This window comes from Podarcis bocagei (genome assembly GCF_964188305.1).
Source record: "Podarcis bocagei genome assembly, chromosome: 1".
NCBI lineage: Eukaryota > Metazoa > Chordata > Lepidosauria > Squamata > Lacertidae > Podarcis > Podarcis bocagei.
Window position 1 is genome coordinate 86,676,995 of NC_138125.1, and position 139,419 is coordinate 86,816,413.

At 46.1% G+C, this 139,419-nt stretch overlaps 7 protein-coding genes and 2 long non-coding RNA genes across 29 annotated transcripts; 3 read left to right on the forward strand and 6 right to left on the reverse strand.

Annotated features, from left to right (window-relative positions):
• Nucleotides 1-2,709: 2,709 nt before the first annotated feature.
• CORO1B (coronin 1B) lies at nucleotides 2,710-16,422 on the reverse strand. Of its 2 annotated transcripts, none has more exons than XM_081206743.1 (11): nucleotides 16,286-16,422; nucleotides 13,675-13,877; nucleotides 12,505-12,627; nucleotides 11,627-11,756; nucleotides 11,285-11,466; nucleotides 7,865-7,984; nucleotides 7,354-7,458; nucleotides 6,577-6,722; nucleotides 6,399-6,456; nucleotides 4,819-5,100; nucleotides 2,710-3,610 (listed from the first exon to the last, which is right to left on the reverse strand). In XM_081206743.1, the coding sequence occupies exons 2-11, from the start codon at nucleotides 13,873-13,875 to the stop codon at nucleotides 3,482-3,484; spliced, it is 1,476 nt and encodes a 491-aa protein (XP_081062869.1). In that variant the 5' UTR covers nucleotides 13,876-13,877; nucleotides 16,286-16,422; the 3' UTR covers nucleotides 2,710-3,481. The 2 variants fall into 2 exon arrangements, with proteins under 2 accessions (XP_081062869.1, XP_081062870.1); XM_081206744.1 differs by lacking the exon at nucleotides 16,286-16,422 and adding an exon at nucleotides 15,994-16,157.
• Nucleotides 16,423-16,660: 238 nt separating this feature from the next.
• On the forward strand, nucleotides 16,661-18,999 carry LOC308594136. Its single transcript, XR_014011356.1, has 2 exons — nucleotides 16,661-17,345; nucleotides 17,579-18,999. It is a non-coding gene; the product is annotated as an uncharacterized lncRNA (long non-coding RNA).
• A 973-nt stretch (nucleotides 19,000-19,972) lies between these two features.
• On the forward strand, nucleotides 19,973-42,027 carry LOC308594104 (calcium-binding protein 2-like). Of its 2 annotated transcripts, XM_081206823.1 has the most exons (7): nucleotides 19,973-20,274; nucleotides 29,704-29,734; nucleotides 31,269-31,412; nucleotides 38,189-38,298; nucleotides 40,050-40,197; nucleotides 40,377-40,422; nucleotides 40,515-42,027. In XM_081206823.1, the coding sequence occupies exons 1-6, from the start codon at nucleotides 20,041-20,043 to the stop codon at nucleotides 40,403-40,405; spliced, it is 696 nt and encodes a 231-aa protein (XP_081062949.1). In that variant the 5' UTR covers nucleotides 19,973-20,040; the 3' UTR covers nucleotides 40,406-40,422; nucleotides 40,515-42,027. The 2 variants fall into 2 exon arrangements, with proteins under 2 accessions (XP_081062949.1, XP_081062948.1); XM_081206822.1 differs by having other exon boundaries at nucleotides 40,377-42,027.
• Nucleotides 42,028-42,490: 463 nt separating this feature from the next.
• On the reverse strand, nucleotides 42,491-51,357 carry ACY3 (aminoacylase 3). Of its 7 annotated transcripts, none has more exons than XM_081206760.1 (8): nucleotides 50,658-51,357; nucleotides 49,900-50,050; nucleotides 46,701-46,953; nucleotides 46,116-46,311; nucleotides 45,914-46,031; nucleotides 44,654-44,761; nucleotides 43,425-43,534; nucleotides 42,491-42,832 (listed from the first exon to the last, which is right to left on the reverse strand). In XM_081206760.1, the coding sequence occupies exons 3-8, from the start codon at nucleotides 46,931-46,933 to the stop codon at nucleotides 42,638-42,640; spliced, it is 960 nt and encodes a 319-aa protein (XP_081062886.1). In that variant the 5' UTR covers nucleotides 46,934-46,953; nucleotides 49,900-50,050; nucleotides 50,658-51,357; the 3' UTR covers nucleotides 42,491-42,637. The 7 variants fall into 7 exon arrangements, with proteins under 7 accessions (XP_081062886.1, XP_081062885.1, XP_081062887.1 ...); XM_081206759.1 differs by having other exon boundaries at nucleotides 50,599-51,357; XM_081206761.1 differs by lacking the exon at nucleotides 49,900-50,050.
• Nucleotides 51,358-51,408: 51 nt separating this feature from the next.
• LOC308594140 lies at nucleotides 51,409-52,725 on the reverse strand. The gene is made up of 2 exons (XR_014011357.1): nucleotides 52,479-52,725; nucleotides 51,409-51,682 (listed from the first exon to the last, which is right to left on the reverse strand). It is a non-coding gene; the product is annotated as an uncharacterized lncRNA (long non-coding RNA).
• A 1,888-nt stretch (nucleotides 52,726-54,613) lies between these two features.
• TBX10 (T-box transcription factor 10) lies at nucleotides 54,614-69,442 on the forward strand. The gene is made up of 8 exons (XM_081190554.1): nucleotides 54,614-54,897; nucleotides 59,168-59,429; nucleotides 60,407-60,508; nucleotides 62,500-62,671; nucleotides 63,523-63,678; nucleotides 65,104-65,171; nucleotides 66,091-66,179; nucleotides 67,292-69,442. The coding sequence occupies exons 1-8, from the start codon at nucleotides 54,840-54,842 to the stop codon at nucleotides 67,564-67,566; spliced, it is 1,182 nt and encodes a 393-aa protein (XP_081046680.1). The 5' UTR covers nucleotides 54,614-54,839; the 3' UTR covers nucleotides 67,567-69,442.
• Nucleotides 68,106-94,822, reverse strand: TCIRG1 (T cell immune regulator 1, ATPase H+ transporting V0 subunit a3). Of its 7 annotated transcripts, none has more exons than XM_081190486.1 (21): nucleotides 94,676-94,822; nucleotides 91,103-91,441; nucleotides 90,400-90,550; nucleotides 89,427-89,505; nucleotides 84,555-84,784; nucleotides 83,376-83,473; nucleotides 82,358-82,484; nucleotides 82,035-82,117; nucleotides 81,058-81,151; nucleotides 79,286-79,498; nucleotides 77,947-78,097; nucleotides 77,201-77,340; nucleotides 76,540-76,697; nucleotides 76,351-76,441; nucleotides 75,267-75,385; nucleotides 74,611-74,824; nucleotides 73,005-73,118; nucleotides 72,548-72,664; nucleotides 70,887-71,004; nucleotides 70,004-70,175; nucleotides 68,106-69,598 (listed from the first exon to the last, which is right to left on the reverse strand). In XM_081190486.1, the coding sequence occupies exons 3-21, from the start codon at nucleotides 90,514-90,516 to the stop codon at nucleotides 69,517-69,519; spliced, it is 2,517 nt and encodes an 838-aa protein (XP_081046612.1). In that variant the 5' UTR covers nucleotides 90,517-90,550; nucleotides 91,103-91,441; nucleotides 94,676-94,822; the 3' UTR covers nucleotides 68,106-69,516. The 7 variants fall into 7 exon arrangements, with proteins under 7 accessions (XP_081046612.1, XP_081046616.1, XP_081046614.1 ...); XM_081190490.1 differs by lacking the exon at nucleotides 94,676-94,822 and adding an exon at nucleotides 94,338-94,648 and having other exon boundaries at nucleotides 83,376-83,470; XM_081190488.1 differs by lacking the exon at nucleotides 94,676-94,822 and adding an exon at nucleotides 94,352-94,647.
• Nucleotides 94,823-99,239: 4,417 nt separating this feature from the next.
• On the reverse strand, nucleotides 99,240-104,010 carry NDUFS8 (NADH:ubiquinone oxidoreductase core subunit S8). Of its 3 annotated transcripts, none has more exons than XM_081206850.1 (7): nucleotides 103,878-104,010; nucleotides 102,486-102,549; nucleotides 101,712-101,774; nucleotides 101,342-101,431; nucleotides 100,397-100,569; nucleotides 99,614-99,742; nucleotides 99,240-99,444 (listed from the first exon to the last, which is right to left on the reverse strand). In XM_081206850.1, exons 2-7 carry the CDS (start codon nucleotides 102,523-102,525, stop codon nucleotides 99,313-99,315), a joined length of 627 nt encoding a protein of 208 aa, XP_081062976.1. In that variant the 5' UTR covers nucleotides 102,526-102,549; nucleotides 103,878-104,010; the 3' UTR covers nucleotides 99,240-99,312. The 3 variants fall into 3 exon arrangements, with proteins under 3 accessions (XP_081062976.1, XP_081062977.1, XP_081062978.1); XM_081206851.1 differs by lacking the exon at nucleotides 103,878-104,010 and adding an exon at nucleotides 103,488-103,637; XM_081206852.1 differs by lacking the exon at nucleotides 103,878-104,010 and adding an exon at nucleotides 102,969-102,991.
• Nucleotides 104,011-105,461: 1,451 nt separating this feature from the next.
• ALDH3B1 (aldehyde dehydrogenase 3 family member B1) lies at nucleotides 105,462-131,322 on the reverse strand. 5 transcript variants are annotated; one of them, XM_081206741.1, is made up of 13 exons: nucleotides 131,192-131,322; nucleotides 120,565-120,807; nucleotides 120,478-120,522; nucleotides 120,054-120,375; nucleotides 114,896-115,058; nucleotides 114,674-114,784; nucleotides 114,086-114,206; nucleotides 113,836-113,921; nucleotides 113,331-113,412; nucleotides 112,613-112,999; nucleotides 111,989-112,155; nucleotides 107,646-107,745; nucleotides 105,462-106,537 (listed from the first exon to the last, which is right to left on the reverse strand). In XM_081206741.1, the coding sequence occupies exons 1-13, from the start codon at nucleotides 131,199-131,201 to the stop codon at nucleotides 106,344-106,346; spliced, it is 2,031 nt and encodes a 676-aa protein (XP_081062867.1). In that variant the 5' UTR covers nucleotides 131,202-131,322; the 3' UTR covers nucleotides 105,462-106,343. The 5 variants fall into 5 exon arrangements, with proteins under 5 accessions (XP_081062867.1, XP_081062865.1, XP_081062866.1 ...); XM_081206739.1 differs by having other exon boundaries at nucleotides 120,054-120,561; nucleotides 120,652-120,807; XM_081206740.1 differs by having other exon boundaries at nucleotides 120,478-120,807.
• Between the last annotated feature and the right edge of the window lie 8,097 nt (nucleotides 131,323-139,419).

The following is a 139,419-nucleotide window of genomic DNA, read 5'->3' on the forward strand; positions in this document are numbered from 1 at the left end:
GCTGTTTCCTTGCCCAGGAAAAGTAGAGCCAGGATGTGCTCTCTTCATTTCCACCACTTCATAGCCCTTGCAGTCATATGGGAAAGAGAGCGACCACTTTTCTATCCCATCAGCAGCTTTTGTCTATGCAGAGAGCACAGATCACAAATTGGTACCGCAGTGTGGAGGCTTTGCATGCATGGTTTGCATGCACCTTACAACAACACTATTTCCTGCAGGCTCAGGCAGCAGAGGCGCCTTAATTCAACAGTGCCAACCACAAGTTTCCTGTCACCCCACCCCCCAGAACAGCTTCTGCTGCTTAGTCTAGGACAGGAAGAGCAGCACACCTGCCACCCGCCACCTACACACTTCCGGAGCACCTTAATGCGCAGCAGGTACCTACAGCGTGCATGCACTTTGGCAGAAATCAGATTGACTTCTCCAGCAGCCACAAAAGACGTTGCTAGGAACTAGATGCCCCACAAGCCCAGGAGATATTCTCTCTCTGCACATTCAGTGTTTACTGCGGTGGGAGATTGAATGTTTCTGAATTACTTTGCTTTGAAAAAACCTTAAAACTGCTTTTCAGAAAAAGCTCCTAAGGGAGCATTCAATTCATTGTGGTATTTTTAAACAGTGGAAACAAACAATAGATTGTGTGTGCACATACACACACAGAGTAATGAATATAGCAATTGATAGGACTGCATAAAAGGCAATTCGACAGGAGCTAATTCAAACCAAAGGCCTGCCTGAACAATGTGGTCTTCAGCAGCTTGCAAAATGTCAAAGGGAGGAAGCTAGAGATGTATCTCTCACCCTTCTGAACTATGCTTCAATAGAGGAGGGAGGTGGAACAGAAACACACACACCCTCCAGCAGATCTCCCAGGGCAAGCAGTATCAGCTATTTCTTTAAATTCCCTGAACTGGGCTTGGTTGGAAATACACCAGGAACGAGTGCAGATTAAACAAAGGAGCCCCATGCCTCCTGTGACAAGCTCCTGGCGTCAGCATCCTGCATTAGCTGCAGATTCCAAATGATCCAGTGCAGCCCCACAATGTTGCAGCAGTCCAAAGCAGGATGTGACCCAGGCATGACTCTTGCAAAAGTGGGGCAAGAGTGTTTTACATGTATGATGTGGCTGTGACCTTGCATGCCTTGATGGGAGAACAGAGAAGAGATGTAGGAGGGAATTGTTGTTTTTGCTCCTGGCCCTGCCCACCAGCGGCCTATGGCCCTTGGAAGTTTGCCTAGAAGAGAATGTGGCCCTCAGGCTTAAGAAGGTTCTCTGCCCCAGCCTAGCCCCTGTTCTGTCAAGATTCGCCACGAGTCATGAGCTCCACGGTCTCATTGCTCCCAGTTCCTTATCAAACCAAAGACAAGAAGTGGGTTGCACTCAAAAAGGCATGTACCACTTTATGCACATGAGGCTGCAGAACACATTCCTCTTGCACATGCCCAAGGCTGGCTGTTCCAAGCTCAAAGGAGGGATGCGCCACTGGAACAGAAGGAAGCAAAGTTATTTGATTGCCAAGGAATTTCGCGCAACAAATGCAAGCACTGAGCAAAAGCTCAGGCAGATGCCAGATCAAAAAGGAAGGGGAGGGAAGACAAAATAGGAGTTGCAGGAGAAAACAACATGAAGCTTCTTACAGTCAAAGCACTGTAAGCCAACTGAATATGAAAAGCCCCCTGGTGGAGAGTGCCAGAAAACCTTTCCTTTAGGGACCTATCCTTTTAAGGATATCAAGAGAGAGATTGCCAAACTAAAACCCAGATCAAACTTGGCTCAGCAACTAAGATAGTGGGAAGTAGCAGAAACAAGAGGGAGCCTGACCTGCTCAAGTCAAAATGCAACCACGAAAGCAAGCAATTACCTATCCCTCCTTGAGCAGGCATCTCACCAGGTAAATATCTAGGCTGGCATGTAGTAATTTGCTCTGTTTATGTGTGAGGGATAGCTCTACCTACATTCCTCTTTCTTCCAGAAGAGGGTGGCCTCATTTAACCTCCTGCCTCTATAGTGCACACTTCTCCAACCTTGTTCCTCTTTTTAAAAAAATGCAAGCTCCTGCGCTACACATACACACAAGGATTGTTCCAATTACATTCAAAAAGCAAGCATGCATTTTACCTTGCTTAAAAATCCAGATTATAAGTAACAGGAAATAAGCTTTGTTAGAATTCAAAACAAAAGTGGAGCAGCCAACAGGAAAAGGCCTGAATATTCACATATGTTCAGGGCATGCAAGCCACTCTGAAACCCAGTATAAACACAGAACAAGTGAAGCAATCTTCCCATTAAAAAAAAGTGAACATTAAAAGTTCAGGTTGGAAAACCATTGCTTACTCACACAGACAGCCCTACCTTTCCATGTCAAGTTTGGCTCCTATAACCCCTGAAAGCCATATGGCACATGCAGACACCGATAATTTCCTAACACTGATTTAGAAAGGGTGAAGTTTAAGTGAAGTGTTGTTTTTCCTGCAAGCATCCAACATGACTTGTGTCCTTCTTGGTTTCTTTGGGCAGCTCTAGGTGAGAAGAAATGCCAGGGCTGTTGCCTGTTCCACTGTGTTTTTCCACCACACGCTGAAAGTGAACCCACATAAAATGGTGGGAAGAAAGCAAATGCTCCAGGAAAAGCCTGCACTTACCCTGCACTCCTCTGAATTCATCTGTGGAAAGAAGGGAGGCGGCAGCAACAGACTTGTGCACAGAGCTGTGGCTTTATAAAGACTTTTATTTGGAATGAAAATATAGATTATTGAACCTGAAGAGTTTCTTTTCACCTCCAACCCCCTCGTGTGTTTCGTCAGAACCTGCTTAGCATTTGAGGGCTGGAGGGAGGGAGAGAGGAGTGGTCCCAGAGACAAGAAACTTAAGGACTGTGACTAGATGGCAGATTTATTTCATAGTCAAGCCCCAATGATCCCACCCATGGTCTCTTTGAAGTAAAATAAAATTCAGGCAAGGAAGCAGAAGAATCCTCAACAGGATTCTCAGTGGTCCTAGCAGGGAAAAGGGGGAGAAGAGGCCTGGCCCATAGGAAGCACTGGCTTCCAATAAAGCGCAAAATCCACCTGCCATGAGAGATTGGGAAGGGGAATCCCAGCCTTCTCTGCAGTGGAAAGCGTGGGCATGTCAGACTGTGCAGTTAGCTAGTCCTGATCCCCACAGGGGGACATTCAAGCCAACCCCAGCCATGGGAAGGGGACAGGGCCAGAGGGACTCTGGCCAGAATAAGGCAAAGGGACAGATGTGGGGAGACCAGCACATCGCCCCTCGGGTAAAACAGGGTGCAGGAGAAGGAGGAGATTTGGTCCGAGACAAAACCCAAGAAACATTCCCAGTAGCAGCAAGAGAGGGCAAGTCCCTGTCTCACACCACAGGGCAGGATGAGGCAGTGTATAAAGGGATTACTGGCAGCTCAAAAAAAAGGTGAAGCGTTTAAGAAGATCCATGTTGGTGAGGTCTCCTCCGCGGGGACCCCTCCTAGACATCGCCGTTCTCAATGCGGCTCAGCTGCTCCTCTAGCCGCCCAATGCGCTCGCCTTGCGCAGCCACAAGCATCCGCAGTGACGCCACTTCACGCAGCACTTCTTCAATGACCTGCCCGCCGTCCTGCAAGGAAGAAGAAAGCAGTGTCATGCTGCTCTTTTCAACAGGATCCCAGCTGCTCAGCTCATAACCACCCCATGACCTGTACTCCTGGGATCAGTGGGACTTGCGCCTCCTCCCCCAGTGCATGTATGAGAGGGAGTGCACCATGTATGTGTGTACACACATATGTGTGCATGTGTGTGTGCGTGTACCCACACACATGTTGGGGGAAGGAAGAAAGCAACACTGGCAAATGCTTGGTCAACACATGCACACACATAGTGGAAAGAAGCAGACATCCAAAGAAAGAAATCTTCAGCAGACTGACTGACTTCATAGGATCTGTTCAACTAGGAACAGCCTGGCATTCAGGTTAAAAATGCCCTAAAGCATCCTTTGTCCTTGACAAATTGCCTAGTAGCCGCAGACAGCCAGGAATTCCACACAGATGCCTGAGTGGGCTAGCAAAGAGCAGAGCATGGATCATCCTGTTCCTCCTCTCCAGTCTGCTTAGAAGAAGGCATTTTCTTCTTTTTTCTATCTGCCTCTGTTTCCAGGCTGGCTATGGAGGAGGGGGCATCCTTTCCCCTGCAGATAGCATGAAAATGCAGATTGCTAGCTGATTAGCAGGCTAGTAGAACGTAAGGAAAGCTCTTCTGGATCCAGCCAAAGGGTCCATGTAGCCCAGCATCCTGTGGCCAGCCAGAAGAACAGGTGAAGCCTGAACACAAGAGTCCTCTCCTCTCTCTTGCAACTGGCATTCAGAGGCATCCTGTGCCTGAAGGTAGAATATTGCCTTACCCTCAACAAATTTGCCTATAGCCACTCACACTGGTAACCTTTGTAGGCTTATTTGCTCTCTGTGCCAAGATTACTTTGCAGGGTATGGGAAGCCCACTTTCTAACCACAACCTCTAGTCAAGCCTTACTCCAATAACTGAAATAGGATGACTGCTCCAAAACTACAAAGGATTTGCTTTATTATTGGAGAGAATGCTGGAGAGTCCCAGGATGCAGTGAATATTGGACATGCAGACCTTCTCCTCCGTTCTCCCTCCCCAAGGCACATCAGAATCCTGTTCTGCTCCTTGCACTTGGCTCTAACCCACATCCACCCACACCCCAGCTCACCCGCTCTGCAACCCTGCGAGGGACGACAGAGGAGCACCAATCAAACAACCCACCCACAGAACCCCCTGTTCCGGCATAGGCGCCAGCCCTGCACATACCCCACTGGCAGCACTGACGCTAATGGCAGGCGTGGCAGCAGACTGAGACATGGCACTGGGGTGTGTGGCACTCAGCCCGGCGCTGGGGGCAGCAACGGGGCGGCTATCTTGCAGCAAGCTCCTCCGGCTGACTTTGAGGTCACGTTGCTTGGTGGGCACGTAGGCTTCGCGCAGCGAGATCAGGATGGGGCCCGCCGTCTTCCCTGCCACCCATTCCTCGGCTTCCATGGTGGCTTCTGGCCCAGCTGTGTCAGGGTACAAATCATCTTGGAACAAATCTGACTGCAGAGAGAGAGGGGGGGGCAGCGTTAAGAGCCTGGGGCAATATGGAACAGTGCTGCTCCCCCCGCCATGGGATGTACAAGGTAAAACACCCAAGAAATTTGCTGTGTTTCAAAATTTCCAATTCTCAGTCTCCACTTTATATTGGCCTATCTTACAGAGCAGTCTTAAAAGACAAAACAGACAGCGTGCTTTGACTATCACGCTATTTAACTGTCAAGCAGTAGCATTATTATTAAATCCACATAGTTTCAAAGCTAGACGGGCACAGATCCAACTTCTATGCATACAGGCATATGTATAAAGCTTGAGACCTGAACGCTGGAGGGGAGGGAGGGATTTGCTTAATGATAATAAATAATAATAGTTGCCTCAGGCACTCTGGGCGGCTTCCAACACATATAAAAACATAATAAAACATCAAACATTAAAAACCTCCCAATACAGGCCTGCCTTCAGATGTCTGCTAAAAGTTGTATAGATATTTAATGCTTATGTAATGCTCAGTTTGGTTTAAAGGCAAGTAAAGCACACACAACCATCAAATGAGAAAAAAAATGCTTCTGATCATAGAAGGAACAGGGTTGAAATGGCAATGGTTTCAGCATATGACTTTAGAAGATCCTTCTGGACAGCTGGAAACCAGAGGGAAGAACAGCGCTGGATGGAAATACAGTGGTGCCCCGCAAGACGAATGCCTCGCAAGACGGAAAACCCGCTAGACGAAAGGGTTTTCCGTTTTTGAGCTGCTTCGCAAGACGAATTTCCCTATGGGCTTGCTTCGCAAGACGAAAACGTCTTGCGAGTGTTCTGATTTTTTTTCGCTCCCCCCCCCTTTTTCTAAGCCGCTAATAGCCTTTTAGCCGCTAAGCCGCTAAGCCTTTAATAGCCGCTAATCGGGTTGCTTCACAAGACGAAAAAACCGCTAGACGAAGAGACTCGCGGAACGGATTATTTTCGTCTTGCGAGGCACCACTGTACCAAGCTACACTTTCAAAGGGACACAACCACCTGTCCCAATGGCCAGAACTGAAATGCTCACAACCTTCCAGGGTATATGAGGTTATGTGTGAACCTCCTGTCAACTTGCTGGGTGAACATGGCAGTGGCAACAGCCCCACGGATTAAGGTTTCAAGATTCTAATGCAGAACCATCAAGCCATCCACAGACAGGTCATGGCTCATCTGCAGTTGCTTGGTCCCAAAACAGAGGCAAGGGAAGCCCCCGTCCCCATCCCTCGTAGCTTAAGCAGCAGTTTCTGGAAAAAGTAGGCTAGCCCCCACTATCAAACACCCACCTTCCTTGGCACAGTCATGATAATGGGCTCACACTTGCGTTCGTGGAGTTTGTAAAACCTGCAGAAACACACCAAGAGAGAAAGATTGATGCACAAGCAGCCAGTCAAGTCTACCAGTTCTTTCGCTGCTGTCACACACACACACACACACGCCCAGCCCCAGCATTATTCAGAATACCTGGCAATCTCACACTTGTTGACATCCAGACCCCGCTTGGGCATCCATCCCATGCCACGCTGGGGTTCTTTGCTAGTGAATGTGTTCAGGAAGTGGATGTAGGGTGCTTCTGCCGTGATCTCGAAGTACCGGATGCTGGAGTCACCCTGGAAGGGGGAGAGGGCAAAAAGGATGCACACAGTGTTACTAAGCCTATAGAGGACATTGTGATGCTTGGCATCCCTGGGCGGGCCACTTCCCCCCTGAGCACTTCGCTTTCAGTGGGACAGACTGGTTGAGGAAGAGGGCCAAGGGAATGCCCACCTTGCATGGTATTAACTCCCACTTCAGAGAGAGGGTACAAACCCAGAGTTCTGGAACCCCAAGGAGAAGCCAGCTTTGCCCTTGAAGCATCTTATACAGAGGTCAGACCCTGGAATCCACTTAGTTCAGTATTCTCTACAGCAGCTTTCCCCCAACCTGACGTCCTCCAGACATTGGTAAGACTCCAACTACCATCAGCCCCAGCCAGCATGGGATATGGTATGGGATGATGGGAATTGTAGTCCAAAGCATCTGGAAAACACCAGGTTGGGGGCATCTGGCCTACAGGGACTGGCTGCCCTATTTGTAGATGCCGGGGAATGAAACTTGAACCTTTTCCTTGTTTATTTTACTTTATTTATTGGATTTATATATTATATAACATACCTGAAGGTATATTAAACTGCAAGCTGTCAAATGCAGACTCTGATTTTAACTTAATTTCCCTAATTCCTGCCTAGCAGGAAAGCATACCTTGCCACAGACATAGACAACGTTGGTGTCCGGGTCATAGAAGGGAAGAAGGGCCCCATTGCTTGAGTCCAGCTCTTGCAATGCCATGGGCTCCTCCAGATTCTCCTGCAAAAACAGAAAGGCACAGGTTGCAGACCTCCTTGTTCAAATGCTATCCTTCACACCATCGCAATCTTGATCTGATGATTCACCTGCCATCCATCCTGATACCACTCACTTGAGAGCAAGAGGGGAGCGGACTCCACATGTCCATCGAACCCACCGAGATTGAAAACCCAGCGTGGTTAAGACCCTCATTGAGGGGTGGGGGCAAGTCTGTTTGCACAAAGCAGTCTCTCTTCAGATGTTGCCTCTCACCTCTCAAACACATGGCGTTCAACAGGAGTTCTTTGCTCAGGACAAGAGACCCTGAACACACAGAGAGAGCTTACACACACACACACACACACACACCCCCCACCACCACCACATTCCCCACACATCTCGCTCCCAGATCCACCTTCCCACTCACCGGGTCCCAAAGTGCCAGCTGCCGTTCACTCATACGGCTGAAACCTGTCGTGAAGATCTTCCCATCTGCTAAGAAAATGGCCCGCATAGGGCGTGCTCCCTCATGGGCTTTCTCCTTCTCCTGTGAAGCAAAAAAAAAAAAAAAAAAGGTAAGATGTGGGGAATTCAAGAGGTGAAGCAGCAGGCAGGCTCCGCTATACAGTGGTGCCTCGCAAGACGAAATTAATTCGTTCCGCAAGTTTTTTCTTCTTGCGAGTTTTTCGTCTTGCGAAGCACGGTTTCCCATAGGAATGCATTGAAAATCAATCAATGCGTTCCTATGGAGACCGTCCGGGGACAGAGGGGAAGCGCCGCTCTGTCCCCTCTTTTGAAGCAAGGGGCTGCGGGGAGAAGATCGCTTCTCCCCGCCGCCCCTTGCTTCAAAAGAGGTCCGGGGACAGCGGGAAGCGCTTCCCGCTGTCCCCGGACCTGGGGCTGCGGGGAGAAGATCGCTTCTTCCCCGCTGTCCCCGGACCTCTTTTGAAGCAAGGGGCTGCAGGGAGATCGCTTCTCCCCGCCGCCCCTTGCTTCAAAAGAGGTCCGGGGACAGCGGGAAGCGCTTCCCGCTGTCCCCGGACTGCGGGGAGAAGATCGCTTCTTCCCCGCTGTCCCCGGACCTCTTTTGAAGCAAGGGGCTGCAGGGAGATCGCTTCTCCCCGCCGCCCCTTGCTTCAAAAGAGGTCCGGGGACAGCAGGAAGCGCTTCCCGCTGTCCCCGGACCTGGGGCTGCGGGGAGAAGATCGCTTCTTCCCCGCTGTCCCCGGACCTCTTTTGAAGCAAGGGGCTGCAGGGAGATCGCTTCTCCCCGCCGCCCCTTGCTTCAAAAGAGGTCCGGGGACAGCAGGAAGCGCTTCCCGCTGTCCCCGGACCTGGGGCTGCGGGGAGAAGATCGCTTCTCCCCGCCGCCCCTTGCTTCAAAAGAGGTCCGGGGACAGCGGGGAAGACCCGCTGTCCCCAGAGCTTGCGGGGCAAGCTTCGTTTTGCGAAGCAAGCCCATAGGGAAATTCGTCTTGCGAGGCGTTCGTCTTGCGGGGCACCACTGTACTGCAGCACAAATGCAGGTTTTGCTCCCGTATCTGCTATGCTGGATCCGAACTACAACAGGAGACTCACTCATCTGAGTTTACATTCCCCCTAAAATCATGAGCGCCTTTCCCCAGGGTCAGACTGTGTCTGGCCCTCAGCAGCTCATTCCACCCCACTCCAGAGGAAGATACGTGGAGGTGTCTTGTATGCAGAAGGGTCTGAGACTCAAATCTTGTATGCAGAAGGGTCTGAGACTCAAATCTAGGCATCTCCACTTAGGAGGGCCTCTCACCGCAGGGCTGAGAGACTCGTTCTGAGAGCCACTGCTGTAGTCAGCGCAGGCAACATGGGGCTGTGTAGACAAAGGGTATGATCTGGAGTCTAAAAAGACACGGTGTTCAGATAGTAAGGCATTTGATGCGTCTGTGTGTTCCTTTAACAGCAGCAGAATTTAAAAGCCACTCTTGGTGCATTGTTATATACGGCTATACTGTGTAGATGTGTTTATGCTGCGCTTGGGGCCTCAGCTCACTTTGCCCCCAAACCCCACCTTCCCATCATCCCATTGCCAATGCCCTTCCTTTACACCTCACCCCAACCCACCTATCCCCACATTCCCTTTACCACAGCTGCCACTGGCAGTGGGGAGGGAATGAAGGGGAGAAGGCTTTTCTCCTCTTCCGTTTCCCCCAGTCTCAGCCAGGGCAAAGGAGCCTTCATTTTAAAATACAGGTTTCCTTCTCTCAGCAGCAACAGGTAGATGAAGAGGAGAAGGACTTTCCCCGCCTTCAGTTCCTTCCACCTGGCAAGTGGCTGTGGCGAAGGCAGAGGGAGGGAGGGAGGGAGGGCGTGCCTGGGCCACCTGCCCACTCAGGGCTTCTTGGGCTTCCTTCGCCCTGTTTTAACTTGAGTATTCATGTGCCCTTGTTCGCCAGCATGACGACAGATGAATGCAAATACAGCATAGAGATACGTGATTTTGAAATATTACTTCCTTCTTAAAATAACCTTTTTATATTAAAAAAATTAGCCCATTTTCATCCCTTCTTCAGATTCCAGATCAACCTATGTAGGAGAGGGGAAAAGAAGGAAGAGGTTGGGCCTCAGAGGTCACAACACATTGAATTATATACAGGCCCAAGCTAGGAACAGCAGGGAGATCTGGGGAAGCAATCTCACAGATAACACCAATTTAATCATTTCCCAATCCTATACAGCACTGCCAATTTATATATAGTCACATACCAAAACTGGGGCTTAGCTGGAAACACCTGTGAATTGATTTCTCAATAATATTACAGAAACACACCTGGGAAATGCTAATGCATTATCATTGACAGCATGATCAGATTCCTGAGACGCCTGACGAGAAGCCCTTATTAATTCTCATAAAAGGCTTGGGAGGGAGAGGGAAGAGAGGAAGAGGTGGGTGAAGCCTCGGAGGGATCCGATGAGGATTCCAGAACAGGGGTGGGGGACCAGTGGCTCTCCAGATGTTTTTGGATTACACCATCCCCAACTATCAGACGAGCTCCCGAGGGCTGAAGGGAGTTCACCCTTGTTTCACAGCTTTTCTCTGCATAGATCTCCTGCTTCTGCTCCCCTATTTAGCATCATCTTATCAACCTCATGCCTCCTTCCCTCCTGTATATTTTGCCATTAGCACAGTGTCCCCTACGTAGCAAAGATGACACCACCTTGAACTCTTGCTGATATGTGCGCACACACATGTAAATTCATTTACTTCATCTGAAAATGTGCATAACTTGCTCTACCGAAAATGAAAGTGCAAATTCTGGTTTTTGCCGGTTGTGAAATTTAGATTCATCGTAAGCCAGCACCTCTGCCTAGAGCACATTCCATATGCAGTCTTCATCTTCAATTAAAATTAGGCTTCTCCAAGCGCTACCCAATAAGCAATATAAACACTGCCACGCATCAGAGCCTATCTTATAGATAGCCCACTAACATGTCAACTACATAAAGATCAGCACTGCTGAGAGCTAATTAACCCAGGAGGCAAAGCGTGAGCTTCCCATCACCAAATTACTGCACAGTCAAAGCAGCGCAGGTCACATCTCAAGCGTGAGCCTTGCAACCAAGCTAGAAAAGGGGACTAGGGAGGCACAAACTACAGAGAGATACCACTGCTCAGATAACAGGGCAGGGAGGACCGACTGTGGCCCAAACACATCCCACTGCAACATTCCCAAAACACAAAGGTGGGTCCCTTTGACTTGCAGAATGGCCAGGAAGTAATAGATTGCCAAAGAGAGGGAACACTCATGTAAAGAGGTCAAGAATGGCAAGACAGACAGGCCAGAACCCAAAAGCTTCAAAGGAGGGAGAAACATACCGCAACAACCTGCCCACGGCGGGGGTCAATGATGCGCACACTTTTATCCTTGCAGGCTGAGCAGAAGAGGCTGCCGTCACGGTTCCAGCTGACATTATAAATGAGGTCAGGATGCAGATCTTCCAGGCGGTAAAGCTCCTCAGTTGTGCCCACGTTCCACACGATCACCACGTTGTCACAGCCTGGGGGAAAACGGTGTTCATTGGAAGAGGTTTGCCACTGAGTTCTGCGTTAGGCTGCCCTTAACTTTGGGTCTCAACCGCCCCAGCCTGTAAGCTTGCAGCCAGATGTTCTCCACTTTTATTCTGCCTCTTACTCCACCACCACCACCACAGATGGTACCTGCACTGAGGAGGACGTTGCGGGCAGTTGGATGCCAAGTGATGATGCCCACACGCTTAGAGTGCCCTTCTAGAACAACCACTGGCTCCGTCAGAGGCAGTGTCAATCCATTCTCGGGGATCTGCCATACCTGGAGAGAAAGATGGGAGTGAAATGGCTCAGCCGGCAAAGCACTTTCGTCTGCTCCGGTCCTGTCACCAGTGGCAGCCTCCCACAAACCTCGCTCTCCCATCACCCTGAACCAAACGCCAAACAACATCCAGCCACCCGTGGGGGGGGGGGGAGTACACTCTGGCTTTAGCTTGCTCCACACCAAAGGGTCATTCTCCTGATCCCATCATCCCACATTCTGCGGGTAGCATCTTGCTTCCCATATCTACAGCCCAGCTAACAGCTCCTCCGTCTGAATTCTTTGCCCTGTGCATTGAATTGTAACAAAACACATTTGCATATGCAAACTTAATTTGCCTAATATAGTCCGCCTCTGCTAAATAATCATGATAAGAGACCAAGCTGTATCTGGGGCAGTCAACAGGCCTCCCCACCCTGCTACTGAAAACCTTGCTCAGCTATCCTGCCTGTATACACATACCAAACTTCAGAGAGTCTGTGCTTCCAAGCCTCCACAATCTGAAGGACTAGAAACTTGCTTTAAAAATAGAATTTTCAAATGCACAGCATGCTCAATTTGCCACTCAATAGTGACTGCTTGATTCATTAATATGTACAGCCCCAACCTTCTGTATATATTTAGCCAAGAGCATGGCTACAGGTGAGGCCCCCCTTCTCTCTCTCTCTCTCTCTCTCTCTCTCTCTCTCTCTCTCTCTCACACACACACACACACACACACACAGTCATTTTACCAGCTGCCCCTCACCATAACAGTGCAATCCTCAGAGCCACTAGCGATGACGTTATCATTGTGCGGGCACCAGTCAATGTCCAAAACAGGTCCTGTGTGCCCACACACCGTAGGGTAAGACTTATCAATGCGTCCGGTCTGGGGAAAAATAACCAAAGGGGACAAGAGTCATCAGGCAGTCCCTTCCAGGCTCCTCAAATCAACTATCCTGTTTCCTGTCCCAGCTTTCCCCATTTGCCCCACAAGACTACCAGCAGTCCCAGTACAACCCCTCTGTTCCATCCCTCAGTACCCCTAAAATATTATGTGCTCGAAGACACAAAACACAAGATAGGAGAAGAAGCAGCAGGAGGAATGATATATTGAGACCCAAGTTAGAATATTGCAAGATTCGGGACAAGATAAAAGAAAGTACTTCTTCGTGCAGTGCAGTGCAGAATTAAACTATGGAACTCTCTCCCACATGAGGCAGTGGTGACCACCAACCTGGATGACTTTAAGAAAGGATTAGACTAATTCAGGGAGGACAAAGCTAACAATGGCTACTAGCAGGGATGGCTATGCTCTGCCTCCATAACCAGAGGCCACATGGAAACCGCAGGAGGGGAAGAGTGTGCCTGGGTCCTGCTTGCAGGTTTCCCACAAGGCATCTGGTTGGCCACTGTGGGAACAGGATGCTGGACTAGATGAGTCCCTCTTCTTATGAGCTGAGAAATTCTTGGGGCCAGTCAACCTTGTGCACATCTTCCCTATTCCTACACCCATCCATTGACATCCCCAGTACAGTGGTACCTCTAGTTATGAACTTAATTCGTTCCGGAGGTCCGTTCTTAACCTGAAACTGTTCTTAACTAGAAGGCGTCCTTTCGCTAATGGGGCCTCTTGCTGCCGCTGGCACACGATTTCCGTTCTCATCCTGGGGCAAAGTTCTCACCTCGAGGTAACGCTTCCAGGTTAGCAGAGTTTGTAACCTGAAGCATTTGTAACCTGAGGCGTTTGTAACTCGAGGAACCACTGTACTTAAGAGTGTTAGGGTCGGGAGGGACTTCAAAGTGTCATCTAGTCTAACCTTCTGCTAACGCAGGAAATCTGTGGCTGACGCCACCCCCAATGGTCACTGGCTTCTGCTTAAGAACCTCTAACGAAGGCGAGCCCAGTGCTTCCCAAGTCAGACTGTTCCCTCACCTTCTGTAGCGGGAGCACCATGAAGGCCCCTCCTCCACTGGCCTCTATAATCACAGCCACAAACTTGGGGTTGACAGCGCAGAAAGTGCTGTCCCAAGTGACTCGTGACACCCGGATGTCATCGTAGCACTGGTCATTCTTGACGGGCTGCCCAAAGACGTGGCGGAATTTGCTCTGGCGCACAACCTTTCGGAAGGACATGGCTGCAGAGGCAGAAGAGAAGAAAAGCGACACACCTTTATAATCTCGCAGGCTGGCCATGCACAATGCTCCCCAAGGGCGATGCTGCAATAGGATTTCTAATAGGATTGTAATAAGGTTGTTCAGAAATGTGGAACAGGAATCAAAGGAATTCGGCAGAGCTGCTGCACAGATTGCAATCACTTCACTTGCTGAAGATGTTGCAGGTCCGACCTCTTTCGACAATGAGCAGGAAGCCTCGGGTGCTCTTGATCAAACTTGGACCCCCCCAAAACATTCATATTCCCCCCTACATACATAAATACCTCTGTGCACTCAGGCTCTCGGCAGCTCTACATTTTTGGCCTCCGTACAAATTTTTGCACTCCAGCTCATTTTATAATTGACAACTCGCATTTTCTCTGTGCTTTGCTTCTGTGTATAGGCAATAGTCACGTGCAGAGGCTCATTGATGACTCTGGCTGGATTATTTGCCACTTGTTGTCCTGTTTCTGTTTCAATCGCTGCTAGTCTATCGTCTAATATCCAACCTCCTTTATTACGGGAGGGTGGGGTTCTACCTTGATTCGGCTCTATGCAGGTGGGAGGGAAACACAGCGGAAGAGGGAATTAGCAGCTTTCTCCTTTATGAATCCTGCAGTAGAATCCCAGATTGATTCCAAACACTTGCCTTTTCAATAGATGCGTGCACACCGTAAATCAAAAGATACAGTGCTCTACACAATCTGGTACACAGGCTCTGCTATTGCATTTCTTTGGTTTACATGTGAAATGCCAGAAACGAAAATACACTTACAAGACCAGAGTAAATACCCACCCCAATGTCACCCCTGAAAAGTGGCAGGCCAAAATCACTGAAGTTAAAACCCCTTAGTGTAATTAATCAAAAGGCCCCATCAAGGCCTATCTATGGATGACTGACAGCGGTCAGTCGCAAGAGAAGGAAAACGCACTGAACTTCCTGTAGCCTTATATAGACGTGTTTTTCATGGAAGCAGTGCCCACCAAAAGCAAAATTCAGCCTGCTGCTTCAACACCTGATCTGAGTGAGACCAAACAAAAACCTTTAAGGCTAGAAGCAAGCATTTAAAAGCTCTGCAACCACAGCACACAACCCTTACAGTAAAGGGAATCAATCCATTTAAGCACAAGTTCTGTTTCAAGCACACAGTCGTAAGACTTTTGGGGAGATGGGGTAGGAACTTCCGTCTTCAGGTTTCAGTGGCAGCCCCACCCACTACTCCGAACTGTAACCAGGTGTGACTCAAAGCCACAGGAGAAAAGTTCCCTTTGGGTGGTTCCTGTGAGAATGGCCGATGACAGAGAAGGACTCAAGAATGGGCAAGCCTTGTTTATTCTTCTGCGCAGCCAGGAAAACTTTGGAGGAAGACAGGAAGGTGTAGGAGAATTGGATGAATGCTACCTAACATCAGCGAACCAGAACTTTGAACCCAGAAGTCTTCCTGTTTTGGAGTTTGGGGACCAAAAGGAGACGGAGGGAGAAAACAACATAAAGCAAGAACTTGAGAAAAGCAACGGGTTCAGGGTTGTTGTTGTACACACACACACACACACACACACACACACACACACTCCTTTCCTCGGGAAAGGAAGTGTTTCCCGAAAACTCATTTCCTGCAAGAAACAACCCCACAGGGAAATGGTTAAATCACAGCACAGTTGGTCCACTGAAGCCGCAGCCGGATGTGCAGCCGAACATTTTGCAACCAAAGCGCAACTGTTACTATTGGACGAAAAGGGACCAGAAGAATCTGGCGCAAGGAAGGTGTGGCCCCACCAGCGCTTACCTGGAGCATACCCTACCTTCCTCCAAACTACAACATACCCTTTTAAGGGACCAAGGCATTATACAAGCCTTGCCGGGGTGAGGGGAGTGACCTGACCGGGTACTTTTTCAATAGGGAAGAGCAACTCTGCTGGGGTTTAGCCCCAGAAACTACTGAATCCTAGCGGTCGAGCCCGGTGGCACAGACGCAGCCAAAGGGAGCCTCTGAGCACCTACAAAGTGCTTTCCCTCCCCCTGGCACCGAGGAACCGCTCCCTTATACATGCATTTTGGTTTGCATATAAGCAGCAAGCTCTGGATCTAGAAAGTACCGAAAGGGAAGCTGGGGAGGCGGGGTGGGGAAATTGCCGCTCCCTTCCCGTTCCCGGCACCGGAGAGGCAAAGGCACAGCAGCAGGGCGGGACTCTGGGGAGGCGGGGGCGCAGAGGAACAGCGACCGAGCTGGGTCTGGCGAAACCGACGCCTCCGCCTCTTCCTCCCCTCTTGAGCCTGCCTGATTCCCCGCTCTTCCCGCCCGGGAAGCGCCTCCGGGCCCGGCTCTCTCCGCCTCCCCTCTCCCCACCCGCAATGCCCGCCGAGCTTCACCCGCCCATCGCCACTCACCGGCTGGGGAGGACGGGGGCGACCGCAGCAGCCTCTCCTTTGCGCGCTGCCCAGGGCGGTGCAGGCGGCTGCGGGGAGGGAGGGAGGGAGCAGCAGCAGAAGCAGGAGGAGGAGGACCCGGGCTGGGCTGGGCTCTCGGCGGCTACAGGAAGTGACAGCAGCAGCGGCGAGGGCAGGCCGAGGAAGCTTCCTTCCCCGCGCCCAGTTCACCTGCCTTCGGGGCTGGGAGAGGCGAGGCGAGGGGAAGGGCTGCCTCTGGGGTCAGCGGCCGGCCACGCACCCCGGCGCGCGCCAAGGGCTGCCTGCCCGGGCAACACCCGCCGCGACGGGACGGGGGAGATGGGCCGGGCCGGGCCGGGCCCAAGAACTGCCGTCTCCGCCGCTTGTCTTGGCGCGCAATTTCCAGGCTGCAAGGGTGGCGCAAGAGACTGTGCGCAGAACTCCGCCAGCCTGGCGTTTTTCGACTGCGGGGCCGTCCCCCTGCTTGAGTCGAGGAGAGAGTGCCTCTGAGCATGCGCCGAGTGCATTCCTGCTTTCCCTGCCGGGAACTAATGAGAGTAACCAAACTGTGAAGGGAAGGCGGGGATTTTTCAGGAGGTCTCCTTTGGTGGAATTGTGGGCGTCGGAACCGCCTTTCTTGATGAGAAACTTGCTCCTAGTGATGTAAAAGTTACCTTAGGGTGATGGGAGGCTATAAAGCTTCTCAGGGCAGGGACGGAGCCACCCTCTCATTCTGCGCATAATATAATATAAGTGATTCTGAGATCGCATACACACCATTTCCTTTGACTCGCAGGGCGTTTTAAGCCTGCCAGTTCCGTGTCGGCCGGTGCGTGGAAGGTGCCTGAGCCCGCTGGTGTGGACTGTCCTGAACTGTACTTGGAAGGAGACACGCAACTGCTTCAAGGCAGGATGGGCTTGTTCAGAATTTGTTGCAGTTCTTAACCCCCTCAATGTACATCAGGCATTAAGAAAGAAAACAGCAGAAAAAGTTCCCTGCCCCAAAGAGCTTACATTCGAATTTGAATGTGAAGCCAGTGGTTGTACAGTGGTACCTCAGGTTAAGAACTTAATTCATTCTGGAGGTCCGTTCTTCACCTGAAACTGTTCTTAACCTAAAGCACCACTTTAGCTAATGGGGCCTCCTGCTGCTGCGCCACTGCTGCACGATTTCTGTTCTCATCCTGAAGTAAAGTTCTTAACCCGAGGTACTATAGGTTAGTGGAGTCTAACCTGAAGCGTCTGTAACCTGAGGTACCACTATATTCCAATGCTCGCTTGCGTGGGAGTAAGTCTCATTGAACTCAGTTAGGCTTTCTTCTGAGTAGACACATAGGATTGCCCTGACAAGTGAAATGGGTGAACTAGGGAGCAAATGGGAAGAAGGGGTGGATTTTGGACCCCATCCCAGTAGAGGTTGGCCATTAGGTAAGAGAGGCGTGGCTCCACCAACCTCAGACTGCTCTTAGCCAGCTCCTGCCTGCCTGTCTGTCATCCTCCTTACAACCTTTCAGGGAGTGGCACAGCCTATCAACCTCCTCCTCCTCCTCTTTGGTCTCTGTGTTGCCTTTTGTAGAACTCAGCAGGGGGCAGGATGGGGACAAAGCTGGAATTAGTTGACTCAGCTTGTCCTTGACCCTGGCTTCCAGCCTTCTGCCCCATCAGTCCCAATAGGCACCAGGTTTTTGCAACTAATCCTGACCTTTGCAGGAACTGAAGACATTGATTGGGATTCAACTAAGTTTTGCTCAGAGTAGATGCATTGGAATTAATGTTCAATGGGTCTAATTTGTCTAAAAAAGTTGACTGCCACTCTTGATCTTCCTGGGGCTCGGGATGTATGCTTGGGAAACTGCTTCCTCTGTGAATCTGTATGTTATCAGAGGTGGGTCAATTGTAAATACCACAAAACAATTTTAAGTTTATGACTGGGATCTCTGTTGCATGAATTAGAGCACAAACAATTTATGCATATTAAGCTTATATAGTGTTATGACAATCTGTATTATCTGTATTATTTCCAAAAGACTTCCAAAAATGTCTGCAACTGCATGCTCTAGTTTGAAACTCAAATGCATGAAAAACTGTTGCAAAAAAAGAACTAAACCAATTGAGGAAGCTTATATGGCTGATAAGGACTTTGCTAAATCCTCTATATTTTTGTTACATTCAACTTATTAAAGTAACACATGCAAGAGAGATGCATTGCAAACATCTCAGAAGTAAGCCCCCCATGTTCAATTGGATTTACTCCATATTTAGTTATTTAATCAAACATTTCACTTTTTTACATAAGGCCTTCCCAGAATCAGGAAGCTTCCCCATTATCGCTAGGGCTATTACCATAAAATTGCAGTAGATTACCTAATGTGTATTTGTGGAGCTCGCTCAGTTAACAATATGTTGCCATATTTTATACCATGTTCTGCCTAGAAGGAAATTTGATGAGAAAATGATGCAAAACAGGAATGGCCTAATTAAAAGAGTTCATCACCAGGAGGGAAAAGCTTACACGGAAAGTTGCAAAGTTTTTGACGGCTCAGAAATGTAGGAGATTTGCTTTGTTGAAAGGCATTTGTATGTACTATCTTTCATTATCTTCCCTCTGCTGAAAGTGGTTTTACCTCTTTTGATTTTACCTGTTTTATCTTCTGTTGTTTGTGATCTTTGAGATGACCTTGTTCATTTAACAATAAAGCAATAAACATAATTGAGATTGAGTGTAAATTGAAAGCTGGCGTGTTGTTACACCACACATATAATGTAATCCAACTACATAGAACGTATTCCCTGCTTTGTTTTCATATACCCTGAGCCGCCTGTTAAATCCAGTTCTAAAGCAGGCACATCCAACTTCCAAGAGACTGCAATCTACTCCCACTATAAAAAAAGCTGACAGTGATCTACTCATTGGATTGACCAGAGTTGTTGAGCTTTGACACGCCCCGATCGACCGGTAGATTGCGATCAACTTGTTAAACATCCCTGTTCTAAAGGGTGTGTGTTGCCAAGAGTTGTCAATAATTTCAGCGCAGTGCTTGGAGGAATCACCTTTTGCATATATCATATTCTTGTTTTCTTGAGGCTAATGAGACTACCCTGGCTTCCATCCCCCCAAAGTGAGTGTTGTTTCCAGGAAGACCCTGGCTGCATTTATGCAGACTAGGGCATGAGTTATACTGAATTCAGTGGGACTGGCTTGTGAATAATCATGCATAGTATCCTATGGTGTGGTGTCTTGTGTCCAGAGTTGGAAAATCAGCCACTATGTGGAGCTAAAGGTACAGAAAAGTAGGGAAGGACTGCAAGTGCTATGGGTGTGATGAGCAGGTACATTACAACCACTGTCTCGTGGTGACTTTATACCACTGTTGCAACCCCGGAAAGGCAGCACCTCTGGGACCTAATTCCTTGTCTCCTTTTGGCCACTGATGCCCTCATTTCCGCTGCTTGGGAGAGCTTAACTGGAGACGGCTAGCTCATGCTCAAGGCAATGTGCCTGGAAAAACATCAACACATGCTCTGCCACTTGGCAGCTATAGATGGGAGAGCTTGGAGATGGCTTTGTCCATGGGACAAAGGGGTTGGAAGCCAGCCCTGCCATCTCTACAATAATCCTCACTAATTGGCTTCCCCACCCCACCCTGCTCCTCCCTGGAGGTGGAGTATAAGAGGATTTCTTGGCTTCTTCTTAAGCCCCCCCCCCCATTCTCAGTCTTCACAGGGTGCCTATCTCCGAGAGAGACACCTGTCCCATGCAACGCAAGCAGTCCGGAGAGGCAGAGGGCCCGGCCAAGGGCAAAGCGCAGGAAGGCGAGCAGCCCCCCAAGGAAGAAAGCGAGCCCAAGGGCAGCAGAAGCCCTGGCTCTGAATCCAGGCAAAGATCCAACTCCGGCCACGGGCGCAAACACAGCAAAAAGCATCAGGCCGACCCCCATGCAGCTGCCATTAAGACCTACTCCCCTTTCCTCAACACTGTCTTTGGCAAGGTGAGTTGCTGTCTGTAGCAGAAGGGAGAAGTGGGGCTGAGAGGCGATGCGTCCTGGACATCAATGGCAAACTCAAGCTCCAAGGAGATCTTTGTGTAGCCAAAATGGAGCCATCCAGGCACATGAAGGTGGTATCGGCAGGCTATCAGGGGAAACCAAGGGTTTGCAGAAGTAGGGGGGAAAATAAAGAATATTAAGGGGAGGACTGAGCAGATTCAGTAGGCATGGCATGCTGGTTGAGAGGGCATGGAATCAAATAGGGAGGTGGGCATGAACGTGCCTGGAAGTGTGACCCCTGCATTTCATTGCAGGTCGCACATGGGGAATGCAGAAAAGGGAACTAAGAAAGCGGAGCAGTAAGGGCTGAGTGGGCTCAGGAAGGACAATGCGGAAAGTGGTCTAGAATAAATAGCGATGAAGTACAAGCAACGTATTGTGCAGAGTTGCTGGGTGGGGGCAGGTGGCCCGTTCAGTGTTTTTTTTTTTTTTTTTTTTTTTGCATACGTAATTTTTATTAATTTGTAAAGGTCACAGTACATAACAAACTTTATCAAAGCTCATATCTGTTCACTTAAAGAAAAGGAGTTGACTTCCTTCAGTCGTTCCACGAATCGTCCAAAATAACATTTAAACAATAAATCCGCATTTCCATATTTGTAAAGCCATAAATCATTCTCATCCATCCGTTTTTATTTAGCCTTACCCTTTACCTCTTACAGAACTCCTTGGAAACCTACTAGTGTTGTCTGTTCATCAATTAAGCTTTCCAGATATTTCGTAAGACTTTCCCAATTTTCAACAAACCTCTGATCTTTTGTATATCTGATTTTACATGTCATCCTGTCCATCTCCACATAATCTAATAATTTGCTTCTCCATTCCTCCGTTGTTGGGATACCCTCCTGCTTCCAATTTTTTGCTATTAGGACCCTTGCTGCCGTTGTTGCGTATTGGAACAATTTATAGTCTTTCTTCTTAATTTCCTTTCCTACCAAACCTAGCAGGAACGCCTCTGGTCTTTTATTATAGGTATATCTTAGCATTTTTTTCATTTCATCATATATACTTTCCCAGAACCCTGTAACCTTTGGGCATTCCCACCACATGTGGTAGAAGGTACCCTCCTTTACCTTACATTTCCAGCATTTATTGCAGGATCCATACATTTTGGCTAGCTTAACCGGGGTCAGGTACCAGCGATAAAACATTTTCATTAGGTTTTCCTTGAGTGACACACAGGCCGTAAATTTTAGGTGTTGTTTCCAGAGTTTTTCCCACTCTTCAAGATAGATATTGCGGCCAAGATCTCTGGCCCAATGGGTCATTACCACCTTAACCTCTTCATCAGCCAAGTTCCATTCCAATAAGTACTTGTACATTTTTGATAATATTTTTATGTTACTTCCCAGAATCTCAGTTTGGAACCTAGAGTTTTTATCGGCGTAGCCTTTATCTTTTACATCTTTCCTAAACATATCATTTATTTGGTGATAGTTTAGCCAATCATATACTTGAGATTTCACCTGATCATAAGGCCTCATTTTCCACTTTCCTTCCTCCTTCATGAGCAGTTGTTCGTAAGTTGCCCAGTTGGTTCCCATATTGACCTTTTTGATGGCCATTGCTTCTAATGGGGATAACCATTGGGGTGTTCTGGGTTCAAGCATCTCTTTATATCTTTCCCAGACCTCTAATAGAGGGCCTCTGAATATATGATTCCCAAATCCTTTGTGGCCCTTCTTCCGCCCATGCCACAGGTAAGCGTGAGGTGGCCCGTTCAGTGTTGGCTCAAAGCTGAGGTGGTGTCCACATGTAACATGAGCACAGGAGTGGCAACAGAATGATCTCCTGGGCTGGGAGTGAAATGAATGGGGCTTCCTCCCACCTTTGTAGTGTCAGTGATGGGCATAGTGGCCAGCTAGTTATACTGGTACAATAGTTAGCTTTGCCGCCTCTCCCATTATGCTTCCAATGTGTTGTCCCATTGTTAATTGTGTTTCTTTAGGATGTCGTGTATTCAGCCGTTGAACTGTTTGCCATCTTGTTTACTTGTTGAGAAAAGTTTTGAAAAGAATTACAAAACTGATCCAGGGAAAGTGGGCAGGCTGGTTTTGTGACCTCGCAAGCACTAGCCAATCTTTGCTGTGCGCTGCTGGTTTTCCACTGCAAACTTGCAGGGCCAGGTTCCCTCTCAGATTTTGACCCTGGAAAGATAATGGTTTGCTTGAGCAGAGCATCATGGGGAGTGCACTTTGTGAGCAGCCCTGCTACCCAGTGCCGGATTAACATATAAGCTAAACAAGTTATAGCTTAGGACCCCACTCTCTTGGGGGCCCCCCAAAAAATAAAGGAAAGAAAAAACTGGATGTACATTTCCAAAATATAAGATTAAAAACAAATAAAACCTACATACAGCAACAGTGTTTTGTGTTGTGTAGGCTCCTATGATGTAAGTAATGGGCCCCGTCTGCTATATAAAGGGCCCCATTACCTTCAGTAGCTTAGGGCCTCATCTAACCTAAATCCGGCCCTGCTGCTACCCAAGTTATATGACATTTCTCAACAGCCTAGCATCGCATTAATGGAAGTTAGTTGTTCAGCAGAGTGTTTAAGTGTGATATCTTCACTGAAGAAGAGGGTATATTACTGGCAGTAAGGCATGGATGGAATGCCTGGAGAGCAGGGATGGCAGTTTATTAGGATGGCAGCTTGCATGCTGAATTTTCCAAAGCAGTATATTCCTACTGGGAAACTGAGATGTGTGCTTTTTCTGCACGCACACACACACACACACACACACAGAGAGAGAGAGAGAGAGAGAGACAGACAGACAGACAGACAGATATTTTGAACTATTGGCAGAACTCCTGCTTTGCCTACAGAAGGCACCAAGCTCAGAATATCTAGTTAAAAAGATTGTGGGATGGGAAAGCCCTCTGCCTGAGATGCTGCCAGTCAAAGTGGACAATACTGGGGTAGATGGGCAAATGTAGCCTAATCTGCCAGCAGTACAACTCTGTAATACTGCTGCATCTGTATGCCTTACTCCACCCTTTTCCAAGCTGGTGCCCCCCAGATGTTTCACTTCCAGCATTAAAAGCCCTAAACAACTTGGGATCAGGATATCTAAGGGACTACCTTGCCCACTATATTCCTGCCTGGTGACTGAGCTGTTCAGACAGAACACTGCCGAGAGGATTGTATGCCCCAGAGATGTGCTTAGTCCATGCTAGAAACTGGGTTTTGAGTGCTGCATCTCCAGCTCTTGGGAATTAATTACCAGCTGAAATCAGACAAGCACCTGGCATTATGAAGGTTAAGGCACCTACTGAAGACATTTCTGTTTACCTTTCCCAGAGGTGTAACCCAGTAATTTATATTAGATGAAATGTTTTCACTGTTTTTAAAGTTTGTATGGATGGTGTTATTGTTTTAGAGTTTGCTGAATTTATTTTATTGTTCTTAGACTTTGTGTTCCTGTGTTCTATTCCGGTTTTACCACTTAGATAGCTATATGCCATCTATACAAGTGATCTATGCATTTGTTTAACAACAACAACAGCAACTATCATCAGCCCCAGCCTGCAAGGTTGTATGATGCTGGGGCTGATTGGAGCACAGCTGTGCTGGCTGGGGCTAACTGTCCAAAACATCTGGATGGCACCAGCCTTATTCGCTCCCATTACCTTGCCCTGATGTAGGGGTCATTGATTTGTACAGCTTTGGATAGCTCCGTGGTGCTTATTTCCTGACAAAGGTTTCCTTGCAGATGCAAAAGCTAGTCTTTAGCGCAGAGGCTGAGTGGGCTTCAGGAACCAGAACAGAGCAGATCCACTTGGACACAGCAAGCAAGAGGGGTGGTGGAAGGCCTGTGAAGATTATAACTAGCCCTCTGCAACATCCTGACCCCAACTTGATTAGTTCATATAAATAGCTGGAGACTGAGGATGCCCTGCTGGGAGGGCAGGAAATCCCATTAGCCCTAGAGATAGGTGGGGAGAAGGGCTGAAGGAACTGTAGCCTAGCCCTTGGGGGTTTCCCAAGGCTCTCTTCTGGTTGGGAGTGGGTTGAGGGGTCCCATGGGGACACAGGCAGTCAGCTCCCTAAGAGCAGCAGCAGCACCAGCAACAGCTTTTAGTCAACCTCCCTGTGCTAGCAGCCTTCTTCTTTTCACACAGGGATGGCAGAGAAAGGATCTGGTGAGTCAGTGATCTGCTCTTGACCTCCAATCCATTTAATCCAACCTTCAGCAGGTTAATTTGGGAAGCGATTTCTCAGTGGGGTGGAGGTGGGGAGGGTTGTTCTGAGCCTCAGTTTATTATGCAATCTTCCCTCCGTGCTAATGAGCTGCCTTCCGAAGGACGGGGTGGAGGTGGGGACTTCTCAGAGGACACTGACAGGGAAATATTTGCTTAGCAGTAAAGATAGGCAGGTCCTGTAACAAAATGCTGCAGTGTGCACTGGGCGTTTCACAGCAAATGCATTCTGCATAACGTTCTTGACACAGTGATAATGCATCAGAGGTGGGTTTATTCTGCTAATAATAATAATAATAATAATAATAATAATAATAATTTATTATTTATACCCTGCCCATCTGGCTGGGTTTCCCCAGCCACTTTGGGCGGCTTCCAAAAGAATATTAAAATACTGTGATACGTCAAACATTAAAAGCTTCCCTAAACAGGGCTGCCTGTTGCTCCTTGATGCTTTCCCAATGCTACCACGTTGTGGTCATCTAGAGGGGCTATAGCACGATAAAAGCAGGACAAAAATAAACCAGAACATTTGTGATATCAACAATTATAGAGGGGTCCTAAAACGTATGTTCCTCTTCAAGGTTCCAGCCAGTCAGTCGTGCAGAATACTCATATTGCATTTCCCCATTTTTCTAGTTTTCCTTCCCAAGCTGACATTCAGAATTCTGCACTGAGCATGATCAGTTCTCACTGGACAGTTTTGGGGGTTCCTTGCCCTTTAAGGCTCCCCCCACACTCCTGTATGCATTGGAGTTTCCCCCAACCAAACATGCTGATACCTCCCTCTTGTTCTTTCAGTCGCTATGTTTTGGCTTCATTCCTGTTGGCGCTCACCATCGGAGTTTATTATTTGAGGAATAAATATGCTAAGAATATATATTGACTGACATAGACTGAAAATATATTGACTGACGTAGGCTGGTTGGCTCAGTGAGAGCTATCAGCAACCCTGCTGATACAATAGGGACCCATCATATTTAGATACAGCCAGTGCTTTTTTCTGGGGGTACGCATACCCCTAAACATTTTGTGAATCTAAGTTTGGCCTCTTTGAGGGGCAGTATTTCAACATGAGTAGGAAAATGAGAGTACCCCTAAATATTTATTTTATTTTATTTTTTAGAAAAAAGACCAGATACAGAGAATCTATTTATTTTGGACAAAATTGTTCACTTTGTAATGTCCAGGTAATCATGTATACTAGGGTGGCAGCCTTAATTTCCTACTGTATGATTTTTTTTCTGACAAATTGTTGAAAAGACAAGGAGGTCCACATTTCAGTTGCTACGGATATTCCGCCCCCCCCCCAATAAAACTCTGGGTAATAATGGTGAGCTTTGAGAACCAAATTATATACAAACATCATTCAGTCAGTAAGATATAAATCTTGATACAGTATGGGAGAAAGTGAAAATGAAACAATTTGGAGGGTAGCTCAATAATAAACTTACTGAAGAAGATTGCTGTATACAGTACGTGTAAAGCTGAGTACAGTAGTACCTCGGGTTAAGTACTTAATTCGTTCTGGAGGTCTGTACTTAACCTGAAGCTGTTCTTAACCTGAAGCACCACTTTAGCTAATGGGGCCTCCCGCTGCTGCCACGCCGCTGGAGCACAATTTCTGTTCTCAACCTGAAGCAAAGTTCTTAACCTGAAGCACTATTTCTGGGTTAGCGGAGTCTGTAACCTGAAGCGTATGTAACCTGAAGCATATGTAACCCGTGGTACCACTGTAAAACGCTTTTGTTTTTGTTATTTGGAAACTTTTTTAAACCTTTGTTTGACTACATCAAATGTACATTTGACTGAATACATGTTGCTGCTGCACTGTGAATTACAACTATTTCCTGCATAGAATAATAGAATTGTAGAGTTGTGAGGGATCCTGAGAGTCATTTAGTCCAAACCCACTGCAGGAATCTCAACACGCAGTTGCTTACCTTTGCAACAGGACTGGAGCTTTGCAAATGTGCTGGCAATTTTATTGCTGCACCACTAGGAGGACATACCTGACAGAACTGTAATCACATGAAGGATTGTCTTTGAGGGGGGGAAAAAAATTCCTTCCTGTAGCACCTTAAAGACCAACTAAGTTAGTTCTTGGTATAAGGTTTCGTGTGCATGCACACTTCTTCAGATACACTGAAACAGAAGTTGCCAGATCCTTCTATATAGTGAGAAGGTGGGGCGGGGTATTACTCAGAAGGGTGGTGGGAATTGGAGATTGGCAGATAGCTGAGATGAGCCTGTTGACGACTCTTAACGACTGTAATAGGTCTTACAGGAAAAGGCAAGGGGTGAGAAGGTGAGAAATGGCTTAGTCATGTATAATGAGATAAGAATCCAATGTCTCTGTTCAGACCAGGTCTCTCCATTGTTTTAAGTTTGGTAATGAGTTGCAATTCAGCAGCTTCTCTTTCCAGTCTATTTCTGAAATTCCTTTGTAGTAAAACAGCTACTTTGAGATCTTGTATAGAATGTCCTGGGAGATTGAAGTGTTCTCCTACTGGTTTCTCTGTTTTGTGATTCTTGATGTCAGATTTATGTCCGTTTATTCTTTGGCGTAAGGTTTGGCCTGTTTGTCCAATATAGAGAGCTGAAGGACACTGTTGGCATTTGATGGCATACACAATGTTAGACGATGAGCAATTAAATAGTCCCAAGATGGTATGTGTGATGTTGTTGGGGCCAGTAATGGTGTTGTCCGGGTGTATGTGGCAGCAAAGTTGGCATCTGGGTTTATTGCAGGCTCTGGTGCCAGTGTCCGTGTTAAGTCTGGTTGTAGTATTATTGTGGGTTAGGAGTTGTTTAAGATTGGGTGGCTGTCTGTAGGCAATGAAAGGTCTTCCTCCCAGAGCTTGAGAAAGAGAACTGTCATTGTCCAGGAGAGGTTGTAGATCTCTGATGATGCGTTATACTGTTTTAACTTGGGAGCTGTATGTGATGACTAGTGGTGTTCTGTTATTTTCTTTTTTGGGTCTGTCTTGCAGCAAGTTCTCTCTGGGTATCAGTCTGGCTCTGTTGATCTGTTGTCTAACTTCATCTGCTGGGTATTTTAGTTCTGAAAAGGTTTGCTGTAGATCTCTTAGGTGAGAGTCTCTGTCTGTAGAATTGGAACAGATGCGGCTGTAACGTAGTGCCTGGCTATATACAATAGACTGTTTGGTATGTTTGGGATGGTAGCTAGAGGCATGTAGATATGTTTGTCGGTCAGTTGGTTTACGGTATAAGGTGGTGTCTATGCGTCCATCCTGTATTTTTATAGTAGTGTCCAAAAAAATGTATTTCTTGCATAGATTGATTCATTGTAAGGTTGATTGTGGGGTGAAAATCATTGAATTTCTGGTGAAAGGTGTCCAGGGTCTGTTGACCATGTGTCCAGATGATAAAAATATCGTCAATGTATCGCAGGTACAAGAGAGGTTTGAGTGGGTAGGAGTTTAGGAAACGTTGTTCTAAATCTGCCATGAAGATGTTGGCATACTGTGGGGCCATGCGGGTGCCCATTGCTGTGCCGCTGATCTGAAGGAACAGGTCATCACCGAATTTGAAGTTGTTGTGGGTAAGGACAAATTGGCAGAGTTTGGTGGCAAGGTCCGCTGTGGTTTTATCTGAAATGGTGTTCCTTATAGCTTGTAAACCATCTTTGAGGAAGAGGTGATATTTACTGGGACATATTATGTGGGACTTATTATGGGACGCGGGTGGCTCTGTGGGTTAAACCACAGAGCCTAGGACTTGCTGATCAGAAGGTCGGCAGTTCGAATCCCTGCGATGGGGTGAGCTCCCGTTGCTCGGTCCCATCTCCTGCCAACCTAGCAGTTCAAAAGCACGTCAAAGTGCAAGTAGATAAATAGGTACCGTTTCGGTGGGAAGGTAAATGGCGTTTCCATGTGCTGCTCTGGTTCGCCAGAAGCGGCTTAGTCATTCTGGCCACATGACCCGGAAGCTGTACGCCGGCTCCCTCGGCCAGTAAAGCGATATGAGCGCCACAACCCCAGAGTCGGTCACGACTGGACCTAATGGTCAGGGGTGCCTTTACCTGTACCTATTATGTGCCCTAACTTAGCAGCAAGACCAACTGAACTTAATTAAATCTTACTTCTGGGTAAACACATGTAAGACTGGGCTGCACAGATCCAATCTGGAATTTAATAACTGGAATACAAAAAGCAAACAGATTCCAGGACAAATACATTAGGTCATGGGGGAAAATGCTGCACTGCACATATTAATAATCAGATGTATTACATAAAGTATGGTTAAGTCATGCAAGTATATTTTGAGCATGGTTGGAAATAGATGGGTATTTCCTGAACTGCTTGAAAGGGGAACTGCATAGTGCAAGACCAGGCAGCTTTTACTTACATAAATCAAAACATTGGAGAATATATGAAAAGTCCTTTTTTTTTAAAAAGACAGCTGACAACCTGGTCAGGATCCTGCCATTGATGGTCCAGTAAGGAAAAGGGGGAACACAGCTGGAGACATACAACCCAGAAGTTAGATTGCAATCCTAACCCTACGTATGAGTAAACCCTAATGAATTCAGTAGGGCTTATGCATGAGGGGACATGGAAAGGATTGCCCTGCAAATTGCTGATATTAGTCTTTGAGTCTCGGCAGCCTAGCCAAGTATAGGGTTGCCATATTTGAAGAAAAAAAAGTGAAAATCTGGACACAAAAGTTGTTGGCAAAGTTGTTTAGCTTTTCTTTTTTCATCAAAGTTGTCGAGCTTTTATTGCAGAAACTCAACACAAAAAAATGAGTTTTTGAGCTATTTTTTTATGGAAATCACCAAAATCATCACTACCGACATGGGCTGCCATACGTCTGCCATATTTTTTCCTGGACATTTCAGTGATTTCCACCTGGACGCTGTTTAAGAGGGCTGAATACCCAGTATGTCTGGAAAATTCCAGACATATGACAACCCTAAAATAAATATTTTCCGCTAAGAGATACATTCTCCTAATGCAGCTCCGTTGCTATGAAGATAAGGTAATTTAGAAAAAAAGGAAAGAGACAAATGTTTTGTAGGAGTTCCCCGTTCTGATATTTCATCCACCCGCTTAACTCTGCTCATGATGATTCACTTCTAGACCGAGTTTGCAAGAGACTTGGGCTCTAACTCTCTACTCTCCTTGTTTTTTGTCTCCCTTTTTGCCAGGAGAGGGAGCTTTCACCAGTGGAGCTGGATGGTGAGTTGGCGTTGTTGAGAGAAGGTGCTGGGGAATTGGAGTCCAAACTTCATGGGGCACAGGAGAGGGGAAATGCAGTACGCTGTTTTTCACTACAGCAGACACAGTAAAAGGCCAGTGCACAGATCCCGTCACTTTCCCCAAATATCCCTGGGATAATTGCTATGAATTATTTGGCACACCAACACTACAAACCATGAGCTAACCCAAATTGCCCTACAAACGATTAAACAAACTATGGCTTGTTTATCCAAAGTTTGGTTTGGTTTCCAGCTGCTCTTGCCTCATGACTTTGTAACTTAATGAACAACTCTGGGGTGGGGAATCGTGGCTAAGGAAGGGTGTTGGGTTAGCACGTAACATCAAGCCATTGTTAAAACACAAAGCAAGAATCATAAGCCAACAACAAACCATGACTTCAGATTGTGCTTTGTTGGGAGTGAACAAACCACAGTTAAGCCACTGGGCAGTGTTTGAATGATCAGACAAGCCAAGGATTAATGGTCCTTTAGCATTATATGCAAACTGGCCCTATGCTGCACAAAGGCCTTTCAAATTAAGAAGGTCAATAAAACAATCATTTTTACCTTCACTCCATCACCCATTTGCTATCTCAATTCTACAAAGCAAATGTAGCAAAATGTTTGCTCACTAAATGACTGTTGGCACCACATTTTTGCTGCCCCCAAACTAGGTGTTGTAATTTTCCTTGGGAACAACCTCTGCTCATCACACTGCTTTGAGGTTTGTTTGTTGTTACAATCAAGCAAAATATAAATTTTATAAAGTAAATAAATTGTGTAGCAAAGGATTCTCAGTAGATGAGATGAGCCAATAGGACACTGCTCCTCAACAGGCATCCCTCAACCAGATTACTTTATCCTCTTTATTCCACCTTCCAAGGATCTGACTGTTCCCCAATCTTTTCCATCACCATTACACCTGTAATAGTTTTTTCCACTACCATGCATGGCGTCCTTTTCCTAGCTGTCATGATTCTGGGGTCAGTGCATGAGACAGCAGTTCTGGGTTGGCACGAAAAGATGTGGGACATTCCCACTTGGCAATTTAATTTAGAGTTGCCACTAATTGCAAACTATCCATTAGTTAGGCAAAATAAGTAATGTCAACAAGGGACTTACTAGGACCATGGCATAATGACTGTTGTCTGGTCACATCGTTACATTTCATAATTAAAAACATCAAGAGTTGGAAAACAGGACACCGGTGCCTAAATGGCCATTATAGTCCCACACAGCAATTTCATTTTTCGCAGTGTTTATCACAAACACAAAAGCTGGGCATTAAATTTCTTCAAAAGCAACTTGCCTTTATTAGTGTGAGAGACATCCAGCAACCCTTTGAAGTTTCATAACTAGAGCAACCCCTGAGGGCAAGTTTGTTCTTTCTGTTGTCCTCTTGTCTCCTCCATGACTGCATGGTCTTCCTGTGTCCCCAAGGTGAGGAGAGAGGAGGTCAAGGCAGGTATCATTGTCTCACTTCTATGAAATGTCTTTGGGACTTTTCCTTGCAGAACTGCTAGATGCCTTCAAGGAGTTTGACACTGACCAGGACGGCTACATCAGTTACAAGGACCTGGGAGAGTGCATGAGAACTATGGGCTACATGCCCACTGAGATGGAGCTGATTGAGATCTCCCAACACATCAAAATGCGCAGTGAGTTGTGGGGTGCAGGTGGGGATATGTACCCAAAATCTGCTTCAGGAAGTGCTGCCTTGTTCCTTACAGCCCGAAGGCTTCTGGCTGAATGCCCTCACCCCAGAATTGTAGTTTCAGTGGTTCCTATTACCAGGGGTAGACTTTCTGATATTCAGAATTGTCTTTAGGGACAATTAAAATAAAAGAAGCAGCAGCAGACATCTTACAGGCTTCAGCTCCTCCCCCAGAGTCTCTAGAAGTTCTGATTGGCCAATGGAGAATGGATGCATCTTTTCCATGACACATATATAAAGGTTCATAGGTGAGCACCAAGGATGCAGGAGAATTTTGATTCAGTTTTCATTTAAAGGCGAATCTACCACATTTGCACTGATCGAAATAATACGCAAACCAAAATGCAGCTACTCTTTGGAACTCGCACTGCGGTTTTCCAGCCAAATAATATTTACAAAAATGCACATACTATGGGAAAGCGTGCATAAAAATGAATGTATTTGGGAAAATAGCATGCCAAATTTATTATAGCAGGGGAAATTGCTTCCAAAAAATGTATACATCGGTCAAAATTGCATACAGAAATGTGTTTAAAAATGAGAAATGAAGAGAACTGAATTCTCTACATCCCTAGTGAACATATATTGTGGACTGTTATGTACTGAGTTGAATAGGATCCAAACTGAAGCAGTCTGATTGGTCCTAGAACAATAGGATCCAAATTGCAGCAGTCTGATTAGTCCTAGAACAATAGGATTCAGAATGCAGCAGTCTGATTGGTCCTAGAACAATGCAGCAGTATGATTGGTTGGCAGGAACCACCCAATCCTGCTCCAGATAGAAGTGAATACACAACCTGATTGGCTTACAGTAGAATTCCGGAATTAGCCAATCATGTGCAGCCCATTGTGTAAATAATGTAAATCAAGCAGATACTGTGAGGGGACATTCATTCATTCCTCCTCACCATTATGAGCCGAATAAAGAGCATGAAATCACTTTGCGACTCTGAGTATATTTCACTGGCGACGAAGGTGGGATCCCGCTGAGCTGACTGCCACACACAGCACCGCAGCACCGCCACCTGCCGCACCGCTGCCTCGCACCGTGTATCCAGGCTTCAGCTCCGGGACACAAGGAACTCAGAATGGCAACCGACAGCAGCTTCTCGCCATTCAACCCAGCATCTGGAGACTGGGAAGCGTACGCCTCCCGTTTCACCTTCCTCCTAGAAGCCAAAGGGGTCACCGACGAAGAAGACGCCAAGAAGAGGGCGATATTCTTCAGCGTCTGCGGAGAGGAGACGTTTGAAATCGCCCGGGCTCTCCTTGCGCCTGAAGACATCGCTACTGTTCCATACAAAACAATAATGGAACAGCTGAAGGGGCACTTTTCGCCGCAGCCCTCAGTGGTGGCTCGTCGAAATGCCTTCTACGCAAAGCGACAAGCCCCTGGGGAAACCATAACTGGGTTTGTGACCTCTCTCCGCCAAGCCGCCCGGTTCTGCAACTTCTCAGAGCTGGAGAACATGCTTCGTGACCGCCTCGTCGGTGGCCTGAAGGATGAGAAGCTGCAACGACGCCTCTACGCCAAGAAGGACCTAACGTTCCAGGTCGCTCTAGAGGAGGCCCTGGCAACGGAAGCTGCCGAGAGGTCAACACAAGAGGCACGGCCGAGCCTGCCATCCCAACCGAGGGTCCACCACGAAGACCTCACCGACGACTCAGGATCCGACAGGGAGGAGGTGCACCGAGTACAGCAGCGCACTCAAGCAGCGCACAGACCACAGCTGCCTCGACGAGAAGGAGGAAACTGCGCAAGCTGTGGGGAGAGTCACGAGAGGAGGACCTGCCGTTTCCGCAACGCAGAGTGCAGGCAGTGCAGAAAATTGGGACACATCGCCCGGGTGTGTCAGGCTCGGCCCACCCGACACCAGGCATCAGATGACCAACCCAAGAGCCCCAGGTCCCGGGGCCCAACGCACCAAGGCAACTCGACGGAGCTCACGGACTGCCAGGTATACCAGTTGCCCCACCCCAACGTAGAGAAAATTTATGTAGAGGTACAGATAGAGGGGGCCCCATGCCGCATGGAGCTTGACACGGGTTCAACTCTATCCATAATCTCGGCGAAGACCTTAAGGAAACTGTGTCCTACTGGGGGTCCCAAACTCAGGCCAGCCCCATTTACCCTATGGGACTTCCAGAAACGTAAGGTCCCCACAATGGGCGTGGGGACCTTCAGGGTGCAATACCGAGGGCGGACGCGGCAACTGGACTTGCTTGTGGTCAAGGGCCCCTACATTAGCTTACTGGGGTTGGCATGGTTTGGACCACTGGGGCTAGCTGTCACCGGGGTGAACCACACTAGCTTACAAGTGGACGTGGACGCCATATGCAAGGAATTTCCAGGGGTTTTCGACGGGAAATTGGGACAGTATACGGGCCCCCCCATTGCGCTACAGCTTGACCCCGCAGTACGACCGGTCAGGCTCAAGGCCCGCCGGGTCCCGTTCGCCTTGAAACCCCGTATAGACGAGGAATTGGACCGACTCGTGGAGCAAGGAGTGCTGGAGCCGGTGCCTAATGCCCCCTGGGAAACCCCAATCGTCACTCCCGTCAAGCCTAATGGTTCGGTCCGTATCTGCGCAGACTACAAATGTACCATAAACAAGGCCCTCACGGCCCACGCATACCCAGTGCCAGTGGTCAGCCATGTCCTTGCCACCCTGGCTGGGTCGAAAATTTTTGGCAAGCTGGACTTGGCCCAAGCATATCAACAGCTGCCAGTAGATGAGGCCACAGCAGAGGCACAGACGATTGTGACGCACAGAGGAGCGTTCAGGGTAAAGCGGCTGCAATTCGGGGTCAGCGTGGCACCAGGCATATTCCAGAATCTAATGGACTCTCTCCTTAAAGGGATTCCTGGCGTCACCCCCTTCTTCGATGATGTGTTGATTGCCGGGCCCACACCAGAGGAGTTTGAGGACCGCCTCCGCACCGTTCTGCACCGTTTCCAGACGGCGGGTCTCAAGGTGAAGCGGGAAAAATGTCTACTAGGAGTGCCTCAGGTGGACTTTCTGGGATTTATGGTGGACGCAGAAGGGGTCCACCCGACTGGGGACAAGGTACGGGCCATTTGTGATGCCCCAGCGCCCAAGAGCAAGACTGAACTTCAGGCCTTCTTGGGACTATTGAACTTTTACCATTTCTTCCTTCCCCACAAGGCGGCGGTAGCGGAGCCCCTACACAGACTCCTGGACAAGCGGGCCCCTTGGGTGTGGGGCCAGCGCCAGGAGGCCGCATTCCAGGCAGTCAAGGACTTGCTTGTCTCAAACTCTGTCTTGGCACACTTCGACGAGAGGCTGCCGGTGGTGCTAGCATGCGACGCCTCACCCTATGGCATTGGCGCTGTCCTGGGGCACCAACTCCCGGATGGAAGAGAGGTACCGGTGGCGTACTTTTCCCAGACACTCAACGCAACCGAGCGGAACTACTCGCAAATTGACAAGGAGGGTCTGGCAATTGTGAAGGGAGTAAAAAAATTCCATGATTTCTTGTACGGGCGGCCCTTCACCGTGGTGACTGACCACAAGCCGTTGCTTGGCTTGTTTGCCCCCGAAAAGCAGACCCCCCAAGTGCTGTCTCCTCGCGTCCTCAGGTGGTCAATTTTCCTTGCCAGCTACCAGTATGCACTGATTCACCAACCTGGGAAGGCGATGGGCCATGCGGACGCCCTCAGCAGGCTACCACTACCGGAAACAGGCCCTGACCCAGCACCTGCACAAGAGGTTATGAGCCTGGAGCTGCTTCCCGACCGCCCCATTCAGGCACAAGAAGTTGCACACCATTCCAAGAAAGATAGGGTCATCTCCCGGGTCCTGGACTGGGTGTGGAGGGGATGGCCCAGCAGCAGCCCCGGGCCAGAATTCGCCGGCTACACAACCCGCAAACATGAACTGTCGGCCCACAAGGGGTGCCTGTTATGGGGAAGCAGAGTCGTTGTTCCCCAGCCCCTCCGCAAAAGGGTCCTCACAGCCCTACACGAGACACATCCAGGGGTAGTAAGAATGAAGGCCCTTGCCAGGAGTTATGTGTGGTGGCCGGGGATCGATGGAGAGATAGAGGCCTGGGTCAAACACTGCCAGGCCTGCCAAGAATCCCGCCCAGATCCCCCAAGGGCCCCAGTCCAGTCCTGGGAGTCCGCCCGAGCACCATGGTCACGCCTGCATGTGGATTTCGCTGGCCCCTTTCAGGGGAAAACATTCTTCATAGTGGTGGACTCCTACACCAAATGGCTGGAAGTCGCACTGGTACCGTCCACTTCCACGTCCGCAGCCATCCGGGTATTACGCAGGCTGTTTGCAACCCACGGGCTCCCTGACACTCTCGTCTCAGACAACGGGACTGCATTTACGTCAGGAGAATTCCAAACCTTCACAGCACAGAACGCCATCCGCCACATCCGTTCGGCGCCGTTCCACCCTGCCACCAATGGCCAAGCAGAACGCATGGTGCGGACCACCAAGGACACCCTTCGCCGCATGACGCAAGGGGACTGGGAGTACCGCCTTGCCACATTCCTTCTAGCACAGCACAGCACCCCCAGCTCAACGACTGGCCGGAGCCCCGCTGAACTACTAATGGGTTGGCGCCTTGCAATCAGATTGGACCGCCTTCACCCCGATAGAGCTCAGGATGAGGTAGTGGTGGGGGAAGGCAGGAACCCCCGGAACTTCGAGGCCCAGGACCCAGTGTACGCAAAGAATTTTGGGGCAGGCCCAGCATGGGTACCCGCCACAGTCACCAGGGTCACTGGCCCAGTGTCATACGAGGTGCTAACGGATGGGGGGCAATGCTGGCGCCGCCACTGCGACCAGATACGGCGACGATTCCCGGGAGAAACCCAGGAGGAGGACAGGTCAGAGGAGTCCCAAGGGAACAGCGGGGCAGTGAGGCCCATAGAGCAGGAGGGGCCAGCAGGAGAGGCAGAATCAGTAAATACAGAGAGGACCCGTGAGGCCGAAAGGACACCAGAACCAGAACCACGACTGAGCGAGCCGGTTGCACCAGACCAAACAACCCCATCACAGCCAGCATCCTTGGAACACGAGCCAGAACCTGGAGCCCGGACCAGGGAACACCCCAGGCCGCAACGCACACGTAGGCCGCCGGCGTACCTCGAGGACTATGAATGCGACCTCCCGGGCAGGACTGGAACTTAGAGGGGAGGGGTGTTATGTACTGAGTTGAATAGGATCCAAACTGAAGCAGTCTGATTGGTCCTAGAACAATAGGATCCAAATTGCAGCAGTCTGATTAGTCCTAGAACAATAGGATTCAGAATGCAGCAGTCTGATTGGTCCTAGAACAATGCAGCAGTATGATTGGTTGGCAGGAACCACCCAATCCTGCTCCAGATAGAAGTGAATACACAACCTGATTGGCTTACAGTAGAATTCCGGAATTAGCCAATCATGTGCAGCCCATTGTGTAAATAATGTATATCAAGCAGATACTGTGAGGGGACATTCATTCATTCCTCCTCACCACTATGAGCCGAATAAAGAGCATGAAATCACTTTGCGACTCTGAGTATATTTCATGGACCCATACTTGCCTTATAAAATATTAGCATATTTAGCTGTTCAAAATGAATCTTACCAGCTGCAGTCTGTGATATGTCAAATGGTACAAAAAGCTGACAGGCAGTGTACCAGCTTCTAAAATGCTAACATTGCAATATATATTTACCGTAACTAAATAAACAAGCAGCCTCCTTGCTTTTGAGCAATATGATCAGACTCAGGCTATAGATAAGCTGGTTCATTGTTGCTTGCGTTAAATGCAAAACACCAGTGCTCTGCTCCCCTTTCCTCACCACCATAACATTTTACTCCTGAGAAAGTAACTCGTTCTCTCTATTTCCAGCGTTCAGCTGTGAGTGCTGCTGCTTATGTACCCAAAACAGAACTGTCCGTGCACAAAAGGGAGGTGGTATCAGCAGATCTGGTAGAACCTCAAGGCTTGTGGAAGTACAAAAAATGTGGGGGTGGCGGCGAGGGAATACCAATGAGGACTGAACATGCTCAGTAGCCACATAATGAAGTATGACTGTTGGGTGAGGGGGGAGCAGTAAATCAGCTGGGAATGGGATAGAGCAGGGAGGTCCAACTTTTCATACCAATTGGGTAGCAAGAGTACTTCCACATGGAACCTGCAGGCCATTCACTGCCTTGTCATGCAGGAGAGGGGAGCAAGGCCAAAATCTGATGCCCCTTCCCAGCCCTCATGCTCCCTTCCCAAAGCTGATAAATTAAATGAGGCTCTGGCAGAGTACTAGAGTCCTCCCACCTCCTTCCCAAAGCTGGGAAAGGGCTAACTAGGCCTTTGGAAGGAGGTAGGATGATGCTAGGACCTTGTCAGAACTCTCACACCTCTTTTCCAAAGCCCAGCACCAATCTTGCCTGGCTTTGGGAAGGTAGCACAGAGGGCTGTGGTGGGGCTGGGTGTGTGTTGTCAAATGTTGCCGAGGGCCACCAAAAAGGAGCTTGATGCCTCAGGCCGCGTGTTGGACAGCCCTGGGATAGAGAATTATGCAAAAGAAGGGCATGGCAGACAGACTAGAACAATGAACAGGAACTCTCCATGCTGCAACATTATGCTGCAGGTTCCATTTGTGTTACTGAGTGTGCTGCAGTCATTCCGTAAAAAGTGCCGCTAGCTTCTCTGCCCAGTCCTTGGGAAGCTGACTTTTACTCTCCTTCTCTTTCCTCATAGTGGGAGGTCGTGTAGACTTTGAGGACTTCGTAGAGATGATGGGCCCAAAGTTGCGTGAGGAGACTGCTCATATGGTGGGCGTGAGGGAGCTGAAAATTGCCTTCCGTGAGGTATGATGGGAAGCCAATCAGCGGGAGGGAAGCAGGGAATTGTGATATTCCTCAAACCATATTCCATGTAATGCTTTAGATACAACTGCACATTATATTTCCATAAGCCCTGACATTGTAAGGGATTCATCCCTGATGAATTGTAAGACACACAGAAGTATGTAGGTTCAGGCTAGAAATGTGGGTGGCCCTCCAGATGTTGTAGAACTACATTTCCCAATATCCTTGACCATTGGCTGTGCTTTCTGTGGCTGATGAGAGTTGTAGTTCAGCAGCACCTGGAGGGCCAAAGGCTCCTCACATCTGGTATAAGACATTCATAGCTACCCTGTCCTCTCACTACTGGAATCAAGTTGTATTGTTTATCAATTATTATGGGTCAAAAAAGTAACTGGTTCTCAGCAATCCACAAAACAAGGTAACTTACTAGCACTAGAGCAGACTTCCTCAACCTTGGCCCTCCAGATGTTTTGAGACTACAATTCCCATCATCCCTGACCACTGGTCCTGCTAGCTAGGGATCATGGGAATTGTAGGCCAAAAACATCTGGAGGGACGAGGTTGAGGAAGCCTGCACTAGATAATATATTTTTCATTGTTGTTTTTAAACTGCAAACTTTTTGAAGACCCCATAGGGCTAGCAATATGGCATATACATTTCAGAAATAAATATGAAAGTTCTTCCAGCCTTTTCAGGGTCTTGGCTAGTGCTCTGTGTGTGCAGAATAGCTCTGTGTTTGCCACATTAGTCTGTAAAGCGTATCAACCATAATCTTGGCTTATTTTGGTTGGAATGCTTGGTAGTCCTACTGGCTCCACAAAATTAGAGATGACAGTTGGAAGAATGGTTGGCTGCCCATGATGGATCTTACTATAGCCAAAAAAAGGGAATTAATTAGATGAAGTATTAATACATTGCCCTCTGGCGGCTGTCTGTGTGAATAACAAAATTTATTGGCAGGTGGAACATTTCAGCCTATGCAGGAGAACGTGTTTCTGTGTTGTGCAAGCTCCTAGGGGGCAAGTAGTACGTCTTAGATATGGCTAACATGTATTCAAAAGCATATCTCCTGTCTTAGTGCTGGTGTCTGTGATGTCTCTTCATTGAGCTGCTATGTGCACATAAGATGAACCGAGACAAGAGGTGCCTGGTAGGTTTCTTTTGATGCTATGGAACAAGGAGCGGCTTCTAAAATAAGCTAAAACAACCTTACCTTGGTAGGGCTGCAAGCAGCTGTGTTAGACCCGGCAAATGTAAATGGTATATGAGCTTGCTTCTCACACCCAGGTACCCAGAGCGGTGAGAGACAGCTGCTTCTCTCTGGGGCAATTGCACACTATGTATGTATAAAGGAGTGGAGCCAGTGGCCTTTGGCACTACATGAGGAGGTAAAATACTAGATGAATGAGAAAGACACCTGCAACTGTCTCTCATTAGATGGATACTTCATTTGTTCGTTCATTCGTTCATTCATTCATTCATTTACACAACACCCCACACACTCCTGAAGGGCATGATATCACAGGGAAACAACTCCTTTGCTGCTGCAGGTGGTTGTGTGAAGGGGACCAAAGCTATTAGTAAATGCTTGCCAGCTTAGGATAAAGGAGCCAAGGTGGAGTGGGGTGGCCAGGATTGGGGATCATGGGGGCAAGCATGAAAAGAGGAGGATCTTGGGGGATTTGAGGGTAAAGGAAACCGAAGTGTCTGAGCTGGAGGTAACATTGTGCATGTGCCCTTCTTTCTGAAGTTTGACACAGATGGGGATGGAGCGATCAGTGGGGCAGAGCTGCGCCAGGCCATGACTGTACTCCTGGGGGAGCAACTCAATGGCCAGGAAGTGGATGAGATCCTGCAGGACATGGACCTCAATGGGGACGGAAGTGTGGACTTTGATGGTGAGAGAACGGAGCACCTTCCCAATTAACCGTCTTCTCTAAATGCAACAGGGGTTAGGGGGGATAGATACAGAATAAATGTGAATTGTGGCTAACATCATGTGTATGACATGGGGGATGCAGAGGGTGCACGCAGTGGCTATCTCAGGAACTGATTCTCCTCTTCCCACCTGTTTCAGAGTTTGTGATGATGCTGTCAAGCAGGTAACAAGATCCAGAGGGGAAGTGAGTGTTTTCTTACTTCCAGAATTACTGCCCTTTCCCCCTGATAGCCAGAGGGAGCTGGCTGCCCTTTGATGTCTCTTCACCTCCTGGAGATAGTGGGGCAACACCCACAGAAGGCTGCAGTATCTCCTCCAATTCTGGGTCCTTCAGTGAAAACCCATGCACACCCAACTACCAGCTGACTCCACCTTCACATGGTGCAAGATATCTCAGGGGGAAAACTCTGACCCAGAAAGCTATCCTGCAGCTGGGCTCCTGAAGAGGCCTCCTCTCTCCTCTGGATATGGAAGATCGCTCCTAACTATGGATCACATCTGAAGCTTTGGGTGATCTTCCTGTATCCAAGCTTTCTGCACAGTATTTTTCTATTTTATTCTTTCATTTCTATATCACAAACCAATCTAATATCTGTCTGTCTGTCTGGTATACAAAATCTCAGTTAAAAGCAAAACACTATAACAGATAATATCAAAGCAAAATACATTCAGTTTGGGGCTTCATCCATGAGCCCAGAATTCCTGGAGAATCCCACTAAAATCAGGGAGTCGTTCAGAGCAAAATTTCATATTTCACTCCCCCTTGGGATGTCAGTATTCTCCTGAATTTGAATGGTGGTATCCATATATCTCCGGGACAAAACAAATACATGAATGAAAGGCCTGTTTGTAGATGGAATGGGAAGAAATGAACTTTAGTGTGCTTCTGTCCATCCCCACTAGGCTACATTACTGCGTGCGCGTGTGCACTGTCTTGTTAAATCAATACAACAAAACTCAGGCCTAGCCAGTAGCAAACTGGAAGAACTAGCCCATTGCTATGTATTTCCAGAAAATGTGAAGTGCTCCCCAAGGACTACCTTGTTGAAGCCTCAACTTTGTATTTTTTGTAGTGCAACAGTTTAAGCCAAATTTCAAGTCCTTTCTCTCTCCTATGCCAAGAGCTGGCAGGAGCCGGTACTGCAAAATAAAAGGGTTTGTAGAGCATAGCTCAGTGTTGGAGCAAATATCCCACGTTCTAAAGTTCCCAGGCTGCATCACCAGTGTTTTGAGCCAAGAGGTAGGGTAGCTGCAGGAAGGTTAGGAAAGCCCCACTGAATGAAACCCCAGAGAGTTACCACCAGGCAGAGCAGACAGTGCTGGGTCTTGACTAGGTGGCCCAAATGAGTATGGGATAACCTCATAGGTAGCATATTGGGGAAAAGATGGAAAAGCAGCATTGTATGCAACAAGCAGTGGGGCAGATCCAATACCGTTAACAATTAGGCACCCAGAATCGTAAGACTGTGAGCTCTGGGGAACCTTTCATTCATAAGATTATGTATCTATTTTAGAAGTGAGAGAGAATCCTTCTTCCCTCCTCCCACACACCCATCGGATAACACTGCCATTATCTCATTGGTCATTCCCAACAGTGTCACCACTGAGAGGGAAAGAGTGGCTACCTGCTTTACCTTACAGGGGACAGTCCTCTAATTGGAAGGTCATCTCTAACTGAAGGGCAATCCAGTCCAAGTCCATTTTAAAGATAAAGAACCATAAGAAGGAAGGGCAGGGGCCTTGTATATGAGAGAGCTGGATCCTTGAAGTTTCCCATTCACCGCACACAAGTCACCTGGTCACAGTCTTTCCCAGTATGTACAGTGAGATGCATTGCACTTTCATTTAAATTATAAACATTTTCAAAATTTGCAATGATACACATAAAATTGGATTATGCAAATAAGCATCCTTTTATTTTTGTCGCCACCCTCATGAAGAAGGACATTTGGGGGGTAGGGCAGCTGAGCCTGAGCTAAAATGGCTCAGGCAGTCCTGAATAGATCACAGGATTTGAATCTAGACTCACACCTTGTATTTATGCTAACTCTAACCGTATTAGAACACAGTGATCCACTTCAACAGAACAGTTCCATCCCACAGATATTAAAAGGCAATCTAGAAAACTTGCAGGGGGACCAGCCCAGTGCAAATTCTTTGGATGAAAAGGCAATGAACTACTGTTTTAGAGAATGATGTTATCGTATCCTATAAGCACGAGATACAGCTGTCTCCAGTAATAAACTATGAAATTATACAAGGACTCTTTATTTTTTTGTGCAAATATACGGTGCCTAGGCGAGGGATACTACAGAAGCTTCTTAGACGATATAAAATGTATTCATTTGAACTGGCTTCTGGTGATGTCTCGTTTGTTTCCGGGGTTAAACGTAACTTATTTAAAGCTTCTTCTGCAGTGCAGGTTGGGCGAATGTGCGTTTCTCCATCTTGACGAAGGCCACTTTCTTCTCATAGTAGGCTGCCTCATTGATGAAGGCTGGGTAGGTGATGCTGTCACCCTCATACAGAATCACATCTCCACTGAGCGTCTGGAAAATGGGGTCCCCGGGCTTCAGGGGCTGGAAATCTTTATCCTAAAGAGAGAGGATTTGATTATAAGCTAAAGGCAGAACAGTCAGAAGAATCACCTGGAGCAAGCATTCCTACATCTTCTCTGCACGGGAGTGGCAAGAGCAACTCTCACAGAAGCTGGAACAGATGCAGCAAGGGTTTTTCCACACTGCTGCCTGCAGGGTGATGGGTGATAAGATGTAGTAGAAAGTGACAGCTAAGACACTTAAAACAATTGTGCATGGGAAAGAATTTTGGCAGTTGCAAGTTTCCTCTCTTTTGTAACACCTACCAACATTCTCATTTCTACACACTTTTTAAAGGTGTAGGAGCCTAGTCCTTTAACACATTGTGCTGGACAGGCATGGCCAAACTCAGCCCTCCAGATGTTTTGGGACTACAATTCCCATCATCCCTGACCACTGGTCCTGTTAGCAAGGCATGATTGGAGTTGTAAGCCAACAAGATCTGGAGTACCAAGTTTGACCATGCCTGGTGTAGGAGAAGAAGCAGCTGCTACAAAGATGCATACAGATTACATTTTTTACACACACAGAAAGGGGGGGGGAGAGAGGAGTCTGCTCCCCCCTTCTTTCCTTTTCCCTCCATACTCACCTGCAGATTGGGATGTATCACAGCAGAGATCTCACCATCAGGATAGCGGGGAAAATCCACACGTTCAACCACCTTGTATGCTTCAGTCTCAAAGGCTGTGAACAATGTGCCTGACAAGAGGAGATAGAAAGACAACCAGACCATAGAAAGGGAGAGTGTCTCACTTAATGGCCAATGGTCCATTATGGCAGAAGAAAATGTGGGGTCCCCACCCCACTCCTGAGCCACAATCACTATGGGGCTGTACATCAGCGAGTGGCACCTGAACGTTGGTCAAGGCTTCATGCCAAAATTCATTTAAAAACAACAACAGAGCTATTTAATAGATGGAATATCATAAATCACACAGTGGACCACTCTAGAAGCATATAGCATAAAACATGAATTATATCGTCAGAATGATTTCTGAGTAATGTATGGTGGTTGTTTGGTAGGCCAGACACACACTATCTACTTCTGTCTATATACTCACAAGAGAAAAATGTGTGTTTAGGAGGGGAAAGACTGTCAACATTCACCACTAAAACTAAAAAGGCAACATCAACTATCTAAGGGCTCACTCACACTTTCCTATGTCCTTCAATTTCTTCTGTTTTTCCTGTGATTTCTCCGAGAGGGTTTTGTGGTTTTTTTGTTCTGTCACTTTCTCTGGGAAAACCCGCTTCAATTTGCACAAAACCCTATTGACATTTGTTCTGATTCAGCAATAAACAGAGGGTTTCCCAGGGAAAACAGCAAGGCAAAATAAAATGCCAGTCACATTCATTTAGCTCAAGGGTGGAGGCCAAATGTGGCTTCCTAGGGGCTCTTTATCAGGCCCTCATGCCTCTCCCCAGACCACACCCCTTCCCTAGACCACACAGGCCCTGCTCTGAGATTTCATCAGGTGTTTTTGCCTGGCTGGAATTTGCCCTTCAGCAGCAACAATGCCTCTCACTTGGCCGGATGGAAGACGAAGAGGAGTGTCAAAACCTCTGACCTTTGCATGGCTGGAATGGCACCTACTGTGCAAAGGGAAGTCTCTCGCCCATGGCTCCGCCCATTTTGCCACTGGCTCTGCCCCACCCACTTTTCTCTAGGCCTGGGCACCACTGTCACAAGGCCTCCCAGGAGGAGGCTCCTCGTGAGGGAATGCAGTCCCTGAGGGTGAAAAGAGTTCCCGCCTCTGATTTAGCCCAGCTCCAAATCCCAAGAATCAGTATAGAACAAGGAAGGATGGGATAGGTCACCTTTGTTAAAAAGCTCAATGAAGTCCAGAGCACAGGCCATGATGGATCTCATCTGAGCAAGGCAGTCCGCTCGCGCCACGCCTTGGGGCTGAGGACCCAGCTCTAACGCTGAGGGGAATAACAGAGAAGTGATTATGGAATTATCCCAGCAGAATCCCTCTGCCTATCTTACATAAAGCATGAGCTTCCCGAAAGCCTTTTGCATAACTGGCACAGCGGTGGTCTGATCCTGTGCATTTCACTCCCTTGCTTTGGTAATTTTTTAAGCACAGCATGCCATTACCTTTGGGTCGAACACCTGCTGTTAGTACACCTATATGAAACACATTTCCACCCTAGCCCTGCTCAGTATCAGAAACAGTGTGGTATCACATCGTTGTTGAGAGTGTTGGATTTGGAGGACGGTAGCCTGGGTTTAAATCCCCACCCCCCACCCACAAAACGTATTGGGTGGTCTTGGACCACTCACTGCCTCTTAGCTTATTCTTCCTCCCAGGGTTATTGTGAGTGTAAAGGGGAGGGAAAACATGTCTCCTACCCCTGAGCTCCTCTGGGGAGCATGATACACAATTATTTATTTATTTATTTATTTATTTATTTATTTATTTAAAAAACACCTCATGAGTGAGTAGGTAAATAGGTATCTCAATATGGCCCACTGTGCCATGCCAAGAACCAAAAACATTTAGTGGCCCTTGAAGGCCATGACAACTAGAACAACTCATGTAGGTGAGAGAAACTGGCATTTAAGACCTGAGCACGATGGGAGACTGGGGCATCTGAAGTATAACTTAGTTAGCTTTAAGGCCCATCACCCGAAACCTAAATAAATCTATTCCATCTGGGTCCTTCCCCTTCAAAAGACAGGCACCCCCTAAAACAGAAGTGAGGAACCTCTGGTTCACAGTACAATCTTGGCCTGCTTGGGGGTGGGGGTGTCCAATTTGGCCAGGAAGCAATTTTCCCCAAACCACATCCATCTGCCAATCAGCTCACATCAGTCCCCTGGTGAGAATGGGCGCATGCAGCCAAAGCAGCAGGATTTAACCCTTGCTCACCAGCTAATGACCCTCTGCTGGACAGCTGAAGAGCAGAGAGTTCAGTCCTGCTGGTTGCTGAATGCACTGGCAAAGCAGACCCCCTCGCTGCATCATGACGTGATGACTGACAGGTGAGTGGCCCTGCCCCTCCTGTCAAAGTTAACCTAGAACGGATAGTTCTCTGCCATCAGGAATGCCCAGGCTGGTTATCACTCCCTACCTATTCCAGCTTTGGCCACTGAAGTGAGGTAAAGAGTCTCCTCTCCTGGCTGCTGATAAAGGAAGATGGTGCAGGGCCCCATTGAGTAATGCTTCTGTGGAGAAAAGAACAGAAGTAGCTTTTAAGGGGAAACTTCAGCTTTACTTCCCTGAAAAAGCTGGGGAAATGAGATTTTCAGGAGATCCCAGGATCATGGGCTTACCTGAATGTAGTGAGACATGTGCATGGACAACAGGCAGTGCTCAGTGGCCACAAAAAGGCAGGCGCCCATGTTGGCTGTGGTGTTATGTAGGTCAAACATAAAGTCATAGGCCTGAGATGAATCCCTGGGCCCAAAACTCTGGTTGATCTCCTGAGCACGTTGAACTTCATAGTGGTCTATGTCAGAGTCCTTGGAGCTAAGAAACAGATGAGCAAAACAAAGGTGATGGCAAATGGGCAGATTCCTGGGATTTCAAGCAGGACTGAAGGTGAGATGACATTTTCCCATGGAGGTCTTCCAGATGTTTTTGAACTACAATTCCCATCAGCCCTAGCAAGCCTGGCCAATGATCTGGGACGTGAGGAGTTGTAGTTTAGAAACATCTAGAGAGCCAAAAGTTCTCCACCCCAGCCTTATGCAGCAAAATCCAGCCTTGAGTGATGATTTAGCACTCCAACACATCCTCAGATCTAGCTGAGAGGAATGCAAGCCAAAGCAGTTTCCCTTCCCCAGTAGCAGGAGTGGCATAACTCTTGCCTTTCCTAGGGAAGCTCTGCAGAGCAACACACAGGCTCATAGACTCACGTGAGAAATTCATTGAGGAAAGCCCGATTAAGATCCCTCCCAATGTAGCGCACACATTGCTCAACTGCCCGTGGGTTGCCCAGGAAGGGCGTAGCTTGGAAGGTGCCGCGTTGCAACTCAGAGGGGTCCCTGAGCCAGTGCTTGGCCAGGTAAACTCCCGACATCTCATTCCCATGAGTGCCCCCAGAAACGGCCACTCGTTTCATGGAGGGAAGACGTTGAAGTTCCGCCATGACTGCAGTAGTTTTGGCTCCTGTTAGGAGAAAGAAAGCCAAGAAATGACTGTTGCCCTATTGGAAACATCAGAGAAAAGAATTCCCCCCATTTGCACCTAGCCAAACCATTTCTGTCCCCCAAAGGCCTCCTTAATAGCCACTTCTGCAAAGCCTTTGTTTGTTTATTTCATAACATTTATATGCTGCTTGACTGTAAAAAAAACAAACATTCAAAGCAGTTTACAAAAGATAAAACAGTAAAATTTCAACCCTATTTTAAAACATACAGACGTTTAAATACAGCGGTGCCTCGCAAGACGAAATTAATTCATTCCGCGAGATTTTTTTCGTCTTGCGAAGCACGGTGTCGGGAAAGTTTTGGAAAAGCTTCAAAAATCACCAAAGTCTTTAAAAACCTCAAAAAAAGGCTACCACACCGCGTTCTATGAGTTGCTCCTCGAAGTCAAGTCGCAACTGTATTAACGGTGTTAAGAAAACGGAAACAAACTTGCAAGACGTTTTCGTCTTGCGAAGCAAGCCCATAGGGAAATTCGTCTTGCGAAGCAGCTCAAAAACCACAAAACCCTTTCGTCTAGCGAGTTTTTCATCTTGCGAGGCATTCGTCTTGCGAGGTACCACTGTACTAAAACAGATTAAAATTACTTCCTAAGCATCAGGGTGGGCTTGCCTAAACAAGAATGTTTCTGGCAGGCACAAAAAAGAGTGCAATGAAGATACCTCTTGATCTCAAGAGGCAGGGAGTTCCAAAGTGTAGGAGCTGCCCCACTAAATGACTGAGTTCTTATAAAGACAGAACAGGTATTATGTGGCACCTATTATGTAGTGCCAATTTCGCCAATCGAAACGGCCGAGGGGGCACATGGAGGGTAAGGTGATCTCATACATAAACTGGTCCCCAGTTCTTAAGGGCTTTATATCCTAACAGTGAAACCTTAAACTTGGCTCAGCAGCCAATGCAGATCTCTGAGCACAGGTGTTATATGCTGACAAGGCCTCACTCCTGCCAGCAATCATGCTGCAGCATTTTGTACTAACCGCAGTTTCCGGATCAAGCAAGAGGGAAACCCCACATAGAGTACATTGCAGTAAATCCACAGCACTGAAAATTCACGAACTACTGTGGCAAGGCTTTCCCAGTCGAGGAATGACTGTTGCTGTTGAATCAGTCGCAGCTGGTCAAAGGAACTTCTAGCCACAGTGCTTCCTGTGACCAAGCTGGAGCAGAAGCACCCCCAAATTGTGAACCTGCTTCTTCAGAGGGAGTGCAGCCCCATCCAGGGTAGGCAACTGACCAATTTCTCAGACACGGGAGCTACTCACCCCCAGCACCTCTGTCTTGCCAGGATACAAGCTCTGCTTGTTTTAGCTCATCCATTTCACAGCTGCATCCAGGTATTGGCCCAGGAACTGCGCAGCAGCCTCTTTTGATTCAATGATTAAGAAGAAATAACCATTAGCACCTTGCCCCCAAACTCCTAATGACCACCCCCAGCGACTTCATGCAGAATGATATTAAACAGCAGTGGAGATAAGACAGTCCCCTGCAGCACCCCATAAGAGCCACCAGGGGGCACTCTCCCAATGCTACTCTCTGGAGTTGGTTCTGAAGGCAGGATTGGGACCACTGTAATACCGTGCTCCCAATTCCCATTTTCTGAAGCCGGTCCAGGACTTTCAAAGCCTCACACATCCTACAGTGTCTACAAATAGTTGACTTTCTGCTACTTCCATTTCTCCACCTCATCAGGCCTTGGCAACCTCCCTTCAACCTGGCATGACTTGAAAGCATAGGTGCCATTTGGAGAGACCAGCAGAGGGAGTTTGCATCTAAAGTGACTATTATCTCAAACATTTAAATGGTTTACATGTTATTGGTATGCATATGCAAAAAACCCACAAATCTCCTGTTTAAAATACAAGTGCACACCCACCCACATGCATTTAATTATTATGAGATTTAAATAATAAAAAAGAGGGAGGAGGGAGAAACACTCATGTTCTCAAGTTTCATCTCTCATAACGTCATGAATTTGGCCTTCTTGATAATGGGGAACGCCTAGCTGATGAGCGGCCAGGGATGTTAACAAAGGAACTGCTGTAGTCATTAATAACTTAATATGTTTTTCTGATAGTTGGGAACCTGGCAGCCTTTAGAATGCAACACCCAGGAGCATTTGGGAACACGACATTCCTCATATCTAAGCTGAGGAGCAAAGAAGCAGTTTGTCACCAGCTTTCAATTAGGAAAGGATCAGAGAGAGACTTTGTTAAGACAATTGGACATAGTTTTCACCCTCCATCAACTCCTTGAACCTTATGGAGAGACACTTTCATTTGATTGCCTTTCTTGGAACGTCTAAAACTACAACCATCAGCCGCTATTTTGCTTTCTTTTCTGTACAGCTACTAAGCTCTAATATGGATATGTTTCGTTACTTGAAATTAAAAATAAATTGCAAAAATTAAAAGAAGTAGACGAAAGGACCAGGAGACATTTGGAGGTGGCATATGGAGCTATGAGTTGGCTGGTTGTGGAGTACCATGGGGTGCAGGGGTTCTCCTTGGAATCTGATGCCCAGTTAAATTTGCTGTCTGCTACAGAGGCTATCCCTTCCACAGTTACCACCACCTCTGGAAAAAAAACCTTTGCCATCCCCTTCCCTTTCAAACATGGCACGGTTGCTTGTGATCATTGCTGTGCACACTATGGATTTTCTGCCTCAGGGACCAAAATGCCATAGGTTGTTGCCTCCGCAGCATCTGTGTTGTTGGGATTTTTTGTTTTTGTTTTGCAATACGCCTTTCTGTCTGCCAGAGCGCCTGCCTGATTCTAACCATGAAGACAGACTTCATGGGAGGGAGCTAGACAGCTGATGTGTGCACCTCCTGAATCCTAGCTGCTGGGCAGCTCAGTTGGTAGAGCAGAAGTCTTTTAATCTCAGGGTTGTGGGTTCAAGACTCACATCGGGCTAAAGAGTCCTGCACTGCAGGGGGCTGGACTAGATGACCCTCATGGTCCCTTCCAACTCTATAAAGACTGTGACTCTTCTATAGGACTGCACAGAGGTGGACAAGTGAATGGAAGCTGCAATGTAGACCCCTTGCTCCTTCTGCCTGCCAGGTTAAACAGTGAAAGAGCAGAGATAAGTTTCAGTTAGAGTGGCCACTCAGCACACCACTAAAATGAGGACATGCAACACCAGCAAAAAGGTTTTTTTTTTTTTTTAAAAAGACACTTATTTGCATATGCTAATTGATATGGATGCAAGTTTACAAACAATATCTAAAGATATTTTTTCTTTTACAGAAAGTTAGGACCACACATTTAATAAAACATGTATAAAACAAAATGTAACTATGGTTAATTCACGTGTGGACCTATTGTTTTGCAGGAAAGCCCCTGAAGAAGGCCTTTTGGGGCTGAACACATGGGCCATTTTAACAACGACAACGACAACAATAATAATAACAATAACAACAATAACAATAATACTCTTCAGCATCTTTGACCCTTCTCTTTTTTATATATTTCTAGTGGAAAGCTTCAAATCCTCAATTTTCCGAACTAAAACAACAGGAAAAATGGGCCCTGTCAGTGTCACCAAGATGCTGACATGGTGCATGATGGGGCCAAGTTCAGCAAAGGGGAAATTCTAGCTTACCTTAAAATGTTCCGAAAAGAGCTAGCTGCTGAAATTGAAAATGGCAGCTAGAGACTTACAATTATGCGTGGAGAAGCAGGAGAACATGCAGGGTAAAATCTTATGTTCAGATCTGGGCCTTCTGGAGAGAGGAATGGGAGGGCCCCACATCATTTATATTGCACTGGTTCCAGGACTTGAAATTGCCAGTAGAAGTGACCTGGCAGGACACTGAACAAGCTTATGGGGCCCCCAGTCCAAGGGAGCCAAACAGCGGTGAAGTGAGAGATCTAGTGATAAGATTTAAGAGGTTTACAATTAAAGAAGCTGTGCTTAAGACGTTGCACAATTTCCACGTGCTGAAACATGAGGAAGTGAAAGTTCAGCGTGTTAAGATCTATTTTTGAAACCCTGGGACAGCGGCAGAGCTTCAACCTATAATGGAGAAACTGCAGAGAGCTAGGATTGCAGTATTGTTGGGGATTTCATCTTCAAGTTGGCTGGCAATTTTTACTCTGCATCCATCCTGCCAGAAGTGGGAGGGCTGCTAGCTGATCTGCAGCTAGAAACCTCCGAGGGGGTGCAAACAGAGGAAGCAGATGGTGCAAGTGGCAGCCACGATTCTTTCTAGGAACAGCAGAAGAAGAAATCCAGAAATGGCTGCCTTCTGGGGAACACGATAAGGAAAAGTGGAGCCACTGGGAGAAAACAACTTAGGGCAAGGAGTTAGTTGAATACAACCCATGAGATACAACTAAATCTCTTGAGTGGGGTCAATGTATAAAATGTATAAAAACAGCTACAATGCTCAAAAGGACCAAGCTGAATGCAAATACAGTGGTACCTCAGGTTACATATGCTTCAGGTTACATACGCTTCAGGTTACAGACTCCACTAACCCAGAAACAGTGCTTCAGGTTAAGAACTTTGCTTCAGGATGAGAACAGAAATCGTGCTCCGGCAGCGCGGTGGCAGCAGGAGGCCCCATTAGCTAAAGTGGTGCTTCAGGTTAAGAACTGTTTCGGGTTAAGTACGGACCTCCGGAACGAATTAAGTACTTAACACGAGGTACCACTGTAATGCTCTGATGGTAGGAACAGCTGATCTGCAAAGAGAAAGGGCACAAGGCATTGTGACTGAGGCATCACTGACACTTGGCCCTCTGTTGAACTTTGAAATTTTCCAGAGACAAGCTATCAACAATGTTTGCCACGGTGGTAGCAAAATGGCAGTGGTGACTACTACCCTCTCTGTGACTACCAGAACTGTCATACCTTGCTCTGAGGAAAGGCCTCTTCCTTGCAGTGTGATACTGAGCTGCAAAGATGCTGCAAGGATGTCCTTGCACTGGAGGCAGTGGCAGAGGGAAGAGGAGCAGCAGCAGAAAAGTAGTGGAAGGCAGCAAAAGAAGAGGAAAGGTGGTGTCGGCAACAAGGGTCACGGCGAAGGGGAGGGAAAGCGGCAAGCGGCAACCATGACCTACATCAGCGCAGCGTACTGTGTTTCATCCAGTGCTTTTTTGGGGGGGTGCAGGGGTACACCCCCCCAAACATTTTGTGAATCTAAGTTTGGCCTCATTGAGGGGCAGTATTTCAATACGAGTAGGAAAATGAGAGTACCCCTAAACAGATAGGAGGAGCTGTACACTGTGGGCAAGGAGGAAGCTGGCAAGAGAGCACAATTTGTAGACTGGAGTCTAGACCAGACAGCATTTATGCTACCATTTATGAATGACATAGGAGGGCAACTCTTCCAGTTGTGGTTTCTACTGTCACTTCAGCAATGTGGCCAAACAACCCTAAGCAGGTAAGAAGGGCCATAGTACTAAATGTAGTATATTAATTTGAATTAAGCAGCTCATTATTTGGCTGCCAGTTCCTAATTTCTACAAATCCACATACCTGCAGCTGGAGAGTCCACAAACTTGCAAGTATCTTGTGAAGACTTCGCAGAGCTGCAGATGGCGGAAGGACAATCCAAAGATATCTGGAAGAAGGGCTTATGAGAAGAATAGGAAACATTTGTGCCCCATAAGATGATTTAGTTTACCAAAGTGTATGGAAAAATGTAAATGAACACAGTCCTGCTATCCAGAGTAAGCTCTTGGCCTTCATGATGTTCAGTGGGAAAATAACAGAAGTTGGGAACACTTACCGGTCAGAGGACTTAAATTAATATGGGTTCTTAGCTCAGGACGGCTCCTGTCACCTCAGTGCACTTGAGCTGTTAGAGTCACAGCGAAGCTGGAAAGCGAACATTTAACCTTTAGCTCTAGCTGTTTGGAGCCTGGTGAATTATTTTCTTGTTGCAATTGCCAGTGACCTATGGACCACACTGCATCTGCACCAAAATGTTGCCCTGTCTTAAGTTCTGAGTCAAAGAACCCAAACTGGGCAAGAAATTAAGAATAATTGCTAGGGATTAAGTATGAAATCACCCCAGCCTGAGTGGTTGGGTTCACACTTGCAGGACATTTGCAGACTATTGCTATTTTCAGGTGGGATTCAATCACGTATTGGCAAATTCAGGCTGCACAATGCCAGTTGATTGGGAAGTCTTGCACAAGAAGCCCGCTCATTAACTAGCTGACATTGCCTCTCCACCCTGTAAACAAATCAGGATGAATGCTCAGTAACCATGTTGCCTGGGAGCACCCTGAGTTGTGCACTCCAGCCCCCTAGAATCTAGTCCTAGACAAAGGATAAGACATAATACTGTCTAGTTGACAGTTTGAGGTCCATGGATAATGATGATCAGTGCTTTTTTTCTTAAAAAAATGTTTGGGGTACTCTCATTTTGACTCAAGAAAACCACCATTTTATAGATCAAATCGAGGAAAATAAATACAGTAAATGGACAAAAGTACAAAGATTCACAAAATGTTTAGGGGTATGCGTACGCCTGCGTCCCCCCCAGAAAAAAGCACTAATGATGATGTTCCAAACCTGGATGCAGCTTTGGGGCTCACACTTTTTACAACTGCTCTGCCTTCTTATTAATGAACAGATATTTCTAAACACTCTTGCATGCTCCCTCACTTCTTTGAGCAATGAGAAGTTGCATGGGCAGCCCAAAGTACATTCAGTAAGCATAGCTCTCTCTGTCTCACTCCAGACTCCACAAATGCCTTTTTCTTCTCCCTCACACACAAATGCACCCACTTTACAATATCCCCTCCACTAGCTTTGGGTCTCCTGCTTCAAGTTCTGATTCCTATCTCCTCCGAATGACTGAACAAGATTTCTAGGTAGCTACCAACCATGAGCTCCCATTGAGAAACATCACTGTGCTCTTAGCTACTATCACTCCTAGCAAAAGAATTGTCTTCTAGCCACAGATTCCAGTCATTAGTGGAATTTTCTACCATTTGATTGGGAAGCACAAAACAATGTCATGTGGAAGACCTCTATGTAGGGTAGCAGTGTCATGTAGGAAAGAGTCTGTGTTCTTACCAGCTACAGGACTGGTCCAAGACATTTTGTTTCTTGAAACAAAGGACAAGATAGTGCCTTCCCTCATTTCCACATATAGAAGCTAACCAGTTTAATTTTACTTCAACACTGGCAATGGGACAGCGTCCTCCACAGCACCTGAGGCGGTGTAGGGCAAACTATGTGGCAAACAAACACAACTATGTCTTCTAACGCCTCGGCTCCAGTCCCTGTGCCTCTAGCATTTGCTGTCTGAGGCAGCTGCCTCACTCCACCTAGTGGTAGGGCTGACCCTGTCTAGGTAAGTGTGCACAGGATTGCAGCTTAAACTGACCAGAGGTGACAGGCAAGATTCAAAAGCCATAGACCAGCTCAAATTTATAGCGATATAAATAGGTAGAATTGACACTTGCGCCCTATTCTTCTGCAGGATAGGACTCCTGGAGAAACCATTGACTCTTTTGGGCCTGTGATGAATAGAATCTATTCCATCCTTCATGTTATTTTCTCTCCCTGCAAAATACCTCAGTAAGGACTTCTCTTGCCTGCTGCTCTCTGGGAGCCATCCTTCCCTCCCTCATGCTAAGAGTACCATCACACCCACCCCAGATCTGGCCTCCCTCACAGTTTCATTGCCGAGGGGGCACCCTTCTCAGCTACTGCCCATTTATCTCCTTCTGTCACCAGCAGTGGCAGCTCTAATAACTCCCCGGCAGGTATTGAGCGGCAAGATGAGGAGGTGTGAGAAGGCACAAGGAGCAGCTGTCGCCAGCTTGGCAGGAGGAAGATGGATGGAGGGGAAGACCATGGCCCTGTGCCTGAGGGCTAAGCATGGAGAGGAGGAGAGGAAGGGAAGATGGCTCCCTCACTAGCCTACTGAGCCTCTTGTGTAAGTCTTCATGCCGTGCTTGATCTGGGATGGCTACTTGAAGAATGCAAGCCACCCCTCGATGTTGCATGCACATGTGGGTTCACTCACTGTCTGCCGCCTGAGCAAGCCCACTCTTTGCCACTCCTACCACTCTGCCCAACCACTTTCCCTCTCCCTCTGGGCCCAGCAGGAGAGGGCAAGGGAAATGGAGGCAGCTGCTGCTCTTGCATCCTTATTTACATGCTTGGAGAGGGCACGAGGAAGAGGACAAGTGGGGAGCTTTGTGTGTTAGTAGTGGGCACCCATAGGGGGGGAGACAATAGGGGACAGTTGCATCTCCCGGAGGAAACAATCTCCAGATCCCCAGCTTTCATTAAAAAAGTACGTTTGTAGCAATGGCAGAGTCTTTAAAAAAAGCAAACATTATTAAACAATTTCAACATAACAACTTATCAGTCCAAATAATCAATTACATTATTTTTCCCCTTTCCCCCCACCTCTCCCACTCCCCCCCACCAAAGACTTCCCTCAGCTCCACTCTCTGATTTCTTTGCACATATTGTTCTCTGCATGTTATAAAATTGTACATATCTTTACCTTATCTATCAAATGTTCAACTAATACATTTGTGGATGTTTATTCTGTAGCATTGGCAGAGTCTGATATATGAGACAAAATGTACAGATACTATTCTTATTTTTTTGCAAGCTGTTACCCCTGCTTTGCTCCACCTGCCAACCCTGCTGCCAACCTCTCTTCCCCCACACCTGGCCAACTCTTCCTCGCTTTACACCTCACAGCTTGATCCCAGCCCCTCTCCTCACAGCTTCCCCACCCCGCAACATGCTTCCCCTCTCAGCTCACTAAACAGCCCCTTTAAAGGAGGGGGAGGCATCTCAGAGACCATTTTCCACAGTGGTTTGACAAGCTGCCTCCATCAAACAGTTCATCCTGTGCTCCTGAAGATGGTGGGAGTTCCTGTGCCCTAAACAGATACACAGAAGGGGGATTTAGCAGGGGCATCTCATCGTGTCATTAAAACTCCAGCAGTAAGAAAAGCTGCACTGCCAAAAAAACACAACCCTCCTCTATACAACTTGACCCGGAGTCCTGTCCCCTCTTGTCAATATGCTACAGACTTTGACCCTTCTGTCACTCAAGACCTCCACCTTGGTTTTTATGAGGATCACTGAGGAACACTAACAACAAATTAAATCTGTTGTACCCACTATCCTTTTTAACCCTCCGGCTTCAGCAATATTGTCTCGGCCCAGGATGTGGTCCCAGGGTTGCTGCTCTCAGCCACCTGCTCATCCTACTCATTAATCGCTGTGCATTTTATTTGCTGCATGTACGTGTAGCTACTCAAATGCCTCCAGCATGCGCTGTTGGTCTTGCCATGTCACCCAACGAAGCCTCTCCCCCATCCACCCATTTCCCCATCTTGCTTCCCATTGGAGGGAGTGGAAGTCTTGGCTGACGTGGGTCCACCTCCTGCCCCCCAACACTGTTATGAAGGAAAATAAAATCGCTCACACCATCCCAGAGATTCAACTCAGAACATTGCAAAGGGGGACGTGGCGAGACGGAGAGAGACGAGCCAAACCGAACAACCCGAAGTCATCCCAGCATCGCGGGCAATGTCAGGTAAAGCCTGCTTGGCACTGCAGGAGCCAGGCATGCACCCATCGGTGCTCTGGACCCTGTTACTTTTCTCTTTGGGCATTTTATGACATCTGTAGAGACCTCTTGATTCCTTAAAGTGGGTTAGGAGCTTTGCATTCATGGCTCTTTTGCCTTGCCATTCAACACAGCTGAAGAGCTGCATCTTCTCAGGTAAAGTTTCCATGAGCTGCTCTCCAGCTAAGAACTTGGATCATGAAGCTGGTGGTTCTTTGGCACCCTAGGTGGGAAGCAAGGTGGATGCTGTGGTGGTTAGGATGTGTGTGACTTGTGGGTTGAAATCTCCCCCCCCCCCCAGTAGTTCCCAGGAGGAATGTCTCTTTGCCTCTTATCCAGACCTGTAAGAATACTACCAGATTTTAGGGAGAGAATGGGTCTAATGGTTGGGAATTATTGAGAAACGCCAGAAGTTCAAGTGGGACTTCTAGAATGTCATAGGGATTTCCTCTAATGACATGGCTGTGACTATGGATGGACTACAGATCAGATCCAGCTCAGCTATTTCCATATTATTACTGGGTTTGGTGGTTGGGCCAAATGACCCCTCAAGGTCCCTTCCAAATGTGTGATTCTGTAATTGCAAAAGAAGGGTTGCACCCAGTTGGATAATTTTAGCCAGGTTGTAAGGACTGGGCTGCTGGCTCTCAATAGCTGATCTTAAGCATGGCTAAGAAAATACATGAGGAAGTATTCTCTCCCTCCTTCCAGCCCCCGTTCAGCAAAGGAGCCTGTGCGGAAAGGACAGCATATAATTTGGAGTTTTCAAAGCAACCTGAGGACAGAGACAGAACTGAGGTTTAGCTGTGGAGCATCTTAGTGTGCAGGCTAGTCCACTGGGAGAGCAGTGGTTGCCCACTGGAGTGTTAAGCTATGGGTCTCCACAAATTGCCATAAGCCTCCTGTGGACCTCATGCCAACCCAGGTAAGCACTGCAGCCAGCAGCAGTGGACAGGGTAGTGAGGCTGTGCCACTCACCTGATCTTCCTCTGGCTGAGCTGCTGCAGCATACCAAGATGGTGAGGGGCAGAGACAATGCCCGGGTGGTATAGATGCTTTGGCAGGAGTGCCAGATGGGCTCCACTGGCACATTTGCGCTGTTATTCTGTTGACCCAGCCAGAGCGGTTAAGTGAGTGGCATAGCCCCATTACACTGATTGCTGCAGACAGCAGTCCTGTAGCAATATTATTAAGTGCAGACCCAAGACATTTTGCTGTCTGAAGTAGAGCCCCACCAACACCAGTCCCTGTTATATGTGAGAGCTGGCCTTGGCAGTGAGTTACAGGACCAAACTAGATGTCAGGTGGAGTGTCAGTGGGGTGGAGCTTTGGATTACTGGACTCTGGTGTCCTCTCTAAACTGCCTAGAGCATGCAGGGCAGCCATACTCTTCTCTCGTGCCACTGGAAAGCAGGTACTAGCCGTGGGTCTGAAGAGACATGGCATGGGTGCATGGGAGCTTCTAAGCCAGGCAGAATTCAGGTTCATCCACATTCCCTTTTGTGTCACATTTCTAGGCACAGGTCTGAGTTTTCCAGGTCTTTGTCCGAGCAGGGTTTTGTTTTGTTTTTTGTCCTGGTGTTTTACCAATGAATTGGAGCAAACGGTAACTGGGTTTTCCGTGGCTTTCTGTTTGCTCCAATTCAGTGGTAAAGCACAGGTTTTCCTGGGGAAAGGGCCAGGACAAGAAAACCCAGCTGCTCGGAGATCGACTTGGCAAGCCCAGACAAGTGCCTAGAAAGCACGGAGCAAAGGAAAGCATTGATGAGCCCTTACTCTAGGGAGACCGGTCAGCCATCTATCGCCACCCCTCTTGCAGACTGGGAAGAAGGAAAGAGTTGGGCTCAAAGACAGTCCACACATGTGGACCTTCTGGTGTGATATCTCTGAGCCCAGTTCTCTCCCCCAATAGTCATTTTGGGGGGCTGAGACCTCATTGTATCCCTGAAGCCAGGGGTGAAACTAAACTTTATTTCATCCCAGTTTGGCACCCCCCAACACATGCACATTTGCATACACACACAGGCTGGGAGGCTCAATGGCACCCCTCTGGATGCTTCACCCAGGGCAAAGAACCTAGCTAGGGCTCCCCGCCATAGCTATGGCTCTGCCTGAAGCAACTGCAGGGAAGGAGTAGCCTCGGAGTCAGCATCCTCCTTTGGCAGACGGTTCCTGAGCTACAGTCATTCATGTCAGAGCTGAAGGGGCATGGCTCTGTGGTAGAGTATACCGTATTTTTCGCTCTATAACACGCACCCGACCATAACATGCACGTAGTTTTTAGAGGAGGAAAACCCGTAGGCATGTCATCCGTAGGCATTCCCTCCATAACACACACAGACATTTCCCCTTACTTTTTAGGAAGAAAAAAGTGAGTATTATGGTGCAAAAAATACGGTACGTTTTGCATGCCAACGGCTCACAGGAACAATCCCCGGGGTTTCCAGGTGGGGCTAAGAATGTCCCCTTGTCTGAAATCTAATAAAGCTGCTTTCAATCTGTGCTGACAACATGGAGCAAAGGTCTGACTCATTGTAAGGCAGCCTCCTGTGTTCATACATAGTCATAATATAGTCATTACGCCAGTTGTCCTTCTCTCCATCCCCAGCATTCATCGCCGCAAGCCTGAGTGTGCTGACGTCCGATGGCTGCCCCTTCTCACCAAGCCCTGTGGGAGCACCGTGCCTGCTGGCGACAACACCAGAGTTTGAGCAGTATGAAGTGGAGGGAGCAGCAAAGCAAGGGGTCAGCTCCCAGTTGGCCAGGAAAAACCAGTGTGTCTCTGGCGTCACTGTGCAACTGGAGATGAGGAGTCTCTGGGAGGAGTTCAATAGCCTTGGCACTGAGATGATTGTCACCAAGGCAGGGCGGTAGGTATAATGTTCTTTGGTCCAAGGATTAAGGATTAAAAACACAGCTTTGATCTATAAAGTGACTAAACAGGAACCACAGTAATCCTTATTAGCTTTTACTAGTCTAACATTAAGGAGTAACACGAAATTACAATGACCTTAATAATGTGCCCTATATAATGGAATACCCATTCATTCAGGCATTTGGCATTGTTTTTATTTAGCTGCCCTTCACCTTAAGGTACACACCAAAATCAGATGTTTAAACTATATATTTCAAGTGTCAAAGGTCAGAGTAAAGAGGTGCCTCTTCAGCATTTGCTGAAAATTGTATAGCCGAACTGCCAGGCACACCTATATGAGGAGGTAGCTAGACAACCTAGGGGCTGCCGCAGAGAATGCCCTCTCCTGGAGCATCTCCACCCTGAGTTTCTGAGGGCAGCAGAACAGCCAGTAGAGCCCCCTCTGCTGTTCTTAATGTCCAGGAGTGTTTGTAGGGAAGGAGATTATCTTTCAGACAACTCCCAGGGCCACAGCCCAAAACAGTGTGCAGGTCTGCTATTTAAATGGAGCAAACTCCCCCAGTTACAAACTGTACCACAACCCTCTGTGTACCATCAGGGAAAGTGTGATCCAAGGGTGTTTATTGTGCACCCCTACAACAAAGCCTGAGGTGGGCTTCCCACCACAATGGGCAAGAAACCACGAACCATTGCTCTAAGGACTGCAGCCCCTCTCTACCCTGCCTCAAGCTATTCTAGCCTGTTGCAAAAGGCCCTGGGCATCTCCCTCAGCAGTAGCCAATGTGATGTTCTCCAGATGTTGCCGGTCTCCAACATCACTGACCGCTGGCTATTCTGGCTGGGGCTGAGGAGAGTCCAACAGCATCTAGAAGACACACAGTTGGCTACCTCTACCCTACCCTGGGTAAGATGGAGGTTAGCGGGCAGTGGGAAAGCAGAATCACCCGGCAAACTCCTTTCTCCCTGTGGCAGGAGGATGTTCCCCACCTTCCAGGTGAAGATATCCGGCATGGATCCCTTGGCTGATTATGTGCTGCTCATGGACTTTGTGCCTTTGGACGACAAGAGATACCGGTATGGCCTGGGCCTGGCTCTGGGATAATGAGTTTGGAGCCATTTCTGCTAGTTAGCCAGCCAGCGAGAGCAAGCTAGGCACCAGTGAGACTCAAAAGGCATGGCGTGTGGCTAGGCCTGATAAGTGTTAATGGAAGGATTTCTATAAATTCAGTGATAGGAGCAGGGAGTTCTGAACTGAGGCACCCTGACTTTTTAAACCTGCAGGAGATGTGTTGATTTATTACATGGATCTGCTTGTTGCTGTTTTGTTGTATTCCAGATATGTACAGGTTCCTACGTTGATCAAATGAATGGAATAATATAAAAAAATCTGTGCCCTTTGTGTAGAGTGCTAATTGAATCAAGCCTTAAATTGAGCTGAGATTCTGTTCCAGAATCAAGTTTCAAATCTTGCCCTGGAATGTAGTAATAAAGGAAATATCAAAATTAAAAGGCACTACTTCCCTCATCACTAAGTTACCCCACAGTAACCCCTTGACCCCATCAGAGTTATGAGAAGTAGCTTCCAGGTGGGATTTAATTGTACAAATTAACCACTATTCCTAATGGGAACTAAGTGCTATTTAGACCCTTTAGAAAGGGTGGAGAGCAGCCTAATAATGGAATACAGTCAACTCCACCCTTGCACTGAGCCAGGACTCATCTGTTTGGTAGAACACAAAAAGATATATAGAGTTGGAGTAGACATCACACACACACACACACACACACACAGAGAGAGAGAGAGAGAGAGAGAGAGAGAGAGAGAGAGAGAGAGAGAGAGAGAGAGATTTCTTCCCCATCCTTCACCGTAAGGTCCCAGGGTGGGTTACAACAGTTAAAGCAACTTAATTGAGGGAGGTTTAAAATTAATTGTACTATCTTTAATAGGGCCATGGTTGATTTATTTATTTATTTTATTTCTCTTTCTCGTATTGTTTGGAGTTTGAAAGTGTGTAGTGAGTTTAAGGGTTGGTGAATGAGGATGTGTGAGATTGGAGGGGAGAGGAAACTACAGAAGGAATGCAGAAGGGTTTCAAGCCAGAAGAAAACCCTGATAAACCATTAACAACACACAAAACAGCCCAGCAGTTTTCTGCACCACGTAATATGTAGCAGGGATTTGCACGTGGAAAGTTTCTGCAGGAAAACAGCATGCATTCTTGCATTAACACTCTGGCCAGGTTTGGCTCTCTGTTGGCAATCCCAGAGGCACTTGGCATCAGGCCCCTTTGGGTGAGGGAAGTACGGTTTGTCAATGTGACGTCTTGCCAGTATTAGTTGCCCACCAAGAACATACAGGGGATTGGGCTGGAATTAGTTAATGGTGGCCGAGATGGTCTCTGAACTTATGAAGGATAAAATGCAATATGTTATATGCAGTACTGCATGAAAAGATTCCAATTTCCCTCCGTTTATTTTCCTTTTTCGCTATTCTGACCTTGCAGCTTCTGCTGTTCCCTGCACTGAAAATGCTTGCTCAGAAATTTTCATGGTTGTTAAGCCTCTCAATCTGAATGTTTGCTATACATGAATCCTGCCTCTTGTTTTACCTTGCTGTAGAATGCCCCATAAAAATATGCTTGAATTCTATACATAGAACAAAACAAACTGGAATTCCCCCCCCCTTAACTGTAGTTTGGAATTATATATAGCTGCACACCAAGGCAAGCATAGTAGACCCACCCAAACTCTTGCAGGTCCTCAATCAGGTAGGAAAGGAAGCGGCCTGCCTCAAACAGAGCCAGTGTGGTGTAGTGGTTAAGAGCGGTAGTCTCGTAATCTGGGGAACTGGGTTCGCGTCTCCGCTCTTCCACATGCAGCTGCTGGGTGACCTTGGGCCAGTCACACTTCTTTGAAGTCTCTCAGCCTCGCTCACCTCACAGAGTGTTTGTTGTGGGGGAGGAAGGGAAAGGAGAATGTTAGCCGCTTTGAGATACCTTAAGGGGAGTGAAAGGCGGGATATCAAAACTCTTCTTCTTCTTCAACATAATGCCTTTCCCCTCCAGATACGCATTCCACAGCTCTGCTTGGCTGGTAGCTGGCAAGGCAGATCCTGCGACACCTGGCCGGGTTCACTTCCACCCTGACTCCCCTGCCAAGGGAGGCCAGTGGATGAGGCAAATTGTCTCCTTTGACAAGCTCAAGCTCACCAACAACTTGATGGATGACAATGGCCATGTAAGTTAACTGTGCAGTGTCTTTGCAGATAGTGTCATTATACAGTTTAGTCACCTGGTGGCACTGTACTTCGTTGTACCTGAAGGGAGGGAAACCAAATCAGGGTTAACACTGCTTCCCTGCAAGTTTTCCTATCTCAGAAAAATGGGAGTGAGCATAAAAATATGCATTGTGTGTAACATAATAAATGTAACCTGGTGGTATTTATAAGTTCAGTCCCTGGCATCTCCAGGTAGGGCTTGGAGAGACTCTCTTTTAAGGCAGCTTCCTATGTTCCTACACAGGTGGCGGTGTGGGTTAAACCTCAGAGCCTAGGACTTGCTGATCAGAAGGTCGGCGGTTCGAATCCCTAGGGCGGGGTGAGCTCCCGTTGCTCGGCCCCTGTTCCTGCCAACCTAGCAGTTCAAAAGCACCTCAAAGTGCAAGTAGATAGATAGGTACCGCTCCGGCAGGAAGGTAAACGGCATTTCCATGCACTGCTCTGGTTCATCAGAAGCGGCTTAGTCCTGCTGGGCACATGACCTGGAAGCTGTACGCCGGCTCCCTCGGCAAATAAAGCAAGATGAGCGCCACAACCCCAGTGTCTGTCACGACTGGACCTAATGGTCAGGGGTTCCTTTACCTTTACCTATGTTCATACTACTTAAAATGAAAACAACTTGCAAGAGTGTGAGTGTATTTATGGGACTTCCCACTTACACTGTGCACCACTCAGGGAATACATTTGCATGTGGAATATGCATGGGGCGTGGGAGTCACTTGATGTTCCTGGGTGTGTAAACAAGAGTTGTTAAATGAGAGCCCATGTATTGAACAGCCATCTGAAATGTTGCTTTGTCTTGATCAAACAGATCATCCTGAACTCCATGCACAGGTACCAGCCACGCTTCCATGTGGTGGTGGTAGATCCACGGCCAGATAGCGAGCGCTACGCCCAGGAGAATTTCAAGTCCTTCATCTTCACGGAGACTCAGTTCATGGCAGTGACAGCCTATCAGAACCATCGGGTGAGAGAACACGCATGCACAGCCCTCTGGTGACACTGGTCAGTATCACATGGGAGAGCTGGCCTATTGGAGAGAGTCAGGATTGGGACAGTACTACGTGTGGCTGGTGGAGGCCGACAAACAGATCTATACATACACTGACACCTTTTGCTGTGCAATCCAAGCTGTGAGGCATTCCTAATGCATTTTTCACGGTGCCGTAATAATTACTACAATATTTGCCTTTAATTATTTAGTGTGGTGTAATGTTTAGAGATAGCTGTGAACTGAGAAGGCGTTATCTGTAAAACTACACAGTCATGGCGTTCATTGGGTAGCCTTAAGTCAACAACATAACCTATATCACAGGATTGTTGCAAGGATAAAAAAGCGAACGTACATGGAGAAATCAATGTACAAATATCCATTTTGCTTTTGTACATCCCACCTATATCCCTCATAGAATCCAAAGTGGCATGCTTGTAGTGCCCAGGTCGTCTCCCATCCAGGTACTAGAATCATAAAATCATAGAGTTGGAAGAGACCACAAGGGCCATCGAGTCCAACCCCCTGCCAAGCAGGAAACACCATCAGAGCACTCCTGACATATGGTTGTCAAGCCTCTGCTTAAAGACCTCCAAAGTAGGAGACTCCACCACACTCCTTGGCAGCAAATTCCACTGTCAAACAGCTCTTACTGTCAGGAATTTCTTCCTAATGTTTAGGTGGAATCTTCTTTCTTGTAGTTTGGATCCATTGCTCCGTGTCCGGAGCAGCAGAAAACAACCTTTCTCCCTCCTCTATGTGACATCCTTTTATATATTTGAACATGGCTATCATATCACCCCTTAACCTCCTCTTCTCCAGGCTAAACATGCCCAGCTCCCTTAGCCGTTCCTCATAAGGCATCGTTTCCAGGCCTTTGACCATTTTGGTTGCCCTCCTCTGGACACATTCCAGTTTGTCAGTGTCCTTCTTGAACTGTGGTGCCCAGAACTGGACACAGTACTCCAGGTGAGGTCTGACCAGAGCAGAATACAGTGGCACTATTACTTCCCTTGATCTAGATGCTATACTCCTATTGATGCAGCCCAGAATTGCATTGGCTTTTTTAGCTGCCACGTCACACTGTTGGCTCATGTCAAGTTTGTGGTCAACCAAGACTCCTAGATCCTTTTCACTAATCACACCCAGACCTGCTTAGCTTCAACGCTATGTCCTGGGATTGAATGCTAAATACATGTATCCTGCTCTTCTTTCAAAGAGCTCCCAGCAGTGTGCTTAAGTTTTATAGCATTGTGACATAGATCGGGATGCACCACAGTAGTAACACCATGGCTGGTGTTGCTTTCTCAGGCAGTAGCTAGAGCAACAGCTCCACTATAGAAAGAGAGGGAGCGGCAGGGAAAATGTGTGTACTTGAAAACTCATTCACTTTCTCGGCAGATCACACAGCTGAAAATTGCTAGCAACCCCTTCGCAAAAGGGTTCCGGGAGTGTGAGCCAGATGACTGGTAAGTCTCTGCACATGGCGCTGCCTTCTCAAATACAGGTGGAGGGATAACCCTCTTATGTGATGTAGCTGCAAACAGAGCAAATTCCATTCTCAGGCTGCAATCCTATACACATCAGCCTTGTAAATAAGCCCACAAAAGTTACTAGCCTCTAGATAGCTAAGACCAGCAGCCTTTGTTTCCCATTTGGCTGCTCCTCCAAAGCCTTTTAAGCAGGCTTACAAAATCAAAGTTGTCTTCTACCAAAGAGGCGAATAGAACTCGGGGATAGATTTCCCTTCCTCCACAGGAAGCATGGAAACCAAGCAGACTAGCAATGGTAGTGAGAGGTCCATCCCTCCACCAGCCCAACCCACTTATATGAAATTGCTGGTCACTTATGGCAAGCTGATAAATACACAACTGCTATGCCTGGCTACTCAAAAGCAAGCACCACTGAATACAATGGTGCTTGCTACCAGGTAAGGATTGTACCTTTAGAGAAGTATTACTCTGAGTGGGGAAGACAGGCAGAAGATGCATTTTAGAAACAAACGCTGGGTTGGAAATTCTCGGCCAGTATGTGTTGACAATCTGTGTGTGTGAATAGCTAGGGTGGCCACAAGCCAGGGAAAACAAGGCTTGTGGCCCCTTAATGTGTGCATAGAAGAGGGAATTCTGGTATGTGTAGCAACCTACACAGGCTGAAATGCCTTCTTCTGCACAGCTATTAAACAAAGGTGCAGGAGCCCTGTCCTCTTTTGCGTCCAGCTTACTCTACCGAGTGGAGCAAAAGGAGATGAGAGGGATAATGGCAGTGAGAACAGAAGCAGCCAAGTCTGGGACTGTTCCCAATAACACCTTCTATAGCTCTGCCTGTCCTATTTGAGTTTTATTTCCACAAAGTCCATCACCAATGAAGTCTTGTTTTTCTGCCTAGGCCCGGCTCACCAGGACAACTATTAGGCTGCTTATCTCGGAATGGGGGTGCGGCTCCCTTAGCCCAGCTTCAAGAAACCACAGAAAAGGGTAAGGTGAAAAAAGCAAATGGTAAGTAGGCCTTGCATGTAGAAGGTACAGGGCATGGGAAGGTACAGGGCATGGTGGGGCTATGGAGAGATGGCAGGGTCTCCTCCTTGACTTTGGTCACCATCATGACTTTGGTCCAGATTTTTCTCAGGCACAAACTTAAATGTTTAATGCTAATAATCTCAACTTTCTCCAGTCCCTCAAGTTTCCGGCGCTTATGTGTGCAAAAATTAGCTAAGAATCATACATGCAATAATTTCTAATGAGAGGGAATGCTGCAAAGTAAGGGCTTCCAGTGACTAGGGAGCAGCTTCTCAGTGCTCTTCGTATCTTTTGACATCTTTTATTTTTATTTTATTTAAATTCTATTTCTTTTTATTTCTATACCCCTTTTATATGAGGATAACAGGGTGGTTTACAATACAGAAACACAAAAATACGTAGCATAACATCTTGGAGATGTCTGAAATATTAGATGGTGTAAAAATGCTATTAACAAACAAATAATATCTCCCTTGCTCACCCTATGATCTTCTGGATATTTTGCTCACTATGCCTTTCTTCATATGTAGTTTGTTTTTTTGGTTTTCCTAACTGCAGTATAGTCATATTCATGCAGTTCTCTGTGAGATCTCAGTAGAGCATGCGAGTAGCAATTACATTGTTCAGCAAGGTGGCATGGTCACCTTCTAAACAAGTGCCACATCTGCACTGAGAGAACCACAGGTATAGAAACCAACCACATGACCTAGCCAAACCATGCAGTTAGTGTATGCGTACAATATTTCTACAAATATGGAGCCACAACCACCTGAGAGAAGCTTTTCAGCCGCCGCTGTGCTATAGTATAAGCCATGGCATAGTCTGCAGAGATCCCGGGCTCTTAGTGAGATTGAATGGAGGTAAACCGCAGGGGTGGAAGTTTGGAGCAAATTTCTCAGTCACTCGTGGCTTAGCCTTCTCCATTCTGATTAACAGAATGGATTGAGTTGGCAGGATCAGAAAAAGAAGTGGCAGACTTAAATATTTCCAGGAGTGAGTCATGCTGTGTAGGGACTGACTTTGGTTGGCCAGGGAAGTCATTCAGCTCTAAGCTCCTTCTCTTTTTCTAGGGTTTGCCAGCAATCATCACCTCCCTCCATCCCTCTTCAGAGAAGCCTCCCAGCTGCAGCACCCACCCCTGGTCACACCCGCCACCCTCCCAGATATGTGCCTTGCTCGACGACCCTTGAGTGAAGCATCAGGGGCCCTGCCCTACAAGCACCTCTCCTATCACAGCATCTACGTGGGAGCCCGCTCCCGGGCAACGCCCTACGCCCTCCCCAGCAGCCGGGCCACCAGCTTCCACGCTCTCAACATCTACACTGCCGGGGACTATGAACAGTGAAGGAAGAGAGACCCAGTGGACAGATCAGGCAGTTCCCTCCTCTCTCCCCCCACACCTACCCCAAGGCTGAACCAGGGACTCGCCTCAGGTCCACCTTCTCCTCATGCAGTATCCATCACTGCACGGCCTGCTAAGGAGGTCTAGTCCATTCCTCTGTTTACCTTCCAGGGCACTTTGTGGATGGTACCTTCAAGCCCTGGTACCCTTCTCTCTTCCCCACCCGAGGCAAACGTAATTTCTAACTTATTGTCCCCTAGTATATGGACAATTAAACAGTTAACAGAGGCTGGGTACAGTATCCGTCTCCTTTGAGAGGGGTGCAGAGTCCAAGCTGAAGCTTGGTGAGGTGTAAGAAACATACTTGGCTGAGATACCGGCCATTTCCTAACTGCTTCTGCTCCTCAGCTCGTTGTAAAGCAATTTGTCCCCCAATTCCAAAACCCCTCAGCACTGATAAAATGGCTGAAAACCCAATTCTACAAATCAGAAATCCTAAACCAGCTTTGCATCAAAAATAAACTCAGAGGAGAGTATTAAAATGCAGGGAAGGTTAAGAATCTTGTCTTTATTGTGGGATTTGGTAGCTACGGCGACAAAGAGTTTATGAGGGCTTTTAAAGCACAGAGTTCTCAGCAGCCTGCTCACAAGCATTGTCTTTCTCTTAAATGGCAGCGTGAGTCTTGAGTCCTGCCCATGACATGCTGTGCCTTCAGTATGAAGGAAGTTTGTTCTGCAATCCAGGCAGGGGAGCCAACTTGGGCCCCGGGTTATGGGTGCCCAGTGCTTGTGACATCATGACGTCACATGGGGCATGACATCACGATGTCACACGTGCCCCCTGGCCTCAGAAAGTGACTTCCGGTGGCACTGGAAGTCAGGTTCCAGGGCCTCGTGAGACTTCCTCGTGAGACCTCAGAAGTTGCGTGGGGGGCCCTGCAGTGTGGATCCCAACAAAAAAATTTGTTGTGGGTGCTCAGAGACTCAGAGCCCCCTATAGTAGGCGCCCCTGAATCCAGGGCAGGAGCCCCTCTCTTGCCCTTGGCCACTTAAGTCTCCATTTTCCACCTGTACAGAGCTGTTGTCCCCAATTGTTGGTGGATGTTGCTAGCAGTTGGTAAAACAAAGCATGAATGAGGAAAAGACAGGCATTGCAAGCCACATCAGCTCCCAGCATATCAGCTAGCTTGCTAGCACAGGTAGACAGTCCTTTCAAAAACACGCATGCACCGAGGGCTTGGCTCTAATGTGCAGCCCCACATCATGCATTGGCTGATGCAATGTCAACTCCAGGCTCTCCATCAGGGAAACAAGAGAGTCTCAGACCTGGATGACAACACCAACTGCAATTGAATGTAAATTTAGAAAAAGCAGAAGGCCCAAGTGCCTGGGGCCGGGCCTTTTGTCCTCTGATGTGCATCAGAAAGGCTGCACCCCAGCAAACAGGGATGAAGCAAGAAGAGAGAGAGTGCCACCTAGCAGCCCTGTAAAAACACCCATATAGTGAGTGATACCCATATTCTGATGTTCCTTAAGGCCGCTTCCCATTCTTTCCCAGAAGCAACTCTTAACGGCTATAGAAATATGCACAAGGCAGGCTGGTTCAGCTGCAAGTCATAAGGATCGAGAACTGGAAGGAACGTGGCTTGATAAACCCTGAATTCCAGAACTCCATCCTAAATACTGATATTCCGGCAGTGAGGCAGCGAAGGACCTCACTTTAATTGTAGCAGACGGGGACAGAGCAGGTAGTTCCTTCCCCAAGAAAGGTGCGTGTCAGGGGAGTTAAAGAAGTTCTGCCACACCTTCCGGTCAGACACAAGGCACAAGTGGTAGAAAGAAGGAAGCAAGAGACAGTTGCTCATGTAAAAAACAACAACACAGCATAAGCCAATTGGCTCATGAGGGCACACAGTACATCTGCTCTCTGGGAAGAAAGCAGTCCTTTCTCTCTTAGTCCCAGATGTCTGTAGTGAAGGTGAATGGGGTGAACCGGTACCCAGAGCCTGTGTAGAATTTGTTCTGGAATTCCACCCTGAAAAACAACAGCACAAGAGTGGTCAAGTCGAGATCCGGAAGCACTGCTCTCAGCTTGCAACGCTAATCCCAGTAGTAACACAATCCCTGAAACAGGCAGGTCCCGGCCTGATTCACAGCTGGGTGGGGGAAGGAGAAATAAACTCTGCCACTCCAGGTCCCTCCCTCTCACGCAGAACAATTTCCCTGACCTCGTGGGGAGGAGAGTCCTCTATCACCCACACCCCTAACCCCACCTGGGTCTCAGTGCTCAGAGTGGAAGCACCTGGCAGTCTTATTGGTTGACTGGATTTATCTCCCGCATTCCCGCCCCAAAGAGCCCAGGGCAGCAAGCCAAGTGAGAGATCGGCTCTCGCACAGGATTCACTGACAGAAAGCGGGTATATACTTGTGTGTCTCTCACCAGTGCAGACGCAGGGCATGCAGGAAAGCCGACAGCCCCTCCATCACCAGCAGGATTGCCACAGTCAGTACCGCAAAGAAGGCAAAAACCGGGACGAGGAGGACCCCACCTTTGTAGCCCGTAAAGTGGAGGCCGTTCCTCATCACCATGGTCCACAGGACCTCTGAGAGCTCTGTGGAGAAGGATGGGTGCAGGACTTGTCAGGGAGCAGTAGAGCAGCCAAACAGCCTTTCCCCTCCCTTACAGACCACCCAAGGCTGGATCCAACTGAGGAGCTGCACTAATGGGAACCAGTACAATGAGTCCTGCTAGTGCTATGGGGTTTCCCCCAGCCCCAAAAGCAGCTTTGGGGGCTTGGAAAAAGAAGATTGTTCCATCTGACAAGCAGAAATGCTTGCGCTGACAGAACAATCACTGAATTCCACCCTTAGTACTGATGTAAAGCCCCAACCGCTGACACACACACACACACACACACACACACACTTCCTGTTCCCTATAGGCCTTGAATACATCCACCAGTCAAAAATGCATTTCTTTATTTTAAAAACACATATCCCACCTAATGTTCAAAAGACACTCAAGGCAGCTAACAAATGCAAGCACCCCACAATCACAATACACATTGCTAGCTCCAGTCTGAAGACTAAGATATTGCCATAAAAAAATCTAAACCACATCACAAACATGCTGAGGCAGAGAGAGTCCCTCAAAAGCTTTTAGAAGTGGCTGCAAATGAGCCTCCAACAGTGCAGGAATGGGGCCTGGTGCCTGTATCATGTGGTGAGGTCTTGCCCACCGGCCTCCCCCAGGTCTGTGTGGCCAAATCGCTTGCCGTGCTTCCTGCTTTCTGCTCGTTCCTCTCCCAGCCCCTGAAACTCACGTGCGTGGGCCAAGCTGAGAGCCCAGAGCCGGAGGTAGGAGGCTGTGTTTGAGATGCAGCCCAGGCAGTACTCGATGGTGTGGATTGCCTGATGCATGAACACGTCGGAGAAGTCAAACTGAAGGGGGGAAAGGCAAGAAACAGTGGGGTGGCAAGGATTAGTCCAGGGGTCAGCAAACTTTTTCAGCAGGGGGACGGTCCACTGTTCCTCAGACCTTGTAGGGGGCTGGACTATATTTTTTTTAGAGGGGGGGGTAATGAACGAATTTCTATGCCCCACAAATAACCCAGAGATGCATTTTAAATAAAAGCACACATTCTACTCATGAAAAAACACACTGATTCCCAGACTGTCCGCGGGCTGGATTTAGAAGGCAATTGGGCCAGATCCAGCCTTAGTTTGCCTACCCATGGATTAGTCTAATACTCTAAACCAGCATAGGGACTCAAATGAAAGCCCACTCCTCCATGAGCTGCTTCCAGAGTGTAAGGCAGGGGGTTGGGAAACCCTGTGGCCCTCCAGCTCCCATCAGCCCTCAGGCAGCACAGCCAATAGTTCCCAAAGGATGATGGGAACTGTAGTTCAACAGCATCTGGAGGACAACAGGTTCTTCAGCCCTGGTCTAAGGCTCAGGACTTGGTGGAGAGCATATGTGGACTCTATTTAAGAACCTTCTGCAAATGGGAAGAACTTTTCACCTTAAACATGTTCCTAAGGAAAACCAGGCTCCCAAGCCAGATTCTGAGCATTTTTCTTGGTAGCTTGTTTTTGTTTTTAAAAACAGCAACCAGTGCCTTTTCTGCACACTCAAAGAACCTGCAAAAAGTGTCATGGGAGATCCTAGCCTTTTATGCCAGTGAAGCGCTGCTTGGCTCAACATTATTTCCATATGATGGCAATCTGAGATGCCACGACAAGTTGGAGGTTTTCAGCCAAGTTTAGTGTTTTTTTTAAAATACCCTGAACAGCAGCAAAGAAAGGGTCTGCAGTTCTGAGCAGAGTCCATGCAGGTTGCTCTTAGAGGGCATTCCCTCTAACCTCATCCAGACAAGCTCCAATAATTCACCTGTGTAACCTCTCTCAACAACAGAGGTCTTCAGAAGGTGCTATCATGAATAGCCCCTGCAAAGGCACAATATTTGAGGACTTCAAGCCCTTGTTCTTAGGAAGAACAAGCCTAACTGCTCCTGAACGTGGCCTTTTCTAACTGCTTCCATTTGCCCCCCCCCCAAGCTGGATTTATTGTTCATCCCTTGGGATCTTTTTTCTTCTAGGGTCGGTCTTTGAAGGTGTGGATGAATCAGAAATGGGGATGGGGCTCTTGAACATATGAAGAGTGCATTTGCTTTACCACCAACTCACTCCAACCTTTCAGGTCAGAAGGTGTAGCTTCCAGGCCTATGTACCTCTCTTTTTTTAGCAACTGAAACAACGCCAGCCCCCAGTCTTCTGTGTTTATTGCCTCCCTTACCCCACCCATTTCAAACTTTCCTTTTATCCCCATACCTTTTCTTTTTTTTTTTTTTACAAAATGATTCTAAATTTACACAGAAACAAAAAAACCCCACTCGCATTCAGCAGGCAACTTCTGCATAATTTACTTCAGTAGTGAAAATGGGAGTCACGTCCCAGAATCCTGACCTCCCGGACAGAAAGTTACCTCCAACTCCTGTTTGGATTTGGCACAATCCACATCGTCCTCAGCAACATTCACAGATCTGCTTGGCTCTTGAGAGTTTAGCAGAGGCTGGTGCTCTTCTGCGCTGGAGGGATTGTGCTGCAAGCATCCCAGAAGCACATTGGTCAGTGGGGGGTGGGGGGGATGGACGGCCTTGCACACAGAAGGGCTTCAAGCATCACAATCCTGAACCCACAAGGTTAAAAGTGACACTGTTCTTCCACAGAATCCTTCCCATGACACACAGCTTCACTTGTGGCATCTAGGTGGCCATCTGAGATCATCCTCAGACTCAGTCCTTGAGCTTTAGTGCCCCGCTCCTGATGGTACCAGGACCTCAATGCATATCTGCACAGACCCTGACCCAACAAGGGAGCTGGGATATAGAAAGGCAGGGGTGGACAGCAGCCCCAGGCCCAGTCATACAGAGGGGTCTTACCCTGGACAAAGAGGCCTTCTGTCGGTGCTGGCTCCAGAGGTACAAAGGGGTTCCCAGCAGCAGGATAGGCACACAGGCCAGGGCTACCACCACCAACACTGTCTGCACCAGGGCCTGGAGTGAAAGAGAAAGATTTTGCAAGTCGGAACAGCCGGAAGAAAGGCAGGCTGGGAGCAAGCCAAGTACATTTTTATTTAGTTTTTTAAATTGATATGGCACCTTTCTATATTAGTGCATTTAAGGTAGTTTGCAACCCACAGAAATGGGGGGGGGGGAATCACACCGAAACCACACTGTCACCTTGAACAATTCAAAATATTGGACAGTTCAAAATAGAACAGAAACAGAAACCCAGCAAAATTCAGGAATCCATTTTGGATATAGTATTATGAGATGATATCAAGACACCAGCAAGAAAGTACCTCGGTCAATTGCAACAAATCATTAAATAACCACACAGAAACATCATCATAATCAGCCACAGTACAAAGCCACAGACCACGCCTGATCTCACTGGGCAGAAAGGAAAACACTGATTGCAGGCCCAGTCTTAAAAACTGGGACTCGGGCCACTCAGAAAAGGGATGTGCCTATGGTGTCCATTTCTCCCACCATCTCCTCTCCCTGTTCTGCCTCAGATCCCAACCTACAGGGCTTTGGTTGGTGAGGATCCTTCCTGCTTCCCAATCAGTCTTCAGCCCTGCTATGATGCAGTCTTGCCAATAAAATTACAACTGAGCAAACCAAAACATGACACCTAAGTGCCTTGTCAGCTGGAAACAAAGGAAACAAACCTGGTAATTTGTCCCAAGGCGCCCAACTCCCCACCCACCCAAGATGACGCGACTAGCACTATGTATTTCAATGAGGCACTGCTCAGAAAAGCTCAAGAATGCAGTCCCTTGTAATATTTGGACTACTCCATGCAACTTTAGGTTGCTTGTGCAGGCAAACAACAACTTCAAAGTACAGCAAATGCAATAAAAAAAATCACAGAAAGCCTTCAGACATAAAATGGACTTGGGATTTTGAACACAGCGGAAATTTTCAGGAGACAGGTAAATGACATTTTCAGGGAGCCCTCAGCAGTTGGGTTTTGTTTTTGTGTTCAAGGCCAGAAAGGAATTACCCCCCAAGCCGAACTGGCTGGTGACCTTGTGGGTCTGTGCCTTCTTGCATAGGGCTGATTCACACATGCATGTTCATCATTCAGTGGCTACATCAAGTGATGACTTGCCTTTGTGAAGCACCCATCAGAGATCAAGCACCCCAGGTCAATGAAACCTTCATATTAGAACACAGCACATTTCAACTAAGACAGTTCTCAGATTCAGCAGCATTTCATCAAATGGGAGGCTACTCAGCCCAATTTTCCTCTAGCCCCTCCCATCACTGGCATGCCCAGAAGATGTGTCTCCCAGCCTGAAAAAGATTCCCCGCCCCTTGATTACTGGATCTGCTCTGTCTCAGCCAGCCTTACAAGTCCTGAACATTTCCCTCCCCAAAGCAGGATGGGGAGAGGAGCAGGGGAAGCAACACCCAAGGAGCTGGATGTCAACACCCGTCAGACATCCAACAGATAAAGCACAGCGCCACAAGATGTTACCTGGTGGTTAAAGAGTGGGACGTTATCGGCATCGTTTGAGAACATGAACATGTTAATGAAGTGGATGAGGATGCTGGGCGCAGACTGGGAATCGGAGACGTCATACGCCAGCCATTTGTAAAAGATCAGGATTACAAGGTAGCCGAAGAGTCCCAGCAGGAAGATGATCTCCGGAACGAAAACCAGGAGAATCTTGTAGTAGTTCTTGAAGTGGCTGTAAAAAGGAAACGAGCAAACAACAGAGGGAGCATGAGAATAAATGTGTCAGGATCATAAGAAGATCCCTGCTGGGTCAGGCCAGAGGTCCATGCAGTGCATCATCCTGCTTGCAGAGTTACTATTCAGATGCCTATGGGAAGACCACACGCAGGAGCCAAGTGCAACAGCCCTTTGCACACATAGGGACACTCAAGGAACTACATATACAAAGGCTTCCCACTTCCAACAATGGACGTAGCATACAGTCATCATGGCTAGTAGCCACTGGTAGTTTTATCTTCCATGAATTTGTCTAATCCCCTTTTTGAATTCCTATCTGTTGGCTGAAAGCAAGACAGGATTCCTTTGGCAGGAATCAATGGGTGAAATGGCGCCAGAGGGGTCCTTCACGTCCCTCGCAGGAGCAGCTGCAGGTGGAGGAGCAGCCCAGTACTTACATGTAGTTGAAGATACCAAGGCAGACCCCAAAGCTCATGTGCACAATGCCCAGGATCACAGACATCTTCATCTTGAAGGAGTTCAAGAAGGTGAGATGGTTGATGGCCAGGCTCCAGATCTGAGTCACAGGCGTGGAAGGGAAGAATCAAGAACACACAGACATGATAAGCCAGCCTCCCCCAACCTGGTACCCTCCAGATATTTTGGACTACAAGTCCCATCAGCCCTGACCACTGGACATGCTGGCTAACGGCAGATGGGGATTGTAGTCCAAAACTACACCAGGTTGCAGAAGGCTGCACTCAATACACAGTGTGAACCTCTTATAGAAGAGGGGATGAGGATGTTGTTGCCCAGACAACAAGACCCCCCTCTCAGTCTCACTGATGTGCTCCAAAGGAAAGCAGAGCAATACGTTTGGCACCAGCTTGGCTGCAGGAGTTGCCAGAAGGAGATGTATAAGACACCATCCAACCGCCTTAGGGACTCCACTCTGGATTTGTGTAGGGTTTACTTCTTAGCCTTTTCTTCTCCTGAAGATATCCCGCAAGGCAACGGTGGTTAAGGATCAGCTTTCTGTCTCCTAGATGGGCTACCTTCCCAGGTTGATAAGCCCGATCTGCCCCTCATTACCCTCTACAGCACGTGCAGAAACAGTCTTCCTTATGCTATTGGTCTCATCTGCTCAATTTTCTGGATTCGCATGCAGGGGACAAAAAAGTCCCTAGCCCACTGACGATTTGAGACTCACTGGCTACCCTCATGTGGTTCAGCCATTACCCGGGGTGTGGCCACTGTCACATGTCAACAGCTTCTAGGCGCCACAGGTGAGAGCTGAGTGCAGGGTGGGGTTTCAATGGTGGATGTGTCCCCTACCAGAGACACTGCCCCTTCCCTAACACCCCACAGCACACCCTTATCTGACCTGCACACATCAAACAGCAATTACCAGGGGTCTCACACTGTTAAATCAGTTAAAGCAGCCCCACACAATCTGGTGCCCTCATGGGCACTGCAACCCATGAAGGGCACCAGCCTGGGGAAAGCTGAGAAACAGCTCTTGTGTGCTCTTGCAGTACTTACCGGATCTATCCCAAAAGGGTAGGGACCTTTGAAAACTCCCGTGACATTGGGGTTCAGAGCAAGAACAGGGTTTCCAGCTAAAAAGTCCTCGCTGTAAGGAGAAGGAATTGCTTCAGCACATGAGAATGATGCAGCCGTCATGAAAGAAGAGGCCGCCAGCATTGCTTTGGGTCATGGGCTAGTCAGTACCTCCAATTCGATTGGTTGGCCATGGTAGCGATGCTCCAGGCAGAGGGGAAGATGTTGGTGGCCTTGCTGAAGCACTCGTTGTAGATGAAGCCAGTGTAGATAGAGAAGGCTCCCATCAGGAGGATGAGGTAGCGGCCCTCAAAGAACATCTGCCAGATCTGGGGGCAGGAAGACAAGGGTATGTTTGGCAAGATGGTAAATCTCTGGTGTAGTTAGTGTGACTGATCAGAACCTGGATTAGACCCAGGTTCAAATCCCCACCTGGTCATGAATCTCACTGGGTGACCTTGGGCCTGTCGCTCTCTCTAAGCCTACTTCACAGGGTTGTTTGCAAGGGTAAAATGGGGGTGAAGGAGAACCAGGGCTTTTTTCTCAGCCAGAACTCAGTTCCGGCACCTCTCAGGTAGGCGCCATTGCCACTATAAGAGAACAAGGGAGGTGTTCATGGTGAGTTCTGGCACCTCTTTTTCTAGAGAAACAGAACTGGGGAGAACCATACATGCTGCTCTCAGCTCCTTGGAGAAGAAGTGGGAGGTAAAGGTACCAAATAAAATAAAAACATATCCCGAGGTGTATTGCGGAAAGCATGTGATCCTTTTCCATCCACCCAAAGCATATCCCCTCCCACCCGCTGCTGCCTCTTCCACAATCTGGGCCTCACCTCATTCTGCACCTTCTTCATGCTGGGGCGGTTCTCAGCCAGCACCATCCAAAGGGCAAAGAGGAACATCAGCAGCCCATGGCCAACATCCCCAAACATGACAGCGAACAGGAAAGGGAAGGTGATGATGGTATAGGGAGCTGCAAAGCAGGTCTAGCGTCAGATAGGAAGTCCAGGCAAACACCCCCCTTTGCAACCCCCACAAGAAAACCACGGAGTCAACTGCCATTTCACCGAACCTAGCCCCAAATCAAAAACCTCTCCTTTCTTTGAACTGCAGAGCATCTAATCTAATGATACTAATCAAGTAGGATATAAAAATAGATATAATCCACTCTTGCCCTGCTCTGCTTGACTTACAGCAAGGGCGAGGAACCTGTGCAACTTAAGACATTGTTGGACTCCAACTCCCATCAGTCCCAGCCAGCATGACCACTGGTCAGGGTTGATAGGAACTGTAGTTCAGTGGCATCGGGGGGTGGGGGGTGGGACAAACTCTCCACTCCTGGCCAACTGTGAAGACAATTCCACCCACAAGACCCATTCTAGTTTTCCTCCTCCTTCTCTCTGTCCCATAGCCAGAAAGCCCAGAAAACACACAGCCTTCCTTTATTGGGATCAATCTCTCAAATGTCAGTGCGCAATGCCCTGGTGCCCTCCCTCTTTCACCGAAAAGAGGACGTTCCACTGAGCAACTGTGCATGCCCCTTGCAAGGTCAAGAGAAGGATGCGGCAAATCTGCTCACCTGGGTTCACCTCCTGATAGCTGGATACCCCGTAGGCATCAACAATGCTCTGGAAGCCGGCAGTGAACTTGTTGGTGCGAATGAGGGTTGGGGGGCTCTCAGTGCAGGGAATCTGATGAACAAAGCACTCCACCCCAGAACCGCTGCGGTGCTGTAAGGGGAAGAGAGGGTTAAACTGGGCAGTTCAGGAGCATCAAGTACAATGGTTTGCCCAGGAGCTCTAAAAAAGGAGAGAGGAATTCATGCAGCTGGGTGTGGTCCTGGCTAGTGGGGGATGGGGAAAGGGAGAGAAAGGGAGGGAGAGGGGAAGGGGAGGGAGAAGAACATTGCCTTATCCTAAATTTGTCTCAATATATTACCAATGTACAGTTGTACCTCGGGAGTCGAACGGAATCCATTCTGGAAGTCCTTTTGACTTCCAAAATGTTCGGAAACCAAGATGTGGCTTCCTAATGGCTGCAGGAAGCTCCCGCAGCCAATCGGAAGCCGTGCCGAATGTTCGGGTTCCAAAGAACATTTGCAAACCAGAACATTCACTTCCAGGTTTGCGGCGTTCGGGAGCCAAAACGTACGAGTGCCAAAGCGTTCAGCTTCCAAGGTACGACTGTATTGCCCAGAGCTGGCCCTACCATTAGGCAAGCCAAGGTAGCAGCCTCAGGCATAAAATCCTAGGAAGCAAGAGAGCAATGGCAGCTCCACCCTACTGTTCCCACAGAGCCCCAGAAGCTACCCTGGTCCTGTGCTCCCTAAGCTAGCCTGCTGCCCTCAGGCACAGTGGAGGATACTGTGATGTAGTGGTTTAGAGCGGTGGACTCATAACCTGGTGAACCAGGTTCGTTTCCCCGCTCCTCCACATGCAGCTGCTGGGTGACCTTGGGCTAGTCACACTTCTCTGAAGTCTCTCAGCCCCACTCACCGCACAGTGTGTTTGTTGTGGGGGAGGAAGGGAAAGGAGATTGTTAGCCGCTTTGAGACTCCTTCAGGTAGTGATAAAATGGGATATCAAATCCAAGCTCTTCAAACTAGTGTTGAAGGACGAGTCAACCTGCCAGCAAGGTGGACTTTTGTATATGGAATGGGGAGAGAGTACCATCTTGTCCTTCGCATCAGGCAGCAAAATCTCTTGGCCCTTGCCCTGCTGGGAGCCCTATTTACCTTCCTTTGGCCCAACCCACGGGGAGTGGGGAGGACAAAGCACATGTATCAACTCCTGACTCAAAATATTTTGCTCTTTACTTGTGCAAACAGGGAGGCGTACAATAAGAAGGGAGAGGGGGACATGAAATGGAAGATACGTCGAAGGAGAAGCAGAAGGGAGCCAATATTCTGCAGTACATACCGATCCCTCACGCAGAGCCTGTTGCACAGCAGGAAGGTCACGGACGGGGCACCAGACTTCCCCGATGAGGCACTTGTCGGTGATGTTGAAGCTGCACTGGTTGAGGATGAAGTAGATGGCCTTCATCTTCTGTATCCGCACTTGCCAAGCCGGCAGTTCCAAGAGCACCTTCTGCAGCAGCTGGTCCAGGTATTGCTCCGTCTTGCCCAAGACCTGTTTTCTCGTAAGGAGTATGAAGCAGAACTGAGGGAGACGGTGGAAGACTTGGAGCAAAAAGGGGGATTTAGGAGGGGAAGTACTTCCTTTTTTAAGGAATCAGTTGAGCAATGGAATGTGCTGCTTAGAGCTACTAGTCTGGAAATGCGGCTGCACACGGGGCCACAGGAAGTACGGAGTGTGGTTGCAGCTTTGAAATGTGATACTCTGCATGAATGCAGTGGAGAAAACCATTGTGGGGAGGAGCACTTGCACCAATATACCGTATTTTTCGCCCTATAGGGCGCACTTATTTTGGGGGGGGGGGGAAATAAAGAAATTATTTTCCCCCCGAGCCCCAAAGAGCAAAGAAGCCATGACAGCGAGCGGGATGGATCCCGCTCGCTGTCTTGGCTTCGTTTTTAGCCTTGGGGCTGGGGGTCAGGAAGCAATGGCAAGGTTGCACTCAACCTCACCATCACTCCCAGAGCTTGCTGCTATCCGAAGAATGGGTCCGGGAGTGATAGCGAGGTTGCGCTCAACCTCGCCATCGCTCCTGGAGCTTGCTGCTATCCGAAGCCCGGGGAGCGCGGCGCTGTAGCCCGCTGCGCACCCCGGGCTTAGGGCAGCTATCCACAAGCCTGCGGCGCCTCGTGGGAACTCTAGAACTCCCGCCGGGCTCCGCAGGCTTGCGGATAGTTTCCTGAAGCCTGCATTCACCCCATAGGATGCACACACATTTCCCCTTCATTTTGGAGGGGGAAAAGTGTGTCCTATAGGGCGAAAAATATGGTACTGGCCTTTCCTGCCCAGAGAAATTAGGATCTGAGGTAGGAGGAAAGTACGTTCAAGGCCCCATCTGCACTATACAATTAATGCAATGCCATACAAATTTAAACAGTTCATGGCTTCTGCCAAAGAATCCTGGGAACTGTAGTTTGTTTAGGGTGCTTAGAGCTGTTAGGAGAACCCTACTCCCCTCACAGAGCGGCAGTTCCCAGAATTTCCTGGGAAGAGGGCTTGACTGTTAAACTCACAGAATTACAACCCTGAGCGGTTTAAGTGCCCTTAACCTTCAGTTCCCAATATTCTTTAGGGGAAGCCATGTCTGTTCAAAGTGGTGTGATCCTGTTTTAAATGACGTGGCCTTAATTAAACCCTGTGATGCTCATCTTTTAGTGGTTTGAGGTAGGACTTGTCCTTATTTATTGCATGGCTGGATGAGCATTTTAAGGATTTTGAATTGTATGCCATTTTGGGTTTTTTTAATCATTTCACCTCTTTGTATTTTGCTGCTAAGTCACAGTGAGACACTTCTTTTTGTATAAAGAAACTAGCAAATACAATGACAACAACGGTTGCAAACCAATTAACAAACACCAACCCCCCCTCCCCTGTTTAAAATCTGGAGAAGAAATTAATCATCTGCAGTGGTATACTCTCACCACTGCACCCATGCAATTTCCTTTCCTGCCCCAGAACTGGAAACCATGGATCCTCTCCAAAGCTCTCTGACAGTATTTCCCGGATTTCAAGCCCGCCCTGTGTACTACCCTAAGCAGCCCTTATCACCTTACCGTGGTCAGATCTTCAATCTGAGTGCGTAGTTTATACAGTGTCTCCAAGCGCTCCGCCTCCTTGTCGGCGTAAGGATACAGGTGGCAGTGAAAGCTTTGGAGGGACACAACACAGAGTGTTGGAGTGGAGGTGGCGGGAGGCAACACAGAGGAGCAGAGGGAGCAATTTGTTGAAAGATGGTGGGCATATGGATATATATTTGAATTTCTTTTTTTATAATTTTCATTGTAAAATCAAATAAAATTGATTTCAAAAGAAAAGAAAAGAAAAGAAAAGAAAAGAAAAGAAAAGAAAAGAAAAGAAAGATGGTGTGTAGCTTGGCCAGTGTGTGAAGATAGGCAGAGCTGTCCTAGGGCATAAGGAATATAGCCTGTGTTTGACTTTCTCCTCAGCCTCATGGTCTGTCAGACACCACAGGAACAAGGCACAGAGGAAAATTTATAACTTATCTTAAAGACCATTGTAAACAGTTAAAATTGTTAGAAGGATTGGAATATCACTTGTAGTTTAATGGTGAATTTTGGACACAATGGAGAAGTAAAAGATTTGGATTATTATAAAAGATGCAGGAGGAAATGATTAACAATAGGACCCACAAAGGGGAGGAGGGAAGTCCAAGAGATCCATTGCAATCTTGTTCTTATGTTGTATGTTGGATATGTGACTGTAAAATCTTAATCTGAAAAACCAAATAAATAAATTTAAATGCAAGGCACATATCACAGGAATTGATTTGGAGGGTGGGTGGGTGCAGGCCTCTTGAGGAGGTAAAAAGGCATGTCATGTGTCAAACAGAGGGAAAGGGTGAAACATTGCAGGGCCTGTGATTTGTTGGACCTTTGGGATGTTATGGCACCAGTGAAGGAAAATTATAAACAGCGAGCAGAAGGAGACCAAGGCAGGTGGATGAGAGGTGTTATTCAGTATCAATAGACATCAGAGGGAACACGCACCACCCGTGTTCCCAGTCACTCACCAGTCAGCAATCTTGCGGATTTTCTGCCCGATCTGTTCCCCCCAGAAGGAGATGAGGAAGATGACCCAGGTGACGCTCTCGCCCTACACATGAAGGGACAGGTTGCTCAGAAACCTCTGCACGTGAGAGGAGCAGGAGAAGGACCATTCGGGCCTTCAGGCTAAGCCCCATGACAGAGGGTACTTGCAGCCTCCCAAGCTGTGCCACACCCTGCTCCACCCAAACTCAGGCCTTGAATCTCACCCCTCCCCCTACATTGCCTGCCACCCCTCACAGGCAGCCATCTTACACCTCACCCACCCATTTTCTTCATTTCGTCTCACCGTGGCTGGGTTTTCCATGGGCTCCGGCATCTCAGTGAAGTTGGCCACAAGGTAGCCGCGGCATGCGCGCCACAGCAGCCGTTCAAACACATTCACCCGCCATGGGTGGATCACGCCTGCGATAAAGCTTGAGAGCAAAGGGGAGAGCATACAAAATGCACACATGAGGCTAAGCACACAGTGCCCTGTGGCAACATAACAAGCCCTTAGCATCTAGATGCTGCATTTGTAGTCTACCAAGTGCCTCATAAACATTATCATAGTAATCCCTGTAACAACCCTAGAAGCTAGATGAGCATTCACCTTAGGTAACCAAGGTCAATTTCAGATGACCTTCTTCAGATGCCCCCATCACCTGAGGAAAGGGCCTTCTCAGTGGTGGCACTCCAGATACAGAATGCCCTCCTGAAAGTCTTGTCATACTTTCCATGCTGTTTTACTCCCTGCTGACAAAAATTTCATTCTGGATTTTGGTTACTTTTAATACTGGATGGTCCAACCGAACAGTTTTGCTAGCGCAAGGCACTTTAGACTGTGCAATGGAACACCTCCCCCTTCTCCTCTCCTTGCACACGCCCTGTGTGCCTCTTAAAGCTGTTGTGGGGTTTCCCCTCAACCTTCAGGAGCAGCTTTAGGGGGCACTGAGGGAGAGGACAGGTATGGGAAATTCCTGAAGAGCTTTCCCTAGCAGAACTGCCCACTGTGATTATCATTATTGACTATTACACAATTATAATACTGTGGTTATTACTGAACATTATTCAATTATTAATAATATTGGGGTCATTATTAGTAGTTAAAATAGTGGCTTATGCAAGGCCACATACAGTTTGTGACACTGACATTTTAATTTTTTTTAAATTGAACTGAGGATGTCCTGCTTCGTGTTCTTAACCATTAGGCTACATCAGCTCTCACTTCAGGAACAATGGCTTTGGTTTACTTGACAAGCTTCATCTCTCATACAGAAGGGTTACCCTGTCAACCTGAATGACCTGCCCGCCCCCTCACAACTCACTTTACTTTGAGGTCAAGCCGCTGTGCCATGGATGGGTCAAGCAAAGGTTCTCTGTCAGAGAAGGTTCGTGGGCGAGCTGGTGATGCTAATGGCACCTGCTGATGGGAAAACAGCCTGTGAGAGAAGGGCCTGCTACCATCCCAGGACTCGTGAGCTCCCTCTCAGATGTCCCAGGACCACCTTCAGTGTTCAACATCGTAATATTCTTAAATTTGATAGGCTGCAGTAATAAAATCCAGGGTCAAGTTAAATGCAACAGGGACAGCCAGAGTTGTTCTTCATGTATTTGCTCATTCAAGTAAAAAAGTCACGGGTGGAGGAGTCAAGGTGATTTTTTAACAAAAAAATTAAAACATGCAGGCAAGGTGAGGCTCTCCCCTCCTAACCGGGCTGTGCTCCACCATGTAAAGTAGTTTTTCTCTTCAGTCAAGCTCATTTGCTCTACCAGAATCCGGCTAGGAGAAAACTGCTTCAAGTGACGGAGCCCAGGGAGGGAGGGAGGGAGTGCCAGGCACTGACAGGTCAGTTTGTGTTTTTTTGAGCAACAGGCCACTCAGATATTGTCAAACAATATTCAAATAGTTTTAAAGCATTAGGAGAACAGCAAAGAAGAAAATCACCAGCGGGCTTGATGCTCTATGCCTATTATTATTAGTACAGTGGTACCTCAGGTTACATACGCTTCAGGTTAGACTCTGCTGACCCAGAAATAGTACCTCGGGTTAAGAACTTTGCTTCAGGATGAGAACAGAAATCAGGCAGTAGCGGCGCAGCAGCAGTGGGAGGCCCCATTAGCTAAAGTGGTACTTCAGGTTAGGAACAGTTTCAGGTTAAGAACGGACCTCTGGAACGAATTAAGTACTTAACCCGAGGTACCACTGTAGTAGTAGTAGCTGTCACTGTGAAACATGACACCCTTTTTTTGGGGGGGGGGAAATGAATTATTTTCTTTTTAGCATATTTTTATTCCATATTGCCTCAAGGATCTCTTTCCCGTTATTGCATTTCATTCTTGCTGCAAATTGCTTTAAGTTTTCCCCCCACTATGGGAAGCAATGTACAATTTCAGCAAGCCTAATCTAACTTTCAGTCAATCCACTGCAGTTGCATCCCTTTCTCCTCCAAGCGCACCAGAGAGTCTTGATGGAGCAGGAAGCGGAAGGGGCGGAACTCACTTACCAGTTGGCCAGTGAAACGCTGTCCCTCCTGCAGCACCTGAATGTGCTCCCGCAGCTCCTGCAGCCGACCAACCAGCTTCTCACGGTTGTGGCTCACCTCCCTCAGCTCCTGCGCCAGCCGCTCAGACTGCTCCTGGATCTGCAGGGCATCCCGAGCCAGAGGAGCCGGTAGGTTCTCCTCAGGGGGTGTCAGAGTCAGGCCTGCCTTCCACACTTGCTGTGCTAAGAAAGCTGGAGAGGGAGATTAGAGACGTGAGGAGGAAGAGCAGAACCTGGGACTGTCCTCTGCTCCCAAGGTCCAGAAAACATTCAGCTGCAAGAGTTTGCAATGAGTAAATACTCCCTCAAGGATCCAGAACATGGGAGATGAGAAGAAGATAAAGTCCCGACCAGAGACAAATGGCTGATGAAGATGGTGGACTACGCCAAAATGGCGAAATTGACCACGAAAATCAGAAACCAGGAAGAGAGGAACTTTAAGAAGGAATGGGGAAAATTTACAATATACCTAAGAGAACACTGCAAACAACAAAAAACTTTGGCAGGATCCAAGTAATGCTTGTAATGTATGAAAAGCTAAGGTAAAACTACTATTTTAGAAAAACAGAGAAAATTTGTGAAGCAGTGGGAAAGGATTGAAAATGGTAGCCATGGAAGGGTGGAGGGGAGTCAAAGGATTCAGGGAATCCTAAATGATGGTGATGTTTAATGTCTGAATTTAAATTTGTAATGTATAACTCAACAAAAAAGATTTATAAATAAATAAAAAGATCCAGAATATGGGACACAGTTGGTTCTACCCGTACTCAACCTCTCCTACGTTAAACACAAATCTCTTCAGCATGCCCAAATTTTATTAGATGCCAGGATTGGACACTCACCCTCCCATCTGTTCTGAACACAGGAGAGGCGCAAGGACTGTTTCTCTGCGACTGAAAGGGGCTGGTGCAGGTGCCTTCCCCCCCATTGATGGGGGGCTGGTGAGAAGAGGCACACTGACACCATTTTGTGATGCTGTTGTCTTTTCCTGCTCTTTGAGATGCAGCAGCCATTTTGTGTTACGCCATGTCCTTACGGCTCCCATTTTGGGACAGGGGATCGTGGGACTTTCTCAAAATGGGCCCACTGGCCCCAAAAGGTTGCCGGCCCTGGTATAGCCGCATTTGGCTGGACGTTGTACAAGCCTGCCAAAGATGTACCAAACGAAGACACACAGCATATATTTAAACTTTGGAATTTGCTACTCGCAAGGTGTAGCAACGGCCACCAACTTGGTTAGCTTTAAAAGATAGCTTTGAAAGATTTTTCAGAGGATAGCGAGATAGCTCCGTTGGTAAAGCATGAGACTCTTAATCTCAGGATTGTAGGTTCAAGAATGTCTACTAGTCACGACGGCTCTGCTCAGTGCCAGAGGCACAATGCTCTGAACAGCATTTGCCAGGGAGCACAAGCGAGGAGAGCGCTGTTTCGCTCATGTCCTCCTGCTTGTGTGCTTCCCATTTACATCTCATTGGCCCCTGTGAGAGCAAGATGCTGGAGCAGATGGGCCTTTGGCTTGATTCAGCCAAATACTTAAGTAATTCTCAGGCATTAGACAGGCTTGTGAAAGTCAGGAATTTCCTAAATACGCTAGCTTCTGCAATTACAAGAATTACATTGTTATGAAATTGCAAGAGAGAGCTTCCACTTCCAGAAAGAAGTGAGCCTTTGGCTCTTCTAAGCTGAGCACAGGATGTCAGAAATAACCACTATAATTTTCGTTTGCTGCAACTGAATCCAGGAGGCACAGTAGGTGGTGACCAGAGCATCTAAATCAGGGGTGTCAAACTCAAATTCATCGGGGGCCGCATCTGCAGTTTGGTCACCCTCAAAGGGCCGGTTGTATCTGTAGGAGTATGTGTCCACTCTTTATTATCATAAATTATTGTCACTGCATTCAATTATTACTGTTTTTTGTAATAATGTAGACAGTCCAGAAGGATGTTATGGTCGATTGTATCAAAGGCCGCTGAGAGATCCAGCAGAACTAGGAAACAAAGTTGTTACAAAGAATGAGCCCTAATGAGACAATTGCTGCAATCCTATGTGCATTTACTTGAAACTCCTGTCGAAGAAAGTGAGGCTGGCTTCTGAGTAAACATACACGGCATGGGGCTGTAAATAAAATGTGGGGGGGGGGGGAGAGAGAGAGAGCTCTGACAGGAAAGCATCAACATGCCTTGTGCACTCTCATTTTCCTTGGCTAATTCCCCTGCCCCCCCCCCATATCGGGGTGCCATTGCATAGCGCAAAAGGCGAAAGAGTGCAAGCGCGCTGCCTGCAACTGGATCTCCAGCTTCTTCCTGTCCTTCCCCGAGGCGGGAGGGAGAGATCAAGGCGGAGCTGCTGGCAGGGCGGAGAGCGAGCCACCCAATTGTGTGACCGAGTGATGGAAGGGCTGCAAGGAGCCGCGTCCGATCTCCTCCCAGGAATGTGCCAGCGGGACTGACATGTGCCGGAAGGCAGGGATAATCGCCCAGCGCCGCTGCGCGGGCGCGGAGTCCAACTTGTGGAGCTGAGATAGAGAGCCGGGCGCCAGATCGCCTTCCTCGCTTGGCTTGCCGCGAAATTGCAAGAGGAGGAGGAAGGCGGTGGTGGGGGGCGGGGAGTGGAGGGGGTGCCAGGGAACACAGCCCCCTCCCATCACGGCCATCATCATCGCCGCCCCCACTTTACATTTATTTTAAGGGTGTTTGGAGTGTGTGTGTGCGCGCCCCTCTCTCTCTCCCACTCATCCCCCCACCAGCCACCCCATATTCCCAAAGAACAACTTGATCACGGTCATCGTCGGTCCTGGAAAGGCTGGCTGTGCAAAGATGGAGAGGGAGGCGAAATGAAGAGGAAGGGAAGCCCCGGGCTGGTGAAATCCAGCGCGGCGGAGAAGAGGACGCCTCCCGCAGGGCGAGTTTGCACCCCGGAGAAGATCCAAGGCTGGAATAAAAAAGTTTCTCCGAGGAGAAAGACTCCCCCTCCGCGGCACGGAGAGACCTGACCTTCCGCTTGCTCTTTTTGAGCAGTGAGCAGGAGAGAGAAGCCAGCTGCCCGCCTCGCTTCGGCCCCCGACGACGAAGGCGCAAGTTGAGAGACGCGGGGACATTTGAAGCAGCAGCCACGTCCTTAAGAGCAATGGGGGGAGGCGAGTAGGGAGCCGCACCATGTAAACTTCCTTGTGTCAAAAAAACAAACAAAACCGAGAATAAAAGGTGAAGGCTGGCGGCCGGCGGCAGCTACACGGACCACATGACGAGGTCTGGCGGGCTGGATTTGGCCCGCGGGCCTTGTGTTTGACACCCGTGATCTAAATCATAAACAGCACTGTGAATTTGCAGAGTACACTGTAGCCACGAACGTAAGCAGACATATTTTTCCTAAAGTAAGAAAAAAAAGGTTTCCTCTGCTTTGTTCTACTGGGGGAAAGGCTTATTTTACAAAAGTGGATTGCTTCCTAAAATTACAAACATTGTATTGTTTGTATAAATTGCATTGCTTAAACATTTTAATGTTTGCTGCTCGGAGCTCTGCTGGCAAGAAGGGCAGGATAGAAATTTAATCATTCATCACCATCATCCAATAGTAAAAGGGGCCTTTACTATTAGTCCCCACCCTGCCCCTTCCTCAACTTCCATACTAGCTGCTCTTCTTCCCCAGCCACAGCCCGATAAGAATCAGGATCCTGCTGTATGGGAATAAGGAGGCTTTCATTCTTTACCCCTTGCTTCAGCGCTGAATCAAAATGGACAGGGGCAAACCGGCAATTTGCATCACCCAAAAAGAGCTGTTCAGACAAATTGATCCTTTTTTGGCAATGCAGACTGCACTTGTGCAACCCCCAATCTGGATTGAGACTACAGTGGGCAGCAAAGGATTAAAGCCCCACCCAGTGCCAGACTTCCAATCTGGATTGGGCCCAAGTGGCTCCCATTTGCACTGGGGAAATTTTCCCCTTTGGTACAAACAAGCCCCCCCAGCAAACTGCACAAAGAGTGTGTGTGTGTGTGTGTGAGAGAGAGAGAGAGAGAGAGATGCAGCCTCCATTATCTCCCAGGAAATATGGCTGACTAGGGAAGGTAACCCAGCCCTGAACCAAACAAAACACATGAGGACTTTTAAACTCTTGAAAGCACCATATACATGCTTAATATTAGCAGTAGCAGCAAATGTGCTTTACTGGATTTCCCCCGAATCAAATATTTCACATTAACAACTTTTGACTACTGGAAAAACTTTTTGAGATGCGTTTGTTTCATGTAATAGTAACATGATGTGCTTTTCAAAATGCTCTTAGCGCTTTCCCAAAACGTTCTGAGTGCCAAAAAAGTCAAACATGTTAAATGAGATCTTAATCAGCTAAGGACATTAGAAAAGAAAAATATGGAATATGCAAACCACCCTCAAATGCTACAGACTGATGATAGAGGAAGAAGAAACAGGAAGTCACAACAGGCAGGTGGAGGGCAGGAAGTGCAAATTATAGCAGCCAGCTATCACAGATGGCCAATGCACCAACTGACTAACCCCTTCTCCATTTTTACAGATGCTTCAGTTTGAACAAGGACAGTAAAAACAGGCCGAGAGGGGAAGTGCAACTATCCTCAGCCAGAAACCAGAAATTACATCTAAAATGTTGCATTGTTTGCAAAAGTCTCATGATTTCCTAATGCAATTTCAACGCCCAGAAACTTGGCCCTGTCTTTTGACTGCTCTTGGCAGTGTGGAAGGCAGTTTTGTGGCAACATGGCTGGCCTGGGCGCATCTCCAGAAGATTTTTGTCACCGACCCAATGGCACCCAGCAGAGAGCAGCCCTCCCCCTCCCACTACAGGAGTGCCACTCACTGAAGGATTTCTCCATATCTTCACACCGCCGGATTTCCCCCACAAAACGTCGCTGGAAGGCGCTGACATGGGGGTTCAGCTGGAAAGAAAAAAAGCACATTACTAGTGAAGAGCCCACCAAAGATTGCGCAGATAACACTGGAAACCAGGCAGCCCAATTTTCCATTGCTTGCTGACCCATTCTTAAGGCTTGCATGGCATCAAGACCCTTTCCCCAGGTATAAAACATCCATTTCTCTATCTCACCCCAATTCTACCATCTTCTCCAGGTTTCCCTGACCATTTTATTAGGGCTCATCCACACTCACCTTTTGCCCTGTGCTTTCTAGGCATTCCTGGTCCGTGTCTGAGCACTCCCCACCCCCTTTGCCCCAAGAAAACATCGCTCTTTAATACTGAATTGGAATGAATGGCAATTTGGATTTTCAACAGATTTGCCATTTGTTCTGGTTCAGCAGTGAAAAGCAGGGTTTTTTAATGGAAAAAGTGATGGAGAAAAGAAAAAGCACTCAGACAGGAGGCTTAAAAGCAAAGACCTGTCATTACATTTCTGTCTTAAATTTCTGATGTTCAACTTGTTTTTAAAATTTTGTATACTATGTCTTTTCACTGTCGTAAGACTTTTTGAGACATAGATGGTGGAAAAACAATACCAATCTATAAAATCATCACAATGACCAAGGGCACTGGAATTGGAATTTAGGATGGATTTTAAATGTACTTTTTGTAAGAAAATTTGTATTTTATTTACTCATTTTATAATTTCTGTAAACTGCTTAGGGATTCCCCCCTACAAAACAAAACAAAACAAAAAACAAAACAAAACACCTTAAGAAGTATATAAATCATTTAAATAAATAAGCAGTAAAAGTCAAGGAAATCTTGAATCCCTTAGTCTATGAAAACGGCTACAACATGCTTGTTTGGTGTCCCCACCCCCCAAAAAAGGTTCCCCAAACCCTCTTGCACATACATCACGGAATTCCACAAGTCCTTGCTCGCCTAATTCACTGACACAACTGTATGCCGAAGCCGATTGCAAGAAGAGCTGGGCCAGGCAAATCTCTTCGCTGCGGAACATGGAGCCCATGTTTGCTGGAGGAGACCAAGGTGGAATCTGGAATCTACACACATATTTAAAACGCTGTGAAAATGCTTTTTTTAAAAAAAAAAAAGTTTTGAAAAATACATTGAATTTGGCATAGCTCACTTTTGCCATCTAGTGTCACATTTGTATATTGCACTTTACAACAATTTAAAGGGTTTTATTTGCAGCTGCATAGGTGAGTCCTAAAAGGGAGAGGAGAACAGAGTTGATGAGACCCAAAGGGAACTAATATGCACATCACCTCCCTTGACAGGCTAATGTTCATTTGTACTGGGACCAGGAAGGCAAAGAGGGATTTGGATGTCCTCCCCTTATTAACAAGTGTCCTACTACAATGAATTGATGACTGGGAATAGGAACAGGATTGTGCAGAGGAAAGAAGATGCCTTCAGGGACAGGTTGCCCATTGGAGGGGAAATAACAGACCAGAAAAAGAGGCTCAGGAAGGAGGGCACAGATAACCTGCAGAAGGTCATCACTAAGAATGTAGGAAGAGTCTACATGAAGCTCAGTTGCAGTAGCAGCGAAAGCCCCCTAAGTCTACTTGGTAAAAAGGGTTCTCCCTTACCTCTAGGTGTTTCACGAGGGTGGAAAGATGGCAGGAAGATGGGGCCAATCCTGCAGGAGCTCCACAGGCAGCAACTTTCCCGTTGTGTCTCTTGCAGCTCCGAGGGGCTGACTGCTTGCAGCTGGCGCCCAGACTCTGCTGACTCACATAGGATTTTCTGAGCTCTGGGATTGCGACACAATTTCCAGGGCAAGACCTGGCCTCCCGTTTCACAATGGGCGCCTGACTCAGAACTCCCAAGTTGCTCACTGAGAGGTCAAAATGTCCCGAGGTGGCAGAGCACCGCAGTACTCAGGTTGGACAAAACAGGGGAGAGATCCTTGCAGTCATGAGCTGGGCCTGAGGAGAAGCAGAATAGGCAAGATCTGGTGGTCAGTCAAAAAATCGCATTTCCCCCTCAAATCTTCATTCACAATTTCTCTCCATATTGTTAGAAGTGCCTGAGAAGTAACCTCAGTGGTGAATCACTTGTGCTGAGAGAAAGCAAATCTCCCCTGCAAAGAGACGGCAATAGCAATAGCAATAACTTAAGAGCGGCACCTCCCACAACTCTCTGCTTGTCTGGAGAAACGGTGAAGACTTACCAACCGTCAAAATACAGTACATACAGAGATACATGTCTAGACCACAGACACCACTGCAAGGCTACGGTTAAACAGAATATCCAGTACTCCAGGTCAGCAAACTGCATAAGGCCATTTCTTGCTACTGAAGCTACATATTCATAGCAGGGCACCCTTCCATGGATGTCCAGAGGGGTGGGTGTCCTCTGGACTCCTGTCCCCATGAACCACAACCCCCAGATTCCTAGTTCTCTCCCCCTCCCTCTTTTCATAAGAATAAATTGTCAGCATTTATGGAACCCAAGTTATGAGGTAAAATGTGCAGCCACTATTCTTCCCATTTTTTCCCTGAGAAACTTGCCAGCTCACCACTTTCAGTGTCTCGCTCCCACCCATTTACCCTGCAATCCATAAGCTGGTCTCCGACCGTAATAAATTATCTATCTATCTACCCTGCAATCCCCTCAAAGCATCACCTCCAAGACATGTAGGCCTAGTTTCACCCCAAGCACCTATCTGCTACTTTGAAGATCCCCTTGACTCCAGGCTGATTACTGTTTGGATGTTACTGAAGGGGGATGCACCTTATATGAGGACAGGCATGGAAAACTTACGGCTCTCCTGATATTTATGAACAACAACTCCCATCATCCCTGAGCACTGACCATGCTGGCTGCGGCCGATGGGAGTTGGAGCCTCAACGATATCTAGCGGGCGCAGGTTCCCCATCCCTGTATTAGCACTTGACATATTTAGTTAAGAACAAGTCTTCTATTCCTTTAAGGGTCTGGTCAAGAAGTGTCAGAGGTGCCAATTTATTCCGTTACAATTCTGCAGTGGCAAGAGAGAATATGTGCACACAATGAACACTGCCTTTCTTCAGCGCTCCCAAAAGGAAGGAATCCTGTCCCAGAGGGGATCTATTAATTTACTGGCAGAAGACCTAGGCACTCCCTGCTGCGTATTAGGCCTTGTGAGGTCCTGTGTAGAGTCTCCAGAGGTGTCTAAGAAGCACATTTCTCTCCCTCTGTCTGTCTCTCTCAGAACTTTGTGTTCCCACGCTACACAGAAAAAACACTGTGCAACATAACAAGACTTAAAATGAAGGAACGCTGGTTCATGAGTGCCAGACGACTATGCCACTACCTGAACATTTTATTTCTGATTATGGATTGCAAGTACAAATTCATGCATTATTTTCCCCATCTTTGTGCTGTGTTAGTCCCAGAGAACAAAAGATATAAGCAAAATGGTGTTTTTTATTTGATGAACATGGAAGTGTACAGGTGTGCCCCCTTCAAATTGTACAGCCCACAGCACAGATACTTTAAAGAAGTACCATTCTAAACAGTCATGGCCAGCCCCAAACAATCCTGGGAACTGTAATTTGTTGAGGGTGCTGTGAATTGTTAGGTGCTTCTGTTTTCCTCACAGAGCTACAATTCAGAGTATCAACAATCAACTCCTCTTCTGTGCCAATTCTGGGAACCATAGAATCATATAAACATAAAAAGAAGAGGGCATGGAAAAGTGAAAAATAAGTGCTGCAACCTTTTTTTCCAGGGGTCATGCCTCTAATCAGTTTTTCCCCTCAGGGGGTACTCAAGGGGACGAAGTACTGGCACCTCCTCCCCTTTTTTGGTTCTTTAAAAGTGTGGCACTTACTATAATAACTTCATGGTTGAAAAAAAGCACTACCTTTAATATTTTTTATTCTGAGTGAGGAAGTTGTAAAAAAACAAGGAAGGTTCTGTGAGGTCACCATCACTTCCACAGAGGACCCTTAGCATCAGAAGAACATACCCTAACAAAAAGATACAAATAGGTAGCCCTCAACAGGCTCATCCCAGCTATCTGCCAATCTCCCATTCCCACCACCCTTCTGAGTAATACCCCTCCCCACCTTCTCACTATATAGAAGGATCTGGCAACTTCTGTTTCAGTGTATCTGAAGAAGTGTGCATGCACACGAAAGCTTATACCAAGAACTAACTTAGTTGGTCTTTAAGGTGCTACAGGAAAGATTTTTTTTAAAAAGATACAACTTCACCTACTTGTTATCTCTAGGATTTGGAGGTGGGGGTGAGGGGAATTCAGTAGCCATAAACTGTGTTTGAAAAGGTTTGGGATATGTATACGGAATTTAAAGCACATACCCCTATACAGCACACTGAACTACACAAACTACACTTCCCACGATTCTTTTTTGTGTGGGGGATGATGTATATGCAGTTGACTAACCCCACCCAAAGGATCTAGAACCAGATCACTGTAGATTCCTCTCGATTCTCAATCCGGCTATAAAACTGCGTTTGGAAGCCCACCAAAAAGCAGAGGTTGGCTGCTCTTTTCACCCTCACCGCCACCCTCAAAGAACAGCCGCACACGAGCGCGGCCATTGTGAAGGCAGGACGGCATTTCCGGAAGGAAACCACCTTTTCCCCCGACTTGCTCAGGCACGTGGGTGGATGAGGAAACCCAGCACTATAGCACCCCAGGAAGGAAAACAGGGGCCCGGCTAGATGTGCTCCCCGACCCCGGCTCAAGTAAACGCAAATGGAGGCCAAGAAATCCCCTCCGCGAACCACCCGCCAACCTCCTTCTCGAGCAACCCCACAACTCCCACCCCATAAGATCACCAACCAATCCACGCTCTCGCCCCTAACCATTACCTACTCTCCCCCACCGGCAGCCACAACTGGTTGCGCGCACTGCGCCGCTGCCTCCGGATCTGCGGCTGATCCACTGCGGGAAGCCCCCTAAACCGAGCGCCGCCTCCTTCCGTCCCTCCCAGGAACAAAGAGCAGCGGGGTGGGGTAGGGGACCAGTCCCGGCGGGGCGAAAGGAGGCGCAACGGAGGAAAGCTGCTTTCCTGGGGAGACCTGAGGCCGGTTCCGAGGCAGCGGATGCAGCGAGAAGGAAGAGCAGCCCGGCATGGAGGAGGGCGGGCGGAGGCCGCTCGGAGGAAGTAGGGCACGGGTGGGGCCGGCCGGCAAGGCGCCGTACCAACCTCGCGATGCGGCGGAAGAAACGAGCGGGCGCCTTGGAGCGCGGCCCTGAGAGTGCGGAACAGGCGCTTGTCCTTCCAGGAAGGACCGAGATCTGTCCCGCCCCAAGAGGATTCCCCGCACGCGGTTCCGAGGAACTTCCTGCTACTCCAGCGAGGCCGGGGATGGGGGTAGGGGGAGAGAGGAGATGGAGGAGGTCGGTGGCCTGGTTGCCTTTCGCCTCCCCAGCAGATGAGGGAAAGGCACTTTCCTCCCCTCCAACAGAATGGAGGCTGATCTGTTCCCCTCCTTGGAGTAAATCCCACGTGCTGCCCCGATTCTGCCCCTTTTATTCAGCGGGGCTTACTCCCAGGAAAATGTCCGGGGGGGCTTTCCGTGGCTAGACAAAGCGATGCCCCAAATGACGTGATAGTGCACGAGGGCCTGATGGCCACCCAGACAAGGGCACCCACCTCGGATGCCCACCACCTCCTTGACATGCAAGGGTTTGGTTATGTGCTTGACAGCCTGTGGCGCACCAGAACCAGCAATGGCAAAAACCGCAGGAATCTCTGGCCTGCCTAGACTGGGCGCCTGCGGGCCTGGATGTGGCATGGAGGGAGGCTTATGCTCTTGCCTGCCTGCAACACTTTGCTTCAACTATGTAGAAGCAAATCAACAAACCAGTGGAAGCAGCATGTGTAATGCAGAGCATGCTGGAGGGCCAGCTATTTATTTATTGAATTTAATTGTGCATTTGTAACCCCCTTTTCCTTTAAAAAGGAAGTCCAAAGTGGCTAGCATCACACCACACAGTATCAAAAGACGGGGCTTTTTCCCCCAGCTGGAACTCAGTTCTAGCACCTCTCAGGTGGGCGCCATTGCCATCCTAAGAGAATAAGAGAGGCGTTCATGGTGAGTTGCGGCACCTCTTTTTCTAGAAAAATAGAACTGTCAAGAGAGATATCTGACAGCCAGTGTGGGACCTAGGAAACCAGGGTTCAAAACCCCACACTGGGTGACCTTGAGCCAGTCACTCACTCTCAGCCTAACCTAACTGACAGGGTTGTTGCAGGAATAAAATGGGGACAATGATATACACTGTCCATGCTAAAAAATAAAGGACAGATCCTTTTATGGACTGGTAATTGGTCAAACAGAACCACAGCACATTAATATAAGAACTAGATCTCTCCAAATACCAGTATCGGTAATTCAACATACCGTACATAAATTATCTGGAGTTGGGGGTGAGCAGCAAGGTGCCCAAGTTTGCTGACATCACATTATTCAGAATGAGGGACTATAAAATGAATGAAAGCTCCAAAGGATCTGTCTAAAGTGGATAGACAATAACATGGCAAATGCAGCTAAATGTAAGTGTAAAGCAGTGCACACTAGTGCTAAACAGCTTCACATATACACTGATGAGGGCTGAGCTGGCAATAACCTAAGAGGGCTATTGGAGCCATACTCAAATAAAAATGTTGACTCTGTGTGGAGCAATTATATACAGATGCTGTTCTGCACCGTAATTTGTTTTACAATAATCAGATGCCTCAGGTGCCTGTTAAGAAGTGTGCACAACTTAACAACATGCTCCACTGAACTAGGGTTGTGCTACTGTAGCCCCGAGCTATTCATCAGCAGCTTTTGTGACAACTAGCCCCCTCCACCTTATTATAAATAAGCAACACACTACTGTCCACTTCCATCATGACAATCCTTTATCCTCCTTTATACAATGACATATACATGTTCAAACCAAGGTAGTTCAACTGAATTTAGCTCTAAATACAATTTACGCTACGTTACGAGATTATATGGTCATTTGATTTGAAAAGCTACACATGTGGAAATGCCAGCTTGCTTGAGGACTTACTCATCACCAGCTGCCCGGTTTACAAGTTTCATTTTCTCCGATGGAAAAGCATTTGACTCCCTCTTAGTTCCTTTTTTCCCATGACATGTCTCAAATACTATTTCAGGTTTGGTTATACATACTGATTCATCCTCACTAAAAATGTATCAGTGGAAATACAGTATAGGAAATGTTTGCCACTAAGCAGATAGCTTCTCATACTTATGGCAGGTACACAACCACAATTTTATACACTGCTATCTACCTTTTCCTGCCTGGAATGTGGTGGCAACTAACTTCCCACTCCCAGCATTCAGTCTCCTCCCTCCCCTAGCCTCATAGTTGCACCCTTCAACTGTCCAGTGTTTGAAGCTTTCTGTCCTGTACAAGAGATGGTGTGTATATTAATGAGAAGAGAAAGCATTTAGGAAGAATCTTAAGCAGGTTACTATAGACTGAACTAGCAGGTCATGCAGACCTTATTGGATAGAACTGACTGAAACAGTAGTATGCAGATAGGAAGCTATTGTTCTCCTGGCTATGATCAGTGCATCAGGAGGAGGCAGCACTGTGATAAACAATTGTATGCAGATCTGAGTGTACTTTTGAGATGAAACGCTTATCAATAGTAAATTGTTATCAACACGCTTACAATGTTTGTAAGTAGGGATTTTTTTCTCTTTGCACCAGTACTGCTTTATTCCAACCTTCCCCATTCCTACTCATAAGTAATATATTTGTTTTCTAAGTGCTGATAGCTTTAAAGATGCTGTTGGTAGAAGAAAATTACAAAATGGGGGGAGATGGCCCAGAGTATAAGATGCCTCCTAATTTTTGACATTATTTTTTAGGGGGGGGGGGAACCTAGTCTTAAACACGGAAAAATACGGTATATAGGCTACTGTTCCACAGGGCCAGTGAATCCTAACACAACCGTGAGCTTCCAGAATTTAGGGTCGGTGCTCTGTCACAACAGAAATAAAAGCTATGTGACAACACTGCATCAGAACAGGAATTCAAAAATGTGCAACACAACTCAGATCATGTTCCAACAGCAGAAGAAATTGGCTCCATCCTTAAGAGAGGATGGGGGTGGGAGAGAAAGAATATTTTTGTTTTTCAAGGCTGCTTAAATTATCAGAGTTCAGAGATAATGCAACCCAAGTCCTGAGAGGCCTGCTGGAACTCCCATAAGTATGGTATAGACCAGTAGTGGTGCACACCATGTGAACAAAAGAAAACTATTCTTTCTGCATGGAGAACAGGGTTTCTAGGACTCAACAAAATGCAAGAGGCAGATAAGAATTCTCCCTCTTATGGACAATAAGCAGCTAAACAGCTGAAGGTTGTGCCCGCTTCTCAAAGCAAGAGTTTTATGAGTTGAGTGCATGTTCCTCTTTTATCCACTCAGGCATATCTTAAACAAGCAAGTACTGACAAAGCTTTCACTGCAGAATAGATAAGAATGCTTTGAGCAGTAGCTATCTTAGTACAAAAACAGCTTTTTCAACTCTATTCAGAACCAATTCAAATATTCTGAAAAAAAGCATGCAGTATAGGATTCCCACAACTGCACCAAACTGAATGCACCTAGGTGGAGGGAGCTAAGTTACCTCTTTAAAATTCTCTCTCATGTGAGAAAAAATACTTTATGAGGAAAGGTATTCTGTCAGTGGGGGAGGTTCTTGCTTAGCCCACATTGGAGAAAGGTAGCTTTCTGCCTGCATCATGTTTCTAACCTTGATGGAACCCTTAACAAGTTTTCCAGAATATCTGAATTGATTCCACAATGTTCTGAATGCAGTGGTTCCCAGGGCTTACTGTAAAGTGAAGCGCTGGCCTCTAGCTGCTGCCATCTTCCCACACTGCCTCAGTGCCCCACATGGGCCCAAGTGCATTCCCACAAAATGAAGATAAGTGCAAGCTGGAGGCCAGTGCTTTGCAGCACACTCTTGTTTGCTTTGTAAAAAAAAAAAAGGAGCCCCGTCACTGCTGCTGTGTGGTAAGCTGGTGAGAGTTGAGAAATGAAGAAGCTCAGGTAAGCCAACTGGTGGCAGGAAGGTGGAGAGAAAGGACAGGAATCTGTGCAGATGGGAACTATGTGTGGTTTGTGCGCATGCATGTTCACCAAGTCTGAGGAGTGTGTGTTTGGGGCCCCTACCCTACCAGAAATGGGAGCCATGCCCAGCATAAAAGCCATTTTGTGATTCCACACATGACACACACCCAAAATTCCAAATATACATACCTGTCCAAAAAGTTTGAGACCACTACCTGAAATATGAGTAAATAATCTTTCCAACAGAAAAGGTCTACAAAACAAATCTGGATTCTCCTTTCTCTCACCTTATCCATCAACTGTTCCCAGACCAACACCCTTCCACTGCCTCTTAAATTTCTCCCCTTAGAGCAATAAAAACTCCTACATTAAAAGAAAAGATGGATGGCAGCCCTCTTTAGGGAAGTTTTTAATGTTTGAAGCTGTACTGTTTTTAATATTCAGTTGGAAGCCGCCCAGAGTGGCTGGGGAAACCCAGCCAGATGGGCGGGGTATAAATAATAATTTATTATTATTATTATTATTATTATTATTATTATTATTATTATTATTATTATCGTGTGCCCCCTCATCCTTTCCTCTCCAAGTAGGACTCTGCATTCTGCATTATCTTCAAAAGGTTTGCCTACAATGTCTTCCTCATTCTCAAGACACAGGGAGACAAACAATGAGTGCATGCCCTTTATTGCAGACTTGGCTTCGGCTGGTGAGGATGTGTGAGGGTTGTAGTAAGTGCTCCATCACCGGTACAAGTAGTCAGCTTGTATGTTAGCAGCAATCTCAGCTTCCCACTTGTCACCATTGTTGAGCAGCTTCTCCTTGTTGTACAGAAGCTCTTCATGTGTTTCCGTGGAGAACTCAAAGTTGGGCCCCTGCAAAACACAGAATGGAGGATGAAGTCAAATAAAAATTACATGTACACACAGATATGTCCATACTGCATACTCTCTCTCCGAGTAGCTCCATCTTCTAGACACAAATTGAAAGTGGGCAAATGTAACAGCACCTCTTCATTAGCCTGAAAACCCCCAGCCCATTCACCTCCACAATGGCGTCAACTGGACAAGCTTCTTGGCAGAATCCGCAATAGATGCACTTGGTCATGTCAATGTCATAGCGAGTGGTCCTGCGGCTGCCATCAGCACGGGGCTCTGCCTCAATGGTGATTGCCTGTGAGGGAGAAAGAGACGTAACTCACTAGCATGTGGCATTCCCCAAGTTATGGAAGCCTTGAAAACCCATGCTGAACTAGAGGAGCAACAGCAAGTTTATCCCTGCTGGAATGAAGGCAACCTCATTTGCAATCAAGAGGCTCGGGGATTCAACAGAACTGCAAAGATGCCATGGAAGAGAAGGGACCCAAGCTTAGAGGGATGTCACAGTCAACACAGTAGTTCAACAAGAGCCTACCATCCTGCTCAAAAAGGAAGCCCTATTTCAAGCACTAGCTCAGCAAGGGTGTGTGCACACATGGATGTGTAGCAGAAGCAAGTGATATACCATACATTGTCATTTTTATCCCAGCATTGTAGCACCAAGTAGACAATTTATTTCACTTCTTGCTACCAGCTGCATGCAAATGAAAGAGAACGGACATTCACGTAGTTCAGATAAAGAAAGTAGGTCCCATGGATATGGAATTTACTCACAAATAGAATCTGAACAGGACTATATATTCTATTATATATTACCCAACATCTATTACTCAATCCATACAGGTTGTGTGAGAGTTTATCTCCCAGATGGCTTGCAGCTTTCCATTGGCTTACAAATGTCACGTGCTACATCAGAAAGGAAGCAAAGAGCTGATAACAAGGGCCTTACCTGAGCAGGGCAAACAGCCTCACAAAGCTTACAGGCAATGCACCTCTCCTCTCCAGATGGATATCTGCGTAAGGCATGCTCCCCACGGAAGCGGGGACTCAGGGGACCCTTCTCAAAGGGATAGTTGATGGTGGCAGGTTCCCTAAAGAGGTAGCTCATGGTCATAGCCAAGCCTGAGGGATAGGACAAAGCAGATGTTTTATTTAAATACACAGTTCACTCTCAAACTTGGAAGCGTGTCAAGAACAGAGTTCAAACAAATTTTAAGACAGTTATTTAACTGCTAAATAAATTACCTAGAACTAAACTAGATTTAATATTCCAATTGTTGCAGTGCTACAGCTTGCCTGCTTACCTAGAACAAGTCACAATTACCACCAGGTACAAAGTGCAAGTAGATAAATAGGTACTGCTCCGGCGGAAGGTAAACGGAGTTTCCGTGCACTGCTCTGGTTCACCAGAAGTGTCTTAGTCATGCTGGCCACATGACCCGGAAGCTCCCTTGGCCTATAAAGCGATATGAGTGCCACAACCCCAGAGTCATTCGCGACTGGACCTAACAGTCAGGGGTCCCTTTACCTTTACCTAGCTCAATGGCAAATAATGCCCTGGTAGGGCACTATTTCCACTTTCCCATGTACTTAAAATGTTGGGGGAAACTAGGGGAAAGACACAGCACGCCAATTGAATGCGTGTAAATTGAGAGTTGCCTGTAGTTACAGTCAGCCAGTCAGCATGAGATGATAATACCTTGTCATGATTCAAGACAAAACTGCTGTGGAGACCATGGATATGAGGAGGTTGCCCGCTCTCTGGATAATCCATTCTAGGACTGCATATTAGAATCTTCCCCTTCATGCCCACTCTGACAAACTGCTCGAAGTTACAAAACTAGTTTCTCTTCTTTACCAGCTCAGCCTTTCCAACCATCATTCTGGTTCTCACCTCGGATAAGTTCTGTCCACAGGACGGTCTGTGCAGCCTTGTCAGTAATGGATTTCATGTCTGTCGGCTCCTCTCTTAGATTTACATATTCTGCAGCCAAAACAGAAAAGTGTAAGCTGTTGCTGTCCAAAAACATCACAGATTTAATTGTAATACATTCCTACGAAGAATTTCCCATGTTAATATTCATTAAAACAAAGATTTCAAAGAGAAACATTCATGTGTGGTGTCGCTTTTGGGAACATGCAGATATTATCAAAATTCATATCTATGCCATGAAGAAGAGCCTCTAGGACCAACATCTAGAGACAAATATTCTAAACTATCCTTTCAAGTAGTTCAGACAGAGAGAACACCATTATGTACTTACTGTAGGAAGCTCTTGGGGTTGTGTTGCTGAGATGTCGGGTAAGACTTAAGCATACTGGAGTCCCTAGAGAACAGAAAAGTTGGGCAACATGCTAAATAAGAGTAGAAACACTAGACCCAGAGTCCCAAAGGAGCATAGAACCACAGCACCATTATTTAGTCAGATTCATATGCAACTTCTATTACAGTGTAGGTCCATAATCTTGTGATTTACATGTACACTTTGAAATGAAACTATGCAATTACCTTTCCAGAGAATTCTAACAGAAGCACTTCAAAACCTATGTTGTGCCTTTAAGTAGGCCAATGCTACAAAATTGGGTCAAGCACTTGGGGTTTATGTAGACCATAAAGGTCGTGTTAGGAAAGTATTACAAACAATTAAGTTCCAACCACACAGTCTTCAAGATTTGCACAAGAACAATGGCATCCACAATGTGTGCACAGAATTCGTATTGTTCCCTTCAGGTTCTTCAACTGTAGAATCCAACTAGGAGACAGCGAAAACACTGGAGGACTTTCCTAAAATATTTCTTCAAAATAGTTAAATATACTATCATAAGAGGTGTCAGAGAAGTTGTTCAAAATCCAACAAGATGTCTACTTTCATCACCCGTGGTAGACTTCCCTTTGTTTTTTCTTCAAGGATACTAGACAGCATCAGTCATTGCAACTTTATTTCTATGGATTTACGGTCTACATAAACAAATATTCCTTCTTGGATTCTGATCAAATGCCAACTTTGAACTCGGATGACTTTTTTGTTGCAGCCTACCTATTCGGGAAGCTTGGCGCATTATCCACAACACAGGCATGTTCAACCTGAATCTAGGACTCCTCTGCAAAGGGAACAAGGAAGGAAAACAAAAACATTTTTGTAAAAAAAAAGGTAGCAGTAATCAAGTTGGTTAAATCCAGTTACCTAATCTTGTTAATCCAGCAGTCAACAGTTGTGTTTCATATGATGAATTAAAATATTCCACAGGAAAATTGAAAGTGATCCAAGTTCACCAGGACTCAAAAAACCAGATGTTAAAAGTTTTTTTAAAGGAGGGCAAGAAAAAATATATTTCTGGACATGTTGAAGAAGTCCCCATATGCAATTTGTCATAATCTTAATATGGAGTGATGGTGGCATTATGCAGACATAACATACAATTCTATACATACGTATTTGGAAGTAAACCCTATTGAACAAACCAGCTGTTACTTCTAAGCATAATATGTAGGATTATTATACAAGCCAATGTTCACTTACTAGCAAATAAGCCCTACAAAAACAGTGAGTACGCACACATACGATTGAACTGTTGACTGGGTTAGACTGTGGAAAAGTACAAAGAAAATTTCAGGTTGCACTGAAGGCTTATTGGCCAGGAAAACAATGACTATTCTCCCTTTGAAAATACAAAGGACAGCAGTCATTCAGATATTATTTTATTATCTACACCCCACCATTTCTCTCATGAGAGCCCAGTGCAGCTAATAAGAATGCAACATTAAAAACAAAATTAGAACTGCAATGCAAAATATTGGTGCCCCAATATTCCCCAAGGACACCACAAGTCTGGCCTCCCTGCAGACTGCAAAAACCCAGTTGGCAGGTGCCGGGGGGGGGGGAGCCATACCCATGAGTCTTAAAGCACTCAGAGCTTTGTACACTGCGAGGCGCCCCCTGCTCCTTAGCGGGAGGGAATCCCCTGCCCACCCGGGGCCTAGCACGGCCCTCCCGCCGTAGACGACGACAAGACCTAGGGAGGGCGCTGCTGACACTTACTCAGGCAACCGAAAGCGCAACGTGGGGCGCAGGGGGCGGGGCCTTGGTTCCTGTTCTCCCGCCTCCTGGGCGGTGCCAATTCGGCCTTCCCCCCTCAGCCATAGGAGCAGAATAAATCCGCATGCGCACATCCCCCTCCCTGCTCCTTCAAGGCCCACCAGGCGCATGCGTCGTCACAACCTCAGCCGGCCTCACGCATGCGCAGCTCCATGTCCTTTGGCGCCCCCGTGAAGGTCCCCGGCGCACAGGCGCCGCTACGGCCTCCGTTCCCTCCCTCCGCCCCTCTCCTTCCTCCTTTCGCGCGGATAGAATTTCCAGGAGCCTGGAGGGGGGAAAGCGCGCGCTCGGCCCGGCGTCACGGAGCGTCAAGAAGGACGCCAAGGAACTCACCCGCGACAGAGACCGCAGCTCCGCTCCAAGCCGGCGGCTTGCGGGAGTAAGAACTGGGACCAATCGCCGCTTTTCTGAACGTTCATTGGCTAGGAGCTCCCCGAGAAGAGGCGGGATCTCTTCGCTGGTTGGTTGGATGGAAGGGTAGGAAGGGGCGGAATGTTTTGAGGGGAAAGGGTGGGTTGATGATGCGGACAATAACAGTACGTAATTGGCTGCGAGCTTTTTAAAAGTCCGCAGGGATTGGCAGAGATGGTTTGGTGAAGGTTCGTGGAATTCCGTCTTCGCGTGGTGCCGCTGCGGGTCTCCCTGCAGCGTAGACTTTTACTAGCAAGCGAAGTGGATCGAAGCGTACATTAAAAAATATTATCTATTTATTCGCTACATTAATTACTGTATTTCTTCTCCACACACCCCCTCCAACCAGCTCAGCGCAGCATTCCGAGTTCTTCCCCGCCACCTCCGTGTTTTCCTCAGAGGCACCTTGAAAACTAACAAATTGCATAAGCTTTAGTGGACTAGTTTGCTCCATTGGATGCCTGAAATGCTATCCTGAATTGCAGCATGTGCATGAATCCTTGGGGGTATTGTAAAGTGAGGTCAGAACGAAAGGAGATGTAGAAGGAATGTTATTGCGAGTGAATGTTCACGAAAAACATCTTGACGTCGGTAAGCTAGTTAACATCTATGATAAAAAAATCCATTGTCCAGTCCTATCCACAATAACACAGTCCCTCCTGATTACTCGTAATTCAGTGGTTTAACGGATTCTCTTTTGAAGTTCCTCTCTGTCAGTAAGATTGCCTTGAAGTCAATTGCAGAATACCTTGGTAAGTTGAATGATTTCATATTGGTATGATCATTTCTCCTCTTCAAAATATCCATACAAACCAGTTAGCTAGATAGCTGTGTCAAGAGTATACCAATAACTTTTGTTTTGATATAAATAGGTACTGTGGGCCTTATTACCACATAAAAACAGCTATATGCCCACCTATTTTAGCTGTAAGCCACACTGACTCCCTGTCAGGGGAAAAGGTGGGATATAATAATAAGATATAAATGCAGTTTTTTTAAAAAAAAGATTTAATTACAAAATAGGCACATATCTGATTTCCAGCTGTATGTAGTGCAAATAGGAATGAATACACATATACATATGTGTAGCTGTGATCATAACTACAAGTGAATGATAGGCAGCTTCCTCCTGTGCAACCCACTTTGAGGGCTCAGTCTTTCAGCCAATTGAGTGAAGAGGAAGGGTTTCAAAAGCTGCATGGAAATACAACCTGCCCTCATAACAGTTGATTACAATTTACAATGTGGAGTGGAGAAAAGGTGGAGAAAACTTGGAATCTGAGAACATGCAGAGAATGATAGTTCATTTAAAAAATTCATTATGATTGATGAAGAAACCTGATAACGTGGATAAGCAGACATTCTGGATGGAAATTTCCTTGTTAGGAACCATTTATGATTTCTTCACTCAGTAATGCTACTGGTCCCTTTCTGTTCCTTGGGGCAGGAAATTACTATGCTAAGTATACTGATGGCACCATTTGAATAATACAAGTGAACAACTAGTTAGATTTGATGCAAGATCTTTATTACAGAAATAAAACATTTACTTGTAAAATGTTCAGTTATGCAAGCAGTGTTAATAAGGCTGCATTCATAAGCATAATTACTAGCAAGCAAGCCCCATTGAACTTGGTAGGAATTAACTTTTGAGTACAGATGCTTAGGATTGCTTAGTGCAGAAGTTATTGATGGGATGAGGAATCTGAGTTAAGGATGTGGCTAATGTACAGAAACGGATATCAGAAGAATTGTGGTTACTATAAGGGGTGCATCTGAGGGATAGTGCATGACTGCATTGAGGGTATAGAACTAAAAGAAGATTTGGCTGTACAAGAAGTTGCATGGATTTAACTTTGGATCTTCTTGGAATTAAATTGGTTTAATTGGCCTCTACTTTCACCCATGAAAATATCACTCCTTAAGAAATCATACAGATACAGATATATTTGTGAGGATAGCTATTCCAGTGTAGAGTGTTCACCAGTCTTTACAAAGGAATTGGTGATCATGGACATTAAATCAGTAATTAGCTTCATAAAACTCTGTTAAAAGGGAAATCAAACTCTGATTTTACCTACTGCAAAAACCTTGCAAGTACTTAGTTAACTGAAGTAGGTGGTCCTATACATTGTATGACATCAAAATATAAGCACCAGCTAGGCGTTGGACCCACCAAAACTGGGGAGCAGAAAAAGGGGAGGGGTGGGAGGGCATGTAGCAAGTAATCAGGATAATGGGGCAAGGCTTTTCCAGGAGGTAAGAGTTTAGGCAAGTGCCTTATTGGGAGGCGAGGAGAGAGCTAGATAAAACAATCTTCTCTGTCTCCAGCAGCTAAATTCTTCCAGCAGCTCCAGAAGGCCAGAAGGCATATGTGATTCATGGAGTTCACAGCAAGGTGCACATGCCTTTACGCTTGATGTCAACAAGGGAGAGCAGCAATTGTAATTTGCCTTCTGTATAGGGAGGGTAGCGAACGGTGTTGATTGCCTCCAATCCCATGCAGCGCAAGAGTGTACCACGTTGATGAGTGAATGTGTCGAAGCTGAACTTGCCATGGTACTTGCCTAAGCCACTGTATCCTGCAACAGAAGAAGAAAGCATACAGTTCAGATCCTGCTTCCTGGCAAAAGCTTAGTGTTTGCCCAACAGCCTGGGCATGGCCCAGCCAGATGGGTGGGATATAAATAATAAAATTATTATTATTATTACTACTACTACTACTACTATCAATTTCTCCAAGCCAGATTACAGCAGGTGTGCTCAGAAAGAGTTCCCTTATCACAGCCCTTGATGTTTATCTTCAAGGCATTTTCAGGGTTTTGAACCCACTTGGCAATGCATCACAACCTAAAATCATTGACTAAAGATAATCTAGTATCTTATTACCTGATTCTACCTGCAAACAGTATATACTGGATACTTTGTTCTGATGTTCGGCAAGACTTCCCACTTTACTATCACTAGTGAAAATGATCCATGGAGTGGCACATAAAAAATAATAACCAGCTTTTAAAAGGCACATAAAGAAATTCAGCTGCAGGCCTCTGCACTCTTGCCTGGGAGCAAGACGTCAGCATAATGGAGCTAATGTATGAGTAAACACGCACAGGATTGTGCTGGACATGTGAAACACATTCCTTTGATTAAGCCTGCCATATGAATACTGGAGGGGAAGGAGATGCTGCATTCTGGCAGATTTGAATACAAAAATTTGTTGCCATATTCCTATGGAGACAGATGGTTATCTTGGTGTATATGCTGCAAAAGTGTAATGTGTATGTATACAAATTGTACCTATGAATATGAAGCAACTACTACTTCTAGAACTAGAGGTATTGGGACCTGGCCTGAATTGAACAGTGATTCTTCCAGCCCCACAACAACAAAGTTAACCCAGAAGGATTGCTATAATTTGGTAAAAGACGGGTTCAAAGCCTAGAGCCCTTCCTGCCAGCAGATCCCCAGACTACAGCTTCTAAATGGCACGCTGGGATGCATGTTTGCAGCTAATTCCCTTTTCTATTTTGCATTTTGTGTGTGTAATCAACAAATGCACCAAGAGCAGTACGGAAACCTTAGAGGCCAGTGGCCTTCACCCATGGGAAAGGAAGGAGTATCAAATTGGGAGGAAGCATGTGCAGAGGTAGGGGAAAGAGACAACATGGGGGAGAAAGGCCTTATTCATACCTATGCCACCAAATGGTAAGGAGACCAATGTTGAGTATATAATGGTATCATTGCCACAGAAGTTGCCACTGCTTGTACAATTCAATACGTGGTTCACAACCTATGGAGAGAAAAAGAGCAGAAGAATATCAAGGGCCTTGTCCCTGGTAGCCTCAAGTTTGGGGTTTGATAGGTATTAGCTTTTGCAATTAGAGACACTTCCAACCATTTATTTTCTTCAGAGCTGCATCATCAAACTTGCTCCAATAATAGATGTTTATTGACATTTTGCATCTCAAAACCCAAATGCAAAGTCCCTTACCCAATGAGGTAGTACTCACTGAGTACTGTCTGTTTTTGGGAGTCAATACATTTATTAGGGTTTTTCCATTCATGCTCTCTTAGTCCTTTCTAAAAGTTTCTGTACTGATGACAGTGTCTAGCAAATCATCTGTGAACTGCGATGCAGGCAAATGCAAATGTCCCATATGGGGATCAAAACTGCAACCTTGGTGTTATTAGCACCACACTCTAACCAACTGAGCTACCCAGGGGAGATCATGTTCAGTAGTTTCCCTATGACAATCATAGCAGGTGCTCTGACTTTTAAAGGATGCAAGATCAAATGTTGGGGCTACTGTCTAGAAGTTTGCTAAATCTAAAGCAGGGGTAGGCAACCTAAGTCCCGGGGGCCGAATGTGGCCCAATTGCCTTCTCAATCCGGCCTGCAGACGGTCCGGGAATCAGAGTGTTTTTACATGAGTAGAATGTGTCCTTTTATTTTAAAGGCATCTCTGGGTTATGTGTGGGGCATAGGAATTTGTTCATTTTTATTTCCCCCCCCAAAATATAGTCCAGCCCACCACATGGTCTGAGGGACAGTGGGCGGGCCCACGGCTGAAAAAGGTTGCTGACCCCTGATCTAAAGGAACTGCAAGAGATGTGTGCACAGCTAATGCACTGGAGTTGCAGTCCTCTGTTAATAAACGGACCCCTTGCATTCAGAGTCTGGATTCTTAAAAAGAAAATTACATACAGCTCAGGCTTCTGATAGATAGCAGAGGAGATGAGTGGGAAAGTTTACAGAACTAAAACGTGCATGCAAATAGATGTTGAAATGAAATAATAGATGTCTGCTGCACTAGCACCATCTGCTGGCCATTGGCAGCAGTTTTGGCAGGAGCTTACGTTTCAGAGACAGCCCAGTCACCCCAAACAGGAAAACAGTAGCGCATATTACATTTTGAAGATACATCATCCAGCTGTTTTCAGTGCCCATTTGGTGAATGAATTCAGCAAACGAGGTTTTGTGGCAAACATGGTGTTGCCACAATGCAGCACAGCCCCTTTACTGGGGCTGGGAGGGTGAGGTTCAACTCAGCAGCAGAGCTGAGTTGTATATAGAAAGTCTCAGTGGGTTCAATGGCATCTCTAGGTAGATAAAATGCTGAGCTGGATGGGCCAGTGACCTGACTGTTTAAGGCAGCTTCATATGCGCCTATGAAAAATATACACATCTGGGGCATGAATTGGTACTTAGGACTGCGGCACACAGTTTCCATTCATTTCAATGGCATTTGTATAATAACTTTTCCCAGTGGATTGTTCCCATGCGCTATATAGGGATCTTCATTCACTTATGCAATATATCACATTTTAAGGGTTTCCCCCCCTTAAATAAGGTGGTTTATTTTAAATGTGAACTGAAATTTTGAACAAAAACAACAAAGAGTCTTGTGGCACATTAAATTCATGCTGAAATGCTATACAGATTTTCCTGAGCGGCAAAGAGCAATCCAAACCACTAGGTCTGCTGGCTAGGAGGGTGTAATAGGTATGAGTTACTCGTGCGTAAACTGGTGCCTTTCTCGGTTAATTGCCTTGTTAAACCTTTCTGACTGCACAGCCCCTTCTCATCGTGGCTGCCTCAGTCACTGGCAGAATCCGTCAGTGGGCGTTTCTTGAACTTCTTCCAACATAAAAGTTGTTTGACACCCAGTCTCCCCCTCCTCTCACTGCGCGGGAGTCTTCTGCGCAGGGAAGGCATGGGTAGCGGAGGACCTGGGCTCTCCTCACTGATGTCCAGTGAAGAATCCTGGAGCCCTCTCTCCACTTCCCCCGTCTGCCTCCCTTTATCCCTGGTGTTGCGCTGATTGGCTTCCCCCTCTACTGAGCTGTTTCTCCCCCTGCTGCTGGGTCCTTCGCCAGCATCATCTGGGAGCCTCCCCTTCGCCTCTCGCTCCGATGTCAGTTCCCTGACAGAGGGGTTTGGATGTTGTGGACGTTGCATGGGGTAAATCACGAGCGTGTCTGACCCCTTGCAGATTTCCCCACTTTGAATTTCACAGTAAGCCTCCACTTAATTCAGTGGAACTAACTTTCACATGAGCATGCATAGAATTGTGTTGGAATGGCCATTTTGCCATTGTTCATGTGACACATGAAATTTTTGAAATTGAGCTATTGTTCTTTATTCATTCATGCTGCACAAAAGTTAGCTTCTAGAATTTTCATGCAGTCTAGGACCTTTCCACTCACCTTCTCATTGGCTAGCACAAGACATTGCATTCTGAAAGTGTGTGTGTGTGTGTGTGTGAGAGAGAGAGAGAGAGAGAGAGAGAGAGAGAGAGAGAGAGAGAGCTTGCACTAGCATCAGACAAAAGGGGTGCACACCCTTCAGAGATCTTTTAAAACTAAAAGATACAAAGCATTGGGTACTCCCTCCCCTTTAAAAAAGAAATAGTGGGCTCAGAATCTCGCAGGTAGGTGGGGGAATGGAACTATACTGCAATGTCAGAGCCACTATCCAAGGAAGTAGACCGGGCACTAACACTGTCACCTTCCCCACATCCAAAGCTCTCCCAATATTCATGCTACTTGAGTGCAGGAATTTCTGTTTACCAGCAACTCTGGCTAGGAAGAAGGATTTACCTTGAAAGGTGGTTTTACAGAACACAGTCTTTTGTCCAGAAGCCAAAAGCCTCTGTGTGTGATTTATGCCACTGATACATATAATAACTGGTGTAGGTACGGGTTGCTTTGAAGCCTGATGATTAAAGTCTCCGCCACCACAGCTATCTAAAGATGTTAATAACTTCAAGTACACCAGCAAGGCATTCTAGCGTGTCTCAGCCACACAGCCTCACTCACTGCAAAGATAGTTGGGCTGCCAGTCTGGCAAATGAACCTCTTCAAAATTACTATTCACTGCAGAAGGGACAAAACTGAAATGATATGGCACACTTGCTGGTTTTTTAAAACCCTAAAGCCTCAGCTCTACTTTCTGTCACTTGGTGATCACCTTTTAATGTTAGGCTAAGGGACTGGGGAATAAATAGGAAGAGAGTTGGCCATAGACCAAATTCTGACTATTTTTCAAACAGCTGCACACTAGATTACTTGTAGCACCACTTTATGGTCCTTGTTCTGTGTATAGCTAGATACTTCAGTACATTTTTTATTTTATTTTTAAAAAAGGCTTAGTGGGCATGTATTTGTATCCTTGTCCATCACAACCACAAACAACCTCCGGTTCTATGTCTGTAGGTCAGAGCAAATTCACTGCTGTCAGAATTCACTGTGGTCACTGATTTTCACGGGACAAATATAGCTTGTTCTTTCTTGCTCAGGCTACAATCCTATGCATACTTACTTGGGAAACAAAGCTGCAACCCTCTATGGAAATAAGCCCATACATGTTTCTTAATAATGCTGTAGCTAAGTCTTCTTTATCTCCATGGAATTCACTTCTTAAGAAACAAGCCTCGGGCTGTGCATTTACCATATACACAAACATTTGTTGTATGTTACAAAGAATCTCGAGGTCCAACTTGCCACCTTGCCACCGGCGCACTGTTTAAGCACTGTGGGCATGCAGAGATAAGCTGCTGGGAGCTGCTTCGTGGACATTATACCAATGTTGATACAGCCAAGCATAAGCACATTTTGAAAGCAGCACCACACTTCTCTGGCTGTTGGCCAGCTTCAGTCACGTTCCTGTAACCATCCCCAACTTCCTGGATTAGGAGAGCTCTAACCCTAAAGCTGATCAGAAGGTCGGCAGTTCGAATCCCTGCGATGGGGTGAGCTCCCGTTGCTCGGTCCCTGCTCCTGCCAACCTAGCAGTTCAAAAGCACATCAAAGTGCAAGTAGATAAATAGGTACCGCTCCGGTGGGAAGGTAAACGGCGTTTCCGTGCGCTGCTCTGGTTCGCCAGAAGCGGCTTAGTCATGCTGGCCCCATGACCCGGCAGCTGTACGCCGGCTCCCTCGGCCAATAAAGCGAGATGAGCGCCACAACCCCAGAGTCGGCCACGACTGGACCTAATGGTCAGGGGTCCCTTTACCTTTACCCCTAAGTCATACCTTGCAGTCGCAGGAGAAGGCATAGGCAACCAGTGGGCGTTGCTTTCTATTGATGTAGTGGATGGCCTCGTCCAAGTCTCCCACAGTGAAAATGGGCAGGATGGGCCCAAAGACCTCTTCTTGCATGATCGGCTCCCACTCCTTCACATCAGCCAGTACAGTGGGGGCTGCAGGCAGAAGATTGCATCAAGACACATTATATTCTCAGATTGCTCCCATGCCTTCCAATTCAGCCATGGCCTTCGTTTCACCCAAGGCTGCACTTCCCAGTGCACAAGCCCACAATATGCCTCTGAATGCCGGTTACTAGGGAGCGCAAGTGGGTCCAGGGCTCCTGTGCTCAGGGCCTGCTTGTGGGCTTCCCATGGGGCATCTGGTTGGCTACAGTGAGAACAAGATGCTGGACTAAATGGGCCTTTGGCCTGATCCACCAGGGCTCCTCTTCTGTTGTTAAATGTTTTTAATATATTTTAATTCTGTTTTGTTACATTGTTTACTGCCAAGGGCTCCTTAGGGAGAAAGGGCAGGATATAAATGTCAAAAATAAAAAGGGGGGAAATATCAAAGAGGGTCTCCCGGTCTTTTCCCCACCCCAGGCTCTCCGTCAGCAGCTCACTTGCTCACCAATGTAACGGTCACACTCATCAGACTCTCCACCAATGGCCACTCGGCCACATTCCAGGAATGCTCGAAGGCGCCGGAAGTGCTTATCGTCGATCAGACGGCCAAAGTCAGGCGAATCCTGGGGGCATTCACCATAGAATTCACGGATAGCTTGGCGCAGGCAAGGCATCAGCCTCTCCTGCGTTTCAATGGTGCAGATCACATAGTCTGGTGCAATGCAAGTCTGGCCAGCGTTGAAGAACTTCCCCCAGACAATTCGGTTGGCTGCATTCTGGAAATTGCAGCATTTATCCACGTAGCAGGGGTTTTTGCCCCCCAGCTCCAGAGTCAATGGGGTCAGGTGTTTGGCTGCTGCAGTCATGATAATCTTTCCCACGCGGGGACTCCCTGCAGAGGGATGGCAAGATTTAGTGGAGCCACGAGAAAGATACACTACTCCCCAAACTCCCACCTCACATTCTGCACCAAGATAACCCCAAATCATGTGCTTAAAGAAAGAATCTGTGTAAAAATGAATTCTGGAAATAACATAGCCCATATTTAATTTTTCATAATTTACTGCCGTTCCAAGATCAAGGTTTGTTTTTTTAAAAAAGTGGAAATCTGACATTCTGTTGGGATGTGGCTTATGAGGATGCTTTAATTTTATAAGCACTATATAAAGGGTGATGGTAATAAAAATGGAGGTGGTTTTTTTACATAAAAAAAGAGAGATCACCTGTGAAAAAGATGTAATCAAACTGGTTCTCCAGGAGTTTGGTTACCTCTTCAGTGCCACCTGTCACTACAGCAAAGGTTTCCTGTAAAATAAGAGAAGGTTCACATTAGTGAAATTCATGCAGGATACGGCTACCAGTGGCTATTGTTATGAAGAGTGCAGCTCTCCAAGATCAGTGATAGTGAGCCTCTGAATACCAGTTGCTGCAGAACAACGGCAGGAAAGTGATGGTGTGCTCATTCCTCCCTGGCAGATCTCCCATAGCGATCAGGTTGGCTACTGTGGACTAGATCCAGCACAGCTCCTCTTATGCAATTCAGTTAACTACTACCACCACCACCCTCCTGAGAGATAGTTCAGTGGTGGCCCCTGTGCCACCACTTGACAATACCCATCACACCGGGGAAGGAAGACAACTGTAATGCTCAGGAGCAGGAAGAAGGCACGTCCAGTAAGTTGGCATCAGTTGTGCTCTGAGAAAACAAGAAAGAACCAAGAAACTTACTGGGTCAAGATAACAAGGCAGCGCTTCGGCAAGAAGCCTTTCAGTGTGGCGGGCTAGCTCTGCGGGTTTGAGAATCACGCAGTTCCCTGGTGGGAGAGAAGGGACACATTACCATAATGACAGGAGACAGAAAGACTACAGCATGCCTGGAAACAAGGAGCAGCAGTCGCTGCCGCTGTAAAGAGACCAGTGGAAGAAGGGAGATGCTGTGAAGCACTAGATGGAGGACCTCTGATGGTTTTTCACTCACCAGCTGCGATGGCCCCCACAAGAGGCACCAAGAGAAGATGGATGGGGTAGTTATAGGGTGCAATGATGACGACCACGCCATACGGGTCCTTGCGGATGAAGGCACAGTCAAGCTTGGTGGCCTATAGGGAAGTGAAGGCACACACAAAAATCTATGAAGCAAGTGGAGCAGAGTGAAGAAGAGTGAAGCGAGTTGTAGAAATGAAAGCCTGAATGTGCATTTCAACCATTGCTGATCTTTAGTGCGAAAATGCATTCAGTCAACATAGCTAAAATGGGGCACTTATGTGATCTTACTAAACCCGTGGGAATTTGAGTGCTGCTGGCACAGGAACTAAAGCACTAGGAGACTAGCTGCTGGTGGCCCCAGTTTGAGACCTTACATACAAATAGATAGATAGAAACAGTACAGTAATAATAGTGAATGAGTTAAATGACTCCTTCGAACAGAACATCCATATAACAGTTTTGAAAGGGCACTGCACAGATACAAGATCCACCCCCAGTTTAATGAGCACAGCTCCTAGACTTTTCTCCCCATTTAACACATGAGGTCATCTTTCCTCTTTTCTCAACTCAGCCTCCTTACCAAGTTCTTGCTCACGTTCTCATCCTTCATCCAGCAGCTCAGGTTGTTAAGGGCATTGTTCACCTCACTCCTTGTGAAGGCAACCTCAGCGACCTCCCCTTCGAAATGGGGCTGTACAGAGGACGCAAGAAAGAAAATACATTAGCAGAGTCCATTCTGGGCTGAAGAGCCACACCATGCCGTAACCCTTGTGGTTCCTCTGATCTGGATGACCACACTCACCCTTCGCATGTCTTGATTCAGAGCATGCAGGAGATCTGACCTCCTCTCCTCCAGGAAGCGATTCAGGGCCTCCAGCTGCCCTTGCCGATACTCCATGGGACGTGTCTTTCCCGTCATCCAGGTGGCACGCAGGCAGTCCACAAGGCCAGCATAGGGGTTCATTCTGGAGAGAAAGCAGGTGCTCTCATTTATTTATTTTACTTATTTGAGGCTTGTGTATATCACTTTTCATTGTATGGACCCAAAGCAGATTGAAGAGCGGCTGCAAGACCCCCATGGATCATTTATGAAAACACCATCACCTAAATCAGGATGCCCCAGAATTGTATCATCCTTGATGGGTGTCTGCTTTCCTTATTTTGTTTATTATTGTGTGCCTACCTGGGGAGAATCATCTCCTGCTTAACAGCTTCTCGTTCTATTAATGTAGATGCACGAAACCCTATTGTGCTTCAGGAAAGGGTCAATGAAATGTTTCTCCTTCGTGCTCTGGAGTGGGGTGTGGGTCACGTTGGGGCTGGTATGCATATTCCAGACACACAATAGGGTCTGGTATTTAGGAGCTACCACCACATTTACCTCACAAACTCAGCTGATAACGGTGACATTCAGAGAATCAACGGAGCCCCACTAAGAACTGGCTGCTCACTAGACAGACTGCACATTAGCAATACTTGCCTCATCTGTTCAAAGTCAAAATAACTTTGGGCTGCACTGGATTGTATTGGGCTAAGTCCAGAGCAGAGCCACTGAAATGAATGAATGTTTGTTCACTTCAGTGGGTCTACTCAGTGTAGGACTAGCATTGAATGCCACCCACTGCAACAAGAAGTAAAGGAATCTGTCTACAGCATGTTTTCAACTACTGTGGAGGGTCATTGATGGGGTGCCCACATGCACTACAATACTGCAACAGGCACACCATGATGCCCATCGGTTGAGCTGAATTTTCCATGCTGGATTTGTTCATCAAATGGTCCGCCTTCACTGCCTGCACCCACTCCCTTCTTGTCTGATTAGACAGACTCCAACTGTAGTGGCTCAGTAATAAAAATGCTAGCACATTTGCAAAGCTAAGCAGGGTACAGTATGGTTTCAAACTGGATGGGAGACCGTGTGCTGAGATGCCTGCATTGCTCGGAGCTGGCTGACCTGACTGGAAGAATCCGCAACCAGAAAGAGGAGGAAACACAAGAAGATTGGAAGAAATTTAAATAATATTTAGCGAGATATTGCAATATAAGATAATTAAGAAATTCCTAGAAGTAACAGATTAGGCTAAGGGATAGAAAAAGATTAATAATGATGACTATTATGGATTATAATTGGAAGTAAGGATAAGAGTTTGTAATGAAAGAAGATATTGATGTTATAAATATGAAATTGGGAACTGCTAAATATGAGATATGATGAAATTCAGATTGGAGGGTTTCGAGAAAGTCTATTAGCAATGTAAATATACCTGGGAACAAGAAGAAAAAATTCTTCTTTTATTTTTTGTGTTTTTGTTGCTGTTAAGTTTTTATGTTGTGTTAAGTGTAATGTTTTCCTTAAGTGTAATGTGTGTTATAAGAGAAAACCAATAAAAAAAATGGGGGGGAGAGATGCCTACATTGCAGTGGGTTGCACTAGATAACCCTCAGGAAGCCTCCCAACTCTACAATTCTGTGATTTTATGATTCTGTAAGAAAGGAGATGTAGGTGCCACAAGACGGTGTGGAAGGACTAGAAGGGAGAACAGAAGACTAGAGAAGAAGCAGGCATGAGAAGGCATGCCCCATACATTTAAAGCACATACACATCCCATGAATCCTAGTTTGTTAAGGGTGCTGTGAACTGTAGCTTTCTGCAGGATAAAGCAAAGCAAAAAGTTTAGCACCCTGTGATCCAGGATCGGTCTTACTTCTGGAGAGGAGTATCATAACCTATGAATAACAGATGTTGACCAACCTCCAAAAACCTAACCCAAACCTCCAAAAACCTAATCCTGTTTCCTGAGATATTTCCATCTCCAACTTTTCCCATTGAATAGGCTCCACGCTGAGACCTGGCCTGGCACTTGCTGCTGCAACAACCTTGCTGCTGCGTACAGGTTGCATGGATACGGTCCTGTCATGGTGCGTAGCATTGCCCTTGTCTCAGCTTCCCAGCAGCTGATTGGACAGCTTTTGCTGACAGGAAGACTGCCAGTTTGAACCCAAAAAAGGTTGGTGGAGAAGTGAAAGAGGAATGGGGGAAACCTCCACCCAAGCTTTCCCCTCTGATTATCCTAGAAATTTTTTTCAGGGCAGTTGTGCAAGGCAGGAAATGAGGAGGTAGGATTACTGGGGATTCTTGGGATTTTTTTGGTGTAGGAATCTCATTGAACTTTAATTCCTTAAACGCTGGAGAGCAGGATGAGTTGTTGTGGTTCGAGAACAATACTTGCTTTAGATTCCTGGCTCAGGTTCATCATTGTAATCAAACTACTTTTAACGTGCTTTCGAACTGCTAGGTTGGCAGGAGCAGGGACCAAGCAACGGGAGCTCACCCCGTCACGGGGACTCGAACCGCCGACCTTCTGATCGGCAAGTCCTAGGCTCTGTGGTTTAACCCACCGCGCCACCCGCGTGGTGACTTTCTTAGTGCTTATCCATAAACCAGTTTTGCCAGTCCGCTTACATTGTGCCTGATTTGCAGCTGGCTTCACGCTTCCAGGCGTGGGCAGCTGAGCTAGCAGTCTTGATCTGCCTGTTCTTTCTTTCTTTCTTTCTTTCTTTCTTTCTTTCTTTCTTTCTTTCTTTTAAGTCCTTTGACCAAACACATACTATAATCTCTCTGTGGACTGAAGCAGCTTTTGTTTCAAATTTAAACAAGGCTTGAGATCACACTGTCTCCCTTGGAAACCCTTCCCTGATACTCAGTACAGAGAGTTAAAAAAAACCTTTGTACCTGTTTTCAGATGCAGGTGCTCACGAGTTTTATCATGATTGCATGTATTCCAGGGCTGTGTCCATGCTCAAAGGAAATCATGCCCTGGTTGACACAAATTGTGTGTTTCTCAGCAGATCAGCTGACTGACACATAGAGGAACTAGCTGACCCAGGTAAGGCAAATGCAGTGCAATTATTGAGCAACCTGCAGGACATGCCCCCATTGCAAACCTTTGATTGCATAAACCTTTCACGTGGTATTCAGCTGAGTTTTACACAGAGTAGAAATGAAGGGACCTAAGAGTTATGTTCATTCATTTCAATGAGTCCACTCTGAATCAATTCATCTGAATAGGTTTTTCATGATGGTTGTGGAGAAGAACAAATTGCATTGGAAGAAGTCTCAACAAAACACCCATGCCATGGCAACCCAATATTACATTATGTATTTTTGTGTTTTTATATTGTAAACTGCCCTGTGATCCTCAGATGAAGGGTGGTATAGAAATTCAGTTAACAACAACAAGAAGAAGAGCAGCAACAACAACAATGGTGTGGTTGTGGAAACTGGCTGAAACAACTAGAAAATGGGCCTGGGTAGATAAACAGTGTGGCTTCTTTGCTATGCCAACCTTTGTAGTGACTCCTACAGTCCTGTTGTTGGTTCACTTATAATAGGAAGGCAGCAACCTATTATGCTTCTTGTATAGAATTGGAGCACTGGGCATGGATAGAAAATGACAGGCAACTATGTAAAAAGTGCATACGTTGCAAACAAGTTATATACATGCCAAAATGACCTGTATTGTGGTGGAGCACTCATGGGTTGTGTGACCCATTGAAATTAATAACCACGACTAACTTAGGTCCATTAATTTCAATGGGCCTATTCTGAGCAAAATGCAGTTGGATGCAACCCCATTTCTCAAAGCACGTGAATAAAATGCAAAACTCAGCATGTAGACTTTACCAAAAACTCAATGTTTTTTGTGAAAATGAATGGGTAAGCTTGCATTCTGTACTCTTACAGTAGTATTCCATAGTATCAAACACACAAATCCATTAGAAATAATTTGGCATAGATTTAGATGGTGCAGGACACAAAAAGAAGGAAAATGTTGGCTAGGGCAGCCGGTGAGAAAGATGGAGAGAAGGGAACTCAGCAAGGCATAGGGAATGTAGTTCTGAAAGTCCACCTTTTTGTTTTCTTTTTTAAAATGAACTATGAGGCACACACTCACCCCAATAATCTTAGGAACTGTAGTTTGTGAAGGAAGCAGGGAATTGTAGCTCTGTGAAGCTTAAACTTCAGTTCCCAGGATTTTTTTTCATGGGCCATGTGTTTCAAATGTACATATGCAGTCTGAATCTTTCATGGGCATTAATCACCAATTTTCAAATGTTTTCCCAAGCTGCAAGGATCAAAAACCTATCTTAAGAAATGTTGAGATATCCAGGGAGGCAAGTTCTATTTTAGGGTCTAGTCTAGATTGTGTATGTCATGGTATGGTTCCCTATGAGTAGCTCTGCATATAACGCTGTTTTATGCATAATTACTTAGCATGCATTTAGGTGCTGTAAAATATATATTTTAAAGCAGTTTTCCACTGAGTTGAGTGGGACAAGTTCACACGAACAATGACACCTTTAAAATGCAAAGTTCTTCTACAATTGTTATCCTGCTTATCCTCACAACTGAACTATGAACTTAGTTGTTATTGTTCTAATTTTTACAGATGGGAAAATAAGGGTGTGAGAAAGTGATGCTAACAGGACTATTCTAGTGAGTGCCTAACTGTAGCAGTAAAAGGAGGAAGTTGTTTTCGTTGGTGATGATAATGATGTCTCTTTTATCACAGTTAAAGGTACAGAGTCTCTTTTGGGAGAAGTGGTTATATTAACTGAGTCCCAATCCATACTTGGCTCTCTCTCCCTCTTTCCAACCCCCTTGTGGGATGCAATGCTAAGCACCTTTTCCTGGAGCCCCACTGAATCATCTGACTGTAAGGTAGGGCTGCTATACATCCGGATCTTCCAACTTTTGGGTTTTCCTAAAAAAAAACAATTTTGGGGTACGTAAGGTAAATATGCACAGAATTCAGGTGCAGTGTGACTTATTTGTGTATCCTCATCAGACTCTGAAGTTGTGACTATGTACTGTACACATACCTGAAGAGAACAGAAAATAGGGTCCAGTAAACACAAGAGATCCTTTCTAACTTGTCCTCTCAGTGCCCATTCCTTACCTTGATAATTCACCGCCCTTGTTGTCTTGGCTTGGACTAGGAAGGTCCTGGATTTTTTGTTGTTGTCCTGAAGAGCTCCCTGCTTGTCCTGAAGAGCCTCGTCCTGAAGAGCCAGAGCTCCCTGCTTGCCCCAAAGAGCCTCGTTGTTGTCCTGAAGAGCCAGAGCTCCCTGGTTGACCTGAAGAGCCTCGTTGTTGTCCTGAAGAGCCAGAGCTCCCTGCTTGCCCTGAAGAGCCTCGTTGTTGTCCTGAAGAGCCAGAGCTCCCTGCTTGCCCTGAAGAGCCAGAGCTCCCTGCTTGCCCTGAAGAGCCTCGTTGTTGTCCTGAAGAGCCAGAGCTCCCTGCTTGCCCTGAAGAGCCAGAGCTCCCTGCTTGCCCCAAAGAGCCTCGTTGTTGTCCTGAAGAGCCAGAGCTCCCTGGTTGACCTGAAGAACCAGAGTTCTTTGACTGTCCTGGGAAGCCCCATTGTTGTCCTGAAGAGCCAGAGCTCCCTGCTTGCCCTGAAGACCCTCGTCCTGAAGAACCAGAGCTCCCTGCTTGTCCTGAAAAGCCTCGTTGTTGTCCTGACGATCCAGAGCTCCCTGCTTGCCCTGCATCACTTTGGAGAGGAATTTCCTGGAATTTGTGTTGTTGTGGTTGCACCCCTGCACCTTCTGTGCTCTGCATATCTTTAATTTGTTTGGGGATTTCTGGAACTTTGCGCTGTTGTCTTATGTCCCACTGTCCTGAGAATACACTTTGCACTATTTCTCCAGCTAGAAAGAGAGAAGAAAACAGAGTAAGTCAACTGTGCTCTCTGACTGGCAGAAATTCCTATTGGCTTTGGGTACAATTGCACCTTCCCAGGGAAAGGTGGAAGTGTTCTATTCTTAAACAGAGCTGACTTAAGTGGTTCTTAGCTTGCATTGGTGTTATGTCTATGGACTCAAAATAATTCTAAATTCTCAGGGGACATTTGCACCTTGTCTTGCTCAGTGCCTCAATTTATTTATTTATAGTGTTTCTGAGTCACCCCATAACCAGAGTTCTCTGGGTGGTGCAGTTTATTTAAATAACAGCATTTATTGTTTTAAAACAAACTTAATCCAGAAGTTCTCAAACTTTTTTATCTGGGCCATACTTTCAGAATAAAAATTTACTTCGTGCCACATCAGTTTTTTTACTGATAAGAAATACATTGGGACAATATACATTCTACAATATAATATGTTATAAAGAATATAGACAATCTATCTTAATTGTTATAATATAATGCAGTTAATGAGGAAATGAAGGACCCATGCTGAGAGAGACGGAAGTCTGAAAGTATGGAAGAACTGTATTTTATTTATATGCAATATTTATTTATTTTTGTAAAAAAAAAAGTTATTTCTACATAATATATTTTTGCTAACTGACGGGTGGTGGGTTTTTTTGTACTCTTGTGATACAATATTTAAAATCAATAAAATATATATATAATAAAAAAGAAAGAAAGAAATACAGTGGGAAACACAACTAGGATTATCATCAATATCACTTGCTCCCATTTTGAGAAGATATTTATCCATATTCAGCAAATAAAAAAATATTATTTTGATTCAGTACTATACTTCACTGAAATGTTTAAATGTTTCTTTGATTGCCCTTGAATCTTCCTACGACACTTGCCATCCTCTCCTGCCACACCAGTGTGGCGCACCACATCCTTTGAGAACCACTGACTTAATCAAACCTAAAAATCATAGCACAACACTAAAATGATGTAGGTGAACTAATCAAAATGCACACACACTGCACAGGGCAAAATAAATTAATCAGAATAACAGCTGAGACTCGCATAAAGGATATCAATACAAGGTGTGGAAATGATGCTCTAACAACTTTACAATCCCTAGGAGAAAAGAAAGTCTTCGCCTGGCACTGGACAGCTATTAATGTGGACACTGTTGAGCCTCTCTAGGGAGAAAAAAGGGAATTTCACAAATGGAAGGAACTTCTCCCCATCATTACACCCAAAGCCCGCTGTATATGTTTGGGTGACAAAGCAGCAAGGCTGCCAAGTGGACTCAGGCATTGCTGTGCTGGCAAACAGCCTTGCTTGTTGGAATGCCTTGCATTGTACTTTTCTGCACCTCAGCTTTTCCCTTTTGCGACCGAGCACATTCTGGATTTGACACACACACCCAGGTGGTAGTCAGTCTCACCCTGGCATTGCAGGGCAGTGACGGCTACTGCCCCTAGGGACTGGTAGGGTGGAAGATGGGATCAGCTGTAGGTGGAGCAAGAGCCAATTACAGAAAGGGCCAACTCATTCTAGGTTTGTCCTCATCCTCACTGCTGCTGAATCCTACAAGGGACCACACTGAGACAAAGGAACTGACCAGCAGTGCCACTCCCTGGGCTGGTTGTAAGTAGTAAGGCAGGCATGGGGGGGCTGGCTGGGGGCAGACTGTGGTTAGTGTGGCCGTGCCCCATAAGCCAGCCTCCACTATTAGCAGGTTTATATAAATGCTCCCTCACATTCCTCCCTGTAGCTCAAAAACTAGCACAGCAGGCAAAGGCTACTACATTTATTTCTTTATGTGCACAGATTTGCAGGGACTTTTATATATGGCAGCCACTCTGCAGCGCAAAGTGTCTCAGTCCATTCTGCAGAGCATGTTTGCCCCTTCAAGTGTCTTCTAAAAATCAGAGGACAAATTTCCTTCACACAAAAGTCTGGTACTCCCATAGCAGCTCAAAAAGCAAAGGATACATAAAATTAGCCAATTTCTCTTTCTTTCCCCGCCCACCCTTGCGCCGTTGACTCAGGCCCTCTCTGAGCTATGTTTCAATTTTACGATTTGACATTCCCAGTCTGACTCTGAATTCCTGCCTTGCAGTTCATTTCTACAAGAAATAAGTGTGCCTGTTATGTTTACTGGTTGCTAGTGAACATAGGAAACACACAGAATGGTCACCTGGAGGAAGTTCATGCAACGTGTGCAGCCTAGAATGAAGTCCCTTGTATGAGTCAGTATCCTAGGTTAATCAGCGCATTCTGGAATTAATTCCTGGTTTAATTAGAGCTGGCTCACAATTCGTTAATCTCCTCCACTCGCTTGCAGTTGGAGCATGGAGATTCCTGACTCCATGAGCCCTTAGTGGGGGTTTGAGCTCTGAATTCAGAGACCCTTGTCTTTGAAACAGATTGTTTTTGTTTTTTACTTCTACACATAAAAACAGTAATATGTGAAGGACGCTTATTGAAAACCAGAAGATAGCATCCATCCAGAAGAGAATGGTGGGGTTATTAAGGGTGGGGCCTTAATGACCCCTTGGGAATCTGCTTGTTTATTGGGCTTGCAGTGAGCAATGAGTGTCCTAACTCTGTGTTTAAAACAAGATCGCTGTCCGCATAATGTGTCACGTGGATAATAGCTGAGTCAGATTTTCTGGCTAGAACTGCCCCAGAACTGGCTAAACTTGTCTTGAGGAAACAAAGCATGAGTATGAAGGAACTGTCTAACTAGGAGAGACTAGGTCCCTTCCTAGAATCTGAGACTTCTATGATCCACAAATTGGTGTAATTGTCCTCCTCATTCTGCATTAAAGTAATGGAGGGAAATCATTTTTTCTCATGCAATAGCATCACAAGCCTGAGGTCATCTCTTGACTCCTTTCTTCTATTTGCATATCTCTCACGTGCAGTCACAACAATCACATCATGTCTTCCTTTTCAAGATCTACTCTTTCCTTTCTGAATCTCCTGCTAAAGACTTTGCACATCCTTCTGGTAGTCTCTCCCCTAGACCAATGTTTTTCATTGTTTTTAAACACTGCTTCTGATAACCTGAAACATGATACAGTGCTGTGGGCCTTCTTCCTACTGTATCTTCCTCTAGTCAGTTGTAAATGCATTGGCTAAAACCATGTTTTCCTTCAAATGTTATAACCCTGTCAATTCTCTTCTTAAATCAGGGACAGAGAGCCTGTGGTCCTTCAGATGTTGAACCACAGCGCACAGCATCCTTGACCACTGATGGTGCTGCCTGGATCTAATGGAAACAGGAATTCAACAACATCTGGAGGGCCACAGGTTCCCCATCTCTGCATTAAACCTTTCTCCTTAACAGGTTTCGCATCTAACCTACCCTCCTTCCTTTTGAAGTTTTCTTTGAACTGATTCATATATTTATCATTATTTACTTCAGTAAAAATGCCTCTTGGTTGCACCTTCATCTGCAGACATACAAAGAGAAAGAAATATAAGGCTCCAATATGTATGTTCAATCAATAATTCAACTAAATACATGATCTGTCTTCACTGAAATTTCAGGGTGGCTGATTCACACATGGAAGCAAGTAATCACCTGGTGTTTAAAACACATGGAAGGAAGTGCTACAAAACAGATGGTAAGAAGCATAATTAACTTGCATAATTCATTGCCACAAAACATCATGTTGTCTTAGCTTGGATGGCTTCAAAAAGCAACTTCAGAAAAACAGGACAAAACAAATTCATGGAGGTCAAGTCCTGTCAATGGTTGATAGTTAGGTTCACTAAATGGAGCCTTCATGTTCAAAGATGGAGTAGCTTCTGCTCTGTACCAGTGGCTGGAGACAACCTGGTTCTAAACAGACAATGACATCACCTTCATGCTCCTTCTGTGTGAGCTTCCATAGGTATTTGGTTAGCTGCTATTGGAAGCAGAGTACTGGAGTAGGTTGACCTTAATCTGATCCAGCAAAGCAAGTCAGCAGGCAATGAATATGCCTGGAATTAATGCTATCCCCTAGCCTTCCTTTCAGCATAGTCATTGCTTCCTCTCATGTCATCTGCTGCTAGCCCCTGAGTGTCCTCCTCATACTGTTCTGGCATGCTGTTCCCTATGAGTGGAATCCAGTTGCTGCTGTTTGTTGGAATCCAGTGAGCTTGTGCTCACAAATGGACTTTTGATCCTGCAGATTCCTCTGCTAATGAAAAAGGGAAACAATTTTGTTGTTGATGATGATGATTTGTTCTTCCCCCTTGAGGCCCAGTGCCACCTTCCACAATATTCCGGAAGGTCACCCAACCCTCTGAAACCAATTTTCAGAGGACACTGGGGACTGTAGAAGTGGGGGGGGGGGGATAGACAAAAACTGCCTTTCTTCTTTTTCTCCTACCAGAGGCATCTATTCAGTCAAACACTAGGGACATATAGGAAGCTGTCTTGTACTGAGTCGGACCAGTGGTCCATTTGCTCAGCACTGTCTGTACTGACTGGCAGTGGTTCTTCACTACTGAGTTTTTGTTGAATGGATGGTTGGTTTGTAAAGGGAAAATGGATTTAGATTGTAAAGTTGTTTGTTTTTAAAGAGAAACCGCTTTAGGGGACAGTGGTTCTTGGAAACAGGTGACTTGGCTAAGCCAGGGGTCAGCAACCTTTTTCAGCCGTGGGCCAGTCCACCGTCCCTCAGACCATGTGGTGGGTTGGACTATATTGGGGGGGGGGTGAATGAATTCCTATGCCCACAAATAACCCAGAGATGCATTTTAAATAAAAGCACACGTTCTGCTCATGTAAAAACACACTGATTCCCGGACCGTCTGCAGGCCAGATTGAGAAGGTAATTGGGCCACATCTGGCTCCCGAGCCATAGGTTGCCTACCCCTGGGCTAAGCACTCATTCTTCCCAAGTAGCTCTTTGAGGTTTGTATGTGTCTGACTCTCATTGCAGTTCTACATCTAGATGCGGCATGGAGAAGAAATCTGATTCAGTTCACATTTAAAGGTGAACTAACCAAATTTGTACTTTCTGAAAAAATGTGCAAACCGCAACACCAGGTATCCTTTGGAATTCGCAGTTATCTGAACTTGGTGGTACAATTTTCTAACCAAAGTTGGTTTTTACAAAAAATCATATATTAGGGCAAAATATGCATAAAAATGAATATATTAATGAAAAGAACAAACAAAATTGCATTATATATTGGGAAATTGCTTGGGAAAATGTGTATATTATTTAAAACTGCTTACAGTTTTTTAATGCTGGTTTCATGGTATGTGGTTTTTTGCTTAAAATATTGTAAGTCACTTTGAGTTGCTGTGGCAAAACAAGTGACTAATAAATTTAATTATTAAGTAATAATAAAAATAAATTTAATTAATTAATGTGTATAGAAAAGAAACTGATACTAAAATGCTGACAAATTTTAATGATATTTTAAAATGACAAATTGCTGCAGAAATATGGAGAACTGAATTTAAGATGAGAAACTCAGAAAACTCAAATTAACAGATCATCTATCTGTAACCTAGATAGAGGATTTAGCTGTTTTTGAAGCTAAAATTCAATGATTTTGTGCTGTGATGATACCTTCAGGCACAAATGTTTCATGCAACTGCTCCAATCAGTTCCCTACTAAGAATGCCGTCAGGGATATTTATGGAATCACTGATAACTTCATATGACTTGTCAGGAATAGGGTCTTCGTGTTTTAGAATTATTCCTTCCTTTCAGAAACATTGGTGGATACTCTGTGCAGAGTAGTGGGCAATGGCAGAGGAAGAAATGGGTCTGCTTGATCAGAGTCTGGAATTATAGGGGAGCCTAATCTACTTTGAGTTCTTTCCAACTAAATTCTGCTCAGGGCAGATGGACATGAATGAACCCAAGACATCTGAATTAACTTCAATGGGTCTCCTCTGAATATAACTAGTATTGGATGAAACCCCTTTTCATGTTGTTATCTGTCACTTTTTACATGATCTAACATATCTTTTGCATGGCTTGAGTTTTCAAACTGCCCATTTTTTTCCTAGAAGTGGATCTGGTTGTCTATGTTTTAATTTTTTTTTAAAGCCTTGATGTGGGTGAGTTTGTGCTGATGCATGTCTGATAATCTATCAAGATTGCCGGTTTGCATGTTATCTGATTTTCTAGATGCGAATAATATAGGCTATCAAAGGGCGGGCATAATTTACCGTGCTCCAAATTTCCTCCGGCTCATAGCATTTATGATTAATTGCAACTTGTTTTGGCTCAGCCCTATTAAATGTTAGGGAGCGTGTGTGTTTTCTTTTCATTATGTATGCCAATCAATTTTGGTGGTTTTTGTTTATGCAAGGAAGGTTCAGCACAAAAGATGGTTTGGAAAAACTTAAGTGCGGTAAATAAAATGACAACAAGTGAAGTTTCCTCTGAAAATCAAGGGCATTCTGGTTTATACAGCCTACATGTCAAAACAGCCTGGCCATACAAAACCATTGCAAAGTAGAATAAATAGCATACATAGTGGTGCAGAGATAGTTAAATGAACCGAAATGTCATTTTTCGCAAGCATCACCATACCTTTCCTTCTGTAAACGGCTTTACTCAGATTACCTCCTTATGCCTTGCCAGAACTGACTCAACAGGTTTTCCCCTGTACAATGCTAGATTACTGTGCTGTTTTGTTCCATTTAGGATATAAAATAGTATTCTTTTTTTTACACTAAGCTGCCTAATAATCTTGTGGATGTTGTCTGCAGCCTCTGTGGGGCCCTGACAAATAAAGCTTGTACCTTGGTTCATAGAGCAGTGTGATCCCCAAAGCTGGCATTGTATTTACCTGAGCAGTTCTTGCCACTCTGGTAAAAACTGACACCCCAATTTAAGGCATTCATACTTTCTGTTTTAATTCGGTTCATATCAGTTCCTATGTCACATTTTTAGTACTGTTCTAGTTATGTCTTCAAATTGTGATTGTATAAAACAATAAATTCATATGTTAAACTCAAGGTGGTTTTTTTTAAAAAAATAAACTAGTAGAAATGAAACTGTATGGCTACTGAGCACTTCACATCTGGCTATCTATATAAACATTTATTTAAATTGGGGAGAAGGGTTACATATTGCTATTTTACTATAAACAAAAACAAACCCCAATCAAATTAAATTTACTGGACAATGCAGTGTTTTTTGTAATGGTCAGTTTCAGAAACCTTTTTTAAAGCTTAGTCATACTCCAATATAAAATTGACCTGTTATATAGTATGACCTAAGAGTTTACTGACATATGTTGTTGACCAAGTTGCTAAAAAACAACAACCCAGCTGCTTAACTGGAAGCTAGGAATCCAGAATCTAAACATTTCTTTGGAGTCAGTGGGTCTGAAATTGTTTCAAGGTTACCTCAGTATTGCCAATACCATACGTAAGTACAGAAATGTGTTCTTATCACAACAAATGTAATATAGGCATGTATGGAAACTGTTACCATTGCCATCACCCTTTTTAAAATACATGCAAGCACAGACTCAATCCGTTTTAAAAGTATTTTAAAAGGAAACAGAGGACTGCAAGAGCTTCCACTAGTACAATGGGGCTTCCCCACTGTCTCCCCTCATGTGCCCCCCACAAATTTGGCTTGGGGGTCAAGGGAACCCCTAAAGCAGCACATGGCGAAGAAGATGGGAGATTGTTCCACCTGGCAAGCTGACAGAACAACTGGGAAAATGTGATACTGAATTACTCCCACAAATTCAACATCTCTGAAAGAAAATGTCAGATACACATCTGCTTTGTAGTTGGGGAACCGTGGCGAGGGCAAAATGTCATGTGATAGCCTTCAGTGTCTTTGCTATTTACATGAGGTCTCAAATCACCCATGAATTTGCTCAAATTGGCTGCCTCCCACCTTTGCCTTTGCTGAAAACAAAAATGCTTTATGTGATTCGTTGGAATTGTTGAACTCTGTTGCTACCATTTGGTTATCTGTTTAAATGTAACTACACCCTGCATTTTAGTTATAGAGATTAATAAAACAGATAATATAATTGTATTGTATTCTAATTGTATGTTTTTCTATTGCTGTCAAACCAGACTGTTTCAGAAACAGGGAGCTGTCTGGGCATCCATTTAACTTACAGAACCATAGAACTGAATAGTTGGAAGGGATCCTGAGGGTCATCTAGTCCAACCACCTGCAATGCAATAATCCTGTTGCCATGTAAACAGCCAGCTAGTCAACAACTTTTTTTGTCAATTGAAGACCACTTCAGGCAAGAGAGGGGAAGGCCAAAGCCCAACCTCCCCTCCTAAATGTGGCAGGTTGCCACATCCCCTTGCCACACACAATGCTCCTTCTCACCCCTCTTTCCCTCTGGGGAAAGAGGCAACATAACACCACCCAGGAGGCCAGATTTAGCCAATGGGACTCCAGGTGTCCTCCCTAGTATCCAGATTCCATTGAACCTATTACAGCAGGAAGGAGAGACTTATGCCCCCTCCAACATGTTGTTGAACTACAGTGCCCATCATCCTTCACCATTGGCAGTGCTCACTGGGGCTTATGGGAGTTGGAGTCCAACAACACCTGGAGGGCAACAAGTTCTCTGCCTTTGCTGTCATGCTCTCTCTCTGTTTTTAGTAAGTAGATCAAATTCTGAAAAACTATAAAACTGCAATATCCTTTGCAGGGAAATACTATTGGGTGGAATCAAAACAACAGGAAATTGCTCAGTCACTGCAAGCATCTCTGCTTTCCTGATGGAGGAATCTCCCCTCTCCTCCCCTTTCACACTATTATCCTGACCCCCCAGATCTGATGTGGGGAAGGAGAGGGGAGAAAATTCCACTGTACTAGTGCTTGTTGTGCTGGTTCTCGCTAGCGAAACTGTTTCATCGAATCTTGCCTATAATTTTGATTATACCATTTCCCTGGTAAATATGGGGAGCAGGAGACAGATAATTATTAGTTCCCTCACTCCAGAAATTGCTGTTCTTGCTCACAATGGAAGCTTTCCTGGATGTTGCTAACAATGGACTTTTGGTCTGGTTCTAGATTTGTCTTTTTTCTGCCTAGACAGAGAATACAGTAACAGCATTCATCCCTCTTGGGGCTCAGGCAGGATTCATCCCAGGAGCCAGTGGCGTAGCGTGGGTTGTCAGCGCCCGGGGCGAGGCAAGTAATTTGCGCCCTCTACCCCGTGGATTTGCGCCCCCTAACCCTAACCACCAGGTGTTGCGCCCCCTGAACCCCCCACACTACGCCACTGCCAGGAGCCCCAAATGTTTCACAGAAGAGTTCTCCTCAGTGTCTTGGATACAGGAGTCCCAGTGATGTCTTCTGAGGGAGAAGCTAAGGGACATCACAGCAGCAAATACCATCATGTGACTCAAAGTCGCTGTTGCTCAGTAGATTTCTGAATTTTCCTTTGTTCAAGTAACTTCCATAGCATAAGAACAAAAGCCATTATTAGTGATAGGTTGCCCAAAAGCCCTTCATAGCCAGAGGGTTTGGCGAGTGCACTCAATGCTGTGAACTACCATGACCTCTGATAGAGTAGGTTGCCATTTGCCTCAATCCTAATACAGGCCAGACACTTTATTATTTTTAATGTTAATATTTGCCAGTTTATCTTCTTGCAAAGTAGTTTAAGGGGACTGACATTAAAACCAATTCAAAGCAACAATAAAAAACCTACAATTCAAGCAATACATATAAAAAAACACTGCAAAACAAAAAGGCAGGACTACAGGCCGTGCCCCACTAAAAGACACCACAGTGCTATTCTTCAAATTAAAAGGCCAAAAGGCCAGGAATAGAGAAAAGGCTTTGCTTGGTGCCTAAAGCTGGATAAAGATGGCACCAGATCCCTGGAGAGTGCATTCTACAAACTGGGAGCCACCACTGAAAAGGCCCTTCAGACTTCCTATATGGCTTTATAAAAACTGTTGCTAAAATAGCTGTCATTGTCAAATGTCCTGCTGGCCAAACATCCTCAACGCTTCCTTAGTTATACAGTCCAGCCAAAGGCTCAGGCCACACATCAACATTTCCTTGTGAAGCTTCTTTTCACAATGATCCTATAAAGGAAGCTTATTATTCCCATTTTACAGATGGAAACCAGAAGCTGAGATATAGCAACATTCGGGGCCTTGCAGTGTCTAGAACCAGGACTGCATCCTGCATTTCTCATATCCGATGCAAGAGCACCAATATTTTATCTGTAGTTTTCGCTAACTCATTTCCGTACACAACATCCCCTCAGCCATTGACAACACTAGGGATGTGCAGATCTGAACATGCACGTAGAACATGCTGTTATCCATGTCCTCTCAGCTATCCAGTTCCTTGAAGATGAGATGGAACTAGCACCCCCTAGAGGGACAAATCTGGATCTCATCCAACCAACATTCATAGTAGTACCTCTTTCCATTGCTGCTGCTGCTGTTGTTGCTGCAATCCTCAGCCTGTCTTCCTGCTGCTTTATGTCTGGCTGGCCCTGGGTGCTACTGATGAGAGGAAGCCTCAGCACCTTATTTGTTTCTCTGGGAACTATCTTTGACTCAGCACATTTTTGCTTCTTTGTTTTTCCTGCCCTTCATCTCTAGGGGAGGTGATTGGGTGCTGGCCAATCCACTTAGCAGCTGATTGGGGCTGAAGGAGATTGGGGCGGGGCCTCTGCCCAAACCACAAGATTAAGCAATGCAAAGGATATGACTGGAAGGGTGGGGATAACCCATAAAAGGGCACGTGGAGGCAGTGCTGGCCTTATGGAACTGCATGGGCACAGCCTAGAAGGCAGGAGAACTCACGTGAAGGCAATAGGACCTTAAGTGTAAGAAAGAGCCCCTTTCCCCTCAGACACTATTGTTTCCTTTGCAGGACAATCCTGAAGAAGGTGACCTGAATGTAAGAGGACATGTCTCTTCTCCCCACGGACAAAGCAAATTTGGAACGTAATTTTCTTTGCCCATTTCTCATTGTTGCCCAGGTAATAGTGGTACCCCTTTTGTGGACCTCTGGCCCAGAAGTTACTTTCTTTTACACACACACACACACACACACACACACACACACTTCCTTGAGATGCATTCTGGAACATACTCCCCTACTGGCAAGCAGAGATTCTTGGATTATCATCGCTATCATCATTCATTGTTATTTTGAGGCATACTGGAATGAGATGTGTCCCTGAAACACCGCGATCCGAATCGTCATAATCCTACACATTGCACAGGAGCCCTGCCTGCTCTTTGCACACCTGAAAATAATTCGTTTGCTAGATGGTGTCATCTTTCAGCACATAATGAGAGAGTTTTGGTCTTAATCTGCTTGAAGAGGGCTCTTAATGAGCATCCTGTGCTGGAGGCAACAGGTAGGGCTGGGAAACCTTTGACACATTTGCTGTGTACTTAGAAACCATAAGAATCTTATCGTGGCTGATTCAGGTATATGTGGCACTTGGACAGCACATGATGGGTATGGTGTCTCAGTTCTGGAATGCCTGGAAATAGCAGGGTCACACTTTCCAGATAATCGGAATTCACTTCTGAACAGTGTATTCCTGTGGCCAGGTTGTAAGGAATCAATGTATTTCCGTGGCTGTTCTTTTCATTCATTTTAGTACAGCCCCAATTCATCTTCCTCCCCAAGAAAACTTATTATAAGATTAAGCAGCAGTATCTTATACAATGTTTTTCCTACACACCAATACATGTGTGCATATTACAGGTGGCACCTCACACATGTTGCAGACGCACCATACATGTACAGCACATTTAAAACACATTTTCCTTCCAAATAATCCTGTTTGAGGGCATCATCATGTGGACTACACAACCTGAATGGGAACACTGCAAACACACAATAAACTCAGGTGTGGCAAGCCCAAAATTGCATATGTTCAGTCTTTTTTCCCCTTCCTCCTTGCAACTTTCAAAACAAGTATGTTAGAAACAAATGTCTAAATATGTTGCCCAGTGTAAACAGCAATATGGAATAAGCATGGACAACGTAATGTTTGAGATGCACTCTATATAGGGTACTGCTGCATGATTTTATAAGGAGCCTACATCAGAGAGATGATACAGAGATAGTTGGCCTGACTTCTGATGACACAGATTTGACACATTTTGTATTTCACTGGGGCAAATACGGATCTGACAAATTTTTGCTGCCTGAATGCTGTTTGTAAGCAACAAGTTGCAGTTTGACTGGCTCTGAGCAACCATTGCAAAAGGATCCTTAGCCAACTAAGCATCCTGTACATGCTTATCAGGGAGCAAATGCTTTCAAATCTCAAAACACTGACTCAGACTAGCTTATTGCTTTCTGTGTAATAGGTCCCTAGATTCAATTGACTATTGTTTAAATAAAAGTGGTCTTTTTTAGGTGGGTCAGAACACACTACTGGGTCAATGCCTGATCTACAGTGGGTCACAACAGCAGCACTACCAGTATAACAGCATATGGTAAAGAAAGAAAGAAAGAAAGAAAGAAAGAAAGAAAGAAAGAAAGAAAGAAAGAAAGAAAGAAAGAAAGAAAGAAAGAAAGAAAAATGTTTGGGTTGAAAATGGTTCCCAGACCTGAAAAGGCTGAAAACCGCTGCACTCACCAAACAGCCCACATAGCTTTTCTATAACAGCAGGGTATGTATTCAGTGCCTTGAATGATTTATGATGTCCTGCAGTACTGGCAGAAATAAAGACGTTAAAAGCTGCTTTTGTAGCCTTAGTGGGTTATTGTTGATTAAACAAGCTTGAAAGACAAGGTTCAAATTATAGTTACTGAAGTGGGTTTAATTATGGTTTATGAAGTACACATGTTGTACATTTCCTTCAAGCACATTTGCTTTGTACTACAGGCAATGGGAAAAAGATGTGCACTGCATTTTATCAATCTGATTTAGAGATTATTTCCCAGTTTTTTTCACAGCAGTTCAAAGCATCTAAAGTAATTGGCCTCAGTCAGTATTTTATTACTGTAAACAATAAGCCTTCACAATGTTCAATAAAAATTCACAAGCAGACGAGAAATAAAGCAATCGCCCTATAACAATTAATATACAATTTAAACTTTGCATCCAATAAACACTGAGTGGCAAGCAGCTTGATCTGTTGCTCTCAGCAAAATGATGATGATGAGTCCTTTATTATCAGAATTATAGCTTAACCTTCACTGGAAGGTTCCAGGGCAGGATACAGCATTGAATATGGCCTCTGCCGTGCTGCCTTTTGTTTATCTGTGTACCCACAGGTGCACACCTCAACACTGGGCTTGGAAAATTCAGGACACCATAGCAAAAATGGGCTTTGCAAACTGTACACAGTATTGACTCTCCTCTCCATCGTAGAGCAGCTGTTAAAGAATGCAAGCAACTTACAGGTCTCTCTTGTGTTTCTCTTACCGCGGTCATTTCCAGACCACCTGCTTACTGAGCATTCATCCTTCATTGATGGCAGGGTAATTAGATTATGTCGGCTATTTAATGATTTGTTTATAGGGAGGTTAGATGATGTTGCATCAGATGATGTTGCATCAAAAACAAGCATTATCCCTTACTTTCCTGTGCATTTTCCTGTCCTTATCACACAAAAAACGTTCAGTATTATGGGAAAGTGAGTTTGCTGTGCAAGACCTCCCCATCATCTGCAATTGTGTAACCTCTGAGTAGTCTTTCTATAAGCAAATCAGGATGAATGTTGAATAAATATGCCTTTTGGAGGAGCCCAAAGGTGTGGATGAAATATAGCAGGATGTGCATTGATAAATAATGTGACCCAGTGGGAAGTCAATTGCAGTTTTACAAAAGAGCAATAACTGGGTAGCATCAAGAGCTCTCAGGCTGGGAGATTCAGAGGTTTAATTTGAAATTAGGCCAGCTTGTTGGTGTCTCTGGTATCTTCTCTCTCTCTCTCTCTGTCTCCCTGTCTCTTTGATAATGATTTATTAATTTTCCAAAAATGACAAAAAAGAAACACAAAAATTAAAACAATAATAATACAATAACAAAGCAAATATAAAAATTCATATTGTAAATCTTAACTCAGTTGACTTCCCTCCACTCCCCCTCTTGGCTCCATTGTATTGACTTATTCATGCACGTCCATAAAGCCTTATACTCTTAGCAATCCAATTTTCAAACCTTATTTATCTTAATACAAGTGACTTATTAAAGTTCTACTAATGCAAAAATCTGTACACAACCCTTGAAAAGTATACATTAAACATTTCCCTTTTTTAAAAACAAAACAATATCCTCTTTCTTTCTTTCTTGGGTTTCAAATTATCTAATATTTCCTGCATAGTTCATTAATTAATTCTTGCCAATCTTCTTTGTCTTCTTTGGTGGCAGCTTCTTCCTTCTATAGGGATGGGCTGATCCTGGCCTGGTGATGGTATCTTTTCTCTCTCTTACATCATGGAGGCTGGCTTTTATTATGGGTGGATGTTCTGTATTTTATTAATATTATTGCTACAAGCTTATCGCGGGCTTGGCTAGAACAATAAACTTAAGAACTGAACAGAACTTTGTAGCATATAAAACTGGGCTGGCCAAGTGTGCCGTTCTCATGCTGATTTCAGGAGCAATAATAATAGCTGCTCAGGGTATTGGGGCATTGGAGAGAATTTCACCATGAACCTCTTACTTCTTCTGCAGCACGTAATACATTTTATTTGTTCACAAACTTTATGGTTTATTCCCTTTGCAGCCTTCTCAGTAGTGGTGCCCACCCTGTGAAATGCCCTCCTATCAGATGTCAAACAGATAAACAACTAAACAACTTTCTGAAAACACCTGAACGCCTGTATCAGGAAGTCTTAAATATCTGAAGTTTGCTGTGTTCTTATTATGTTGGAAGCCACACAGAGTGGCTGGGACAACCCAGCCAGATGGGTGGGGTATAAATAATAAAAGTATTCTTTTTTTTACAGCAGTTTTTTGTAGAGAAAATTTATACCACTGCCACTAAAGAAAGGTTATGTACCGTATTTTTCGCTCTATAACACGCACCCGACCATAACACGCACATAGTTTTTATAGGAGGAAAATCCGTAGGCATGCCACCCGTGGGCATTCCCTCCATAACACGCACAGACATTTCCCCTTACTTTTCAGGAGGAAAAAAGTGAGTGTTATGGTGCAAAAAATACGGTAATTTTTGTAACTCAGGAGTTCTGAAGCTCATTGAGGAAATGCCACAAATCATGTATGCATGATGAGTAAAGGGATATAAATATAGATGCATAAACATCCTGTCCCTAGTCACACCCCTTCAAGGAAGTCTACCTCATGCTATCCACGGTACATTTTTGCACTGAGGTAATAACAGGGTCTGCTCCATACCTTTGCCCCTTCAGGTCTCTGGACTGACTGCACATTTCATGCAAACATGAGGTGCTAAACCTTGATGGTCACCTCAAGACCGCCAGTATTTTGTGTGACTCATTCAAAGGCAAGACTTTAGGAGGGCCTCCTAACTGGAGTTTAAAGCAGGTGTATTCTGAAACATGTTCTCGACAAAAGATTAATGCATTAGTGCTGGATTTATTCCACCTGAGCTGTTGTTTTACGATGCTTCCCCAATGCTAACACATTATTGCCATCTGGATAGGATATAGTGCAACAAAAGCAGGACAGTAATGGTCAGAACATTTGTGGTATAAAAAGTTACGGGATTTCAGTTTATGCACTGACTGAAGCTAAAGCAAGAGTTGCTAAACCCAAACCTTTGCAGCTGCAAACAGTTACTGAAAATGGAATAATCAGTGCTATTTTTCCAGAAAAAGAGGTGCTGGAACTCACCATGAACACCTCCCATGTTCTCTTAGAATGGCAATGGCACCCACCTGATGGGTTGCAGACCTGAGTTCCAGTGAGTTCCAGCCCTGGGAATAATTATGACATGCAATAATAAGGATCTCTAAAGTGGAATAAAGGGCTCTGTGACCCTAACACAACAAATCCCCCCCATATATATATATATATATATATATATATATATATATATATATGTTTTGGTGTCTTCGGGTGTCTTCCCGTGTAAGAGTTGGGGTGTCTAGGCGACGTTTCGACGAGGTCTCACTCGTCATCTTCAGGCTGGTGCTTTCGGCTTCTTGTAACAAGAAGCTGAAAGCACCAGCCTGAAGATGACGAGTGAGACCTCGTCGAAACGTCGCCTAGACACCCCAACTCTTACACGGGAAGACACCCGAAGACACCAAAACCTACATTCCTGTACCCGTGAAAATCTACGAAAGCAATATATATATATATATATATATATATATATATATATATATATATATATATATATAATTTTATTTTATTTTATTACTTAATTAATTAATTAATATCCCACCCTTCCTCCCAAAGGAGCCCAGGGCCTTTTGCAGTTAGGTAATTGACAGGGAAACATGAGATAAATAAATGATTAAGAGAAAGACTTGTAAACACCATGCAAGTCAATCAAATATATCGGATGGACAATTGACGTTATTTTCTAGAGATCAGTCCATACCATAAAGCATATCTGTTAACTATGGACTGAACTCACAGTAATTTTTGCATTCATTTGTTTTCAGAATTCCCTTGCACAAAACCTGCTCATAAAGCAACTTGGTTTACAAAATGTCTTTTAAGTTGACATTGTGTTCTGCAAACCGATGCAAGTTGTTTCAATTATCTCTTTTCTGTTCCAACTTTTGCAACTCTTTGTTGCAACTTCAGGTCTACTAATGTTAATAACTGGCTGCCATCTCTCAATCTCCTTGAGTTCATTTGTGCCCCCAGGGTCTTGTGCAGTCTTTGTTCTTTGCCCAGCAAAGCTTTTTCATCACCCGACAATTCCCTCAAAATCACACCTTCCTGCAATTTGCTTTCTCCTGCATGAAAAACGGATTGGCTCACTCAGCTTGAAAGAACCATTCCTTCTTGTAGTCTTTTGATAGTGTAAAGCAACCATGATAGTTCCCCCCCTGCTTTTTTGTCTGTTTGACTTGTCTTCATACCTCATACATCGATCCTCATTTATATAGGGGGTTTTGTGGGGGGTGGGGGTGAACATCTATGTGGTAAAGCAGGTAAAGGATTTCACGGTACAGTGGTACCTCAGGTTACAGACGCTTCAGGTTACAGACTCCACTAACCTAGAAAAAGTACCCCAAGTTAAGAAATTTACCTCAGGATGAGAAGAGAAATCGTGCACCGGCAGTGGGAGGCCCCATTAGCTAAAGTTGTACCTCAGGTTAAGAACAGTTTCAGAAGAACGGACCTCCAGAATGAATTAAGTTCTTAACTTGAGGTACAACTGTATAAAAAGAATGCTTCTATGTTTGTCTGAAAACAAAGCTGTAAACAAAAGTGGGGTTGCAATTATAGACTATGGGAGTTTACATGTGAAGGCAGCACTGAACAGGGAGGTGACTGGGGTAAAATAATAATAATAATAATAATAATAATAATAATAATAATAATAATAATAATAATAATAATAATTTACTGTGACACTAATAGTAGCTGTCACTTCATATCTAGTATTAGTTTTGACTTTTGAAGTGCTTTTTTTCTAGAAAAATAGGTGCCGGTACTCACCATGAAGTTGTTACAGTAAGTGCCACACTTTTAAACAACAACAACAAAAGGTGCCAATACTGCGTACCCTTGAGTACCTCTTTTTTTAAAAAGCAACAACACTGGGCTTTTGTCATATATTGCTTAAAAATGCAGGTGCTGCTAACACAGTGGTTTGACTTAACCCCAGGCGCACTTCATTGTCTCTCAAAACAGATGGATGCCAACAAGATAGCTGAAAGACAGAACAACTATTTTCTGTAACAGTGGCAGGCATACATTCTGCAAATATATTTTTAAAAGTACATGGGGCACAGAATGGGCTCAGAAATTGATGCAGACATTTGCAAATCTGTCTAGACTTCAGTGGAAGCCCCAGTTGTGGAAAATTCAAGCATTTCCCTACTATTAACATGTACAAATGAGTGACAAGTTTCTTTTTCTATGAATACCACAGCATTGATAATTTTAGAGATGACTTGTGTAACACCTCTTTTTGGATGGGTGGGAAGGATCTATACTACCCTTAGTTAGAGCAACTAGATAAATGTGCTGTGTTGTTTCAGCTTCTGCTATATTACTTTTGCTTTTACTGTGTTGCTTTGGTTTTGATTCTTTGTTTTAATATTGTGTGGCTATTTTTGTGGATGCTACCATGAAATCCATGTGTGAATGAAGGTGTGGTCTAAAACATTTAAGATATAATAATAATAATAATAATAATAATAATAATAATAATAATAATAATAATAATAATTTATTATTTATACCCCGCCCATCTGGCTGGGTTTCCCCAGCCACTCTGGGCGGCTTCCAAAAGAATATTAAAATACTATGATACATCAAACATTAAAAGCTTCCCTAAACAGGGCTGCCTTCAGATGTCTTCTAAAAGTCTGGTAGTTGTTGTTCTCTTTGACATCTGGTGGGAGGGTGTTCCACAGGGAGGGCGCCACTACCAAGAAGGCCCTCTGCCTGGTTCCCTGTAACTTGGCTTCTCGCAGTGAGGGAACTGCCAGAAGGCCCTCGGTGCTGGACCTATACATACATACCTATATTAAAAAAGGAGCAGCAGCTG

What these genes read in the sequence shown, in the direction of transcription:
- CORO1B (XM_081206743.1), bottom strand. Translation starts at nt 13,875, where the DNA reads ATGTCCTTCCGAAAGGTTGTGCGCCAGAGCAAATTCCGCCACGTCTTT. An exon ending in AACAAGTGTGAGATTGCCAG is followed by an intron (nt 6,457 to 6,576) that starts GTATTCTGAATA and finishes GTGTTTCTGCAG; the next exon opens with GTTTTACAAACTCCACGAAC. An exon ending in GCGTCAGTGCTGCCAGTGGG is followed by an intron (nt 3,611 to 4,818) that starts GTATGTGCAGGG and finishes TCTTCCTTGCAG; the next exon opens with GACGGCGGGCAGGTCATTGA.
- LOC308594104 (XM_081206822.1), top strand. Translation starts at nt 20,041, where the DNA reads ATGCAACGCAAGCAGTCCGGAGAGGCAGAGGGCCCGGCCAAGGGCAAA. An exon ending in CCAACACATCAAAATGCGCA is followed by an intron (nt 31,413 to 38,188) that starts GTGAGTTGTGGG and finishes CTTTCCTCATAG; the next exon opens with TGGGAGGTCGTGTAGACTTT. An exon ending in CGGAAGTGTGGACTTTGATG is followed by an intron (nt 40,198 to 40,376) that starts GTGAGAGAACGG and finishes CACCTGTTTCAG; the next exon opens with AGTTTGTGATGATGCTGTCA.
- ACY3 (XM_081206755.1), bottom strand. Translation starts at nt 48,311, where the DNA reads ATGGATGAGCTAAAACAAGCAGAGCTTGTATCCTGGCAAGACAGAGGT. An exon ending in AGTGGCCAAAGCTGGAATAG is followed by an intron (nt 44,762 to 45,913) that starts GTAGGGAGTGAT and finishes TATTCCCCTCAG; the next exon opens with CGTTAGAGCTGGGTCCTCAG. An exon ending in CATTGAGCTTTTTAACAAAG is followed by an intron (nt 43,535 to 44,653) that starts GTGACCTATCCC and finishes TCCTCTTGTCAG; the next exon opens with GCACATTGTTCACAGCCTTT.
- TBX10 (XM_081190554.1), top strand. Translation starts at nt 54,840, where the DNA reads ATGGAGAGGAGGAGAGGAAGGGAAGATGGCTCCCTCACTAGCCTACTG. An exon ending in ATTGTCACCAAGGCAGGGCG is followed by an intron (nt 59,430 to 60,406) that starts GTAGGTATAATG and finishes TCCCTGTGGCAG; the next exon opens with GAGGATGTTCCCCACCTTCC. An exon ending in GAGTGTGAGCCAGATGACTG is followed by an intron (nt 65,172 to 66,090) that starts GTAAGTCTCTGC and finishes TTTTCTGCCTAG; the next exon opens with GCCCGGCTCACCAGGACAAC.
- TCIRG1 (XM_081190486.1), bottom strand. Translation starts at nt 90,516, where the DNA reads ATGGGCTCCATGTTCCGCAGCGAAGAGATTTGCCTGGCCCAGCTCTTC. An exon ending in AGGCTCTGCGTGAGGGATCG is followed by an intron (nt 78,098 to 79,285) that starts GTATGTACTGCA and finishes TTCCCCTTACAG; the next exon opens with CACCGCAGCGGTTCTGGGGT. An exon ending in TGAAGAAGGTGCAGAATGAG is followed by an intron (nt 76,698 to 77,200) that starts GTGAGGCCCAGA and finishes TCCTGCCCCCAG; the next exon opens with ATCTGGCAGATGTTCTTTGA.
- NDUFS8 (XM_081206850.1), bottom strand. Translation starts at nt 102,525, where the DNA reads ATGCCTGTGTTGTGGATAATGCGCCAAGCTTCCCGAATAG. An exon ending in AACCCCAAGAGCTTCCTACA is followed by an intron (nt 101,432 to 101,711) that starts GTAAGTACATAA and finishes TTTTGGCTGCAG; the next exon opens with AATATGTAAATCTAAGAGAG. An exon ending in GTGGACAGAACTTATCCGAG is followed by an intron (nt 100,570 to 101,341) that starts GTGAGAACCAGA and finishes CCTATCCCTCAG; the next exon opens with GCTTGGCTATGACCATGAGC.
- ALDH3B1 (XM_081206738.1), bottom strand. An exon ending in CCTTCTCCTGCGACTGCAAG is followed by an intron (nt 107,746 to 111,988) that starts GTATGACTTAGG and finishes TTCTCTCCATAG; the next exon opens with GTTGTGAACCACGTATTGAA. An exon ending in CTTACCATTTGGTGGCATAG is followed by an intron (nt 106,538 to 107,645) that starts GTATGAATAAGG and finishes CTTCTGTTGCAG; the next exon opens with GATACAGTGGCTTAGGCAAG.